At 46.3% G+C, this 139,494-nt stretch overlaps 6 protein-coding genes and 1 long non-coding RNA gene across 20 annotated transcripts; 4 read left to right on the top strand and 3 right to left on the bottom strand.

Annotated features, from left to right (window-relative positions):
- The first annotated feature begins 10,689 nt into the window (after positions 1 to 10,689).
- PPP1R26 (protein phosphatase 1 regulatory subunit 26) lies at positions 10,690 to 17,115 on the top strand. 4 transcript variants are annotated; one of them, XM_083722102.1, is made up of 2 exons: positions 10,690 to 10,972; positions 12,344 to 17,115. In XM_083722102.1, exon 2 carries the CDS (start codon positions 12,405 to 12,407, stop codon positions 15,807 to 15,809), a length of 3,405 nt encoding a protein of 1,134 aa, XP_083578228.1. In that variant the 5' UTR covers positions 10,690 to 10,972; positions 12,344 to 12,404; the 3' UTR covers positions 15,810 to 17,115. The 4 variants fall into 4 exon arrangements, with proteins under 4 accessions (XP_083578228.1, XP_083578230.1, XP_083578229.1 ...); XM_083722104.1 differs by having other exon boundaries at positions 10,690 to 10,944; XM_083722103.1 differs by having other exon boundaries at positions 10,788 to 11,065.
- Positions 17,116 to 17,927: 812 nt separating this feature from the next.
- PIERCE1 (piercer of microtubule wall 1) lies at positions 17,928 to 21,039 on the bottom strand. The gene is made up of 3 exons (XM_083722646.1): positions 20,749 to 21,039; positions 20,040 to 20,118; positions 17,928 to 18,454 (listed from the first exon to the last, which is right to left on the bottom strand). Exons 1-3 carry the CDS (start codon positions 20,892 to 20,894, stop codon positions 18,266 to 18,268), a joined length of 414 nt encoding a protein of 137 aa, XP_083578772.1. The 5' UTR covers positions 20,895 to 21,039; the 3' UTR covers positions 17,928 to 18,265.
- A 1,388-nt stretch (positions 21,040 to 22,427) lies between these two features.
- MRPS2 (mitochondrial ribosomal protein S2) lies at positions 22,428 to 27,096 on the top strand. Its single transcript, XM_083722538.1, has 4 exons — positions 22,428 to 22,529; positions 23,700 to 23,804; positions 24,384 to 24,513; positions 25,483 to 27,096. Exons 1-4 carry the CDS (start codon positions 22,490 to 22,492, stop codon positions 26,018 to 26,020), a joined length of 813 nt encoding a protein of 270 aa, XP_083578664.1. The 5' UTR covers positions 22,428 to 22,489; the 3' UTR covers positions 26,021 to 27,096.
- Positions 27,097 to 29,501: 2,405 nt separating this feature from the next.
- On the top strand, positions 29,502 to 35,981 carry LOC310836821. 2 transcript variants are annotated; one of them, XR_014560228.1, is made up of 3 exons: positions 29,502 to 30,658; positions 32,517 to 32,750; positions 34,142 to 35,981. It is a non-coding gene; the product is annotated as an uncharacterized lncRNA (long non-coding RNA). The 2 variants fall into 2 exon arrangements; XR_014560229.1 differs by lacking the exon at positions 29,502 to 30,658 and adding an exon at positions 31,146 to 31,903.
- A 915-nt stretch (positions 35,982 to 36,896) lies between these two features.
- DIPK1B (divergent protein kinase domain 1B) lies at positions 36,897 to 55,493 on the bottom strand. Of its 2 annotated transcripts, none has more exons than XM_083722393.1 (5): positions 55,355 to 55,493; positions 41,210 to 41,344; positions 40,157 to 40,264; positions 38,530 to 38,706; positions 36,897 to 37,956 (listed from the first exon to the last, which is right to left on the bottom strand). In XM_083722393.1, exons 2-5 carry the CDS (start codon positions 41,264 to 41,266, stop codon positions 37,144 to 37,146), a joined length of 1,155 nt encoding a protein of 384 aa, XP_083578519.1. In that variant the 5' UTR covers positions 41,267 to 41,344; positions 55,355 to 55,493; the 3' UTR covers positions 36,897 to 37,143. The 2 variants fall into 2 exon arrangements, with proteins under 2 accessions (XP_083578519.1, XP_083578518.1); XM_083722392.1 differs by lacking the exon at positions 55,355 to 55,493 and adding an exon at positions 47,242 to 47,893.
- A 1,369-nt stretch (positions 55,494 to 56,862) lies between these two features.
- AGPAT2 (1-acylglycerol-3-phosphate O-acyltransferase 2) lies at positions 56,863 to 87,879 on the top strand. Its single transcript, XM_083722517.1, has 7 exons — positions 56,863 to 57,154; positions 58,368 to 58,910; positions 76,937 to 77,070; positions 79,498 to 79,673; positions 80,723 to 80,818; positions 82,595 to 82,667; positions 83,299 to 87,879. The coding sequence occupies exons 2-7, from the start codon at positions 58,714 to 58,716 to the stop codon at positions 83,463 to 83,465; spliced, it is 843 nt and encodes a 280-aa protein (XP_083578643.1). The 5' UTR covers positions 56,863 to 57,154; positions 58,368 to 58,713; the 3' UTR covers positions 83,466 to 87,879.
- An 815-nt stretch (positions 87,880 to 88,694) lies between these two features.
- EGFL7 (EGF like domain multiple 7) lies at positions 88,695 to 107,911 on the bottom strand. 9 transcript variants are annotated; one of them, XM_083722521.1, is made up of 10 exons: positions 107,634 to 107,911; positions 104,894 to 104,965; positions 96,346 to 96,528; positions 95,580 to 95,702; positions 94,790 to 94,905; positions 93,662 to 93,757; positions 92,975 to 93,130; positions 91,159 to 91,229; positions 90,407 to 90,569; positions 88,695 to 89,725 (listed from the first exon to the last, which is right to left on the bottom strand). In XM_083722521.1, the coding sequence occupies exons 3-10, from the start codon at positions 96,423 to 96,425 to the stop codon at positions 89,703 to 89,705; spliced, it is 828 nt and encodes a 275-aa protein (XP_083578647.1). In that variant the 5' UTR covers positions 96,426 to 96,528; positions 104,894 to 104,965; positions 107,634 to 107,911; the 3' UTR covers positions 88,695 to 89,702. The 9 variants fall into 9 exon arrangements, with proteins under 9 accessions (XP_083578647.1, XP_083578649.1, XP_083578646.1 ...); XM_083722523.1 differs by having other exon boundaries at positions 107,638 to 107,873; XM_083722520.1 differs by having other exon boundaries at positions 104,894 to 104,968; positions 107,638 to 107,873.
- Between the last annotated feature and the right edge of the window lie 31,583 nt (positions 107,912 to 139,494).

The raw sequence follows: 139,494 nt of genomic DNA on the forward strand, positions 1-139,494 counted from the left end.
GAAAGGAAATGCAGAGTCCTCTCTCAAAGGTAGCTCTTAACCCTTGTCTCACAAAGAAAGAGGTGGACCCTCCCAGCGCTCACCTGAGACCTTCCCTTTCTTCTCCCAGTCTCTCACCTTAGAAGATCTTCCCTTCCCTGGCTCTCACACAGAGTTTTTCACCAACCAGCTATCACCTTCATGTGTGTGTAATCCTTGGATTCCAATAATGGCCCAGAGCAAAGGACACCCAGGAAAACATAAGAAAAGAGAGGAAAGGAAGAAGATAAAAAAGAGATAGAGTGACTGAGTGTGTGAGAGAGCAGGGAGAGAGAGAGAAGTCTTCCAATTTTCCATCTGCCAATTACATAAAAGAAATTATTTAAAACATTCACTCTAGGATGACATTCAGCTGTTCTACTTTTTGCTAAGCAATATTTCCCCAATCTTCAGACCCAAATGTCTCAGAAAAAGGTGGGATAAAAAAGAAATAAATAAATAAAATTATGAACTTATAAGCAGCATGTTATGCATTATCTCCACATTGCCAACCATTGACTAATGAATCTGTGCACACCCAAACCCTCACATTCCCACATTGCAATGGCCACCCCTCAACACAGCAGAGAAGGTGGCAGGGTGTAAGTCATCACGAGACAGAACTTGCAGGTGTCTTCTAACTTCCAGGTGTGTGTTTGGCATACAGAATCCATCAAATTAGTTCTGGCAGATGTTATTTTGAGATGCAGAGTGGGGCAGCCACCGCAGTGAGGAAGGAGAGAGGGGAAGGTGCAAGGAAGAAAATCACCTCTGCTGAGATTCCCGTCAAGACGCATTTGCATAATTAAAGCTTAAATTAGTCCCTCTCCTGTCATAACTATTGGAATGCTTTCAGAGCATGTAAGGTGGTGTTGACTGCAGAAATGTTCTGTCCCAGTAGAGGGTCAAGCGATGCAGGCAAGAATTCAGATGAAGTGTCACTGACAGCTGGGGGCAGGGCACTGTTTCTGTGGCTCTCAGTGGCCCAAAAAAAATCAGGAGGAAAATGCAGCTTCTAGGCAATAACTACTAGCCTTTGCCTTAATCAACACTAGGACTCGGTCCCTTTAGCTGTGATTCCTGTGTTGTAGAAAGTTCAGCTAGATAACCTTGGAGTGGCTTCTAACTCTACAATTCTATGATTCTCTAGCAATCTTCAGTCCATTGGCAAGTGATGGGCTTCCTCAAAGATCTATCCTGGGGAAACGTTACTGATTTGCCCCACTCCCCCACAACTAGGACTTCTGACTCTTCCATTGCTACTGCTACAGGAAAAAAGCACCAAATTAGTTCCTGGGTTTATCTTTATCCTCATCCCTCCCCATCCCTTTTCTGTGTGTAGTGTCTTTTAGTCTATGAGCCTGTGTGCAGGGATCCTTCTGCGGAACCAAGGCCCTGCCCCAAAATAGTTAAATTAAGATTCCAGCTGACAAAGACCTGGAGAAAGGGCTGGGTTAAATAGGAACCTATGAAACTGTCTTCTGCTAGCTCAGTATTGTTCTACACTGACTGGCAACAGCTCTCCAGGGTTTCATGCAGGAGCCTTTCCTAGCCCTACATGGAGATGCCATTGGGATTGAAGCTGGGACCTTATACATGCAAAGCGAGTAAGTGCTCCACCACTGAGATACAACCCCTTCCCAAAGTTAGCAAGGTCATTAACATTTCACTGGCTCAAAAACTGAGTGTTGCTAACATCAGACACACGCAACCCATTGTCTTTTAGTCTGAGAATTTGCTACTCTTTGGGAATAGCGGGGGTTGACTGGGGGGAGAGCATTCTGTTTGTGAAATGACAAGTGTCTTTCTCAGGAACATCCTGGCAGGACACTCTGTGCCGAGAACAGATTCTCCAGAAATAGCATGGGAGACAGATTTTTATCACGAGGTCCACAAAACATTAGGCCTGCTGTTTCTACCTCCGTTTCTGAGTGCAATGCTGCTGTCTATGGAATGGATATGGGAGAAAAACTTTGGAACTCTCTGTGTTTCCAAAGAGGGCTGTGCTGGAACATCTTGTCATCACCGCCACCTCCCTTCACAGCTAGGGAAGCGGAAATCAGTCAATTTCAGTTTCTCGTTTTTTCCTAATCTGAAGTTTGAGTCTCCACATTTCGACATCAGTTTGTGATTTATTTAAAGACCTTGTGGAAATTCACTAGCATTTTACCAAGAATTTCTCCAAATGCCTGTGTGCACAGACATCACTTTCCACTACCTCTCATTTTAATAGCATATGGACATCAGTAGAGGCTGCTGGATCAGGCCAAAGGCAGCCCATCCAGTCAAGCGTCCTGTTCTCACAGTGGCACCCCAGATACCCCAATGGTAAACCTACAAGCAGGAGCTGAGCAAAAGAAGAGATCCCTATTGCCAATCCTCTGTGTTCCAAATAAACAAGTTTTCCTATGATTCAGCAGATTAATGGAAAAGGGTGATCACCCTTAAAGTACAAAGACTTCCTCAGGCTACTGCAAATCTGAAACAACCAAGAAAAACAGGTTTGCAAAGTGCTATTGTGGGGCCACAAAGGGACGCGGGTGGCCCTGTGGGTTAAACCACAGAACCTAGGACTTGCCGATCAGAAGGTCGGCAGTTCGAATCCCCGCGATGGGGTGAGCTCCCATTGTTCGGTCCCTGCTCCTGCCAACCTAGCAGTTCGAAAGCACATCAAAGTGCAAGTAGATAAATAGGTACCACTCCAGCGGGAAGGTAAACGGCATTTCCGTGCGCTTCTCTGGTCTGCCAGAAGCAGCTTCGTCATGCTGGCCACATGACCTGGAAGCTGTACACTGGCTCCCTCGGCCAATAAAGCAAGATGAGCGCCACAACCCCAGAGTTGGTCACGACTGGACCTAATGGTCAGGGGTCCCTTTACCTTTTATTGTGGGGCCACAGCATGACAGCTAACATTTATGGATACTGTACCAGAGGCAGCAGCTGCAAACACTGAGCACATTCACCGCCCCTCCGTGAAGATTCCTGGGAACTGTAGTTTATCTCACACAGGGCTATAATTTCCAACACCCTAAACAAACTACAGTTCACAGGATTCAGGGGTGAAGGTGCTTTAAATGTGCATGGCTGACATCCATAATGTTTCTGTACGGAAAACAAAACATCCTTGTCCATGCAATCTGTCCCTCATCTTCTTGACAAGTCGTAACATTCTTGGCAGCCGCTCACAATGATCCTAATAGGACTGGATAATGAGCCACCGCCCCTTTTTTCCACACTGATAGGTAGCTCTAAGATTTTCATAAGCCATGTGGGTTTCTGATGTTAGAAGCCTGACATCATGTGGACATAAGTGATATTCCCACCAAAATATAAGAGCAGTCAAAGCTGTGGTGGATTGGGGCCTTCCCACTCTTGGGGTCCCTTCCAACTCTACAGTTCTACGATTCTGTGAAACGGCTCATTTGGATGCAATGTGCAATTTCTTTTTAACAAGGATTCCAGCTACAATGGAAGCTGGTTTTATTACCAGTCCACCATGGAGCTGTGCTGAGATTATCTGGGGGGTTGGGGAGGGGAATTACCTTAACGTGAAGTGTTGAGCTTTTATTTTTGCTCAGGCGCTGTGATGGATGAATATCCAAGCCATTACCATCTAAGAGACGCCACAGGTATTTATTCGGGACAGCGAGCCTGCCAAAAAAGCAAGCCTGGGATTTGGCAGCTAAGGCAGAATGCCTCACTCAGGGATGTTGTTTTCTTTGCTATTCCTTTAAAGCAAATTTCTACTATACTGGTTTGATGAATAGCTTACAAAGATTTGAGAAGTTATTTAAATGTGCACAATAAATTTTAATAGAGGCTGTTCTTGTCTGTGACCAGCAAAGCATTTCCAAAAAAATCTATAATTGAATTCGTAGAATGGCAGAATTGTAGAGTCAGAATGGGTCATCTAGCCCAACCCCTTGCAATGCAGCTTTGAAAAGGCTTTTTAAAAATTGTGAGTCATTCATCACCCTGCTCAATGATGTTTTTGTAAGATGGCCCCCAATTTAAAAAACTGAAACAGGATTCCTAACAGTCCCAACTGGCAGTCACTTAGTGCTCAGGCCTCCCCACAGCAGCTGGGATCATAGAGATGGGCTAGAGAGGTGCACACACAGTCAGCAATCTTCCAATGGCAACCAGCATCACATAGCACAAAGATAGATGAAAAAGTAGAGAGGTGCATCTTGTCTGTCTGTCTGAGTTTCTGGCTTTGCATTGGAAGCTTGGGGGTTTTCCCCATCAGAAGAGGGAGGGAAGGATGGCCGGATGGCGGCCAGTGTTGCTCGCAGCATCCCTGACCATCATTCAAGTCACCCCAGGGTGCCACAGCACACTGGTTGTAAAACTACTGCTTTAGATACTTGAAGATGCCTCTCATAAAAGACTTAAAGCTGTACTATGAATCAGCAGCTTTCTGCTGGTTGAAAGATTGGCTGCTTCTTGAAAACACTGACGTTTTAGATTTGGAAGGATTTAACAACGTTTTTGGATGGCATGCATATTTGTGGTATGACAAGGTTAAAATTCATAAGGCTTTCAAGAACCATATTGTCAGGAAAGCAGTGTTCAATGTCTGGATAAAATATAAAGACTTATTGGAAAATAAGACCCCAAGGTGGTTATCACCAATGGAAGCTAAGTCCCGGAAAAGACTCAATATGGAGGCCAAATGGCCGAAATATTGGGAAATAACAGAAAAAGATGGAGATAATTGGAGGTTGCAGAGTTTGGAGAAATTAAAAGATAAAGTGCAAGATTGGTTACATTATGCTCAGATCAAAGAAGTTTTTAAGTTGGATAAAAAGATAGGATTCCAGGTGGAAAAATCAAAGTTAGAAACAGAATTGTTAGAACCTAAGACTAAGGTACTTTCAAGAATGTATAATTTGCTGCTAAAATGGAACACACAAGATGAAACGGTCAAATCGGCTATGATAAAATGGGCACAGGACATAGGGTATAATATCATGTTTGCTGACTGGGAAAGGTTATGGACCACCGGTTTGAAATTCACGGCATGTAATGCCTTGAAAGAAAATATTATGAAAATGATATATAGGTGGTACATGACCCCAGTCAAGCTTGCAAAAATATACCATTTGTCTGATAATAAATGTTGGAAATGTAAAGAAACTGAAGGAACGTTCTTTCACCTCTGGTGGACCTGCCCTAGAGTTAAGGCTTTCTGGGAAATGATATATAACGAGTTGAAAAAGGTATTTAAGTATACCTTCCCTAAGAAACCAGAGGCCTTTCTTTTGGGCATCGTCGGCCAGAGGGTGTTAAAGAAGGACCGAACATTTTTTCTGTATGCAACAACAGCAGCAAGGACACTTGTCGCTAAGCACTGGAAAACCCAAGATTTGCCCACACTGGAAGAATGGCAGATGCAACTGATAGACTATATGGAGCTAGCAGAAATGACTGGCAGAATCCGAGACCTGGGAGAAGAGGCTGTGGAGGAGGACTGGAAGAAATTTAAGGACTATTTACAAAAATATTGTAAATTGTATGAATGTTAAGAAAGATGTAAGATTATCAACAATATGGCACCAATAAGTTAGTTAAAAGGAATATGAAGATAAATGAAAATATAAGAAAAGATAAATTTTGGATAAATATTATGTTAAAATTAAGCTTTTAAGGTCTGGGTTAAATTATCTAAAATTAGGCATACAATATTAGAAAATTATAATATAAGAATTGAAACAAGGTGATAAATTGCTGGGTAAAGCTCGAAAATTTGGAACGCAGGAGCGAGAGATGCAAGGAAGTCCAAAGAAGTGAAGAAAATGTGGATATTGGAAAAATTATATGTTATTTTGTTTGTTTTTTCTATTGTATTAAGAAAATCTTTAATAAATATTAAAAAAAGAAGAAGATGCCTCTCATATCTCCTCTCAATCTCCTCTTCTCCAGGCTAAACATCCTCAAATCCCTCAGCCATTTCTCATAAGGCTTGTTTGCCAGACCCTTCATCATATCAGACACCCTCCTGCTAATCAGTATCTTTCTTAAACTATTGTGCCCAGAACTGGACCCAGAACCCCAGGTGGAGTCTGGCTAGGGCAGAATAGACTGATAGCATGAGATTTGCAAAATTGGGAGAAGGGAGCTTCACAGAGCATTGCCCTTGAGGGGTGTAAGGTAAAGGTAAAGGGACCCCTGACCATTAGGTCCAGTCACGGATGACTCTGGCGTTGTGGTGCTCATCTTGCTTTATTGGCCGAGGGAACCGGCGTAGAGCTTCCGGGTCATGTGGCCAGCATGACTAAGCCGCTTCTGGCAGACCAGAGCAGCGCACCGAAACGGCGTTTACCTTCCCCCGGAGCAGTACCTATTTATCTACTTGCACTTTGACGTGCTTTCGAACTGCTAGGTTGACAGAAGCTGGGACCGAGCAACGGGAGCTCACCCAGTCGCGGGGATTTGAACCGCTGACCTTCTGATCAGCAAGCCCTAGGCTCTGTGGTTTAGACCACAGCACCACCAGCGTCCCCTTGAGAGGTGTAGAAAGGTACAAAGTGCCCTGGCAATTAAGCCTGTAGTTTTATTATTTATTAAATTTATATTCCACCTTATTTCCTCCAAGGAGCTCAAAGTGTTATACTGTACATGATTCTCCTCCACATTTAATCCCCACAACACCTTGTGAGGTAGATTAGTCTGAGAGGCAGTGACTGGTCCAAGGTCACCCTGTGGAATTCATGGCCAAGTAGGGATTTGATCCTTGTCCACCAAGATCCTAGCCTGACACCACTACACCACACTTGCTCTCACAAGGAGAAGCCAAGGTAGAGTCATAGGACCAGGTATCCTATTTCCCACAGTCGCCCATCAAAAAAAATGGTTCAGGAAGCCCACAATAATCTGGCTTCTTGCTTGTCCAGCAGAATTGGACAGGTATCGTTTTAGCTTGAAACTGATACCTGACATAATTTGCTCCCTGGACCATTATAATATCTTTTGCCTGGGGCAAGAATCAATTATCTAAAATGGGTTTGCTCTGGAGAAATGGTCAAGAATGGTAGTTTGTTAAAAAAAATAAAAATTGTGGCCTGGGGGTAGTAAAAAATCAGCTAGGCAACATTTTGGGCAGAAATCGCTACCTGTCATGATCTGCTGATTATACCACGCTTGTTTCCCAGCCTTAGGAGCAGATCAGGCTTGCTTAATCCAGACTGATCTTTTCTGGAACCAGCTCCCTGTCAAAACAGCTGACCATCTGCTTCCCAGTGCCAAAGGCAACAGAATATGATGGGCAGCATGTTGGAATGACTCCGTTGCCTGAATTGCTTCCTTTCAAATATCTGATGGGATATCATTAATGACAGCCAGGTCATTGAAACCTGCCTGTCGGAATCTCCTGCCTGCCCCAACTCTTAAACATTTGCTACAGGAAAAAATTAAACCCATTTCCCACAGCAAGCATATAAAGTATGGGTGTCACAGATGTGTGTACATGCATATTTGTTTATAAACTTCTACCTTCAACCAAATAAAAATTAATAATAATAATAAACCTCCATGTTGGCTCACAACCAAGGCAATAGAATAGAGTAAAACTGTTAAACCAGATCCATAAAACATCAGCAACTAAGATCAATAAACATTGGAAGCAAAATCTACTTAACAGCTTTTGAGTCCAGGCTCTAAAGTATGAAGCCCTGGTGAAATAAATGTTGTTGTTTTTCAGGATCCCCTAAATTATAGGGCTTAAAAGAGTCGAAATCCCTTAGGTACATATGAAGCTGTGTTCTACCAAATCAGACCACTGGTCTATCTAACTCAGATGTTCTAAACAGCGTTCAGATGTTTTACGATCAGGCATTGTATTAATTTTAAAATAAATAAATCTGTAATGTCTATACTGACTGGCAGCATATTTCCAAGATTTCTCCCAGTCCCACCTGGAAATGCTACTGGGGTTTGAACCAGGGACCTTCTGCATGCAAAGCATCTGCTCTGCCTCTGAGCTACAACCCCTTCCCCAGTTTCTGATATTTCTCTTCTGGATAAGGGACACCCCCCCACACACACACACACCCAAGGATGCCCAAGGAGGCATCACCTGAAGAAGTGATCTTCTGGTCTTAAACTATAGTGTGCATACGGATTCAATAACACTCCCTCTCAAATATCCCAAACTGTATATAGAAGGGGTAACCAGCATGTTGCTCCCCAGAGATACTGTGGACTTTAAATTCATCGCTTGCTGCCTGGGACTGATGGGAGCTGTGGTCCATGACATCCGGAGAGCAACACATTTGCACCTTTGTTGCAAGGGGTGCCGCTTCTTGAATTTAACCTGGAAAGTAAATTGTAACCAACAAAGCCATAGAGGATTGGACAAATTCGTGGAGGAAGCTATTATTGACTACTAGCTACAATGACTATGCTCTGCCTTCATGGTTGGAGGCAGTAATGCTTTTGAACACCAGTTGCTGGAAACTGGAGGAGGCAAAGGTTGCTGTTTTGCTCAGAACCTGCTTGAGGACTTCCTATAAGGAGAATCTGCTTAGCCACTGTGAGAACAGGATCCTGAACTAGATGGACCACTTTTGGTCTGATTCAACAAGCTCTTCTTATGTTCTTAGTGTCGGGGGGGGGGGGGGAGAGACGACAAAGTTGAAGCCAGCACCTTTAATTCTGAAGTTACGGTAATTTATATCACGAGATCTCTGCTCCTTTATGTATTTTGTGTGTGGAGAAGTGACCTCACATTAGGAGGGAAAAACAACTAGCGGCTTCTGAATAGACAGGAAACAATTCCTCCCACGAGCAATTATAACTCCAGGAAAGCAATTTGAGATGGAGGCACTGCTTCCTCATATTGTGTTTCAATTTGAGGGTCAACAATCCAGCTAGGTGATGCAGTTCTATAGCTGTAGCAACTGAGTTTTTCTGTGCATCGTGAAGTTGATGGGTACCAGAATCTGAGGCCGAGACAGCTAGCATATTGCTACAGGCCACCTCAATCTCTGCCAAGCAGTAGCAAAATTCTAGGGCTCCTGGCACTTAACCAGGGTTTGTGTTCCTTTGGACACTGTAGTGTTTTTAAGAAATCCTGTAGTATTTCTGTACTGTAGTGTTTTTAAGAAATATGGTTTGTCCACACATATTTACACCTGAGTTTAGGTGGAGGGGGTGCAAAAGATTACATCCCAGTAATGTCTCTTGTCGCTCTCCTCCTAAGTTCAGCAAGCTTGGGCCCAGAGCACAGCCAGCCATGTTCCCTGGTCTTTTGGTGCAGCATCTCACAGCCAGCGCACATGGAGTTCTGCCCCTCCCTTCTTCTTCCCAAAAACCATTATTCTAACAGTACTCAAGCCTCCTGTAAAAAGGGCATCTTTTTTCCTATGGCGACATCATGCCCCTGTAACCCTGGCAACGTCCTCTCCCAGCTTTGCTATTGTCTTTTGCTAACATATAGCTTGGGGATGAATTCCAACCCCCTTTCTTTCTGACACTTTTTGTCTCTCACCTATTGTCAGGGTAATGACCCTGCCATCACCTGTCTTTGTTCTTTGATGGCACCTCTGTCAGCCAATCTTCTGAACAGGAGAACTGACTCTGCCTATATTTTTACACTATCCCTGGCACCTTCCCGTAATACTCCAAATGCTAAATTCTACCATATACTAGCAATAGTGTTATTATTGTTATTATTATTATTATTATTATTATTATTATTATTATTATTAATGACAAACAGTGAATATATTCAACTGTTCTCAGATAGCCTATTCCAAAGTTAGCCCTCTGATGTGACTCACCTGGGGCTGGGGGCATGAATCAGAGAGTGGTCCAAGCTATCTTGCCCTTGGCACATTCTCTTTAGCACAATTTCCTTGGTGGTCTTTGAATGTCACTCAAAGAAAAAATATTGTTATGAAATTGTAGGGGAGGGCAGATCCCCATAAATTTTCAATTTAGTAAATCTGCACAAACAGAAAGAGTTCTTGAGAGAAAATGAGCTGAAATGAAATAAATAAATTAGTAAATAAATGCACGTTAGGGAAAGAAAAGGAAGAACAGGAAACTATGGTGGGAGGCAGGTATGAGGAAACAATAAATGAATAGATTTAGGGAGGAAGGAAATGTTAGAAAAGGAGAAGAAAGGAAGCAGCCTGAAAGAAACTACGGCAGTGCAGAAGAAATAAAGGAAGAAAGGAGGTGAATAAGTTTAGGAAGGAAAGAAAAGGAAAAGATTTGCAGTAAGGAAGGAAATAAATGTTAGGAAATAAAGAAAAGGAAGAAGATGCATTCTGAGGAGAAACTGAGGCAGAATGGAATACTAAAGCAAAGGTTTAGAAAAAAGGAAGGAAAGAAGGAAATTTAGGAAGGAAAGCAAAGGAAGAGGGAGCATTTTGTGGTTGACTAAGGCAGAGAGAAAGTCAGGAGTGGAAATACTGTAGTAAAAAAAGTGGAGAAAGAGAAAATAAACGTGAGGAAGAGGAGTTTGAGGTAAAACTGAAGCAGAGTGGAAAAAAGTGAAGAATGGTTTTGAAAAAGGAAGTAAAGGTTGAGAAGGCATCTGGGGGTAACTGAGGCACAGGGAGACAGAAAGCAGAGGGGGGGGGAGAGAGAAGGCCCCACCCCGAATATCTCCCTGTGGTGGGAGGGGGTTGCCTTCATTAACCCTTTATTCTACTTGCCAACCTCTCCCCGCCACAGGCACAGCCCGGGTCTCGCCGTCTTTGCCGCCGCCTCCCCGCTGCTTCTCTTCTCGCGGGCGGAGGGAGGAAGGCGGGCAGGCGGACGGGCGGAGGGAACAGCAGGGCCGGTTTGAACCGGCGAAGGCGGCGGCAGCAGCAGCAGAAGAAGAAGAAGAAGAAGGGGGAAAGGCGGCGGAAGGGACCCCGGGATAAGTCTGGGAGGCGGTCCCGACCGTCCCTCCCGGTGCCGACTGCGGAGAAGGTGGAGGAGCTGGGTTCCCTCCGAGCATGTGAGGCTGGGGAACGAGTACCGGAGGGCGGGAAATGGAGGCGGCTGGGCCCGGGTCCGGTTGGTACTGCGCAGGAGGCTGCTGGCGGTGGCGGTAGGCCCGGGAGTTTGCCTTGGCAACGAGGCCTTAGGGGGAGGAGGGCCTGGCAGGGGACGGGAGCGGGGCGAGCGAGACAGGCAATGGCTGTTGCGGTTTTAGAGTGCTGGTTTGGCGCGGGAAGGGAGCCCCAAGGCGGGCGGGGGAGAGGGACTGTTTCCCCCACTAATAATAATAATGTATTTAGTTTATTTGCCGCCTTTTTTTGCTATGTCAACTCGAAGCGACTTACAAAAAAAAGAAAACGAAATACACGTTGAAGCGAGGTGTGGCGAATACGTTCGTCAAAACACCTCATGCTCCGTACCCTTCAGGGCGAGGGTCCACCTGCAGAGGCTCGCTCTTTAAATCGGATATTTAGCGTGTATTTGAGGACACAAGATTTCATTGAAAACCGCCTTGTGCTGAGTTAGGCAACTGGGTTCCGTCCAGCTCAGTACTGCCTGCACTGACTGGCAGCAGCAGCGGATCTCCAGGGTTCGCCCCTGCCTGAGGATGCCAGGGGTTGGGACTCAGCATGGGACTCAGCATGCAAGGCAGGTGCACAGGAAGCTACCTTCTACAGATCCAGAGCAACTGGTCTGTCTAGCTCAGTATTGCCCACACTTATTGGCAGAATCTAGATGGACTTTCCCAGCCCTACCTGGAGATGCCATAGGGCAGGCATGTTTAAAGTCCGTTTTGGGGGCCTAATCCGGCCCCCCGGCGGTTGGTTTAATCTGGCCTCTGTGGCAGTTTATTTCCTGGGGTAAAATCCTAAAAAAAACCTCACCGGACTTCAATCCTAAAAAAAAGCTCAACAACTTTGAGGTAAAATAATTCTTAAAAGCCCAATAACTTCAGTCCTTTAAAAAGTCAACAACTTTGGTTGGCCCTCACAGCCCTTCGCTTCATCAAATCTGGCCCTCTTTGAAAAAAAGCTTGGACACCACTGCCATAGGGGATTGAACCTGGAGCTAAGCAAAGCATGTGCTCTACTTCTGAGCTGTGGCCCTTCCCTAAATTTGCATATCCTAATTTACATGTACAGGTACAAGTTTAGAAATTGTGATTGTGACTTTGTCAGTGGTGATGCATTTGCTTTGCTTGCAGGAGGTTCAATCCTCCATGGCATCTCCAGATAGGACTTACCAGCCCTTCATCTGCTATTGAAAGGGTATTAGTTAATATAGAACATGTCGTATGTAGAATTTGATTGGGAAACTTCAGTGCATTGGCTTTCTGCATAACTGTGGCATTGTGTTAATATGCATCTTTTCTTTCTTTTTGTGTTAGGATGGTGTAACAACTTGCCTGAGAACCAGTACCTGAGTGGGCCTCCTTGCTACCAATTAGGATGTTTCTCATGGACACCCCTCCTTTGGTGGCCCTCCAGAGGACATGGGAGCCCTTTGTCCCATCGAGGAACTGCAGGTACCCCATCTGCTTCTCAGAATCCGAAGATGATATTGCTAGGACAGCTGTCAGTGCCAAAGTCCAGATGATCATTAACAACCTCCAGAGCGAAGAGGCATCCTTGGATGCCAGCTGCAGTGAATATGGCTGCCTTATGCAGAAAAAGCAGAAGGGAACCAAGGTCAGGAGCCCCAAGCTAAGGGCCAGCGGCAGGACGCTGCAGAAACATATTGAATACACCCAGAGTCACTGTCCTGCCGACTCTGATGGCATGGAGGTGGAAGAGAGCTCAGAATTTGGCCCTCTCTCACTGAATTCTGACAGTGATGATTCCGTTGACCTAGAAATAGAAGAGGCCATCCAAGAGTATCTAAAAAACAAAGGCCAGTGCATTTCACCACTGCCAAACGTGGCCAAGAGTTTGCACAGTGTAGACAATGCAGATTGTAGTTTGTTCCCTACAGATGTGAAGTTGAATGAGGTTCAGTGCCCCTGTTCCCCCAATTACTATGAGGGAGATATCGCTCCCTCCCCGTGCAGTGTGAGCAGCAACGACTCTTTTGAACAGAGCATCAAAGCTGAGATAGAGCAATTCTTAAATGAGAAGAAACAGCAATCAAGGAAAAAGGATATAACACTGGGGAGTAGGAAACCTCACCAGAAAGAGACCCAAGAGAAGTTAGCAGTTAGGAACCGGAGAGAAAGTCGGCAAAGGTATCTGAAGCGAGAGCAGGGCAAGCCGCTCTTCTTAAGGCACCACCTGGAACTCGGAGGTGCCAATGCTCCTTCTAAACAGGAGTCAAAAACCAATGGAGAGGAGCTTGGTGACTTCAGTACAACAGGCCAAACAACCTTGAAAACACCTTTGGCTGGTCATTCCTGCATCCTGGAGCAAAGCAGAACAGGCAAGAAAAGGCAGGCACTTTGGAAAGCCAGGGAAGAGCAAACCTTTCAAAGCATAGACATCTCTGATTCAAGTAGTGACGATGGCATTGAAGAAGCTATCCAGCTGTACCAGCTGGAGAAAATCAGGAAGGCAGCAGACTCCAAAGCAGGCCATGCTCCTTTTCCAAAGGAAGAGTTTGGGGCCATCAGGATAAAAGATATATCCGCCAGGTTGATGATCCATTCAGTAAAAGGTGCATTGCCAGAGATCCCCAGGAAAGCTTTGAGCAGGAAGGGGAGGCAAAGCTGCTCTAAAGCAGCAGAATTAAATAAGTTGGATGCCATTTGCAGCAAGACAGCAGAGAAAGGCAATGTTGGCCCTACTCTGGAAGATGACTTTGGCAAGTGTGCACTCACCTTCCAGGCCTCTTGCAGGACAGACACTGCTGCTGAGCTGATGTGTGCAGAAGCCATCCTGGACATCTCCAAGACCATTTTACCTCTCCCTACAGGAAGCAGCAACAGCAGGTCATTCACCACAAGTGATCCTTCATTCTGCTCCCAGAGTGTACCACCTTTTCAAATTGAAAGTGACAGCCACAGCGTGAACAGTGATGACAGCATTGAGCAAGAAATAAGAACTTTTTTGGCGGTCAAAGCACAAGCAGGAGGCCTGGTAGCAAAAAATAAAGGGGTCTCACATATTGCTCAAATTCCTCCCTTCTCTGGGCAACCATTAAAACTGTCACCAAGTCAAAAAAGGAAACCCAAGGCAGGAAGCAAGCGAGACCAAAGCACACAACTGATGCTGTCAAATACACCCCAAGGGGAAGGTGGTCTGAGCATACTGAAAAACAGTAAGGTTGGAGGGGCAGTGGCTAGCTGCCAACAAGATGCTGTATCCATTGCCAGATTAATAGATTTTGGAAATTCACAAGGACAGCTTGGTGCTAGAGAACTTTTTAAAAGCATGGCATGGGGTCAGCAGAAGTACATCATAGAGGATAAGAGCAGTTCTTTGGACAGTGATGAAGACTTGGACACAGCTATCAAGGACCTTTTGAGGTCCAAGCGAAAGTTAAAGAAAAAACCCAAAGACCAAAGAATCCCATGCAAGAAGAGAGTCCGGTTTAGTGAGACAGAGATGCAGATTCTGGAGGATAAAGAAACAGACTGCAAACCCAAAGCTCCCACCTTGCTGAAGAGTTGCCTCATGAGCCCTGGAATAAACTTTGGGGAAGAGGTTGCAAAGAAAGGGCTCCGAAGCATCATGAAGTCCCAAAGTCCAAAAGCCACACAGTGTGTGTTGGAATTTAAAAAGGAATGCCACACTAAGTCATTGGCAGGGCCCAAAACTCGGGATGGAGCAAAAAGCAATCATTGTCTTTGGGCTGCCACATCCCTGACAGACAACAGCAGTTCCATGGATAGTGATGACAGCATCGAGCAAGAAATCCAGAGGTTCTTGGCAGAAAAGGCTAAAGATTCCACAGAAGTACCCAGAGCCGATGGGATTGTTGGGAACTTGCAAATTGATAAACCTCAAACAGCCATATCTAAAGCCAAGCACCAGCTGTTTAGAGACGGAGGCAATGCCTTGCTGGAATGGAGTAAAAAAGCGAAGAAGGCAGGTCCACTTATGGTTGTGTTGAGAAGTTCTCTGAAGGCTGAAGAAGAGACAATGCAAAATGCTTCTCTTTGTGACATGCAGGTGGTCTCATCTGAGTGGGATCTGTGCAGTCAAGGTACTGTGCAGACAAAACGATCCGGTTTACCTGCAAAACAGGCAGTGGTTCGAAGAAAGGTTGGCTATGATAGCAAGCTTGACCAAATAAACATTCCACCTGGGAAGGGCAAATCTGAGAACTTTAAATCACAAAATCACTTTAAGCCATTGTCTTCTTTCAAAAGGAAAAGCCCGTGTGAGTTCAAAGTTTCCAGCAAGTTTATAGCAGGCCTCAAAAGCACTCAGAATAAAAAAAAACCTGCGCTTGTGGGGAAAGGGCAGGGTGAAGATCTGTCATTCAAGAGGCAGGGAGGTGTCCCAGTATCAGATTTGCTTGGTAAGAGGCAGGTGGTGAGTCTGCAGAGAGAGGGGGTTCTAAGATCCAGGTGTCAGGCAAGATTTAAAGAGGCAGATGTATCTTCAGGAGGGCCTTGTCCCTTTTTGACTGAGAGGCAAGGGGAAACAGAGGAAGCTTATTTATGCAATGAAGCAGTCAACCTAGCAGATATTAAACCTTTGGAGCCTTGCTGCAGGAGGGACTCCGGCCATGGTTTTCCTTTGCACGTACCCAGCACAGCTAATGAGCAAGGGGTCAGAGTTAGCACAGTGTCTCTGCGTGCTGAGTTCCCTGATGGGGTAGAAGAAGGGAACACCCAGGAGCTTCACACTAGTTGGGAGGAGTGTAGTAAAGTTCCCAGCAGCTGTTATAGCTTGCGACAGATGGAGAATCCTTGATTGGGCAGGATAGGATAGCAGAGAAGCAAGCCCAGAAAGATTTAGAGGAAGGCTGTGCAGAATTTGTAAGTGTAACCCCAATGGAGTATGCACGCTGGTGAAAAGCAAGGACTTCAGTTTGTAAGGGCTTTATTTTTTACAGCATCCGTGTGTGGTTGTTTTTTTTAAGGTAAAAGCCTGCATTACAGTTAGGTTTTCTGACATCTTGATTAATCTCCATGCTGAAAGGGGTGAGGATTTTGTTGCAACATTATGAAGACTGGGGTGAATGTTCTTTTCCTCACCCTCCCCTGCATCATCCTTGAGTTACAAGGACAGAATCTTATAATTGTAGAGTTTGAAGGAATCCAAAGGGTCATCTAGCCCAACCCCCTTACCTACTCAGCACCTCAAGATTCATCCACAGTGGAAAACTTATGCCCCCACCCCAGACCAAGAGATTTATCCTTATCAGATAAAGAAAATGTAATCTTTATTAAGCAGCCCAGAGTGTCTTCAAAGTATTCAAAATGGAAAGAGAATTTGGGACAAATGCAGACAGTCTATCTTTCCATTGAAGGAATCTGTCACCTATTACATGGACTTGATTCCCCACCCCTCCCCCCTTTTTAAAGACTGTTCTAAGTTATTTAAAAAGTGCTTTAAGTAAGTCTTTTTGTAACAGTGTATAGAGCACCCCTAACTGCAGAGAACTGTAGTTCATGTTCATTGTACTACATCAGGATTGGAAAACTTGTGGGGTCTCCAGATGTTGCTGGAGTAAGACATTCCTGGAGCTGATGGGAGTTGTAGTCCAGAACTTCTGGAAGGCACCTGGTTGGCAAGGGCTGTCTTAGACGCTTCCACAGAGTCAAGTGTTTCTTTCCAAGAGCAGGTATATTGAAGTTACTTCTTGCCTTCCTTCATAGAAGGTAAACGTGATAGCAGAAAGTGGTTGCATCTCAGAATTTGCATTCGCCCCCCCAACTAGTCTGTATTTTTTAAAAAAAATATGCTGCTTTCACATCTCATTTTACATTGAAACCTCATGACAATCTGCCTCTTCTCACTATAAACCTTTACTATACATTCTTCTATTGCTCTTTAAACCCCCAGATCAGTTTATGGGGACCCTCGGGGTGGGGGGCAGGGAGAGAGGGTGCATCTGTATTCATCAGTCAAGTTGCAGTACTTTGTAGCTTGTGGTTTCGATTCTGTCTAACTGAAGAAGCACTTTTGAACTTGTTTTGTATATAAGAAATGGTGTACATTCATACATTTATAAGATTTAATAAACTGGTTCAGAGTTTGAACCATGAAACCAAAAGTTTTCTTTTTTAATGTCTCGGATGTTTCAGAGAGATTTAGGTCCACAGCCACCACTTGGTCCTCTGTCGTTTATCTTACTCAGGCTGTTTCTAAAGGGGCTTTGTCCACCCCCTTAAGGTGTGAGCGGAAAGGAACAGTTGTATTCTGTACCCCAGTCAATAATGGAGCCTACTAGATCAGGCCAGAGGGGTCCCATCTGGTCCAGCATCCTGTTCTTACAGTGGCCAACCAAAATCCCCAATGGGAAGAAGCCCACAAGCAAGACCAGAGCAAGAGAGCAACTCTCTCCGCTAATGATTCCCAGCAACTGGTATTCAGAGGCATTCTAGCTCCCAACAGCAGAGGAAGAACAAAAGAAAAGCCTGCTGGAAAGGCACCTGCCTGGTATCAATAGCCAAGGTGTTCCAGAGTGTAGGTGATGTCATACTAAAAGATGGATTTCTTACAAATGGGGAATGAGTATTATGTGGCACCTGTAACAGTGCCAGTTTCACAGGTTGATGCGGTCATGTGAGCATTTATGGAGTAAGGTAATCTCACAGGTAAACTTATTCCAAGTTTCTGGACTTCATTGTTCTGAATCAAATAGGAACGTAAGTGGCCATATTCCAGCTCTGACTGTTGGCCTACCTAGCTCAGTATTGTCTACAATGACTGGTCTTCCCACAGTTTCCAAAGCCTTTCCAGGGTTTCAGGCAGAGCATTCCCAGCCCTAGCTGGAGATGCCAGCAGGGATTGAACCCGGGACCTTCGACATGTTCCACCAATGAGCTACAGCCCTTCCCCAATTGTGAAGGCAGACAATACATGCAGATTGCTGCAGATTCCCAACATTTTAATGATGGACACAATACTATTGTTACATGGTAACCTTAATTAAACCTAACAATGATATTCTCTGCAAGCTCTTTGCGGTGGATGCAATCCAAAGCCATTTAACCCCACTTGTTGAAGCCTACAAGAGTTTTCTAGATAGAGAGGAACATGTAAGCAGAAATTGTTCACTGAAACGAGGGATGGGAGCCACAGGAAAAAAGTTTTTTCAGGAGCTTCAAAATAGTCAGTTTCCATAATCATTCCTTGGTGTCATTCCTTAGGATGAAGGAGTGAAAGCTTAAATGGGCAGCAACTTGGCTTCCAGGTGTCCCCTACTCGCAAAAGGATGGCCCCCCAGTCCTGTAACTGGGGTGGAAATTCAGTGTGTCAAAGCAGGTGATGAAGTTTTCTGCGCCAGTCACATAGCTCTTCTCTGTGTTGGTGTTGATCCCGGTATTCCGGTATGGGCCAAACTTCACAAGGTGGTTTGAGAAGGCATGTGGGGAAACATGGAAGCTGGTCTGTTGGGAAGAAAGTGGGATATGAATGATTATCTGGAACCCTGAGGCTAGTGAGCTAACTTGAGTAGCTCAGACCACAGGCAACCCCCTCTAGGCAAACAAAATGAAAGTTTTGTTTAGGCACCTGTGCACTAAGGACACTGACTCCTGCCTAGAAGGCAGGGAGGTCACCCTGCAGTCTATATAAGAACATAAGGAGACCCTGCTGGATCAGAACAAAGGGGGGCCACCCAGTCCAGTTTCCCATTCTCCCAGTGTCCTACCAGAGGCACACTATGGGAAACTCACAAGCAGAATTCCTAGTGGAAAAGTCTTCTGCCAGCTGGCAATTCCCAGCAATGTATTCAGAGGCATACTGACTCCAGCACTAGAATTAGCATGTAGGACCTAAGGATCTAAAAAAGAGCTCTGCTTGATTAGGCCAAAGGCATATCTAGTCCAGCATCCTGTCATCACAGTGGCCATGCAGATGCCCACTATCAGAAGTTCCCAAGCAGGACCAGAGCACATGAGCAGCACTCCCATCCTGCGGTTTCCAGCAACAGACATTCAGAAGCATTATTGCCTCTTAGCTTATGGAGGCAGAGCGTAGCCACCTTGGCTAGTAGCCATCAATAGCCCTCTTCATGCACACTCAGTTGTCCATGTCCCTAAATTTGCCCATGTCACCCAAAATTATGGCACCCTAGAGGACTATCATAATGAGGATAACTTCTCTCAAAGAACGGGTCCTTTTCTAAGGGGCAATTTCCCTCTTTCTTGGGGACAATTAGAAGTAAAGTTCCAGCTGCATTTTGAGTGCTCTTCTCATGGAGCAACTCATGATATTTTATTCATTATTATAATATCTGTAGGCCACATTTCCATTAAAAATGAAGCAATACAAAATTGCTGGTGTTTCTGCTTATCTTCTTGTAAAAACATCAATACATACTTATTGGGGGTTTTTAAAGCCATGCTCTAAAGGCCTGTCTGGATAATACCATTTTAAGGAGACATCTAAAAAAAGGAAAAAATGATTCCTACCAAACCTCTACTGGCAGGGAGTTACACAGGGCTGGTCCTCCCTAATAAAGGCTGAATGAACCAGTGTGGTGTAGTGGTTAGTGTGCTGGAGTAGGACCTGGGAGGCCTGGGTTCGAATCCCCACTCGTCATGAAAAGCACTGGGTGTGATCTTGAGCCAGCCTACCTCAAAGGGATGTTAGGAGGAGAAACCGGGGACATGTACGGTGCAGTGCAGTGCTGTGGTCAAAGTTGTCAGACTAGGACCAGGGTTCAGTTCCCTACTCACCATGAAGCACACTGGGATGACATTGGGCCAGGCCCTGCCTATCACCCAAACCTACATTGCAGGGTTGTGGAGAATGAGAAGAGGCAGAACCAAGTATGCCACCTTGAGCTCCTTGAAGAAAAAAAGCGGGATATAAATAAAATACATAACCTCAGTGATTGAGGTAGAGCATAAGAGATCAAGTGGTTCTTAAGGTGTACTTTGGTCTCATGATTTCTAGGGCTCTGGATTAACAGAAGGACCATGAACCTGTCTGGGGCACAACTTAACAAGTCAGCAAAACTGCTCATACCGGCATTTCATGCACCGTGGGGGGTTTCCCACCGTAGTCCATGTTGGTGGTCCTGAACAGTGGGTTGGGCTCTTTAAATCTGAAAGACAGGATTTCATTTGAATGTAGGTAATCACACATTTCCTAATACTATTAGGACAACCAATGTTGGCAGAAGAATTGGTCATATATATGATCTTGGCAGCTCGGACAGTAATTGCAATTCAGTGGGGGTGGGGAACCCCCAAAACTGGCATTGGACACTCTGTGCCACTCACTCTGGAACATAGCTAAAATGGAGAAAATTACATATGATTTGTGATTCCAACAGGGACTAGAACTTCCTGACACTTTTAGTATGATTTGGCATTCCTTTATGACATAAACAGCAGAACCATCATTTTCAGGACAAGCCTGGCAAATGTGGAAGCAGTCTTTACTAGCAGTTTCGTTATTTTAACCCCTGTACAACTGGATTTGTTATGTGCCTACTTTGTAGTTCCATTTTTCATGTTTTAATTTGCATCTGTTATAATGGTTCTCTTTGTTTTATATACATGATAAAATGATATTTAATCATATTTACCAAAATAAAAAAGCAGGCACTGACTGGCAGCTGCTCTCCAGAGTTTGAGGCAAGGTTCTTCTCCCCCCCCCCTCAACCTGGTAATTCCTTGAGGGGAGGGCACATCTGTTTGAAAAGTAGGTGCCCACCATCCATCCCTCTCACCTGTAGCCCCGGAACCATCCAGGGTTGTTGAATCTGCGAGGCAAGGTTGGCTCCACTCTGTAGTAATCAGAGGTCCTCTGGCCCACCTCTCCATCCTTTTTCTCAAGGGAGACTGTTGCGTCTGGGCAATGCTGTTCCTGGGACATTGCAGAGAGTAGGGGCGGGGGGGGGGGGGTTTGTAACTCTCTTTCTGAAAGCCAGCAGTGAGGGCGGGGGAGTGGCAGGAAAGAACCCAGACCTCAAAGATGGTGGTTGGTTCTTGTGTAGAAACAAAGCCACTGGGTTGCTAGGAGACCGTACCAAGCAGGGACAGCTCTTAAAGGGACCAGCGTCTGATTTGGACACCTTTCCAAGAATATCAGTATGGATTTGACACCCAGTAATACTAGGCAATGTTATGTGGTAGTTAGAGCAAGGCTCAAATCCCCACTCAGCCAGGAAGCTCATTCAGTGACCTTGGGCCTGTCACTGACTCTTAGCCCAATCTACCTCACAGGGCTGTTGTACACCACCTTGAGCTCCTTGGATGAAAGATGGGCTGTAAATCAAATACATAATACATAGGACAGGGCCACGAAGTCCCACCCACCTCCACCTCTGGATTGATAGTGGGTCAAACCACTGGTTCATCTAGTTCAATATTGCAGACACTGACTTGCAGCAGCTCTCCAAGGTTTCAGATGGGACGTTCTTAGCTCTATCTTGAGATGCCAGTGGGGATTGAAGCTGGGACCTTCTGAATGCAAAGCAGGTACTCAACCACTGAGCTATAGTCCTCCCCCTGAAAATAAAGTACAATTCTAGAGCTACTAGCCCTGAAAAAAAGCTTGCATTAGAACAGGAGCATGGGTCCATATAGCTGGGTGCTGTCTACACTGAGTGGCAGCAGTTTCTCAGGGCTTCAGACATAAGGCATCCCCCAACCCTACCTGGAAATGTTTCAGTGGGCATTGAACCTGAGACCTTCTGCATGCAAAGCAGATGCTCAACCACTGAAATATGGCTTTTCCCCTTGAAAATGAAGTAAGATTCTAGTCCTCATGGTTCTGAATAAAAGGCTGAATTAAATAAGAGCATGGGAAGCTGCATTAAACCAATCAGGACATTTGTCCATCTAGATTAGTATTGTCAGCACTGACTGACAGAGGCTTTCCTGGTGGTGGTGGTGGTTTGAATTTATATACCGCCATATACCCGGTTCCTGCTGATCTTTTTGTGGGGCAGGGTTGAATTGGATCTGCTTAATAATATATATATATTAAATTTGGGGAAGAGTCCTAGTTTGGTGGTAGATAATCTGCTTTGCGTACAAAAGGTCCCAGGTTCAGTCCCCAGTGGCATCTCCAGATAGCGCTGGAAGAACCTTTCTCGCTGAAACCCAGGGGAGCAGCTGTCAGTCAGTTGTCAACACAAAACAAGATGGAGCAAAGTCTTGACTGAGTATAAGGCAGCTTGCCCTGTTCCTATCAATAAGATGTATTATTTGATGATCCTTTCAGGTTGTTTTGAATGCTTGTTTTTGTAAGTTAGGTCTCTGAGCCAGGCGTGACCAAAAAAAAGGGCCTTGTTGATCCGCATTCACCGCGCACGATTCACTTCGTTCTGTAAAGCTGCATTGGCGGGGAGGGAATTGCGTTTGAGTCCGCTTTGCGCTTTTGCAACAGCAGGTGGAGCTGCTGCGCGCAGAGACAGTCGGCCTCTCTCTCCCTCCCTCCGACCTTCCTTCCTTCCTTCCTGCGGCATGATGGCGGCGCCCAGGCTCCTCCGAGGAGCAGCGGCAGGTAAGAAAAAGGAAGGGCGAACGCGGCGGGCAAAGGTTCCCCTCCCCCCCGCTGGGCGCCCCGCGCAAAGCAGTTTTTACGCCTGCAACGCAGGAGGAGGAGGAGGTGCAAAATAGCCTGCCTCCAAGCGCGATTCAGAACCCAAGCCCCGAGTGCACGCGTGTACGGGAAGGGAAAAAGCACATTGTACATGCTCCAGAACTGCAGAATCGGGATTAGGGGGTTCTCATATTCTTCTGTAGGGAAGGAAATTCGAGACGGGGGCTACAAACCATAATGCAAGCTTGAGGACTTAAGAAGTGCCTGGCTGCTGGATCAGGCCAAGGGGGCCCCATCTAGTGCAGCATCCTGTTCTGGCAGTGGCCAAACTTCCCTAAAAACCTAGGGATCTAGATAGAGGACACCTGCCTTGCCAGTAGTATGTGTGAAAAGGATCTTGGAGACTTATAAGACTACAAGCTGAACATGAGTCAACAGTGTGATGCAGCAGCAAAAAGCGCTAATGCTATTCTAGGCTGCATCAACAAAAGTATAGTGTGCCGACTGTAGAAAGTAATAGTCCTGCATTATTCTGCCTTGGTCAGACCGCACTTGGGGTACTGTGTCCAGTTCTGGGCAATACCATTTAAGAAGACTATTGACAGAGGAGGGTGACCAAGATGATGGTCTGGAAACCAAGCCTTATGGTGAACAGTTGAGGGAAATGGGTATATTTAGCCTGGAAAAGAGGAGACTGAGAGGACATATGATAGCCATCTTCAGTTATCTAAAGGGCTGTCACATGGAAGGTGGAACAAGCTTGTTTTCTCTTGCTACAGAGGCTGGGAATCAATGGATACAAGTTTAGAAGAAAGGCTAAGCGTCAGGAAGAGCATTATGACTGTAAGAACTGTTCAACAGTGGAACAGGCTCCCTCAAGAGGTGGTGGGTTCTCCTTAGAGGTTTTTAAGCAGAGGTTGGATGGCCATCTGTCATGTATATTTTAGTTGAGATTCCAGCATAAAATCTGTGCTGCACCAAGTACTTTTATCTGTCCTGAATCTTCCAAAAGACTTAGTTACCATGCCCGTCTATTTCAGAAGTTTGTTGTGACTTACCTTCTACAAAATTGTGGTGTCCCCCCCACCCTCACCCCCACCCCGGTTTCTCTCTACTCTCTGTCTGGATCAGTCCTCCCCAGATTTTGCAGCTTGGGCGCTTGGACCAAGACTCCTCCCACCCTTCAGAGGCTTTATACGACTCTTCCAGCAACAAGTCCAGAAGAAGCTCCCACTGGTGAGCATCGCTGGGGAAAGAGGAGGGTGGGATTGCTGCTGATGGGAGTGCTGGATTTGGCCCTGAGATTCTAAGCCACTCCAGTCACAAGTTGGGGCTGGATTGGGGCGGGAGAGGGATCCTAGGCCATTTCAATCCTCTCTTCCATTCAGAAAAGGGCGGGGAGGGGGAGGTGTTGACGAAAGGAAAATGGGGTGAGTGACCCTATGAGAACTGGTCCTGCTGAATCAGGCCCAAGGGGGCCCGTCTTGCCCAGCATCTCTGTGGCCAACCAGATGCCCCAACAGGAAGCCCATGGGCAGGACCCAAGCACAAGAGCCCTCTCCCCTGCTGTGGTTTCCAGCAACTGGGATACAGAAGCAGCATAGCCATAATGGTTAGTAGCCATTTCTATGAATTTCAAAGCCACTGAAAGCGTAGCCTTAAAGGGTTGTGGGGTGAATAGCTGGCAAATCAAGAGGAGCTGTGATGTTTTTGTGCAAGGTTTTGATGCAGTTCCCAGTGATTTCCTCTGCTCCTGTGCTATGTCATTTGGCAACTGAGTTTGAGCCAATTAGCCACTTTCCCCCCCTCTTTCAGTCAATTATGACAGGCTCCTAGGGGAGCCCCTGAAAAACCCTGATTTCTTCAACGTGCAAGAGCTCTTCTCCCTAAGGGACCTCTTTGATGCCAGAGTCCACCTGGGCCACAAGAAGGGTTGCCGTCACAGGTCAGTGATTCTACCAGTTTTCTTGTAAACAGTGGTTTAATAGCATGTCAGACCCAGACTCATGATCCATAGCTATGGCTTGTCTCCTAAAAATAAAATAAGATTCTAGTCCTCATGGTTCTGAAGAAAGGGCTGAATCAAACAGAAGCAAAGGTCCATCTGGCTTAGTACTATCAACACTGTACACTGCCTACACTGACTGGCAGCAGCTCTCCAGGGTTTCAGACAGGGGATATTCTTGGCTGAAAAGTGGCCCTTCCCCTAATAAGAAAATAAAACTCCAGTCCCCATCATTCTGGAGAAAAGGTTGGATGAAATAGGGATATAAGAACTGCCTTGTACTGAGGCAAGCCAGTTGCCCATCTAGCTCAATATTGTTTACACTATCTGGCAGTTCTGACTTGCCAGGTTTTCAGACGGAACATTCCCTTCCCTACCCGAAGATGCCATTGGAGACTGAACCTGGGCCTCCTGCATGCAAAGCAGATGCCATGGCATTGAGCCATGGTCTTTTTTTTAGGCACTAAATAAGATTCTTATCATTCTCAATAAAAGACTGAGTTAATGGATTGCAGCCTGTGGCAGTTTTTCTCATCCTAGAACCACCGAAATGAATGGGCTCAAGCAGCTCCTCCGCATTTCATTCTCATGAGAACCCTGTGAGGTAGGTTAGGCTGAGAGCGAGTGACTGGCCCAAGATCACCTGATGGCCGGGGGGGGCGGTCCTTGTCCTACACTCTAACCACTACACCACACTGGTTCTCATGCATTAAGACACCCTGCAGGTTGACTGGTCCCAAGTTGTGAAGGGCTTTATGTTCTAGTAGGTAGGTAGGTAGGTAGGTAGGTAGGTAGGTACACATACACGAGAGAGAGATAGATTTTGAGATATGTCAGGTCTCCCATGGCTTTACGAAGACCAAAAACCAATCTCCACCACTGCTCATGTTTGGCCTCTGTCTCCTGCAGATTCATGGAGCCATACATTTTTGGGTGCCGCCTCGATCAGGACATCATCAACCTGGAGCAGACGATGGTACACCTCCAGCAGGCTCTCAACTTCATGGCTCACGTCGCCTACCGCAAAGGCATAATCCTCTTCATCAGCCGGAACCGTCAGTTTTCCCACCGGATAGAGGCCACCGCCAAGGAATGCGGCGAATATGCTCACACTCGCTACTGGCAGGGCGGCCTGATGACCAATGCTGATGTCCAGTATGGGCTGGGTGTCCGCCTGCCTGACCTCATCATCCTCACCAACACCCTCACCAACGTCTTCGAGCCCCACATGGCCATCCGGGATGCAGCTAAGATGAACATCCCCACGGTGGGTGTGGTAGACACGAACTGCAACCCAACCCTCATCACCTACCCGATTCCGGGTAATGATGACACCCCCTCGGCTGTCGAGCTCTACCTCCGGCTCTTCAAGATGACCATCATGAGAGCAAAGGACAAGCGGAGGCAGATGGAAGTCTTGTGCAGAGGGCAGGACAAGCCTTGCTAAGGAGGCTGGAGCGGCTTGGTGGGAAACCATCCCCCCCTACTCCTGAAAAATTCACTAGCTGGTCCCAGGTGCAAAATCTGTCAGACTGTCTTGACTAAGGCAACTGAGTCGCATTCACAGCATGTGTTTAAAACACCATGGTGCCATTTTAAAGCCATGGTTTCTCAAAAGAATCCTAGGAACTGTGGTTTGTTAAGACTGCTGAGAGTTGCTAGGAGGCCCCCTATTCCCCTCCCAGAGCTACAATTTGCAGAGTGGTTTAACAGTCAATCCCTCTTCCCAGGGAGGTCTGGAAATTATAGCTCTGTGGGAGGGAAGAGGGGTCTCCTATCTCTCAGCACCCTGAACAAGCTAAAGTTCCCAGGATGCTCTGAGTAAATCCATGACTGTTTGAAGTGGTATCACAACACTTCAAACATCTGGTGTGAATGTGGCTTGTGTTAGGTCCTGTCCTTACATTTCAAAGCATTCTTCACAAAAACTTTGCTTCAACCCCACAAGATGTGCCATTCCGCCTCACCTTTGCTGTACGTCTTGACCAGGCTTCCTCAACCTCTGCCCTCCAGATGTTTTGAGACTACAATTGCCATCATCCCTGACCACTGGTCCTGCTAGCTAGGGATCATGGGAGTTGTAGGCCAAAAAGCATCCGGAAGGCCAAAGTTGAGGAAGCCTGGTCTTGACTGTCCCATCATCAGTTTTAAAGCAACAGCAGCTCTGAAGCAGGATGTGTATCTGAAAGTTAATTGTGAGAAGAGGATAGCTTACAGCATTTCCTAGGACAGCAGGAGTGGGAAACATCTGGGGCCGTGCAGGTGCTTCTGAACTACAACTCCCATCATCTCTGACCGCTGGCCACTCTGGCTGGGGCTGCTGCAAGCTAGAGTCCAGCAACATGTGGAGGGCCACAGATCCCCCAGACATCCCAGACTGTCCCAAAGTATGGGTAGAGAGCAGTGGTAGTCTGGGCCAAATGCCTTTGCTTCTGCATTGGAAGTTGTTTCTCTCTTGCACCCTTTTTTCAAACTCATGTATGTTTTCCCTTATAAAAAATAAAGATATGTTTGCAAACAGAAGCATTTATGTATTTAATTAACAACATAAAAAGAGCCCTGCTGCTGAATCCAGCCAAAGGGGCCCATCTACTCCAGCATCCTGTTCTCCAGCTGCCACTTAGATGCATATTATGGGGAGCCCCCAAGCAGGATCCAAGCCTAAGAGCAGCCTCTCCTTTCCTGCAGTTTCCAGTGACTGGTATTCAGAAGCATCACTGCCTCCAACTATGGAGGCCAAAGGATGGCTACCATGGCTAGTAGCCACTGACAGCCATCTCCTCCCTGAATTTGCCCAGTCCTGTTTTAAAGCTATCCAAGTTGGTTATCAATGCCTCCTGCGAGAGCAAGTTCCACAGTTTCAACTGGAATAATTAATCTAATTAGTGTGTGGGTTTTTTAAATACCCTGTCCTTTCTCAAGGCAGCGTTGAACTTAGCAAGCAGGGGAGATGTGCCAGTCTTGTTTCCAACATTGTGTATTACCTGGAGTTCCTTCTCTCATTTTATACCTGCTGACCAGAAGCCTGTGCTCCTCTTTCTGTTTTCTGACTCTGCCTTCTGTTTATCTACTCCAGCGTCAAATGGCTCTTAGCACCAGAAAGTTACTCCTAAGGTTTAGTTGGTTGGAATCTCCATTCTTGCAATTTGGATCAGTTTGTTCAGGCCCTTCCCTCTGGAGCAGAAGAAAATAGGCTTGCTTTGTCTTCCAGGTGGGAGTCATTTAGGTATTGTTAGAGTATTCCATGCGCTCTGGTTTCCGTCACAGTGTTCTGTTGTGCCAGAAGCGGTTTAGTCATGCTGGCCACATGACCCAGAAAGCTGTCTGTGGACAGCTTGGCCTGAAAGCGAGATGAGCGCCACAACCCCATAATCGCCTTTGACTGGACTTAACCGTCCAGGGGTCCTTTGCCTTTTTACCTGTTACAGTAGGTGTCTGAACCCACCTGCATGTCCAAGCACTCATGTGTGTTCATACACACACCGACAAGAGGTTTAGGATCCTGTCAGTTAGGACATGCACTTGCTATGAATATGTGTTTACCTTTAACCTTATGCCAGAAATTAAGCTTTCACACTAAAGGAATAAAAAGCTTGGTTTGTTATATGAAATAGAAGTGACAGAATGTATATAAATGCTGCTTTAGACGGCTAAATATACAATTTGTGAGGCAACATCTCACAATAAATACATACACACCTTGATCTAAAGAGTAACAGAAATACCTATTTTCAAAAAACCTGTAGAAAAGTGAGCTTGGCAATTTTGCCACTGAAACCCACACTAAATAGCAAAGCAGAAATGGAAAGCGAACACTGTACCTGTTCTTAAACACGTGTATGCTGATCTTGAGAGCCTTGCATAAGTTCTGTTGAAGCTAGCAAACTGACTACTTGGGAATTGGGGGTTTAAAATACAATGGTACCTCGGGTTAAGTACTTAATTCGTTGTGGAGGTCCGTTCTTAATCTGAAACTTCTTAACTTGAAGCACCACTTTAGCTAATGGGGCCTGCTGCTGCTGCCGCACCGCCGGAGCACGATTTCTGTTCTCACCCTGAAGCAAAGTTCTTAACCCGAGGTACTATTACTGGGTTAGCGGAGTCTATAACCTGAAGCGTATGTAATCCGAGGTACCACTGTAATATTGAACTAATGCCTCCTAGTAGGGAAGTGAGGGGCTTTGAAATGAACAGTTCCTGCCCATTTCTCACCTTTGTCCATCCTAGTGAAAAAATGGCTAAAACTGGTCATCCAGTTTGCTCCCCACTCTGATGTTTTGCTTAACAAAAGGATGAAAGCCTGTGATAGTGAGCCATTAACTGTACTTGGACATCTCTTCATCTGCTCTCTGCCTTATCTCTTTCCTGCTGGTGAAAGTACTTATAAGGGATGTAAAAGGTAAAGGTAAAGGTACCCCTGCCCGTACGGGCCAGTCTTGACAGACTCTGGGGTTGTGCGCCCATCTCACTTAAGAGGCCAGGGGCCAGCGCTGTCCGGAGACACTTCCGGGTCACGTGGCCAGTGTGACATCGCTGCTCTGGCGAGCCAGAGCCGCACACGGAAACGCCGTTTAACTTCCCGCTGGAGTGGTACCTATTTATCTACTTGCACCCGGAGGTGCTTTCGAACCGCTAGGTTGGCAGGCGCTGGGACCGAGCAGCGGGAGCGCACCCCGCCGCAGGGATTCGAACCGCCGACCTTTCGATCGGCAAGTCCTAGGCGCTGAGGCTTTAACCCACAGCGCCACCTAACCCCACCCCCATAAGGGATGTACACATATGTAAAAATAATAGTGCAACACCTTTGAGTTCAGTGGGGCTTACCCTCAGGTAACTGTCCATGCAGGTTAGCAAGAAATGGCCAAACTTACTGGAAGAATAAGAAATCAAGATAACAAACTTTTTATAAAAGAATGGAAATTGAATATTTACAGATAAATTACAAATAAGATCATTGGCAGGATAAGATAACAGACTGGATCATTGGCAGGATTATTGTAATAACCTGCAGTTTTATAAGAGTACATATTTAAAGCAGATGAATAAATGAGCAAATTAAGTTAATTTGGATATGCAGAGGATGTTAAAAATAAATTTAAGGAACCGCAGAAAGAGGGGGAAGGAAGCCAAGCTTTTAAATGTTAAAATGATTGTAAAATGTATAAAACTAGTGAAATGTATAAACTTGAAAAGTATAAATAAAATTTGTAAAATTCGGGGGGTGGGGAGAACAGGCTTCCATGCTCGGCCAGATTTTTCCCAGCTGGTAACTTGGAGGCTGAAAAGATCTGGTTCATCCTCCTAGGCTTTTCAGGACTGGCCCTTGATGCCTTGCTGGATTCTAGAATGGCATCCACCAATCGTATTTGCAGCATGTCCTGGAAGCCTTACCTGTCTCCTTGTTCACAGTTTGGAGTGTAGCCTCTCCCTCGCAACATTCATGGTTTTCCTCAGTTTCTTCAGGAAGGGAGAAATTAGGAGCTTAATGTCAGCACCCTCAAAAAAACAAGCGGCCTCTCTGAGCAGTATTTTTTATCATCTGGCTAGGGATCCATTGAATTCCTATCCTACGTATAAACTTTTGTTTGAGGGAGTTGTGTTGTCCTGCTCCCCTGTCATACATAGATTCACTCCTTGGAATTAAAATTGGGCTCTCGCAGCTCTCAGGGGTCCCCATTTTGATCCACAACTCAGCGCTCTTCATCAGGATAAAGCTGTGCTATCCCCACATCTTTTCTCATGCCTAAAGTTCATTCAGATGTAAGATGCATAACTGGTAAGCTGAGCAGAGCTGATTGTGCATCAAAAACCAGCCACACAAATACAATCACAAATAACACGCCTTAAGTTAATTATATGTTCCAAAGTTACTCTCACTGCTTTCTCAAAGGTGATCCTTCCTTGCCAGAGGTGACCTGATTAAAACGCCTTTCCTGGTTTCTCTTTGCAGGATGGGAAATGCATAGGTCAGCATTCCAGGCTAATAAACTCACGCTCCCTGAACTGTGGTGAGAGAATCTCCTGAGACACCCATGCCCCAACAGGTGTTGCAGCTCTGGCTGATGTGCCACAGTTGTGTCAGTAGGTGGCAGAAAGGAACAGACTATGTCTATGCTCAGTGTTCTGCAACCATGAGCATTCAGAATGATTAGTAGCCTGACAGGTGTCCCAAACTTCCTCAAATGTGATGCTAAGGTTCCTGCAAAAATCATGTTCTATCTGTCCAAAATTGAGGGGTCTTAGCAAGTTTCTAGTCTTCATGGTTCTGAATAAAGGGCTGAATTATAAGGGACGCAGGTGGTGCTATGGGTTAAACCACAGAATCCCCGTGACGGAGTGGGCTCCCGTTGCTCGGTCCCTGCTCCTGCCAACCTAGCAGTTTGAAAGCACGTCAAAGTGCAAGTAGATAAATAGGTACCGCTCCAACGGGAAGGTAAACGGTGTTTCTATGCGCTGCTCTGGTTTGCCAGAAGCGGCTTAGTCATGCAGGCCACATGACCCAGAAGCTATATGCTGGCTCCCTTGGCCAATAAAGCGAGATGAGCAACCTCGCCGCAACCTCAGAGTCGTCCGAGACTGGACCTAATGGTCAGGGGTCCCTTTACCTTTAAATAGGAACACAATAAACTGCATTCTACTGAGTCAGCCCTTTGCAGTCCACCTAGCTTAGCACTGTCTGCTGTGATTGGCAGGGGCTGTCCAGAGTTTCAGGCAGGGAGTCTTTCCCAGCCTTTCCTGGAGTGGTCAGGGATTGAACCTGAGACAGACATCTGCACACAAATGAGATGGTCCACCACTGAGCTCCAGGCAGTGCCTCCCGCAATTTCCCCACCCAGTAGAGCAACTTTCAAAGCCTGACAAAGTTGCAAGTTCACCTCTCTTCACGCTTGTAAAATGCATGTTGCTGGGTTTAACCTGGGAAGTTTCTGGGTTAGTGAGGAGAAAATAGTGTTTTTATAAACTGTGTTCCAGTAGATAAGATGAGCAGACAACAAGGACCTTTTATAATGTAAGGCTGCAGATCTAGCTTGCTTTCACCCAGGCACCAAAGTTGTTAAAAGTCCATCCTCCAGGGATATTTGAGCTTCATTCTGTATAACTACAAACTAAAGCAGGAATATCTGGCTTGCTCCAGGTCAAATAAATGACCACATATGATTTGGAATGAGGATGCAGATTTCTTGTGCTTAATGCAGCACAAGCCTTCAGCGGCCTTCAATTTCAGCATATAATTTCAGGGTCTGTGGATTAGTTTTTTTAATACCCTATTTTCTTCCATTCAAAGGAGAATTGGTGCTGGATTTCTGCAGCAGATATTTTAATGCACAAGGTAAGCCTGGCAACAGGTTCTCCAGACACAGATTGAAGAACTTTGCTGCCAAGCAGCAGCTTTGTAGAGTTTGCACTTGTAACATTAAAAAAATACCAGGGTTTGCTTTAGGGTTTTAGGGTGTCTGTGTTTTTTATAGTGACCCAGATACATGCAGAGTGGAAGCAGTCAGGTACACCTGCCCCAGGCCTTGGAGGGCTACGTTGGCCGGGGACATCACTAGGTGCCTGCCAGACTTATGATGTCATGCCAAGAATGCCCTATGCCTCCCAGGCAACCGAGGACTTACTGGGCAAAACAGCCATGGGCAAAACACCACGCCTGCCTGCCTATATACACTGCAAGGCTTCGACAGTAAAATCTGGACCTGCATTACTGTATACAGTACTAATGTGTAGCATCAGATCAGATTAGCCAAAGTGCTGCAATATCACATCTCATGTTTGTTGGAGCCATGTGTCTATTTCATCTTGTGCCAGCAGGGCTTGGGTGAGAATGAGGCGTGTAGAGTTAGTTTTGCAAGCCTGGTTGAGAAGTGCACAATACTTGTTAAATCAGTGTAGAATGTACTAGGTTTCTGAACATCCATTTTTTTTCTCTGTTTAAATTTTAGCTCAGCTGGAACAATAAAACAGGTACATCCATCAGGGGTGAAAAGGAGAGAAAAGAAGCAGAAAGCAGATGCTCAAAGAGCAAGTCAGTTGCTCTCACAGAGGATTCTTGCTCATGGGCAAGACCAGTATGACCAGGACAACTTCAACAACTGCACCCAACAACAATCCACAACAAGGGACTAATCATGAAGAGTCTACTGAACAACCGGAGCCGTTTGAGAGACCTGATTCTGGTAATTATGGGTGCGTCAATGAAAGCGATTTGGGGAGATTCTCACCTATATTCTTCAAGATATGCATCTTCTTGCAGACCACAGTCAGACAGGAACGAAGAATACAATTATTGTTATCAGCTATATGTCAAATAGAATTCAAAATGACTTGATTGCAGCATATGTGGAAAAGGTGGTGAGCATATTGCAAAAGGATTTCTACTACTACTATAGCATCATAGTTGATGGTGTACCTGATTGTTGTCACAAGGAGAAGCATGTGTTTTGGCTTCATTTTGTGGTGAAGATCAAGGAGCAGTGAGGAATTGTCAAGTGTTTTCTGTGCATGGAAGACTGTAGCAATAAGACTGCTGAAGCTATTGCTAGTCCAGGGCATGGACTTTTCCACATGCCCTGGCCAGATATTGTTGCAACCATATTATGAAGCTCATAAAGGTGATCAAGATAGAAGTACTGTTTTGGGGGGACAGGGAGCGGGCTGGTGTGGAGGACTCCCTGGTCCTGAATAGGGTAACTGTGCCCCTGAAGGACCAGGTGCGCAGCCTGGGAGTCATTTTGGACTCACAGCTGTCCATGGAGGCGCAGGTCAATTCTGTATCCAGGGCAGCTGTCTACCAACTCCACCTGGTACACGGACTGTCTCGCCAGAGTGGTGCATGCTCTAGTTATCTCCCGCTTGAACTACTGCAATGCGCTCTACGTGGGGCTACCTTTGAAGGTGACTCGGAAACTACAACTAATCCAGAATGCGGCTGCTAGACTGGTGACTGGGGGCGGCTGCCGAGACCACATAACACCGGTCTTGAAAGACCTACATTGGCTCCCAGTACGTTTCCAAGCACAATTCAAAGTGCTGGTGTTGACCTTTAAAGCCCTAAATGGCCTCAGCCCAGTATACCTGAAGGAGTGTCTCCACCCCCATCGTTCTGAGATCCAGCGCCGAGGGCCTTCTGGCAGTTCCCTCATTGCGAGAAGCAATGCTACAGGGAACCAGGCAGAGGGCCTTCTTGGTAGTGGCACCTGCCCTGTGGAACGCCCTCCCATCAGATGTCAAAGTGATAAACAACTACCTGACATTCAGAAGACATCTTAAGGCAGCCCTGTTCAGGGAAGTTTTTAATGTGTGATATTTTAGTGTATTTTTGGTTTCTATGGAAGCTGCCCAGAGTGGCTGGGGAAACCCAGCCAGATGGGCGGGGTACAAATAAATTATTATTATTATTATTATTATTATTATTATTATTACAAATTGTTCAGAAAGTGCCCAAAGATTTCTTTTCAAATTGTGTAATGGGCTTAATTTTTCAGTATGCCATGATGCACAGACCAGTATCCAAACAAAGTTTTTTCAACTATGTGCAAAATACATACATTTTTTTTTCCACTTGCAGTCCACCACTCTGAAAAATACTGAAGCGAGTCCTCAGCACATCACTGCATTCAGCAAGCGCAACTCATTGGAGTGCATACATCAATGCTATGTGACCAGTGTATGAAAAGCCAGCAAATATAACTTGAAAAGATAACTTCATTCACCAAACTCTCAACTGGAGAGCCTGTTACTTCCCTGAGTGACAATGTCTTGAAAAGATCTATCTATTGATGTGTATCAGATGACATATAAGGACAGGAAAACTTCCCACAGAATTGGTCCTTCTTGAACTTGCTCCAGTGAGTCATTCAAAGTGGTTAGGAACAGCAAGCAGGCTTGGTCGCATATGGGTTTCATAGCATAACCTTAAAGGCAAAACCCTCCACAACTTAAGACTGATAGAGGAATACATCTTTTGTGTATACTACCAATGCTGGTTCAACATCAAAATAACATACTCTTGGGATAGAATGCCCACATCTTGTTTCAGGTGCAGTGAGTTAGGCTGCAAAAAAAGGTTATAGTGGGTGCTGTTTTGCCACCCATCCAATGCTCAGCATCGTATGCATTCAGGAAGATGATAATTCAGACATTCTTGTGCTCAGATGGCAGTGAGGAGAGCTGGTGTCCAAAAGATGATTGACTTGAGGGGTGGATATGATGACACTCTGGGAGATTTTTCTGTAAATCTCAGGAATATATCTTTCACAAATCCCAAGTGTTTTGTCCCTGTTGGAACTGATAGATGAACCAATGCAAGACTTGATTAAACTTGTTTAAGTTTCTTATTAGCTGATGTCATTACCTTGTAATTAGAAAACATTAGAAAGTAATGTTGTATGTTTAGTAGGATATGTTTTATGTAGAGAAACTAAAAATTTTATAGGATTACCATGCACTTTCAGAAGTTAAACTTAAAATTGTTTGGTTTTCTGAGAGCAGTTTATGTGCTTTTTAATGAAATGTGGATTGATCAAGCTAAATGTTGCCCAATCACAAAAATAATAACAGATTTTAATTCCCCAGACTCAAAAACATATTTTTAAGACCCCTCACTGAAGAAATTTGGAAAAATTAACTTTCAGTCCTTAAAATGACATGCCCTAAATTGTGGTGGGCCTCTTGCGGCGTCTTGAATTGTGATGCTTATGTAAACTGATAAAAACACACAATAAAATTACTAAAAGGGGGTAGGGTGGGGTTGCATAAGCAATCATTTTATCCCAGAAAGCTGCTGTTGCTCTGGGGGAGACCAGAGGCCACCTTCACACCATACTTTAGTATGCTATGATACCACTTTAAACAGTCATAGCTTCACCAAAGAATCCTGAGAGCTATAGTTAAGGGTGCTGAGAGTTGTTAGAAGACCACCTGTCTCCCTCACAGACCTGCATTTCCCAGAGTGTGTGGAATAGGGGCCTCCTAATAACTCTCATACTATAGTTTAAGTATGATTCTTTGGTGAAAGCCAAGACTGTTAAAAGTGGTATCCAGTGCAGTCATAAAATTCCAGGAGCCCTCAAAGAGTCCTGGGAGCTGGAGTTGTTAAGAGGACCCCTATTCCCTTCCCTCCCCAAGCTACAATTCCCAGTGTGGTATAGCAATCCCACAGTACTTTGGGAAATGTAGCTTTGGGAGGGGAATAGCAGACTCTCTTAACTCCCATCACGCTGAACAAACTACAGCTTCTAATTGATCAGTGATGTGGTAATGTTATATTGTATTATTTATGCAAATTGATTTTCTCTAGAGTTAAAGATCTGGCTGGGACAAGTGTTGTTATGCTGAACTTGTATTTTGCACAATTTGTATACAGTGTTTGTTTGATAATGTGTAGTTTGCTATGCCTAATAAAGGATTGACTTAAAAAAATAATCCAGAATTCATTAATGGAAGCTGTAACTATTTAAAGTAGTATCATTGCATTTTAAATGTCTGGTATGAATAGGGTCATATGCACAAGCAGACAAGAAGATCTCAGATAGCCCAGGATCTGGCTTCTCGCTGTTTTTTGTACTGGGACTCTAGCAAAAGAATTCCCACCCACCCACCCCCAGTGTTGTTTTGCTTGCATCAGTTGCCAGCCATCCCTTTTTGGGGTTCTCTTGCAGGATGAGGTGTTGTCACCACCCAAAGATTTGAGAGTACAGTGGTGGTGTTTATGTGTCATGTGCGGCATGTATCTGATTGTCAAAGCTCCCCAACCCCCAGGTAAAATTAAAAAAAGAAAAAAATATATGTTGATGTTGTAAGATGTGACAAGACTGGTAAGATTGGGGAATTGCCCAAACTAGCAAATTCTAGTTTCTAGGAGTGAAGCATGCTAAGGCAGCATTTTGCAAAAGATCTCTGCACCCTGTCCAGAGGCCATGAGGTTTGTGGCTCTCTTGGAGCTTGTGAAGACCCAGATTCAAACCCTGGCATTGCCAGCAAGCTGCTCGGAAGCTGGGGATGGGTGGTAGAACAGTGGCCCCAAGGTCAATCCCTTGGAGCATCTCCAGGTGAGACTGGGAATGTCCCCTGTCTGAATTGCTAGGGAGCTGCTTCCAGCCCTTCTGGACAACACTAAGCTAGATGAACCCAAGGGTGTGACTCTGCATAAGGAGACCAGGATTCAAATCCCCTACTCAGCCATGAAGCTCGCTGGCTGACCTTGGGGCATTCGCTTGCTTCTTAGCCTATCCTACCTGGTTGTTGGGATAAAATACATTCACTACCTTGAGTTTCTTGAAGGAGAGGTGGGGCATATAAACCTAAGGACAAGGCCAAAGAGATAGAGAGAGCACTATTTATTTACATCAGAAGCTGTTCATCCAAAACAATTTCCCTTGTTTCACTGACAGTCTGTCCATCCAAAAGGGAGGAGGACCCACTGGTTATTCCACTTGTCCTTTCCCCCCTGTTGCTAAATCTTCCTGCTTATATGCTTTTGGGGGTGGGGGGGTAGAGAGCAGAGTGCTCCCTGGCCCTCTTCCTATTCTGCGATCCTCTGCAGCATCAGTGGTTTTCGGCATCCCACACCTATGAATATTTGGTATTTGAGATTTTCTTCCACAAGAGTGTCTTGAGGCTGCTGAGCACCAGTGAGTGGTGGACCTCCATCTGGCTGGCCAAGCCGCTGAGGGTTGTGCAGGTCTTGAGCTGCTTCTGAAGCTCATCTTTCAGATCGGAGGGCGCCCCGTGGAGCAAGTACTCCTGCAGAAGCCCACATACCTTGGCCAGGTTGGGCTGGACCACGTCACTCTTGCACTGCTTCATGAGCTTGTCGCAGGGGGCCACGCAGTCCCTCCCATAGGTGCAGTCCACGTTCTGCTCGCAGTGGCGCCCTTTGAGGAAGCCCCGAATGGTCATCTCTGTCGCCACCTTCCGGAGGTCCACCATCTTGAAGTCATGCCTGTCGTTGTAGCCCATGTTCTTGAAGCCCGCCTCGCAGATGTAGAAGTTGCCGTACATCCCGTGGAAGATCTCCTCCACAAACTCCAAGAGGCCAATGGCGATCTTCGCTCTCTGCGGCCAGGCTGGGGAGAACCACCGGTGGAGGACCCTGTGGATGGCCGCGGGCAGCAGTGGCTGCAGGAAGCGAGGGACCTCCACAGTATAGAGGGAGGTGTGGCGGATCTTCTCGGTGATGTACAGGTCCCCGCAGTGCCCCAGCAGTTGGGAGGTGTGCTCCTTCTCATGCAGGGAGAGCGTCAGCAAGAAGTCGTTCAGCTGCAGCAGTGCCCAGATGGATTTCGCCTCCGCCAGCGACAGTTTCCCATCTCGACTGACATCCGCCATGGCCATTATCTTGTTCACTAAGTTGGTGAAGGAGACCTGGTCACCCAGATTGGACTGCAAAAGACAGATAGTTTTTCATTTCATTTTACAGTCATACCTTGTGTTGCGTTTGCTTCAGGTCGAGTGTTTTCAGGTTGCGTCCCGTGGCAACCTGGAAGTACCGAAAAGGGTTACTTCTGGGTTTCGCTGCTCGTGCATGAGCAAACTAACGTCGTGCGCATGCACAGAAGTGGTGAATCGCAATCCGCGCATGCGCAGATGCGGGTTACATTCTGCTCATGTTGCGAACGGGCCTCCGGAACGGATCCCATTTGCAACCAGAGGTACCACTGTACTTCATTCCTTTTTTCTATCCTTTTTTCCCCTTTTGCTTCTAGCCTTTATTTACCATTATTAACAAGCCTAAAATTGCAGTAGCAGGGTATTACAATCATCCCATATCCAAAGCAGATAAACAGTAAATAATATTGTTAGGAGCCCGCTGGCTTCCCGCCGCTACCCCCACCCCTGCTGGCAACAGCCCCACCCATTTGCCCTCCAACTGCTAGTTCTGTTGTTTTGGATCCTCAGCCCCCTGAAAACAAGAAACCCTTCCCCCATTCCCTGCTGGTGTAGTGACAAACTCACTTTTAAGAAATTCAGGAGCATCTCCTTGAACTCATCCATCGATGTCCCCCGTGTCGGCTTGCTGAAAAGGACCACATCTCTCCTGGGGGCTGAGTCAGGGTTGCCATCGGCCTTGAGGGCCTCTTCAATGCCACATTTGATGATCACCTCCTTCTCTTTCCAGAGGCCACTGTATACCTGCACCGAAGGAGAGGAATGTAACTTAGAGAGACAAACTGGATCTGCAGGACACAGATTTATTTGACAGGTGCCCAAAGTTCACAGAACGTAGCATTGGAAGGGAAGACACCCCCCACACACACACAAAGGGACACTTAGTCCAACTTCCTGCATTGCAGGATTCACAGCTATGTTGACCAGTTGAAGTATGTGCCTGTCAGTATCAGAAGAAAGATTCCAAAAAGGGCGGCCTGAATGATCAGGTGGATGCAACTCAATGTGTAAAGTGATGCATGCTGGGGCAAAATAAATCTTAATTCAACACATGCACTCCTGAGGTCTAAATTGGAAGTGGTGGACCATGAGCAAGAACTTGGTGCCATAGCAGAGAGCTTGATGAAGGTGTTGGGCCAGTTTGGTGGTCATGAAAAACACAAACCAGGCCTAGGGATCATCATGGAAGGAACTGGAAATAAACTGCCAGTGTCATTGTGCTGTTAAACAGATCTAAGTTGCAACTGCATTTGGAATATTGTGTGCCATTTTGGTTGCCTCGCCTAAAAAGGAATATTGTATATTATCATTTTTTAAGAAATCATTTTTATTGGCTTTACAAATACAAAATACAAATAAACAGAGAATAAAAAAGTATATTTATATAAAGAGATTCTCTGATTCTCAAGACTTCCCCCTGTCCCCTCCATGGGGTCTCATTTTAAATATCGACTACTGCATATTCATCAATACTCCATTTTTTATATCAAATCATATTATACATCATAATTTTTACACTACAAGTAAAATCAAAATCCTGCCTTTGTTTCCATCTGCTTACAGTAGTCTCCTAAATAACTTATACATTTTTCCCATTCTTTTATAAAGTTTTTGTCCTTTCGGTTTCTGAGTTTTCCAATCAGTTTTGCCATCTCAGAATAGTCCATCAGCTTGGTTTGCCATTCTTCTCTGGTAGGGACTTTGCAAAAAAGGATATTGTAGAGTTGGAAAAGATTTAGAAACTGGCAAACAAATTGATTGAGTTGATGATGGAGCAACTCCCCTCTGAGGAAAGGACTTTTCAATTTTGAGAAAAAGATAGGCAATAAGATAAAAAAAATACAAAATTATACATAGCATGGAAAGAGGAATGGGTTTTCTCCTTCCCTCATGGACTCATGGACATTCAGTGACACTGAATGTTAGGAAGATCCAGGACAGACAAAAAGTCCTTCATGCAGCACACAATTAAGCTTTGGAACTTGTTCCCACAGGAGGCAGTTGCAGCCAGCAACATGCATGGTTTTAAAAAGAGGATTGGACAAATTCACCAATTTAAATGACCACCTTCTCACCAGCATACAGCAAGACTTAAGCAGCCTGCCCAGCACTGTGATGTCTATACCTCATCCCTGCTCCCTGCCAGCTTCAAAGTCTTTCCATAGCTCCAGCCAACGATGGAAAGTCAACCTACCTGCTGGGTGGGAGAGGACGAGAGGCAGTGCTGGAACACCAGTGTATGATCCTTGCAAAGGTCTTTACACGTCGACCCGGAAATTATTCCTTTATTATATTGGTCACACTGGAAAGGAGGAGGAGAAAACAAAGGAATCAATAACTGTTAGCTATCATATCCCACCTTTCCTCAAAGGAGTGTGAGGTGGTGTATGTGGTTCTGCTTCCCCTGTTTACCCTCCCAACAACCCTAGGGTAGGGCTGAGAGACAGTGACTGATCCAAGGTCAACCAGTCCAAGGTCAACCAGTAAGCTTCATGCCCTGGGGTTGGTGTCCCCTCAAACACTACAGTTCTATGTTTATACAGCTCAGTTTCTTCAGCAAAGCAATGCGTTCCCATGTTACTTCCTTCCCTCCTGAACCAGGCAGGAAAGAGGATGTCATATTTGTCAGGGGAAGGAGAATCTCACATTTCTTCACTCCGGCCAAAAGCCCCTCCTGCTCCTTCCCCAGCAGTCGGGGACCATTTCTCATTGAACCATCATTAAATCAGAGCTCAAAGAACTCTTCATTAGAAGGCACCATTCTGGGCAAGTAGCAGATGGCAAACAACAGCCATCTGCCCATTGAAGCCTCTGGAGGCTCCTTATCCAGCAGCCAAAAGTTCCAGGCTTCTCTTCTGCTCACTTGGCTTCAGATCCATTATAGGTCCAAGTCCATGCAGCACCCCAGCAGACAGGGAACTTTTTCCAATGGAAATGCTATCACAATAGACCTTAAGAGAAGCCTGGCTGCAGCTCCATCAGGCCAATGGCACATCTAGCCCACCATCCTGCTCTCACAGGGGCTGACCAGTTGTCCCGAAAGGAAGCCCAAAAGTAGGACCCGAATGCCTAGGACCTGCAATTCCTAGTAACTGATATTCATGCAGTCCTAGAATTGTAGCGTTGGAAGGAACCCCAAGGGTCATCTGGCCTCCAGCAAATGAGACCCCACTGCCTTCTGATGCAATATTAATCATAGTAATCATAATAATAAATAATTTTGCAAATGTGGATGGGGGACACTCACGATGATCATCTGGCAGACGTGTCCTCTGCAGAGTTCTGAATAGGACGAGTAATGCATGTAGACCACCCAGCTGCCCACAAAAATGCCCAGCCAGGCAAAAAATAGGTACTTGACCTTGATGCCAGGAAGACGGCTCTGTGAGGTTGGGAAGAGAGAGCAAAATAAATTTAAGGAGAGCCAAAACAGGTATGGAAGGATATATCTATATATACACAAAAACCATATCTGTCAACGGGTTACAGGCAAGGTGATGGTCCCAGGCCAAGTACAGTGTCCCAGGCCCAGAAAAAATCCTGCTGGCACCACAACAGCTCAGGAGTAAACCCAGAGTTTCATTTTTGCTTTTCCTCTTTCAAAGTCTGCCTGGATCGGCACCTGTGCATGCCAGTAGGCCAGTCAGCATGGCATATTGGTTAGAGTGTCAGACTGCTAGTACTTGGGAGAGACCAGGGTTCAAATGAGAAAGAGGTTCCCTGTCTGAAACATTGGAGAGCTTCTGCCAGTCAGTGTAGACAGTACTGAGTTAGATAGAACAATGAGCCCAGCTTGATAAGAGGGCAGCATCTTATTTAAATTGGCTTATTATTTAGAACATGAGGACTAGAGCCTTATTTTTTTGATAAAAGCCTCAGTGGTAGAGCACCGGCTTTGCCTGCAGAAGGTCCCATGTTCAATTTCCAATGGCATCTCTAGGCCACGCTTGGGAAGACTCCTTGAAACCCTGGCGATACACGAGACTTCCGGGTTGGCGCCATCGCCGGATGGCGGACTCCCTCAGAGTTCCGGAGGGAGCCTGCTCGGCAGGGGCTGGGTCCCGCCGCGCCGGCGACGCGGGGACCCTCAAAAACCATGGGCGCAGATGCCCATGGACCTGGTGACTCGGCGGGCACCATTTGCGCCCCCCCGACCCGCGAAGGAGCCTTTTTAAAGGCTGCGGAGCGGGGGATGGGGGTGGTGTGGTGCTATGAGTCCTCCGCTTCCCCTGCCGAGCGAAGCCGCATGCCATTTGGCGGAGAGCGCTGACTTCTTCCATTGAAATTTGGACTAAAACCAACAACCCGTGAGTAATTGGGAATCCGGACTTAAAAGGAAATTTTTTTAAAAAAATTGGAACGAGCGGGGGAGGTACAAAAAGGAAGTCCATCTCCCCCCTGTTGTAGAGGATTTAAAGCAAGGATCTGACAACTAAGATCGAGAGAAGGGACTGTTTTTTATTGATAAAAGTGATTAATTTCACGTTGAAAAATTACAAGATAGTGCTGGAGGAGAAAAGTGGATTGTGTGAGCTAAAGTGCAACCCCCCCCCCCGGGAACCGGGAGTGATCCGTGAGAGAGCCTGGTGAGGAGATATAAAGATTTTGACAGCTGTCAAAGTAGCTGTCAAAGTTGGAGAATAAAAAGGGAACTTTGTTACGATGACTTTGCCGCTTAGATTCGTTACAATTTGGATATAAATTGTTGAAAACAAGGGATAACAACTTAGTTTGACTTTTGGGTGTGATCTGGAAGGAAACAAAGTTACCATAATCCCTCTAGAGGGGGCTTTGGGACACTACAAGAATCGCTGCAAGTGGAAAAATACTCATGGATTTGATCAGGACTTTTTATCTCCTGGGAAAGCTGCAAAAATGAAACACTATTTTGTCTACAGAGGTCTCTACACTAAAGGAGACAATAGATATATCTATTGAAGAACGGAAGGGACTTGACGCAAGTTTTTGTTCCTGAACAAATAAAGCCTCTGTAGTGGAACTAGAAGTTTTTGAAATTAGAACGTTTTTGCAGCGGAATAGGAAAAGAAACCTGAGGAAAGTGAGGAAAGAGAACAACAAGAATTGGATAAAGCTGGAAGTGGGAGCATTTGGGACATTCAGCTTTAAAATTTGAGTTTTACTCTTAAATATAGAGATCTGGATGAAAGGAAAAATGGACCTTCTTGAGATAGAGCTTTTCCAAGACTGGGTGTTCGAAACTAAAGACTACTAAAAAGACGGCAAAGACTACTAAAAAGACGGCAAAGTGAAGCTGAGCGAGATTCGGACATGGAAGTGGGGTCTCCAGGCTGACAACAGATAGATTGATGCACATTGGGGATCGAAACCGGGAAAGGGGGGGAGGGAAATTCGGAATCCAAAGGGTGTAAAATTATATTTTGTTCTTTATTTTGTTATTTCATTCTGTTTTGTGTATTAAAGAGGGGAATTCGTGGAAGGGAACAGGGGTCGATCTTAGGGGGGGAAATATTTTTAAGTGAAAGGACGGTGGAATACAAAGGGAAAGTGGTCATATAAGATGAATTAAATTGGACATTGGGTCAATGATAATAATGATAATAAGCTTAAAATTTGGGGCAAGAACTTGTGGAACTAATTTAATGGAAATGGAATACAAAAGGGGGTGGGGTGGGGAAGTCCTGGAAAGATGTTAATGAAAGTAAGGCCTAAATGTAAAAGTTCTTTTTTTCTTTTTTCTTTTATATTTTGGATTCTTCTGGAAATTTCAATAAATATTATTTTTTTAAAAAAACGAAACCCTGGCGATCCACTGCTGCCAGTCAGTGTAGTCGATACTGGATAGACCAATGGTCTGTGTTGGTTTAAGGCAGCAGCCTTATTCAATTCACCTTCCTTCAGAACTTTCAGGACTAGAATTTTGCCATGATTGAGGGAGGGAGGGCCATAGCTTCCTATGTTCTTGTGTTAGAGGACTGAAGCACAGTTAGTCCTTGTAGTTCTAAACAAAGTGTTGAATTAAACAAAGGTCTGAGAGACTAGAGGTTTGAGTTTCCAGACAGATTTGGGACGCAATGGCTGTTTTTCTTATAAACTCTCCAACTTCAGTAATAATAACAACTCTTAACATCTCCACCCCTAGGAAAGGTAACCATATTTACGTTTTGAAATCAGGAATGCTTGCACACTATGTTGCGAAGTTTCTGGTTAGCCTAATACAGATTTTGGATTTATTTTTACAGATTACCTTTATTTTACTTTGTGACTCTTAGGTAGGAACTTGACTGTGCTGATTTCTTCATGTCAGTTTTGGGACTGGCGGTGGCGAGGGAGGTTGTCAAGCTATCTCGACCTTCACCAACCTGGAGCCATCCTGATGTTTTGGACTACAACCCCCATCAGCACCAGCCAGAAACACAAACATCTGGCAGGCAAAGGTTGAGCTTAGATGTATAAGTTCTGATGGAAGAACTGGCTGGTTCCTCCCCGAGTGGAGAGTCAGCACTCTGGATTGTGGACTTTGCAGTTATGTAATGCACATTTTGCCTCTTTTGGGGCTTACTGGATGGAAATTCATGCCACTCTCACTCATAAAGGCCATCTCAGTCTTGCAAAGCAAAGGTGAATTATAATCTTTTCAGCAGCAGGTTGGGAGTCCTCTATTCTCAGACATTTGGTGGGATAGTTTTTTAAATTTTGGCATTGTGTTGACAATTATTCCTGATGTGTTTAGCGAATAGGAGGGCTGCTTTGATTTTAACGCGATACAGATATTTCTGTCTGTATCCTTTTAAATTTTTTGTGTATTTCAATGACAGAGATTCTTTGATTCCTTTCCTGGAAAAGGCATCAAAGAAATTAAACTGAAAAAATATTCTACTGAGATGTTCCCAATGCAAACTAATAAGTCTGATTTGGCTCTGGGGCTGCGAACATTTCTTTCCTTACTTGATAAGTAGCTCTCTCCTTTCGACCTGAGAGTTAAAGGGCACCCTTGCCTAACCTTTTCAGGTGGGCAAGAAAGTATGTTGCCATTTGGTTAATTGAAGAATGGAAAGGAATCCCACCAAGTTTACTGGGTGTTACTCCCAGGTAGAAGACAGGAGTGCCTGGCGTGCTCTGATCCAGGGGGTCACAAAGAGTCGGACACGACTAAACAACTAAACAACAACAACAACACTCCCAGGTAAGTATAATATAAGATTTTGGCCTTTCTCTTCAACAATGACCTGTACCTCTTAAGATGCAATTCCTGAAGCATCTCAAGAAGGCAGCCACTATTGAGGTTTTCACAATAGGCGAAATATATTGAAGCTTAATTCATCTGCCTTGTCACTGTTTCATCAGCTTAAAAAAAAATCCAACACGCTTGATTGACATGGCCCAAATTAACTCGATTTAGTGAGGGGGATATGGGGAGAAGTTGCAAAACAGTTTTTTAAAAAAATGTCCGTTACAATACAATCCTATATTTGTTTAGTCAAATGTAAATCCCCTTGAATTCAATGGAGCTAATCATCCAATGTGCATCTGGTCCAGCCTCCTGATCTCACAATGGGCAACCAGATGCCTCTTCCGGGAAACCTGCAAGCAGGATTTGACCATAAGAGCACCTCTTCCCCTCCTGTGGATTCCAGCTACCGATATTCAGAAGAATCATTACTGCCCCTAATAATAATAATTGATAGCCCTTTCCTCCATTAATTTGTCTAATTCTCTTTTAAAGCAATTTAAGTTGGTCACCTTCCTTTCTGTGGGAGTGAGTTCCGCAGCCTAAATGCACTGGGTGAAGAAGGATTTTCCTTTTCCTACCCTGAACCTTCCAACATCCAGCTTTGTTGGATGCCCACAAGTTTTATTGTTATGAGAGAGGGAGGAATTATGCTATGCATAATTTTATAAACTTCTATCATGTTGTATCTTAAACTAAAAAGCCCCAACCTTTCATCTAGGAGAGTTGCTCCATGTCCACTTTCAGTTGCCCTTTTCTGAACCTTTTCCAGCTCCCAGGCCAGAACTGTACACATTATTCCAAAACTGGTCCCGTCCCCATAGGTCCATTGGTCTTTGAACTTGGGAAAGAGATGCCCCCTATTCTAACACATGCACAGACCCACTGGGAGCAGAGCAGAGCAGCCTAACCACAGCCATGCACTTTTTCTTACCATCGTCTGCAATGGATGTTGGGAACACTGGAAGCTGCCTTCTGCAGGGCCAGACCCTTGGTCCACACTGACTGGCATTCACACTTCCCCACAATTCAGGCAAGGCATCTTTCCCCAGCCCAACCTGGAGATGCCATTAGGGATTGAACCTGGGACCTTCTGCATGCCCAGCAGCTGTTCTGCAACTGAGTACAAATCCTCTGGAAATATTTTCAGCACTGACTGGCAGCACCTCTCCACCCATTCTGGCAGGAAGTCTCTTTCCTTTGCCCTACTTTGGATATCTGGACACTACTGCCCCTCTCCTGAGAATGGCAGGATTCAAGAGAGGTCTCACTGCCATTTCCAAGCCAGTTTTCATTCTACACACACACACACACCCTTGCTTGATTTGAAGGGCACTTTGTGTTTCCCTGCTGCAGCATTTGCCTGGCATTTGGCCCTCAAACTCTTGGCCTTTTGCAATTGCCAGCTGGCCTGGCTGATTTGCATGGCTGCCTCCAAATGGGCCAGATATTATTCTCCAGCACTCAGAGGCATCCCACACTGCCTCTGGCCTTTCCTCAATATTTCCCCTCCCCCCCCCCAAACCAGTCCCCCAGGTTCATTAAAAATAATAAATACACGTGCTTCCACAGTGAACACACTTCTTGCAGGGGCTTCTGCTTGTAGAAGCTAAAACCCAAAAACCAGAAAATGAGGGGCGGGTGTACTAGAAAAGCAGATGAACTGGTGCAGGTGTTCTCCAACTGCTTGTGGAGCCAACCAGGGGGGCCTCCTTCGCCCCCAGGAGGTTCCTCCTGCTTTTTTTAACCTGCTGCACCAGGTAACGCCCAAGTACCCCTTTGGCGCTTAAGCGGTAAATGGTCCAGTGGTGGGGAAGAAGCTGCCTTTGACATTGACAAGCTTGTCAACTGCAAGAGGCAAAGGCGCGCGGCGCCCCAGTATACAATCTCCAGCAAGAAGGGCGGCCTTTTTATTTTTTTGCTCCGAAGCCTCAACCCATCTTGAGAGATCAATTCTCCGCTCCCACGCAGTACCTGCAAACGGCACTGAGCTTCAGCTCGGAGGCCAGAGAGACACCCCCTCCCCTTCCATCGTTTCTCTCTCCATCCGCGCCCGCCTTCGCTCTCACCTGCAGCCCCATGGAGAGGGGACAAAAAAGTACCAGCTGCACAACCCTTCTCATGCTGGGCTCTGGCAGTGCAGGGGGGTGTCTCTTTTGTTCCAAGCCCCCCTGGAAAGAAGGGGGGAGGCGCTGCGCTCACGCCAGACTGGAGAGGGCAGGGACTGGGGGGCTCGGTGGGTCCAAGGCAGTGGGTCTTCCAGGCTGGCCGAGGTGGGGGCCCCTGCTGCCTCCCCGTTTCTGCCGCATCTTCCTCCTTCTTCCTCCTCCTCCTCTGGATGATGCTGCGGAGACGCTCCTTAAAGGGGACGCCTGTCCAGGCACATTTCTGCCCGCCGATGGAAAAAGAGACCCGAGGGGGAGCTTCCCCCCTCCCCTTCTCCTTCCGTCCACAATCGGGTCTCCAGCTTCCGCTTATAAGTCTTTGTGGCATCTTCAGGCAGAAGGCAGGAGGTTTTTTGGGTAAGAAGGGGAGCCCAGCCCCCCCCAAAAAAACATCCCTGGAGGAGAGAAGGGGGTCTCCCAACCCCAGGAACGGCAGCTGGCCTGCCACATTTGGAAATGGATGAAGTGGCGTTGTACCTTCTGCATAACATACTTGGCATCCTTCAACCTTAAAACTCGCTCCTGCAAGAGGCTAGGAGGACCAACCACCTGGGCAGCGATGATCTTATTACTCGCCCTTCATCCTAAGGTCCGAGGACACGTTACAACCATTTAAAATATAATTTTTAAAAAAGGAAAAAATAAGAGCGTTTCTGTATCAGGCCAGTGGCCCACCTAGAGCAGCATACTCTTCTCAGTGACCAACCCAATGAGAAACCTGCAGGCAGGACCCAAGCACAAGAGCAACATTCTCCCCTAATGTGGTTTCCAGAAGCATTGCTGCCTGCAGCTGGGGAGGTAGGTCAGAGCCATTGTGGTTAGTGGCTATGGACAGCGCTCCCCACCTCCATGAAACTGTCTAATCCTCTTTTTATGTCATCTTGCTTGGTGACTGTCACTGCCTCCTGTGCGAGTGAGTTCCACAGTTTAACTACTTAAAAATTAAAACAACAGGTTTCCAAAACTTATAGTTACAGGAGGTACTATAGCAAAAAAAAGCATTAAATTAAAAATAGCATCTAATAAAAATTAACAGAAGTCCTTACAATGGCTTATATTTTAGATTTCCAATCTTTCTGCATCAGAAATCTTCAACCTCAAAAGAGGGTGAGACCAACTGGTGGAGGAGGCTACTGATAGCTACTAGCCCTGATGGTTAGGTTTTGTGTTTGTGCAACAGGACCTCCACTGCTGGATGCTCTTAAGACAGGATGCTCAGTCTAACCCACTTGTGTAGAAGCAGAGGAAGCTGGCTTAAACTAAGTCAGGCCACTAGGTCCATCTAGCTCAAGACTGTATACACTGATCAGCAGTGGCTCTCCAAAGTTTCTGGCAGGGTTTCTTTCCCAGCCTTGCCTGGAGATGCCAGCAGGGATTGAAGCTTGGACCTTCTGTATGCAGGACAGGTGCTCTGTATCTGTATCTACAGCCCTTCCCCTAAAAATAAACTTAAGGTTCCAGACCTCATGAAGGGCTGATTTTTCCAGAGCTTTTTGGCAGAGGGTCTTTCGCCAGTACTGTGTGCAGATGTCTCTGGGGACTGAACCTTCCATGTGCAAAGGAGATACCATATTCTACCCCTTCAACATAAAATACGATTCTAGTCCTTGTAGTTCAATTGAACAAGAATGTGGGGATCTGCCTTCTATCGAGTCAGACCGTTGGTCCATCCAGCTCAGTACTGTATACACTGGCTTGCAGCAGTGGCTCTCTCCAGGGTTTCAGGCAGCGGTCTTTCTCCCCCAGCCTGTGGAATAAGATGGATCCAGAGCAGAATGGATTCTGAGTAGACTCAGTTGCCTCTGGAATAAGACCTCAGCTAATCCTCAGTCTGATGTTTTCTTTTCCTTTGCAATATATTTGCCCTCTTAAGCGTCTCATCTCTGCACACCACAAACTGAAGGAGCTCCCAGGAAATGGTGCACAGGTCAAAAACACCACCCACCCTTCAAGAGAACAGCTGTGTTGGAGCGCATCTCCCACAGAGGGGTTGGTGCACCTGACATAGCCAGTAGGTGGCATGTTGAACTCAAGAAAAATAAAGTCTCCACCTGCAGATAGTTTGGAGTTAAAAGGAAATAACGTATTTACTCAAGTCTAATGTGCCATCGAATCTAAAGTGCACCTTAATTTCCACAACGTAATTTGGCCAAAAAAGGTGACCATTAGATGTGAGTAAAAATGGTAGTTGTTATGTTTTTCTGTTTCTTCTTCTGATGGTTATGCCTTAGAAGTATAAAATCTCTAATAAAAGCAAAGTTAATAGGAAAGAAGGAGAACATTGCTGGAACTCCAGACACACTCCGGCTCCCAGCAACCACTGCAGATCGTCTGCTTTGGTTGCAGTCAGCCCCAAGTTTCATCAATGGCATCTCCAGGTGGGGTAGGGAATATTCCCTGCCCAAAACCCTAGAGAGGCACTGCCATCAGTGTGTGCAGTGCTGAGCTAGGTGGACCAAGGGTCTGACATGATCTAAGACAGCCTCTCTTAGCCCCTGAAATTACTTCTGTTTATTAAAAGTCACCTTATTGTGATCTATCAGTGTAACATTCAGAACAGCCTAAGGTCACCAACAGTTCTGTGCCCCAAAGATCATACAGCAGGCATAGGCAAACTCGGCCCTCCAGATGTTTTGGGACTACAACTCCCATCATCCCTAGCTAACAGGACAAGTGGTCAGGGATGGTGGGAATTGTAGTCCCAAAACATCTGAAGGGCCGAGTTTGCCTATGCCTGTCATACAGTCTACATGAGGAAGAACTTTCTGATGGCAAGAGCAGTTCAACAGTGCTGTCTAACAGACTCCCTCAGAAGGTGGTAGACTCTCACTTCCTTTGAGGTTTTTAAGCAGAGGTTAGAATCCCCACGACGGGGTGAGCTCCCATCGGCTCTCTTGGCTAATAAAGCGAGATGAGTGCCGCAACCCCAGAGTCGGTCACGACTGGACCTAATGGCCAGGGGTCCCTTTACCTTTACCTTAGATGGCCATATGTCATGGATGCTTTAGTTAAGATTCCTGAATTGCAGGGGGTTGGAACAAAATGACCCCACTGCCAAAGTCCTGGCTCCACAATCCATTGGAGGAAAAGCCTCTGGGCTCTCAGGAACTAGCCTGACCCCATGGACGCAGGTTTTGGACCACTTCCAACATCCCCTCTCACTTCCAAAGGAGGCATCCTTGATATGTGCATAGCCAGTCTATGAGGAAAGTGGTTTCTTGGAGGGTTTCAGGCAGGGGACATTCCTATTCTTACTTGGAGATGTGAGGGGTTGAGCCTGAGACCTTCTGCATGCAAAGTGAGTGTTCTGCCACTGACCTTCCAAAGGGAATGACCCAAGCACAAGAGCATTCTGCCCTTCTTTGGCTCCCAGGAACCAGGATTCAGAAGCATTACTGCCTCTGATTGTGGAGGCAGAGCATAGCCTTATCCTCCATGAATAGCCTCATCCTCTACAACAGGGACATCCAATTTCTAAGAGACTGCTATCTACTCCCACAATAAAAACAATGACAGTGATCTACCCATTCAATTGACCAAAGTGGTTGAGCTTTTCAGGGGAGGCTTCAGCAAAGTTGTTGAGCTCTTTTTTGGTTTTGTTTTGCTTTTTGGTCGATCAATCAGGATCAAGCAATTGACCAGGAATGCCCCATGATCGACTGGTACATCACGATTGAACAGTTGGACACCCCTGCTCTATGACAGAAGAAGAGCCTGCTGGATCAGGGCAGCGGGGGCCCACCTAGTCCAGCCTGCTCTCACAATAGCTAATCAGGTGCTCCCATGGGAAGCCCGCAAGCAACAGCAACTCTCCCATTGTTATTCTCCATTATCTGGGTATTCAAATGTAGACTGCCCCTGGGCATGCAGGTTCTACAAACACAATAGACCTCCTTAAGAAGAGCCTGATTGCTGGATCAGGCCAGTGGCCCATCTAGTCCAGCACCCTGTTCTCACAGCTAACAGGATCCCTATTATGAAAAACCCACAATCAACACCTGAGCACAAGAGCCCTCTCCCTTTGTGCAGTTTCCAGAAACTGGTATTCAGAAGTGCTACTGCTTCCTTCGGCGGAGGCAGACATAACCACCATGTAGTAGCCACTGATAGCCCTCTCCTCCTCCATGAATTTGTCTAAGGCTCTTTAAAAGCCATCTGCGTTAGTTGCCATCACTTCCTCCTGTGGGAGTGAGTTCCATAGTTAAACTACATGCTGCGTGAAGAAGGACTTCTTTTTATCTGTCCTGAATCTTTCAACATTCAGCTCCACTGGATGCCCATGAAAGAGGAAGAAGGACTTCTTTCTCTTCACTCTCTGTGACCTGCATAATTTTACGAACTCTCTTTTACTTGCCTTTACTCTAAACCAGTGGTTCCCAACCTTTTTTGGGCCACACCCCACCTAAGCATCTCTAAAATCCTGAACCACCACCCCAATTACATATAATTGTTATTATTCAAAAAGTGAACTCCTATTCACGTGGAGGAAGCCTAAAAGGCCATTAACTTGGCCTAAACGTTCTCGAATTGCCCCCCTTTAAAAATCAAATTGCCCCCCTGTGGGGCGTGTGCACCACATTAGGAACCACAGCTCTAAACCAAAAGGTCCCAAACTCTCATGAGTCACTCGAGATAAATCAGGGTGCCCCAGTTCTAGAGCCCCCAGCAACTCAGTTCTAGGTAACACCTGTCTTGACATTCTTCCCTTCCTCAGCCTGCTGCAGTTGCCAGGGCCTTGAGTTCAGTTCTCCAGGGAACTGGGTGCCTGATGGTAGCTGAGTCAGGCTCCTTTTTTCTCCTTAAGGCACGGGTTTCCACATTTTGCTGAGGCAAGACCTTTAAACCTTGTGATAGATTGGGAAGAGGCAGCTGATCCAGATTTCTGTATTTTTGTTTCTGAGCTGGCTGGCCTCGGCAACATTAAGTGGAAGAATTTCTGCCCAAGATAGAGGGGAGGGCTTGTTCCAATTGCTTGGGGGGTGGAGGATTTTTCTATTCCAGCTAAACTTTGTGTGATGCCTTTGCAGAGGTCTCTGGTGGTTTGCTCAGTCTGGTGCTGACCACAAGCACTTCCTGGCTAAACCTGCAAAAATGTGCAATCCTACTTTCACTCTTGTTATAGATGGGGGGGGGGGGCGGTAGTGACTAAACCCAATAAACCAACAATTTTTCTCTTCAGTGGCTGGCCTAGTGAAGAGCAAATCTGTTAACATGACAAATGAGCCATCTGAGAGGAATCCTTTGGTCTGGGGAGACAGATGTTGCCAAGGTGATGGGGTGTGTGTGTTTGAAGTGACAGGAAAAGTGAGCTTTTAGCAAGGTGTTCTGCGAAAGAGGAGGAGGCAGGAAAGACTGGGATCCATGTTGGGCAGGCTGGCTGAGGGCTGGCTGGGAGAGATGCCTTGGATTCCAGGGCTGCTCTGCTGAGGTGGACAAGCCCCTCTTGAAATGACCATGCTGTAAGATCTGGACTCCCTCCCTGCAGAGTGAAGGTGTAAATAGGTGAATAAACTATATTTCTTAAAACTATGACAGTCTCCATTGTGTCTCAATTCTTCAAAGGAACACAAACCCTGGTTGAGTGCTGGGAACTCCCTGGCCTCTTGCTACTGCTTAGCAGAGAGACGGAGAGGCATTCGGTTTTTCTAACAACTCTGAATGAGAGCTGAGTTGGGAAAGGGCTGTAGCTGAATGACAGAGCACCTGCTTGGCATGCGGAGGATCCCAGTTTCAACTTCTAGTTTCTCCAGGTAGAGGTCCTCCATCTGAAACCCTAGAAAGTCACAACCAGTCAGGTGTGAACATTACTGGGTAGATGGACCAAGGGTCTCAGTAGAAGGCAGCTTCCTATGTTCCTATTTAACTCAGAACTATGAAGACTAGAATCTTACTTAATTTTTAGGGGGAGGGCCATAGCTCTGTGGTAGACCACCTGGTTTCTGCCTGTGACTCTGGGGCATCACTGCCAGTCAGAATAGACTATGCTGGGCTAGGTGGACTGATGCTCTATAACTCTGTGCCATGCAACTTCTTATGTCTGATCCTTCAGTGACTTTGCAAAGGTTTTTGGCCCTGAAAAGCAGCTATAACTGGAATGAATGAATGAATGACTAAATAAATGCATGGACTAGGTGTTTGGAGAGCAGTGGCGTGGGGGGAAATCCACTGACCAGCCTTGCAAGCTCAGCAACTGGTTGGCCTCCCCACTCCCTGGGGTTGTCCCTACTATCAGCACAGCATCTTGCTGGTAGGCACAATGGCTGTACTCTTGCTCTGCAGATGGAAGCAGCAGGAGAGGAGAGGGCTCCTGTGCTCAGGGTCAGCTTGGAGGTTTCTGTTTGGAGCATCTCGCTGGCTACTGGTAATAATAGGATGCTGAACTAGGTGGGCCATTGGCCTGATCCATGAGGGCTCTCCTTATCTTTTTATTTAAGAGGCGCCCTGCTAGATCAGGTCAAGATGGCCAACCCCACCAAACCCAGAATCCTCTTCTCTACAGGAACCCAGGAAGCCCACAAGCCAGGTATCTCTTTGCCTCTTTGCAGGGGGACATCCCTAGGTGCCTGGAGTCAATAAAACATAGTTTTGTGGTTGCTTTTATGTGATTGTTCTCATTTTAATAACAAGTTTGTCCTGTAGATGATGATAATTGCATAAGAACCAGCCCCTGACTTTATCAGACGACAAAGAACTTGGCTGGCTGCCTTTCCCAACACACCCTGCTCGTGTTGTTTAATTTTGTCAACCCTTCCCCCAGCTGGGGAAATTTTGTGTTGAAACCAGAAAGTGTTTCTGCTGGTGGTTTAAGTACAGGGAAGCAGAAGGCACCCTGTGGTGGGCAGAGCCTCTTTAAGATCAGCTTATTACCGGGTGAAATCTGGGCTCTGGAATGTGAAGGAAGAAGAGACAAGAGTGCTCCTGAGCCAGGTGCAGACTGCATTTCCCTCCCTGCCAAGAAGCCACTGAGAGTCTCATTTCCATCGAGGATCAGGGAGAAGGATCACAGTTGTGTGTGTTTTCTGGAAACGTTCTGGGTCATGCCATTTCTGCTGGCCACACCCATAGCCCTACATCAGGTCAGATCCCTAGTCCATCTTGATTCATATTGTCTGCACTGACTGGCAGCAGCTGTTCTCGCTTTTAAGCAGGGGGCTCTTTACCAACCCTATGTGGAGATGCCAGCAGGGATTGAACCTGCGACCTTCTGCATGAAAAGCAGGTGCTATACCTGTTGTGTATTGAGTCAAAGGATTTTATATCTGTATTATTATTGTCTGTATTGCATTAGGGTAAAGTAACTGCCTTTTGGTTCCAGAGGGTACAGCTACTATTGGTTCATTTAAGCTGCTGTATTTGGATCCTCTGTCTTATTGGTTGTCTCCAAAAGGCAGGACTGTGATTGCCTGATATTGTTCCCTCCAAAATGTATCCTTTCTAGCTTGTTCCCTGTCCCTATAAATGTAGCTCTCCCATCCTCAAGTCTCAGTCTTGTTTGCTTTAATAAAGAAGTGTTACTAGAGAACTGTCTCCAGCATATTATGTCAAGAGAGCTGAAATCACAAACCCCACGTCACAACAATACCACTGATCTATCTGCTAAAAATTAATAGATTCCAGTCTTCAAGGTTCTGAATAAAGGGACTGAACCTGAGGCCTTCTGCATTTAAAGCAGCTGCTCCGGTACAACAGAGGTACTGCATTTTCCGAACTGGTGTTTATACTGGCAGGCTATGAACAAAGGATAATTTTGAAAAGCAACATAGACTCAGTGCAGAACATGGAGAATTCCCACACAGACCTACCCTTTTTTTCCTTTGCAGATTGCATTCTACAGAAAGGAAGAAAACAAAAACTTGATGCTCCCCCCTCCCCCCGCTTTCTCTTTATAAGCTGCCTTAGACAATACTGTATTTCCACCAGGGGCAATAAAGCAAAGCAAACACCACCAGGTTCTGTCAGTGGGGGCCAAATCTCAGCTAAAATGCAACCCAACGAGCTTCCCACCCAAAACTCTCACCTTCCCAATCTGCGTTTATGTAATCCTGGCTTTCAACAAAAGCATCCAAAGTCCATCACCACGGAGAGGCCCTTAGGACATATCCTGCCACTGCCTTTTGCCAGAGTCACGATGGAGCAGTCTAACCTGGGAATAGCAGTGCACTTTGGAACGCAGCAACACACCCATCAGTACACAAGCAGAGCTGTCACATATAATAAATGATATGTACAGATGCAAATTTAGGCCAATACTTAGGAACCCTTGGATGCCAGATCTTACTCTGAGGAAAGGGCTGCCAGCATGATATTATGGGCCCAGCAGGGGGAGGGCGCTTTTTCAGCCTGAGGGCCACATTCTCTTCTGGGCAACTTTCCAGGGGCCGTGTGTCAGTGGTAGTTGAAGCCAGAGGCAAAAATGGCTAGAGCAATTCATGCAATTTTACCTTTTGACAGTAAGCTAGATTCTACACTTGTATGAAGTGCCTGCAGGATCAGACCAGTGACCCATCTAGTCCAACATCCTCTTCTCACACTGGCCAGCCAGGAGCCTCTTCTGGGTGGCCCACGAGCAGGACCTGAGCACAAGAGGCTTCTCCCCTCCTGCACCTGGTGTTACAGAAGCATTGCTTTCTCCAGCTGGGGAGGCAGAGCATAGCCACTGTGGCTTTTGGCCATCATCAACTACCTCCTCCATGAATTTGTCTAATCCTTTTTTTAAAGCCACCTAGGCGATCTTTTCCCAGCCACCTAGCTTTTCCCAGTAGTGATGTATGATGTATTTTCCCAGTAGTGATGTATGGAAATGAAAGCTGGACCATACAGAAGGCTGATGGCCAAAGAATTGATGCTTTTGAATGATGGTGCTGGAGGAGACTCTTGAGAGTCCCATAGACTGCAAGAAGAAGATCAAACCTATCCATTCTTAAGGAAATCAGCCCTGAGTGCTCACTGGAAGGACAGATCCTGAAGCTGAGGCTCCAATACTTTGGCCACCTCATGAGAAGAGAAGACTCCTTGGAAAAGACCCTGATGTTGGGAAAGATGGAGGGCACAAGGAGAAGGGGACGACAGAGGACGAGATGGTTGGACAGTGTTCTTGAAGCTACCAGCATGAGTTTGACCAAACTGCGGGAGGCAGTGGAAGACAGAAGTGCCTGATGTGCTCTGGTCCATGGGGGTCACGAAGATTCGGACACGACTAAATGACTAAACAACAACAACAGGCCATCACTGCTTCCTGGGGATGAGAGTTCCAAAGTCTAACTCTGCACTGTGTGTAGAAGCCCTTTCTTTTAACTGACCTGAATCTTCCAACATGAGAGAGAAACTTTTCTCTCCCCGCTTTCTCCACACCATTTTGGACACTATTATCATGTTGCCCCATGCGCGCACACACCCCACAGACCTCAATAGGTCAATGTTTCCTTATGATTTTTAGTAGGACCAAAGAAAGCACTTGTGCAATGGGAGGAGTCAAGCCGCAGATTTAGAAGCCGCCCCAATTTGCTCTCCAGAACCAATGGCTATACTTGCATCTCTTCTAAAGCATTAAAGCAGCTTAGCAATCAGATCCTCTTTAAGAGAGACAGTAAAAATACAAGCTCAGAGAGATGCAGGGTTTCCCCTTCCTGGTCTTGGTGCCGGCAAAGGAGAGGTCTCTTATCTGGTGCAAAGAGCCGGAGAGGATTCTGCACAAAAGGTGAAGAGCAAGAGAGGATTTAACTAAAATAACCACACCCTGCTGGTTATCTGGGGCATGGCCTCTCAGGAATATCCCCATTGAATCAAGAAGGGGCTGGTGAGCTCCTTTCCATGTGGGGTGAGTGTCTCATAGAACAATGCTGAATAGTGGAAGATTCAGGACAGATAAAAGAAAGGATTTATTCATGTAGCACATTGTTAAACTATGGAACTCAGTGCCACAGGAGGCAGGGACAGTTTAGGTAATTTTAAAAGAGGATTAGAAAAATTCATGGAGGGCTGTTGATGGCTATTAGCTATGATCGCAATGCTGTCTATACCTTTGAAGGCAGTAATGCTTCTGAATTCTAGTTTCTGAAAGCCACAGAAGGCGAGAGGGCACTTGTTCCTGAGTCCTGCTTGCAGCAGGTTTCCCACTGGGGCATCTGGCTGGCCAGTGGGAGAACAGGATGCTGGACTGGGCCCCCTTTGGCTTGATCCAGCAGGCTCTTCTTATGTTCTTATGAGATCCTGAAAGATGGGAGCGGCAGGATGGGAGAAGAAAGTGGGGGGAGGGTGGACAAAGAAAGGAAAGAGGAGGCACCTCCCATCTCTGAACCTTTGGAGAACCACTGCTGCCAGTCAGTGCAGGCAATACTGGGCTGCTGGGCTGACTCATTTTAATACACTTTCCCATGTAGCTCAGTGTTGGAGCATCTGCTTTGTTTGCAGAGACTACCCTCTTCAATCCCTGGAACTTCCAGGTACAGCTGGGATTATCTCTTAAATCTGAAGCACTGGGAAACCACTGCTGCTAGTCAGTGTAGTCACTAGTGAACTAAATGGACTGCATTTAGTCCATGACTCAGAAGCATCCAGCTTCCTGTATTCCTGTTTGATTCAAACTTCTTCAGAACTATGAGGACTGGAAACTTATGGAGAAGAGCTATAGCTCTGCTGAGAATGTCCCCGTCTGAAGCTTCTGCTGTCAGTTAGTGCAGCCAGTCCTGAGCTTCAGTTAATTCAGAACTATGAGGACTAGTATCCTAACAAAGGCTCCTCCAGAAGCCCCGGAAAAACACTGCTGCCAGTCTGTGTAGACAATACTGAGCTAGATGGCTCAATGGTTGGACTCAGCGCAAGGCACTTCCTACCTCCCTATTTCATCCAGGCTTTTCTCTAAAACTATGAGGACTAGCATCTTACTCGGCGGGGAATGCCTCCTGCCTGAAATTCCTGGAGAGCTGCGGCCAGTCCATGTTAGACAGTGCTGAGCTAGATCGACATGTGCTTCTGTTTAATTCAGCTCTTTCTCCAGAATCGTGAGGACTAGAATCTTTCTTTCTTTTCAGAGGGACGACCTGATCAAAGCTCTGACTCAGCCCTAAAGCAGCTCCCTCTCTTGGAAAGCCAAGCCCGGGCGCCGAAAAGCAACCGTGAGTTACGAGGGCGTGTCCGCCGGGTGTGTCCGCCCATTAAGGGACGGGACGGGCCCGGCTGAGCCGCCTGGAGTTGCGTGCCGTCACTGCTGCTGCCACTGTCACCTTTCCTTCCGCGCCTACAACGTTTCGCGCTCCACTACGCGGCTCTCCCGGGCTGTGCGCTGCGTGGAATCCCGGCAGCCCCTCTCCACAGGACCCACAAAAGGGGAGAGCGAGACTTTTTATTGCTGTCCCCCGGCGCCCTTTTGCGCGCAGGATGGAGAACCAAGGCGGGTGGCTCTTCTTCTGGGTGCCCCTCATGCTGGTTCTGGTGGCACTGGCGCTGGAGCTCAGCCCACGGGCCAAGTTCAAGGCGAAGATTGGCTTCTACTGCGTCCTCTGCGTGGTTGCCTCCACCTTCACCGCCCCCGTCTGCCTCCTATGGAACCGAGGAAGGACTGTCCACAACATGACGTGAGCTTGGAAGCTTCTCCGCTTCCCCGATCTCCTTTATTTATTTGGGGTGTTCTTTGCAATAATAACTGAGAGTTTGGGCTATACACACACACACACACACACGCATGCATCATAGCGGGTTGGACTAGATGATCCTTTGCGTCCTTTCCCATTCTACGATTCTGTGACATCCCTCCCACCGTTTCCTTTCCCGGGTCGGGATTCCTTTCCCACTCAGGGCGTGGAGCTCTGCGCGCGCTCGCAAGCTCTCCTCGTGCTTTTCTTTCACGGATGTTTAGCAGGCAGTTTGCAAAGTGTGGCAACGTTTGGAGGCTCACCTCTGCCAAGGACAGGCTCCTTGTTTTTCCCACACACGTGTCTTAATACAAGTGACTGCTTTTTTAAAATTTATGTTTTGCCGCCCTTAAAATATTTGCAAAAATCCACAGAACGCGGCTCATGCAATGTCTTCGGAAGCCGTTTTCTCTGCTGCCTTCTAGCAAAACTCTTAATGCAAGCTTTCCGTTTTGGTGACTTGTGGAGCGAGCCTTTTCTGGAGGGAGAGTTTTCCTCCTCCGCTCTTCCGGGTTTGCAAGTCCTGCCTCTTCCTGGAGAGTAGAGAGCAAGCTAGGATAGAGAAATCTCGCTTTAAACCAGCGGTTCTCAACAGGTTGAGAAAGGCTGCTTTTGCTTTCCATTCTCTTAAGAAACCTTGATCCTTCACTTCCTCAAATCTCACGCGCACACACTTTACAAGAGCCCCAAATCTCACACCAGGGTGTGGGGGGGCGGACTCTCTGTGCATAGTCTAGAGCAGCGCTTTTCAAATTTTTTCGGCCACCGCCCCCTTGCCTCCATAAATTCAACCCCAGCGCCTGCTACCCTACCCTATAAAAAGACATTGTTCAGAATTTTTTTGTTGGCATCCATCTGTCTCGAGAGACAGTGGAATGCGCCTCCGGGGGTGAAGTCAAACTGCTGTAGAATCACGGTCCCAATAACAGACAATAACAGTAAAATTCAAAACAGCAACAATTAATTGCACATTTACTCAAAATCCAATTAAAACTCTTTGGCTTAATTGGAGGAACTTGATCCAGTGATAGCAACTTTTCAAAGTGTAATAGTCATTTACACCTTCAGCGCCATTCTGCCCCACTCTTGTCTCTTAGTGCCCCCCAGGGAATCAGCCTCCTCCCGCCACCCCCCCCCCCGCCATGTTACTGCACACTTTGGGAACCACTTGGTCAGGGTGTCTTCATACCTCTACCTCCCCTTGCTATTGCAAAAAACAACAACCCCAAGAACAAAATACGCAGCTGGCTGCTCAGAAGACTGCCCCTCTCTAGACTTGGGAAAATTGTGCACACCCACCCAGCTATGACAGTTGTCTCCAGCATTCCTTCCTGACTCCAGTCTAAATTAAACCTGCCCAAAGCATTGATGCGTCATCTGTGTATGTTTAAAAAGTTCAGACCCTCCAAGTGCCCCTATTTTCCAGTGACGTTCCTGGTTTAGAGAAGCCGTCCTGATTTCTGATTTGATCCCGGATTGTCCCACTTTTCCTTAGGATGTCCCTAATTTCATTGGAGAAATGTTGGAGGGTATGGAGGTATCTGACCCCCCCCCCAGCCATCTGAAGGCAATCCTGTATAGAGAAGGTGTTTTTTTTAAAAAAATGTTTAATCTTTTATTACGTTTCAAATATGTTGTTTTTTCCCCAAATAATTTTTATTCACTTTTCCATCCATAACAAAACAAAATAAAGCAATAAAAGAACATACAACACGTATAATTTCAGACTCTTAGTTTCATGTTCCTTACTCTCCCGACTTCCTCATACCTCCCCTTTCTGCATTCTCATGTCAAATTAATTAATTAACAAATCCCTCCCTTATTTTCAAATTAATTGTAAAAACATTCAATTTCTTTCACTTAACCATTATCGCTATTAACCCCTATCTTTTCTCATTCCGCATCAATCTAACATTCACTAATTTTTGAATACTTCTTTAAATAGTCTTTAAATTTTTTCCAATCTTCTTCCGCCGTTGCTCTTCCCTGGTCTCAAATATGTTGGAAGCTGCCCAGAGTGGCTGGGGCAACCCAGTAAGATGTATGGGGTATATATAGTAAAATTATCATTCTGGAATGGGACGTCCCTATTTTCATCGGATAAATGTTGGAGGGCATGAAAGTTGCTTTCTGGCTTGCATATGCACCACATATTTAGAGCATATTTCCACCCACCCACCCCTGAAGAATCCTGGGAACTGTAGTTTAAGGGTGTTGGAAATTGAAGTCTTGGGAAATATAGTTCCCACAATTCTTTTGGGGAGGGGTGTTTTTAAATGTACAGTATAGCACGAATTTAGCCCTTTTATAATAATAATATTTTATTATTTATACCCCACCCATCTGGCTGGGTTTCCCCAGCCACTCTGGGGAATTTAATTTTTTTTTAAAGTGGAGATGTGAGTTTGGATTCGCTTCTGACTATTACTCTCTCTCTCTCTCTCTCTCTCTCTCTCTCTCTCTCTCTCTCCTCTTAAAAAAAAGTAGACTGAGATCTCATTTCTCTTCCCTTATTAGCATAATCCAATGAAACATTAATGAAACATTATTAGCATAATCCAATGAAACATTAATGAAATCGCCAGCATCTACTTTGCAGGCAGTTTCTTTAAAAAAATAATAATCAGCATGTCACCCAACATCTTCAGAGGTGTTTTATCCAACAATATATCCTTAGAGTAGACACATTGAAATTAAAGGGCTTGACTGATTTGGGTCCATTGGTGTCAATGGACCTATTATTTAACGTGTTTATATTTATACCTGCTTCCTCCCAAGGTGGTATGCAAGGCAGCTCATAGCATTCAAAAGCAACATTCTAAAATACAATAATTATAATACATCAAAGTTGGACCACAACTCCATTGCTTTTCTATCCCCTCCACCCACTTTAGTTTTGGAAGCCAGCTTGTGCTACACAGAACGGGGGTCACAGTTCCCCCTTCCATGAACTTGATTTCTTTCTCTGCAAGAGATCCATGATATATTTCCCCCTAATTAAATGATGTTGCGTAGTGGCTGGTCTAAGGGAGCTGCAGCAAAGATAATGAGCTGCTATTTTGAATCAACTCTAATTACAGCACTCTTGCTATGTGTGGTTTCTAGAATCAGGCCCTGCCTGGCAGGTGGCAGGTCAGTCTGGATTTCCACAGGATATTTTTTTTTAAACACATGCTAGTATCCATACTGCTGAATAAACAACCACAAAAATATTATGGCAATTTAAATGTTGCCATTATTTTGCATGAAATAACTAGGCCTGCATTTCCATTTCAGAGAGAGTGAGAGTGTTGGGTGGATGTTTTAGTGCAATAGTGTGAGTTGAGGTGTCTTCGTCTGGCTGCACATATTGACTTCTGAGCAAGCAGAGATCAGCATTCCAGACCCACCCAAATTATACTTCTTTATAATGCTTCAGGGCATCTAGGTCTGTTGAAAGGAGTGAGGAGAAGATAACCTCTCTTTGTGGACCTTAACTTCCTTGAGTGATCAAGGGACACAACTTGAATTATTTCAAGCATCTAGCCCTCATGGTTACTGAGAGAATCTTGAAATTCATGCAACAGCCTTTTAATTATTATTATTTTAAAGCCCCAATTAACTTGCATTTCAACTGGTTTTGATGTTGGCTTTATTGGGACATTTCAGAATTTAATGTGCAGAAGTTCGGAGGTTGGGCATTGGAACAAAGCCACTCCTGTCAATCATGTGTCATGAAGTGATTGCTAATTGTTCTTCTGGTGTGTTTGCAGAAAATATGTGTGTGCATTCCCTTTACTGCAACTGGAAATATATTGCACCAACATGGCTGTTCTCCAAACATGTGTACCAAAGTGTTTTTATGCAATAGACACACATATTCCTCTTGTAAACAGTGTAGGAGAAATATAGTACAGTGGTACCTTGGTACTCAAACTTAATCTGTTCCGGAAGTCCGTTCCAAAACCAAGGCGCACTTTCCCATAGAAGGTAATGCAAAACTGATTAATCCATTCCAGACTTTTAAAAACAACCCCTAAAACAGCAATTTAACATGAATCTTACTACTGAGACCATTGATCCATAAAATGAAAGCAATAATCAATGTACTGTACTGTAAAATAAATAAGATAGTATTGTAGATGATAAATTAAAATATTAAAAAATTCTAACCTGTACTGATGATAGTCATTGTTTGGATGGGGGCTTTTATCCATTTCCACAGTCACACAGTCAATCAAACCATCAGTAGCTGAACTGGGTTGCACACAGTCACAAAAACAAATTAACCCAAAAAGCCTCAAAAACAAAACACAAAATAAATAGCAAAAACAAAAGCGCCAAACTTAATCTGTTCCGGAAGTCCGTTTGGCTTCCGAAATGTTCAAAAACCAAGGTGCAGCTTATGATTGATGCAGGCGCCCCCGAAACAATAGTCAACAGCCACATTGGACGTTCGGCTTCCGAAAAACGATTGAAAACACTTACTTCCGGGTTTTCGGCATTTGGGAACCAAGGCGTTTGAGAACCAAGGTACCACTGTATTAAATAAAAGACCTCTTTATTTAAAGTTTCTTTAAACACTTTTCCTGAAATGCCCTACAGGGGAACATGGGTGTAGTCTGGATTTTTGTTGAAAGGACAGGCCTTTTGTTTTCTGGGGGGCAGAACCTCAGTTAGCTATGTATTTTTATTGATTTTGGAGGGACAGCTGCCCCTCCCTGTCCCCCGTCCCCCCCAAGCTGCACTCATGGGTGGGAAAACTGAGCTGGTGTGAAAGGGAACCTCAGTTCCACTCCACCCCCACAATCCGCCATGCCAACTGTTTTCTCTCATCCAAAATTGTGTGTCCCTTTCCCTGGTGGATACAATACACAGAAATTACTGCCTTAATAGTATTAAGTTCAGGGTCTAAATTAACTTGAGCTGCACCACCAGCAGTTTCATGGTGTAGGCCTCCCCAGTGTGCTCTGCCTAGCCACCCCCACCCCCACCCCCAAACCTGTGGTCACTTTTGTCAGCTGCCAAGATGAAATCTGGTTACTGAATGCAGCCCTTTCTTCAGTACTATGAGGACTAGAACATCGATACAGAGAGAGAGAGAGAGAGAGAGAGAGAGAGAGAGAGAGAGAGAGAGAGTGAAGAGGTGTAGAAAGCTTGTTGGAACCTCTATATATAGCTGGGAAAACATCCCCTGCCTCAAACCCTGGAGTACAACTGCTGCCAGTCAGTGTAGACAATATGGAGCTAGAATGGACCTGTGTTCTGACTCCATAAAAGGCTGTGCTCCTATTTAATTCAGCCTTTTCTTCAAGTCCATGAGGACTAGAATGTAAGCAAATGTGAGATTTCTCTCCCCCTCAAGCAAAAATAAATGTGCCGGGTTGTGAGTGGGGCATGGGATGTGGGTGTCAGAATTCCCCTTTCACACCCCTTTCCTCCTTTCCAGACTGGAATTGTTTGGGTCCCATGAGGTATTCAGAGGTGTGTGAGCTCCAAACACACCTGTGTATGTGTGTGTGTTTGTGTTTGGGTTGCTGTAATGATGCTTTCATGTCAAAAGCTTTACTTAAAGGAGGCAAGTTGAGGCAAGAATTTTGTTTAGCAGGAATGCCTGTGGAGAGGCCTGACACTTTGCCACACAGTCACTTATTTGCATGCTTTTTACAAGGACAACACCCACCACACAAAGGGCAAGAGGTGAGGAGCCTTCCTTTTGCGAACCCCCCAGGTGCGCATTCCCTTACAGGTAACATTCCAGGGGTTACAGGCCACTTGTAGGTATAGCTGCACACAAGTTGGAGGGTTAGATATGGAGTTAGTCATGTGCAGAGTAAAGTAAAGGTAAAGGGACCCCTGACCGTTAGGTCCAGTCGCGGACGACTCTGGGGTTGCGGTGCTCATCTCGCTTTACTGGCCGAGGGAGCCGGCGTACAGCTTCCGGGTCATGTGGCCAACATGACTAAGCCGCTTCTGGCAAACCAGAGCAGCGCACGGAAACCTTCCCGCCGGAGCGGTACCTATTTATCTACTTGCAGTTTGACGTGCTTTTGAACTGCTAGGTTGGCAGGACATGTGCAGAGTAGACCTGTTTAAATTTTAAAAATGTGGCCTGCAGACACCCCATGCCTTTGGAGTACATGGTTTCTTCCCCCAAAGAATCTTGGGAAGTGTAGTTTTGCTCCCCAGGGAGCTACAGTTCCCAGTGCCTTTAACAAACTGTGGTGCCTATAACTCTTTGGGGAAAGCTAAGTGCTTTTAACTTTTTTTATTTCATAAAATCTATACAGCGCTTCATGATTTAAGAAAAAAACTTTAACACAGTTAACAACAGAGACAAAAACAACAAAATTATCAACAGGAAGAATTAACAATTTTAGACATTCGAACAGTTAAAATAGCAATAGACTCACATCTGCTTTCTAAATAGCTGCATAGGCTTGTCTACATAAAATTGTTTTTTGCAGGTTCCGAAAAGAGTATAGCAAAGGTGCCTGACCAATATCCACAGGCAGGGAGTCCTGGGGGTTAGAAAAAATTGAGTTCTGAGAGATGTGGGACGGGGATTATGTGTGATGTGTACACAGCCTAACACTGGCATGTTAAATATAGGATAGATCTGCACCCTATATTTATATATTTGGACTTCCCTCAATGAATCCTGGGAACTGCAGTTCACCCTTCACGGAACTGCAGCAGGGGCTGTACCTTGGAGCAGCAAACCTTCCCCTAAAAATGAATATTATTGTCATGGTTCTGAGTAAAGGGCTAAATTTAATAGGAGGTTGCTACTTATATTTAACTTAGGAAGATGCCTTCTACTAAGTCAGACTCTTGGTTTACTGTCTACACTGGCTGACATCTGCTTCACGAGGGGCCTTCTGGAAGGGAGTCTTTTCCCAAGACCTACCTGGAGGAGATCTGCTGGGTGTTGAACCCAGGACCTTCTGCAAGCAAAGCAAGTGATCTGCCACTGAGCTGCAGCCCTTCCTCATACATTTGGTGCCCTCCAGGTGTTTTGCACTAAAGCTCCCATCAGTCCCAGCCAGCAAGTCAAAGCCTTGAACAATTCAGCTAAATGCTTGTTTGCAGAGCCTGCATTAACAGCCTGTCCTAGAAATATTGGCTGGCTCTCCAAGTTTGGGATCCTTCTGACACACAGGAACTCTCTGAGATTGTCCTGCAGACCGGATAGCAAACAACTGGTTGCTCAACCAATCTGTTCCCCACCACCACCCCTTACTGCCAGTCCTCACATTCCCCTCCTAGCAGCTCTTCCCACAGGCCCAGCCAGATGAAGCCTGCAAAAGAAGGAGCAAAAGAAAAATCCTAATGTGTGAGCATTAGCCCCAGAAGCCACTTAAAAAGGGATCAAGGATGCAGCGTGGCCCACATGCAAAGGGGCGGTGATCACACTTACTCATCCTCTTAGAGCCTATAAATAGAAATCCTAGAAGCACATTCACCAGGGGTGGCAGAGTTTATTTATTTGCAGGGCATAGTAAGTTCTGGCATCAAGCAAACACAAAGGCCATTAAACAACAAGAGATTTTAAAGTCCTAAAGCAGCAGCTGGAAACTTCTCAGGCCACATGTGGCCCTTTGGCCCTCTCTGTCCAGCCTCCAGTGCTCTTTCCTTGACCACCCCTCTGCCCCCAATCCTCTCCCCATGGGCCCCGCTGCTCCTGGAGTACATGAGTGTGCTTGGAATGTGTCCTTGAGCTGTGACAACACTGCTGGCCTGCTTGAATTGAGACATGTCTATATCTGTATATCTATGTATAGAGCAACCTCTGGGGCTGCAGTTGATGAAACTCTACTCAGAGTAGACCAATGAAATTAGGGAAGGGCCGTGGCTCTGTGGAAGAGCCCCTGATCTGCATGCAGAAGGTCTTGGGTTCAATCCCCAGTGTCATCTTCAGGTAGGGCTGGAGAGTTACTGCCAGTCAGTGTAGACAATATGGAACTGAATGGACCAATGGTCCAATGACTCAATAGAAAGCAGCTTTTTATATGCCAGGTTTGCACCAGAGCAAAAGACTCCTGTTCATTATCAACCAGGGTTCCAGAACAGCCTCAGAACTTAACAGTGTGGTTCTGGTTTTGCAGTTCTGGGGTTGCACACTTTTTGCAGCAGCCGGATGCCAGGCCAAATAGCGAGAGGCCAGTGGGCCAGTTTTGGGGATACAGTTTGACATTTAAAAAAAAAATAGTAGTAGTAATGTTATTTGTTATACAACCTTAGTGTACCAAGGGGTTGACCTGACCCAGAAAGGTCACCCTGGCCAGTAGGTCACCTCCAGAAGGGATTGATCTACTCCTGTGCCACAATTTAGTGGCTAGTGTGGTTCTTTGGAGCAGGTTCTCTGGCCTCCTTGGTCATCAAATATCCCTGCCCTGAGATTTATATGCAAAGGGGGTTAATCTGGCCTTGCCCACAAAGGCTGTGATCTAGCTAACTTTGGATTCCAAGAGCGAGGACTGGGTTTGTGTATAAGGCTATGTACACACTGCAAATTTAAAGCAACCCACCCAACCCCCTTAAAAAGAAAAAAAGAATCCTGGGAACTGGAACTTTGTGAAAGGTAAAACAAAGACCCCAGGGCTCTTTGAGGGAAAGCCATGTGCTTCAGATGTTTGGTATGTACACTCAACCAATGGAAGGGAGCCTGTTTTGTTGGCTGGTTCTTGTTTTACAATAATCTTGTTAAGTTTATATTGCTCCTTATTCCTTCCTAGAATGGAGCAGCTCCCCTTTGAAGAAAGTTTGCAGCAATGGGGACTTTTTAATTTAAAGAAAGCCTTTCTTTGCACAGCACATAGTTAAACTATACTTCCACAGGAGGCAGTAACAGCCACCAACCTAGACGGCTTTAAAAAAGGATTATACAAATACATAAAGGAGGAGAGGGCTAATGAGGGCTACTGGCCATAATGGCTGTGCTCTGCCTCCATAAGTAGAGGAAGCAATGCCTCTGAATAGGAGTTCCTGGAAACCACAGGAGGGGAGAGAAATCTTGTGCTTGAATCCTGTTTGCTGGTTTCCCCTTTGGGGTATCAGGTTGGTCACTGTAGGAACAGGGCACTGATCCAGCTGGTGGTTTGTAAGAAACAACAACAACAACAACAACAACAACAACAACAACAACAACAACAACAATTCTTTATACCCTGCCCTCCCCGGCCAGAGCCAGGCTCAGGGTGGCTAACACCATTAAAATTTCAGTGAAAACATAATGGTGGGGGGGGGCAATTTAAAATACAGGTTAAAATGCATTTTAAAATGCAGCCTTATTTTAAAAGTAGCCCATAGATCAAAACCATAAGAGGAGGGAAACATAAAGGTCAGACTGAGTCCAAACCAAAGGCCAGGCGGAACAGCTCTGTCTTGCAGGCCCTGCGGAAAGATGTCAAGTCCCGCAGGGCCCTAGTCTCTTGTGACAGAGCATTCCACCAAGTTGGGGCTAGTACTGAAAAGGCCCTGGGCCTAGTTGAGACCACTCTAACCACCTTGTGACCTGGGACCTCCAAAATGTTGTCATTTGTGGACCTTAAGGTCCTCTGCGGGGCATACCAGGAGAGGCAGTCCCGTATAAACTGATTCAAGGCTGCATATATGGGTCTTCTGCGTCAGCCCTTCCAATTTTATTCTCACAACAACCCTATGCGGTAGGTTGAGTTGAGAGTGAGGGGGTTGCCTAAGACTTCACGGCACCTGGGCCTCCCTTTGTGCTGATGCTATGAATAAAGTGTGGCATTTTCATTTGAGCCTTTTCTGAGGAATCTTCAAAGTCCTTAGAGGTGCATGACCAAGTTGTGTGGCAGTGCTGGCTACTCCTGTTTTTCAGATAATTTGGTGCCTTGAATCAGGCTTACTGTATGAATTTATGGTTGAGGCCTTGTCAGAATGAAGCCACCCACACAGGCAAGAATAAGGAAACAAAACAAAAAAAAAAGGCATTCTACATACCTAGGGATGCTTTTGCCTTTTATTTTTTAAACTGTTTTCTTGGGAGGGGGGTGGATTTCCTGGTGCAGCCGACATCTGTGTCATGAGGGAAATGTTGCAATGCTTTCTGATAGGGCTGTGGTGGTGGTGGAGCTGAGTGTAACATCATGACCCTTTCGTCATTTCAGTCCTGGGTGAGGGTTCGAGATGCTGTAATCAGAGAGTGACTAAAAATCATGACATAAGGAAGTCAGAGGAAGCTGACTGTTGCAAAAACGCTGTGTTCCTTTTCGACAAACACTGTTTCCTGTGTGCAAAGTCTGTCTCTGTGTGTGTAAGGTTGTGTGAGTGGAGGAGGAGGAGGGGGAAGGCAGCAAGTCTGCTCTGGACTCGCCCCAGCACAAAGAGAGGCTGCCTTAGACTGAGTCAGTCCATTTAATTCAGTGTCACCAACATTGACTGACAGCAGCACTGGCTTTCCAGGGTTTTAGATAGGAGATATTCCCAGCCCTACCTTGATATTCCCAGAGGGATTGAACCTGGGCCTTTTGCATGCAGAGCAGGTGCTCCATCTCTGAACCCTGGTCCTTCCTCCTGGACAGAAGCAGGGGTCAGTAAACTTTTTCAGCAGGGGACCGGTCCACTGTCCCTCAGACCTTGTGGGGGGCTGGACTATATTTTGAAGAAGAAAAAATGATTTAATTCCTATGCCCCACAAAAAACCCAGAGATGCACTTTAAATAAAAGGACACATTCTACTCATGTAGAATGCGGGCCAGATTTAGAAGACGATTGGGTCGGATCCGGCACCTGGGCCTTAGTTTGCCTACCCATGCCATAGAGGATGTTCCTCCCCCCTGTCTGCAAAAAACAGCTACTAAAAAACTAAAAGCTAGGATGCTCTGTTGATTTTGCAAAGAGGGAGATGGAAGTGCCATGGCTTGCAAAACTGCAGTGCATTGGCTCTTACTTCAGAACCATGGAGTGGAGTCTTTCTCCATAGGAGTGGACCATTGCCAGAGGCAGGGCATCTCCAGCTAGGGCTGAGAGTGAACCCCCACCCCCCACCCCAGTTTGCTCTGATTCAGTGAAAGGCAGCTTCTTAAAAAGAAGAATACCACCTCCAGTGTTTCTAATGCTCTTGGGGTGGCTAACAACTGTGAAGCGAGGGCAGAAATTTTAGCAGTGCTTTACAGTGGTATCTCGGGTTACATACGCTTCAGATCACTAACCCAGAAATAGTACCTCGGGTTAAGAACTTTGCTTCAGGATGAGAACAGAAATTGTGTTCCGGCGGCGCGGCGGCATCAGCAAGCCCCATTAGCTAAAGTGGTGCTTCAGGTTAAGAACAGTTTCAGGTTAAGAACGGACCTCCGGAACGAATTAAGTACTTAACCCGAGGTATCACTGTATTTATTTATTTTCCTCTGGCAACAGAAGAAAAGTTTGTTTCATAAGGTTGTTATTAGAACTGGATGTCCTCCCATTAGATGAGGCTAGGTACAAACGCAAGCATATCTGTAACGGATCCTGGAAGTCCGGTTTTTCCTTGGCTGTGCTTTTAGAGTACTAGGCTATGTGTGGACATAACATGAGCCTTGGTGGATCAGGCCTAAGGGGATCTTAGAGTAGTCCAGGACCCTGGACCCAATAAATTCCCTATGCAAATTACTCTAATTTGCACATGAAGATTTCCCAGGAAATTCACATCACCAGATTAAGAACATAAGGAGAGCCGGTTGGATCAGGCCAATGGCCCATCAGGCCCAGCATCCTGTCCTCACAGTGGCCAGCAAGATGCCCCCAATAGGAAACCTGCAAGCAGTTGGCACAAGGGCCCTCTCCCCTCCTGTGGTCTCCAGAAACGCATTTGTAAGCATTACTGCCTCCAACTGTGTATGCAGAGCATTGACATCAGGGTTAGTAGGCACTGAACACCTCATCTCCTCCATGAATTCATCCAATTCTCTTTTTAAGCCACAAAGGTTTAGCGGCCATCAGGGCCTCTTGGTCCTGACCCACTGATGAGGCTGTGGGAGACACCCACCATGAATGACAGACACCCAGGAAGGTGGCACCCACCTTGCGTCTGTCTCAGTGGAGAAACGTCACCCTCAAGTGGCACAAAATTCTGGAGAGGTCTCTTTTATATATTGCGAGATCTCATGGAGCACGTGAGACTTCACAAAACTTTGGCGGTATCTTGCAAGATGATATCTTGCAAGACAGATGTCAGATGTCAGAATCTGGATTCAAGAAATTGGATACATGGGTCCAAACTGACAAGAGCTCCACCTGCTCAACTGCTTAGAAGCGTGAGGGAAAAGCAGCCAGGCCAGTTTCTGGGGACGCGGCCTTCTTGCTGATGAGTTAATTTGCTGCAGAGCATCTAAGGGAGGAAAGGCGGTTCCAAACCCCAAAGCACCATGTATATTTCATGTCTAAAAAAATTCCTCCCAGTAGCACCTTAGAGACCAACTAAGTTTGTTATTGGTGTGAGCTTTCGTGTGCATGCACACTTCTTCAGATACAGGTTTACTACACCTATCAGCTAATCACCCATTCCCACCACCCTTCTAAGTAATACCCCACCCCACCCTCTCACTATATATAAAGTTCTGGTGACTTCTGTTTCAGTGTATCTGAAGAAGTGTGCATGCACACGAAAGCTCATACCAATAACAAACTTAGTTGGTCTCTAAGGTGGTGCTGGAAGGATTTTTTTAATTTTGTTTTGACTATGGCAGACCGACATGGCTACCTACCTGTAACTATTTCATGACTGTTTATTAAGTTTCTGTCCTAGGATACAAGAAAGGTAGTCTCTCTAGCATAAGATCACCCCCAGTGAGCTTCAGGACTGAGTTGGGAGGGATTTGAACCCTGGTCTCCATCAGGGCCTAGTCCTCATTTAATCCCCACAACAACCCTGTGAGGTAGGTTATGCCGAGAGAGGTAGTTACTGGCCCCCAAGGTCACACCCATGACCTTTGTGACCAAATGGATGGATTTAAACCCTAGTTTCTCCCAGGGCATAGGGATGTGGGTGGCCTCTTGGGCTTGCCAATCAGAAGATCGGTGGTTTGAATCCCCGCGACAGGGTGAGATCCCGTTGTTCGGTCCCAGCTCCTGTCAACCCAACAGTTCAAAAGCATGCCAGAAAGTTCGAGTAGATAGGTACCGCTCCGGCAGGAAGGTAAACAGTGTTTCCTTGCTCTGCTCTGATTTCGGTGTTCCATTGCACCAGAAACGGCTTAGTCATGCTGGCCACATGACCTGGAAAAACCTGTCTGCGGACAAACGCCCGCTCCCTCAGCCTGTAAAGCGAGATGAGTGCCACAACCGCAGGGTTGTCTGTGACTGGACTGAACTGTCAGGGGTCCTTTACCTTTACCTTTTGTATCCCAGGGCACCCTAGCAACTATACTCCAACACACCACAGAGGCAACAAGCCATTCTCGGTTTTTGAAGCTGGAAGGTGGGGCAAGTTACACATTATCCCAAGAGTGCACACACTAGCTGGAACACTCATCCACCACTCGTCTGCTCTCACCTGAGAGAGGGCAGGGTCCACTCCACTGCTCTCATGTGCCCAGGGAGGAGTTCTCTGGCAAGAAGCCAGCTACAGAAAGGAAGAGGCTTGGTGCCTCGTGAACCAAACAACTGAGGACCTCCCTGTACTCCAGCCAGGGTGGCAAAGCACTTCATGCTGGTCAGTGTAGACAACAATACCGCGCTAGATGGACCAAGGGTTTGACTCAGGCAGCTTCCTAGGGACGCGGGTGGCACTGTAGTCTAAACCACTGAGCCTCTTAGGCTTGCTGACAGAGCTCCCATTCCTCGGTCCCAGCTCCTGCCAACCTATTGGTTCGAAAGCACGCTAGTGCAAGTAGGTAAATAGGTACCGCTGTGGCACTCTGGCACTCGTCATGGTGTTCCGTTGCACCAGAAGCAGTTTAGTCATGCTGGCCACATAACCCGGAAAAAACTGTCTGCGGACAAATGCCAGCTCCCTTGGCCTGAAAGCGGGATGAGCACCACAACCCCATAGTTGCCTTTGACTGGACTTAACCATCCAAGGGTCTTTTACCTTTACCAATGCAGCTTACTATGTCCATCATCATCACCATTATCAATATGTTCCTGTATAATTCAGCTCCTTATTGAGAACCATGACGACATACTTGTTCTTCTTAGGGGAAGGTCTACAGCTTGATGGAAGCACATCTGCTTTGCATCTCCTAGGTTCAATCCCAAAGACAATTACAATGCAGCAATAATTTGTCATGATTCAACACAAATCCAGCTGTTAAGGGGTGTCTGGGGTGTTGGTGAGGCATAGTACCACTGGTGGGGGACATGCCGTGCTTCTTCGGGGGATAGTCTGTCCACCGTGGGTCCCCACCCTGCACCCAGCTCACACCTGTGGCCCCTAGAAGCTGTCAGCATGCAACAGCAGCTTCAACTGGCCAGCTAAACCAGGCGAGGAACTTCCCCTGCATGTGAAGACAGGCTGTGGTGGACAAGACCAATAGTGGGTCCAATGGTCAAGAAGGTTTGAAGGGAGACCATCTAGGAGAAGGAAAACTCTGATCTTATACCTTTGCTGCCTTGCGGGACATCTTCTGGAAAAGAGAAGACTAAGCAGTAAACCCTACACAATTCCAGAGTGAAGTCTGTGGGATGGTTGGGTGGCACCTTGTATGCCTCCTTTGGGCAACTCCTTCAGCCAGACTAGTGCCAAACATATAGCTCTGGCAACTACCAGGTGGCTTTAAGAGAGGATTGTGGAGGGAGACAAGACTATCAATGGCTACTTGACATGATGGCTATGCTCTACTGGAGGCAAGATGCCTCTGGACACCAGTTGTTGGTAATCACAAGTGGAGAGTTTCTGCTGTCACGTTCCTGCTTGTGATCTTCCCATTGGAGGCATTTTGCTGACAACTGTGAAAAGACAACGTTGGATGAGATGGGCCTTTGGTTCAATCAGCAGGACTCTGTCCATGGAGGACTACTGTGTTTGTAGGCCTTCCATCCCCAGGGGCAGCCTAGCTCAGAAGGGCAGTTGCCGAGAGGTACAGGTGGGGAGAGTTGCTGTTGCATTTGTGTCCTGCTTGGCGACTTTCCTTTGCAGTACCTGGTTGGCCACTTTGAGGACAGAAAGGTGGACTAGATGGGCCATTGGGCAGATCCAGCAGGCTCTTCTTACCTTCTTAAGGTGGGTGGTGTAGATTTCCTGGGAAATTTTCATGTGCAAATTAGAGTGATTTGCATAGTGAATTTATTGGGGTCACTAAACTTTAAGCTTACTGAGATCATCTGGTTGACTGTTGCTAGTTCTCCTGTATGTTGCAGAGGCCAAGCTGGCCTCCATTAACATCGCAGAATTGAAGAGTTGGAGGGAAACAGAGGGTCATCTAGTCCAAACTCCTGCAGTGTTAGGAGTTGGCCATTTATTTTCTCCGCTCCCGTGTTGTGCAGAACAGTCTTCCAGCAGAGATTCATCAGGCACCCTCACTTTTGACTTTCAGGCATCTTGGTTTTGTTTTGTTTTTATGCTGTCCTTTTATATTTTTTTGTTGGGGAGGTCAGTCTGGATGATGCCCCAAGCCTTTTCTGATTCTGGTGTCCCGTGCCCAGTGAGGGTTAGCATCTAATGGAGGAGGTTGCTGAACAGGTCAGACAAGTTTCTTCATAAGAACTTAGCTCAGAGGTTTTCAACCTTTTTGTGTCCATGGCTCCCTTGACCAACTACATTCTTTCTGCGGCTCCCCTGTGGGGAAACATGCTCTGAGCCTCAGAAGCTGTTATGCCACCCCTTGCCGGCAGCCCCTCACTCCCTTTTGAACACCCTCCCTTGTGTTCACTTGGCTTCCTCTCCTTTCCCCCCTTCTTGGGAGTCTTCTGGGCAGCAGCTGCAGCCGCCCCAGTCTCAGAACCGCCAAAGAAGACTTGGCAACTGTGAATGTGAGGCTTGCACCTTACTCACCTTGGGTGGCAGCAGTGGGCACCACTGGGCCTGCCTGCCAAGCCTCCCACTTGTCTGCCCATTCCCAACAGCCAGGGCTGACAGGCTGGCTGGCTGGGCTCCCTCACCCACTTGCTTGCTTACTCCAAGGCAGCCTCAGCTCCTGGCCAGCCCCAGAGGCCCCATTCACCTATGGAGCTTTTAGCCAGTGCTGCTGCAGCAAACAGCCACACAAGTCTTTGGGAGGCAGAGGTGCAAGAGGGCATCAGAGGAGGAAGGGGAGGAAAGAGGGACAGAGGCCAGTGTTGCCCACGGCACCCCTGACCATCATTCAAGGCACCCCAGGGTACCACGGCACACTGGTTGAAAATCCTTGCCTTTGCTGGCCACATACACATTCTCATCAGCATCCCCAAAGAATGAGCCAGGTTGCAAGAACTACAACTAAGCGATGGGGCCCTCCAGACTAATGGGGGGGGGGAGTGAGCTTTCCTCCACCCCTTTCACCTACTTGCAAGGGGGAAACAAGAGCCAGAGAGGTGTGTTATGAGCTGAGCTGGAAGCAGCCTGGAAGCTGGAGACACAGAGACCTGCTTGCTCTGCGCTGGATCCAAAGCTATGACTAATGGAAAAGCAAGATTTGTTGATGCAATTATTATTATTATTACAGATAGGTAGCCGTGTTGGTCTGCCATAGTCAAAACAAAAAAAATTCCTTCCAGTAGCACCTTAAAGACCAACTAAGTCAGTTCTTGGTATGAACTTTCGTGTGCATGCACACTTCTTCAGATACACAGATACATATACAGATACAAGTGTGCATGCACACGAAAGCTCATACCAAGAACTGACTTAGTTGGTCTTTAAGGTGCTACTGGAAGGAATTTTTTTTGTTTTGATTATTATTATTATTATTATTATTATTATTATTATTATTATTTGTACCCCACCCACTCTGGGTGGCTTCCAACAAAGATTAAAAACACATTAAAATGACACACATTAAAAACTTTCCTAAACAGGGCTGCCTTCAGATGTCTTCTAAATGTCAGGTAGTTGCTTATCTCTTTGACATCTGATGGGAGGGCGTTCCACAGGGCAGTGCCATTACCGAGAAGGCCCTCTGCCTGGTTCCCTGTAGCTTTGCTTCTCGCAGTGAGGGAACCGCCAGAAGGCCTTCGGCACTGGACCTCAGCGTCCGGGCAGAACGATGGAGGTGGAGATGCTCCTTCAGGTATACTGGTGCCAAGGCCGTTTAAGGCTTTAAAGCTCAACACCAACACTTTGAATTGTGCTCGGAAACGTACTGGGAGCCAATGTAGGTCTTTCAAGACCGGTGTTATATGGTCTCGGCGGCCGCTCCCAGTCACCAGTCTAGCTGCCGCATTCTGGATTAGTTGTAGTTTCCGGGTCACCTTCAAAGGTAGCCCCACATAGAGCACATTGCAGTAGTCCAAGCGGGAGATAACCAGAGCGTGCACCACTCTGGCGAGACAGTCCACAGGCAGGTAGGGTCTCAGCCTGTGTACCAGATGGAGCTGGTAGACATCTGCCCTGGATACAGAATTGACCTGTGCCTCCATAGACAGCTGTGAGTCCAAAATGACTCCCAGGCTGCACACCTGGTCCTTCAGGGGCACAGTTACCCCATTCAGGACCAGGGAGTCCTCCACACCAGCCTGCCCCCTGTACCCCAAGAACAGTACTTCTGTCTTGTCAGGATTCAACCTCAATCCATTAGCCGCCATCCATCCTCCATCCGCCTCCAGGCACTTGCCCAGGACCTTCACCGCCTTCACTGGTTCTGGTAATGCTATGAGCCCCTCTATCCTATGCTCACGTTGTGTATATGTGTAAAAAGAACCACATATCCTGAAGACACCACAGCGTCCACTGACCTTCATTCCAAGGAAACCAAACCCAGGGTCAAGCACCTGGAATCCCTGGAATCTCTCACTATTGGGGTGGTGTGTAACAATTTTTTCCTCAAGTAGCCAGTCACTTTGCATGTGATTTTATTTGTTTAAAATGCTCCGGTTACCTGACCTCTCATTTCCTCTCCTGCCTACAGGATCATCAAAAATGTTGTCCGGAGCTTCAAGTACTTATATGGGCTGAGGTTTGACAAGAAGGGCCTAGAGCACTTTGAGGTCGAGGGGCCCTGTGTCATCGTCTCGAACCATCAAAGCATCTTGGACATGATGGGTGAGAATAGCCAGAAGAAGCTTCCCCTTGACCCAGCACTCAAAACTGGTTCACGTGATGATGACATTTTCCCAGAGTAGAACAGAAATACAGAATATAAAATGCAACATAATTTGTATAAACATGAACAGCTAAGTGAGGCAGCAGTAACTAAACAACAACAACAACCAGTGCTCACCTAGTCCAGAATATAAAATACAGTTCATTGCACAGGCTGCCTGAAACATGGTATTCAGAGGCTTTTTTAAAGAGTTGTTTGTGGTGATGTTCAAGAGGTTAACAGGCAACGAATAGCAATGAACTACAAAGCTGTGGAACCACCACTAAAAAGGCACTCTCTCTCTAGAATCCCCACCAATTTCACTACCCAAAGGCAGAGGGCAAATGACTAGGGCCAACATTTCCAATCTTTAATGTGCAGGCAGGTTGAAATGGGTACAAATGGCCTTCCAAATAATTGTTTTCCCAAAGCATTTTGGGCTTTAAAGAATTACACACACAAAAAAACACCACAGTGCTTTGAATTGGGCACCTAAGCACACCAACCAGCAATACAATGGAGATGATAAAGGCATTTTGAAGTCTGGTGGCTGCCTTTAAAACCATCTGAAGTCTCTGAGCCATCTATAAGGGCAGCCCCATACAGTGCTCATTACAGAAGTTAAGCTTAGATCTAATTAGAACACAGATGGCTGCAGCTAGGTCCACTGTAAGACATTTTTAAATATATATATTAGTTGACTGAATATCTGTTGGCTGCTCAAGCACAGATGTCTAAAGATTAAATCAGGGCAGGGAACCCTTTTTAACTTGAGGGCTGCATTCTATTAGAAACCCATAAAGGGGTCGCATGCTGGTGGGGGGTGGAACCATAGACTAGGACCCGAGTGTTACAGCAGATGTGACTCTTAACCTTTTGTCCAGTGAATCCTGAGAAAGTTGGAAGTTTCGACAAAAGGACACCCTGCACATCTCTCCATCTTCTAAATTTAGATCAGGGGTTGGCAACCTGAGGCCCATGGGCTGGTAGCGGCCCACAGGGCTTGTCTAACCGACCCATGGCAACCCCTGCCACCCCCCAGCCCACTCTTACTGGCACAGCACAGGGACTGACTTCTGGGTTGATGGAGCCTGTGTGCATGTGCACAGGTGCTCCTCTGACCTGGATGTGCACCAGAAATAGTTTGTGTGCACGGGCACTCCCCTGACCCAGAAGAGCGCATGTGCACACACGCTCCAGCCCATCCTCCGACGTGCGGAACATGGACCGGCCCATCATCTGGTAACCTTGCCAACCCCTGGTTTAGATCCTATCAAAGCATCAACATAGTTTTGAAAGAGGTGCAAGGTTTATCCTGTTTGTTTGTTTGTTTGTTTGTTTGCTTGCTTGCTTGCTTGCTTGCTTGCTTGCTTGCTTGCTTGCTTGCTGTTACCTGCCCTTCACCCCAAGGCCCCAGGGCGAGTTACAAAATTAAAACAGTTTAAAAGAACATACAACTATAAAAATGAAGTGGGTCCTTATGCAGGAAGAGGGCCCTCTGTGTTAACCTCAGCACCCAAGAGGGTCTGTAGGGAAGGAGGGGGTCTTTCAGGTATTTGGATCCTGAGTTGTTTTAGGGCTTTGAACACTAAAGTGAGCACCTTGAATTGGGCCCAGAAATGAACTGGTGATTGGTAACTCTATCACCAGCCCTGTAAGGTAGGTCAGGCACCAGTGGGGTCTTCTCTGTCCAAATCTAACACTCCTGCCCTGTGTTGCCGCAATGGGGACTCCCTGATAAGGGAAAGGGAGAGGATCCGTACTGGACCACAGAGCAGAACTCAGCATCCCGCCTGCTCTCCTGGAATCATAGAATCATAGAGTTGGAAGAGACCACAAGGGCCATCGAGTCCAACACCCTGCCAAGCAGGAAACACCATCAGAGCACTCCTAACATATGGTTGTCAAGCCTCTGCTTAAAGACCTCCAAAGAAGGAGACTCCACCACACTCTTTGGCAGCAAATTCCACTGTCGAACAGCTCTTACTGTCAGGAAGTTCTTCCTAATGTTTAGGTGGAATCTTCTTTCTTGTAGTTTGGATCCATTGCTCCGTGTCCACTTCTCTGGAGCAGCAGAAAACAACCTTTCTCCCTCCTCTATGTGACATCCTTTTATATATTTGAACATGGCTATCATATCACCCCTTAACCTCCTCTTCTCCAGGCTAAACATGCCCAGCTCCCTTAGCCGTTCCTCATAAGGCATCGTTTCCAGGCCTTTGACCATTTTGGTTGCTCTCCTCTGGACATGTTCCAGTTTGTCAGTGTCCTTCTTGAACTGTGGTGCCCAGAACTGGACACAGTACTCCAGGTGAGGTCTGACCAGAGCAGAATACAGTGGCACTATTACTTCCCTTGATCTAGACGCTATACTCCTATCCCTTTAGGCTTGATGGAGATCCTCCCAGAACGCTGCGTCCAGATTGCGAAGCGGGAGCTCCTCTACTTTGGCACAGTAGGCCTCATCATGTACCTAGGTGGTGTCATCTTCATCAACCGGAAGAGAACCAGCAACGCCAAGTCCGTGATGGCCGGAGTGGGCCAAGCCATGATGAAAGACAATGTGAGTTGCAGGCAGGAGGCGGGTTGCAAATATGTTTGCATGTGCACGCACTTGAGAATTGCACTGTGGCATTTCATCTCCAGTAGTTTTATCCAGTGGTTTTATCCTAAAATGCCACTGATCAACTCAATGAAACCTGCAAAGTATTACCTGTGTATATCAGTCACTCGTGAGAAGGACAGTTATCCTTTATTTCATTGTATTTAAACTGTGGCATCTTAAACTCAAGCGTTGGGTCCCAGGTGGCGTCCTGCAATGAGCACATGCAATGACACACAGGGTGGTCCTTCTGACTAGGTAAAGGTAAAGGTACCCCTGCCCGTACGGGCGAGTCGTGTCCGACTCTGGGGTTGCGCGCCCATCTCGCTTAAGAGGCCGGGGGCCAGCACTGTCCTTCTGACTATTCTTCATTTATTCTTCCGTGGATATCCCTCTCCCCCCCCCCCAAAGAGCTAAAGTTCATGGTTCCCCCTTCTGCTCATTTAATCTCCACAACGACCCTGTGAGGGAAGCTTGGCTGAGAGGCAGTGACTGGCAGCCAAAGTACCTCCAGTGAGCTTCACTGCCAAGTGAGGAGTTGAACCCTGGTGTCTCCCAGGTCCTAGCCCACATTTAATTCCCGCAACAGCCCTGTGAGGTAGATTAGACCGAGAGACAATAACTGGCCCAACGTCACACCCAGTGAGCTTCATGGCTGAGTGAGGATTTGAACCATGGTCTCCCAGGTGCTAGTCTGACACTCTAACCACACTCGCTTTATAGGACATCATCTCAGTAATCCTAACAACAATCCTGCAGGGTGGGCCAGAATTATTTCTTGCCTCCCACCTTGTAGCAGATGGTAGACAGAGGATCTTACTCTCTTAAGACAAAGTGAAGTGAATTCATAGGAGACACAAGGTTTGAACCAAAGCTCTGAGAAGCTGAAGTCCTTCTAAGCATCATGGCAGAGTGGGGGGTTTGAACCCTGGCCTCTCAGGTCATGATCTAGCACTCTAACCACTAGGACACACTGTCAGACTTTGAGAATTGTATGTGTCTTTCTACAGGTCAAGGTGTGGATCTACCCAGAGGGTACCAGGAACGGGAACGGGGAGTTGCTGCCGTTCAAGAAGGGAGCTTTTCATCTTGCCATTCAGACACAGGTAACCAACGGATTTGTTCATGCAAAGCATGCACAGTGGTTAGAGACTCCACCCCATCTTTATTCAGCATTTTGTACTTGTTTAAAGGGTGGTTACAAGCAAACGGAGACTCATCCTGATTTGCTTGTGTTTAGTATTTACATACCTTCCCATTAGTTTACCACACTTTAAAGGTAAAGGGACCCCTGACCGTTAGGTCCAGTCACAGACAACTCTGGGGTTGCGGCGCTCATCTCACTTTACTGGCTAAGGGAGCTGACATTTGTCCGCAATCAGTTTTTCTGGGTCATGTGGCATCATGACTAAGCCACTTCTGGCGCAACGGAACACTGAAACCAGAGCAGCGCATGGAAATGCCATTTACCTTTCCGCCAGAGCAGTACCTGTTTATCTACTTTCACTTTTTGGTGTGCTTTTGAACTGCTAGGTTGGCAGGAGTTGGGACAGAGCAATGAGAGCTCATCCCGTCTTCGGGATTCAAACCACCAACCTTCCAATCAGCAAGCCCTGGGCTCAGTGGTTTAGACCACAGTGACACCCTTAAACCCCCTTTAAACCATTAAACCCCCTTTCATTGCATGAAATTTGGAAGGCAATGGAAGAGTGCGCCTTTGTGGGTGAAGTCAAACTTTTGGAGGGTTACAGTGCTGGCTGTGGCTGTAGAGACCGATGCAGGAGAGACATGTTTCATTGCAGCATGTTGTTGCAACAACATGGTTGTTATGCTGCAGGTGCAGCGTGGCATTTCTTCTCTGTGGTCACTGATATGGATGCACAACTTGTCTGTCTCTAGGCACTGCTGTCATCTGCATGGGATTCCCACACGGTGGGATTGATGTTGCCAGCCTTCATGCCATGTTTGTAGACATCTTTGTAATGTGGAGTTGGTCTGCCTGCAGGCCTGGTGCCTGAAGCCAGCTCCCCAAGAGAGAATGCCTTTGGGGATCCCCAAGGACGTGCATGAACCAAATGTTCCAGTACATGCAGTGGAATCACCCCCATGAAATAGTGACAGACAGAGGCCAGCCCATTATATGAAGCCCAAAAGAAGGTCCTGAGTGCAGCAGTCCTCCTCTGCCGTTATTCCTCAGCAACAGAGGTAGACTGCCTCTGAGCATGGAGGCTCCATTTTCAGATATCATGCTTCCTGCAGTTTGATCAGGCCAATAGCTCATTTAATCCAGCATCCTATTCTCAGAGTGGCCAACCAGATGGCTATATGGGAAACACACAAGCAGGGCAAGCAACAACAACTCACACCTCCGTTTCCAGCAACTGTTATTCAGAAGCATTGCTGCCCCCAACTGTGGAAATGAAGCATAGCCTTTATGGCTGCTAGTGCCCTTCCATAGCCCTCTCCTCCAGTCATTTGTCTAATCCTCTCTTAAAGGCATCTGTGCTGATGACATTGCTGCCACTTCCATAGTGTAACTCTTTGTGCACTTTGTGAAGAAGGACTTTCTTTTCTCATTCAGTTTTATTGGATGTTCTCTCATTCAGAGGGAGTGAGGAATAGCTTTTCTTTATTCACTTTCTCCACGCCAGGCATCATTTTGTAAACTTCTATCATGTCGCCTCTTACTTGCTTTTAACTGCACTGCTGTTGCATCAGTGTCACCTTGCAGAAGATACCCATTCCAAAATCTGTGAACCCAGAGGGATCCTAGGGCCAAGAGTGGGGTATAAATCCTTTTTTAATATGCATGCAGTAGCAACAACAGCAGATTTCTTTGAGATCAGTTGCTAACCATCCTCCATGCCTTCTCTTGTCTCCAGGTCCCAGTAATTCCTGTGGTGTATTCCTCCTTCTTATCATTTTACAATTCGGAGAAGAATCTCTTTACATCAGGTATGGTAGTGGCTGGTCTGCAAACTGTCCTCTTCCCAGACCCTGTGCATTATTTTTAAAAGGAGAGGTCTGCCTGGTGGTCTGGACCCTTGCACAAAATAGCCAATATTCCAAAGCCCTTTCAGGGTTAATTCAGGGAGGTTGCTGTCACTGGAGGCTGTCCCATTGACAGGGACTTCTTGGTGTTGGCTCCCCATTTTGTGTAATGCCCTCCCTGGCAAGGTGCATCTGTATCTCTCACTACTGATTTCCAGGAAGAATGTTTAAACATTCCCAGTTATCCAGGCACTTGGTGGCCTTTTTTAGTGTGGCAGCACCTGCGCGTTGGAACTCCCTGCCTGTTGACATCAGACAGACACCTTTGCAGTACTCTTTTCGGCACCTGCTAAAAACATTTTGATTAGACAAGCTTGCCCGGATGTTTTGAAAGTTGATGCCACTTTTAAGCTGGATTTAGTGTATTGTTATCTTAACCTTTCAGAAATCTTAGATTATTGTGTTTTTTTCTTATTGATAATTTAGTTATTTTATCTTTTTTACAACCTCTTTGCTTTTTGTTTGTTTGTTTACAGTCAAGCGATGTATAAATTTGACAAAATAAATACATAAATAATTTGTTTACCCTCACCAGGCAAAATCCAGGTTGAAGTCTTGCCCCCCATACCAACCGAGGGTCTGACTACCATGGACGTTGACGACCTCACCAACAGATGTTACAGCAGCATGAGGGCGACCTTCCTCAGGCTGTCGGGGAGGCCCAGTGAAGTCAACGGAGAGGCATCCAGCCTTGCACAGTGACAACTTTTTGAAGACCCCCGTGCAAAAGATGCACACCTTTCGAAACGACCTGTTGCCAAAAACGAAACTTTGTGGTGATTCTTCTTTGCTTAGGATGGAGGAGGAAAGTTTGCAAACTCTTCCTCAAAGTCCTAGGGAAAGGGAGATGGGGAAGGGAACGCCTCTGCATATATCTATCATTATCATTCCTGTTCTCGTCTTCGGCTTCCCTTCCCCAGACCAGCCACCACCAACGCACAGATTAAACTCTCCAACTTGTTGCTGTGACCCTTCGGAGTTTTGGGGGAAAGCCCCTTTGACTGTCCAAAATCCAGGCAGAAATGTGTTCATTTTTTTTCTCTCTCTCTCCTCTGCTTACTTGAAAGGGCTTGGATCTCACCTGTTCAGCCATTCCCTATGTTCTAGGGTTATTGTTCCTTCAGCCACACCTCATCTCTATGGGGCTCTAGGTCCCGTCCCCCCTTCCCTTTGGAAGTTGAGAACAGTGTTAACAACTTTGCCTCAAGTTTGTATAACTGGACAGAGAATTATGAAATGATGTCTCTCAGCACTGTGGAGGTCTTTCACTGCTTGGGGTATGTGTTTCCAACACACACATTCCTTAGACACACAATGTCTCCCTTCCTAAATATCAGTGCAATTCCAACAGTCTGGGGCCCACTTCTCATTGGGTGGGAACAATGTCCCAAAATGGGTTTCTGTACAGAAACAAGTAGTAATAATGGGAGGTGCTGGCTTTTTATCATTTTAATCATATGTACTTTAGAGGATTTGGGTGCAGAGTTCCAGGATGGGTTGGAGGGGGAAGCCCACCAAGGGCGGTCTCTGTGAAACTCCAAAGATGGAGGGTCTCCATTGGAATTGCAAAGACGGGCGACCTTAGCTTGTCCTTTTGTGTTGGTTCTCTGTTTTATGTTGTGGGTGGAGGGGAATGTCTCTGGGAAAGGGGTATTGGAGGTAGGAGAGCTTTGGGCTTCAAATACCAGAGTTTCTGTTAACTTGGAAAGTCGTCCTTGCTTTTTAACAGGGTTGGGGGGAATCTGGATGTTGTCGGATTTCCATCTGCTCTAACCACAGTGATGGATGCTGGGAATTGTAGTCTCGTCAACATCTGGACAGCTACAGATGTTAGCCTTCCATGAGGTCAGGCCAAAGGCCCATCATTACGATGGGAAGCAAGTGACATCTCCCCATCTGTTGGGAGCTGCAGATGTCAAATGGATGTACGTGTCAGGGGAGTTTGGTAGCCAGAATGAAGCTCAAACTCACTCAAGAGCAGGGTAGCATTTTCTTAAACATTTGGCTAAGTTCCCTGCACTGCCTGCCTCCTTTTGTTTAAAGGAAGGGAAACACTCCCAGTAAATTGCAATTGCAGGTGGATCCTGCAAAAATCTCGCAGTTGCATTTTGCTTCAGGGGTGTGATCCCACAGCCAGCTTCTGCTGGCCAGGATCTTGTGATCTTGTGTAGGGCAATGTTTCCAAAGGATTTGTTCCATTCTGTTTTTAGGGCACAATCTGGAAAAGCTCCACTATGCGGGTGGCTAACCCTGCTTGCCCACCAGAGGTTCTTGGGGCTTCCCATCAGCCAGCATGACCAGTGGTCAAAGACAACAATGATGGGAGTTCCACTCCAGCAAAATCTGGAGGGCCACAGGTGTTATTCGGCACTTATTTCATACATAAGAAATGCCCATGAACTAGACTTGTTGGTGTTCTTTGGGGCCGGGGCCTTGTCATGCAAGTGTGTCCCTCTGGCCTGAGTTCGTGGCCTGCTTAGTTCACCATCTCTGGGCACAAATCATCAGTTTGGGTGTCGTCATAGGGGACAGGTGTGTGGTGAACTAGACTGGCTCGTCAGATGGGCAGGGATTGCTCAAGGTCATGCTATGTTTTAATGTTCTTAGACGGCAAGTTGGGGAATTTTTGGCCACTGTTTTTGTTGAAAGGGCTGTGTGCGCGCAGATCCGCTCTGATTCCTAAAAGACCAGCTGCTCTTCAAGAGTGCCTGTAATAGGTGTGATTTCTTGGAGCAGATGTATTTTCTCCAAATGAAAAAATAAAATAAAATCATAGGAATTGAGAAACTGCAAAATCTCCCCAAGCACTTGGGTGCTTCTCTTTCAGCTGGGGATAAACCCAAAGCATTAAGTGTGGGGCACAAGATCTGTAGACAGGTAGGCAGTGGCTACCTTGACTGAGAGCTGATGGGGGATGGCATCCCAACACCATCCTAAGGGTACCCACCCCCATCCAGGCTGAGGGGGGTACCCTTCTCTATTTGGGTGTCATCAACCAGGACACAGTGACACCCTCCCACCCAAATACAACCCTGGGAATAATAATGGATTTTTGCTTAAAAGAAGGCACACACTTTCCGAAGTTCTTTGTGTAAAGAGTGTCCTCAGCATGGACTTGAAGGGCCATCAGCAGGTCCTGATCCATGCTCAACCCTCTCTTCAGAGCAGGTGGGGCTTATCTCAGTTGCCCTCTTGTTCCACATGTAAGGCAGGAATGCACTCAGGGAAAAGAAGTCCATAGGCCCTTGAGCAGAGCTGCCCCCTCACTCCAAGAACGGAAGGAGGCTTGAAAGCCAAATTGCTTCTGGGGTGTGTTTGTTTTACAAGACTTGTTCTAGTTCTACAAACATGTTTGCACAAAGGCAAGTTAGGCAAAAGCGACCAGCACCAGGCAAAGTTTCTGTCTGGCCTGCTTTTTTGGCTCTCGGTTCCAAGTGATAATTTTGTTTCCAAGCCACAAATAGGATGGGGCCATGGTCTCTCTCTTGCTTAGCGGCAGGTGAGCGCTGGAGTCTTCATCTCCGTGGCTGGGCGTGGGCAGGGCAGTGTGGCACAGGGCACCCAATTGCTGAAACTGCAAAACCCAGCAGATTCTCTGCAGCCTGCCTGCCTTTCAAAACAGCTGTGCCAGTGTCCACCAAGTTTGATTAATAACCCCACTCTGGAGGAATAGGGAAAACAGGGATCAGAGAAAGGCAGCCTGCTTCCACCTGCCTGCACCTTCCAGGTGTTGCTGGACTCTCAGCCCCCATCACCCTCTCTGGCTATGCCCATGGGACCAACGGCACTTGGGAGTTCAACTCTGATATTCCAGAGGCTGCCAAGTTGGGGAAGGCTGCAAGTAAGTCACACCCCTTGAAAGCATTTTTGGGTGGGAGGAAATAAAGGGCTGTATCCAGCATTAGTCCTATGCAGAGTAGACCAACTGAACAAACTCGATTTTCCATGGCTGTAGTTGGATAAAGCCTAGAGGCTTTCTCTGTTTCAAGTTAGGAGTGTGAGGTAAGATTAAAGACACAGGACCCCCCCCCCCCCAACTTGAGCAGCTGAGATGCTTTGGCACAGATGATGCCGTCCACAAACTGGTACCCTTCAGATGCTGTTTGTTTCCCCAACTCCCATGAGCCCTTCCCAGATTCCATGGCAAATGTTCTGCAGTGGTGATTGGAGTTGCTGTTGAACACCTGGAGGGTACCATGTTGATGAGCAGCTGATGTGGCCAAACCTTCATAGTCCATTCTGAGGGCTTCCTAGCCATGGGTCAGAGTGGTTTTCTATCTTCCCCACTGCTTTTCCAAGGAAAACCCACTCTATACTAGCTTCTATAGGAAATAACCATTAAGGTGTTGTCATTTCCAGTAGCTCTTGATAACTTGTCCACACTCTATATTAACTACATATACAGTCGTGCCTTGGTTGTCGGAACGCCTTATGGCTCAAACGTTTTGGCTCCCGAACACTGCAAACCCAGAAGTGAGTGTTCCGGTTTGCGAACGTTCTTTGGAACCTGAACTTCCGACGGGGCTTCCACGGCTTCCAATTGAGCGCAGGAAGCTCCTGCAGCCAATCGTAAGCCTCATATTGGGTTTTGAACATTTTTGGAAGTCGAACAGACTTCCCGAACAGATTCCGTTCATCAGCCAAGGTACAACTGTACCATGATTCAAACAGTCAAAGAAAACCAAATTGCTGTTTGCTGGATAAGGAGTGGGTTTTCCAGGGAGAAAGTGGCAACACAAATGAAAGTGTGGGTCAGACCCATGTGTTTATGTACAGGGATGGGGGGCTGCCACCCTCTTGACACTTGTGTTAGGAAGACAGGATTAGGGACTAGCTGCTTGTTCGAGGCCAAACTGTTCTACTTCTAGGCTAAAGATATTTTTTCCAGTGATCATTTTGGGGGGTGTTAATGGGGACCTCCTTGGACTGTGCAATCTGGGACACTGTTTGACCCTGGCTGCAGGAGTGGGCCTGCCTTCATGCACAGATCCTCTACATGGGGGACAGAGAAAGAAATGCCTCTAGCAATCAGTGGCTGCATGCTGTTGATGTTTGCTGTTTTGAGGGGGGAAATGTGTGGTCTGATTTTTATAAAGCACAATTTATTTAAAGAGAAGTGTCTCTGATGTGGTGTGATTCATTTTGCAGAAAGAGCTTTGCTGTTTGGGGCAGCGGGAAGAGGTCTCAAATGCTCCCTTGGTGTTTGCACAATTAGGCTGGTTGTCACCCACCCTGCAATGTATTTAATGGTTCGAGATGAAATGATTGGCCTTAAAACGGTATGACTTTGAAATTTCATACCAGGATTATCACAACAACTATCCAACAGAGCCTTATTCCACCTTCCCCCACCCCCAAAATTTGCAGATATATTGCCACTGAATGGGGAGGCTCTGTGAAGTTCTAAAGTCCTCTACTCTTGAGGCCTGTGTTTATTTATTTCATACAATTTATATACCACTTGATTGTGTAAGAAAATAAAAACAATCCTCAAACCGGTTCACTAAAATAATAAAATTATCAAGATGAAAAATTAGCAACAATAATTTAAGTCTTTTGAAAAGTTGAAATAACAATAGATTAAAAAGAGACTAAGACTGGCACCTGTATAGCCTGTATAGAGGGCACCCATGGGGTGTCAATAGACAGGGAGTTCCCAATATAGGCACTCTATCAAATATGAGTGGGTGTGTATACAGCCACTAAATTCAATGGGAGGCTCTATGGGTTTCTTAAAATCATCTACTTGGAGCCCAGAATGTTGGCAACAGCCACCACCATTTCTGGCAGTAAATTCCCCCAATACGATTACTTGTCATCTGAAGAGAGGTCACACCCAGTGACCCTATTTCTGCCCATGGGTGCTATGCCACCCTCCTCTCCTGAAGCCCATTATTGCAACCTCTTCCCAAAGAATAGCATTTAACTCTCTTTGTGTGTGTGTGTCTTTTATTGGAGAAAAAACAACAACTTATTTCCAAAAGGAAAAAAAAATATAATATTGCATCAGGTCATTACTGGTGTCGAGCCTTTGCACTTTTGCAGAAGAGTGAGTAAATTGTACCATTAAGTTCTCTCGAGACAATTATTTTCAAAATAGGAAGGTTTTGTACATGCTTATGGTGGCAGAAGAAAACAGGAGGCATGGCTCAGAGTTGGGTGGAACCTGCAGCTCTCCAGAACATAAGTATCATAGAGTAGAAAAGTTGGAAGGGCTCCCAAGGATCATCTAATCCAATGCAGGAATCATAGCCAGGAAGCCACTGGACTCTTGTGAGGATGCTGAACTAGATTGGCCACTGGCCTGATTATGTTGCCGGATGCTTAACTCCCATCAGTCACCCACCCACCCCAGCTGGCATGGCTCAAGGGCTAGGAATGATGGGAGTTGTAGTCCCAAAGGTATCAGGTTTGGGCAAAGCTTCTTTAAGATAACACAGCCTTCATCCTCTCTTCTCCTTCCACCAACCAAAAAACAAACAAACCGGGTAGTTTACTGAGCTAAAAAGGCCAATGGTCTAACTTGGTATAAAGCAGCTTCTTTTGTTGCTACTTGAGTCCTTTATACAAAACAATGAGGTCTAGAATCTTGCTTAATTTTCAAGGGAAGAACTGAAACCCTGGATAGCCGCTGCTGCCAGTATAGACAATACTGAGCCAGATGGACCAAGGGTCTGACTCAGTATAAGGCAGCTTCCTATGTACCACATTTGGGGATGAGGGTTGCAAGCTTCTCTATTACCAGAAGCTGCAGCTTGCTTAATTTTCAGGACGCCAATAAGAGTTCCTTTCTAGCTGACATCCTGTGTTTCTTTATCGCCTGATGGCTTCACTTTGCTTCTTTAGTCCACAAAGCTACTCGCTGCTGTACAGATGCATATTTTGGTGACACAGAAGAGGTTAGGAGTCCTGCTCCATTTGAATCTTCTGTTGTCTTCCTTAACGTTCATTTTTGCAAGAACCTGCAAGGCAGAAAGAGAGAGAGAAGTGATCAAAGCCATCAAAATGATATTCCCATCTGTTTGAAATCCAACAAGATGTTGTCCCCCGTCCCTGCCAGCTTTTATTGTATCATTATCATTATTATTATTATTAATAATAATAATACCCAGCCTACTTCCAGGATTCAAAGCAGCTAAATCACCACACAATTAAGTCAATACACATAAAAATACAAAAAAGTACAAACGTATAGAAGATTATTGTTAAATAGGAATTAAACTCTTAATAGAAGTAAAACAATATAAAAGCAGATATATTAAAAGACAAAATAATAAAAACATGAGTGGGGATTTGAACCCTAGTCTACCAGCTCCACAACAACCCTGTGAGATAGGTTTGTTTCAGAGGCAGTGAATGGCTCCCAAGGTCACACCCAGTGAGCTTCAGCACCAAGTGGGGGCGGGATTCAAACCATGGTTTCTCCTTGATCCCTAATCCGACACTCTTAACCACTAGCTCTCCCAGGTTGTATCACTTTAGAAGGGGTGTAATCATCAAGAAAAGACGTTGCCCTTCTGAATTTGCCACTATGCTCCTGTGTGTTTCCCATTTCCCAGCATTTGTTGAAAGGGGAATAAGCAGGGTTAATGAAAGGGAGGCATGTGCAGTCCCCTCCCCCCTCACACTTTATTGCCACTTACAAATCTCCAGCCGCTCCTCCAGGAAAGAGATCTGCTCACTGAGAGAGTCGATTCTGTCCAGCTTCTGCAGAGAGTGCACCAGGAGGGTGATGGGGTCAGCAGGGATCCCCTCCAACCCTGGTACCTCCACTTTGAGGAATGGCGCTAGCGTGAGCTGAAATTTCTACCCAAAGAAGTTTGGCAGGCCGGGGGGGGAGGGGGGGGAGAGAGTGTTGGTGGTGGAAGAGAAACAGGTAAACCTTTAGTGAGTAGGTGAGCAACAGGTATCTACCCACAAAGACCAGGTGTGACCCCAGCTGCCGCTTTTGATTAAAAAAAAGAACTATTGCTGCCATGGTTAACTAAGGCAAAACTACAGCAGGAAAGCCACTCATGGAGAGGTTCATAACCAAGACCAGCCAACAAGCCACTCAAAACTCCCACACCAGGAACCCTTCTCTCACCCACCTCAGCATCTGTTAAATGTAAGAACATGAGACGAGCCAGATCAGGCCCAAGGGGGTCCATCTAGTCCAGCATTCTGTCCTCACAGTGGCCTCACCAGCAGCCCTGATGGGAAAAAGTCCCCAAATGCAATAGCAATTCTCCCCGCCTGTGGTTTCCAGCAACTGGTACTTGTAGGTAGACTGCCCCTGGGCATGGATGTTCTACCATGACAATAGTAAATTACTTGCTAAGGGCCAGGAGCCTGTTCCCCACCCTTGCAGAGGGACTCTCTTCCCACCCACCAAGAACTAGCAGAGAAGACTCACTTCCTCCAGAGCGGCCATCCTGGTCTTCAGCTGCCGAACTTCATCTTCCACAATCAAGTTGGTGGTCCTAGCTGCACAGGTTTCACAGCAAAGAGGGAGAAAAAAATACACGTAAGACCGTGGTTCCTTGAACTAAAGAAACTGAAGATTCAATCAGTCTGGTATTCATAGCTGGAATGCACCTGGGAATGGAAGTTCTGCAGTAACAGTAGATCTATGCAGAGTCCTCGTGGATCTGGCCAAAGGGGGCTCATCTAGCCTAGCCACCTGTTCTCACAGTGGCCAGCCAGGTGCCCAAAGCAGGACCTGAGCATGAGTGTGCTGCCCACCTGTAATTCCATCATCTGCACAGGAAGGGTTTCCATTGACCAGTCCCGCCCAGGCGGAAGGACACCTCTGTAGGCCACGGGTGGCAGCATGGGGTCATTCCCACGGCACTGGGGGATGTTCTCTGCAGCACACCTGAGAATCTGAAGACGATGCGTGGGTCCTCTCACATCATTCTGGCGCAGGTGCCGGGCTTCCGCGCATTATTACTCACGGTACGAGTTTGAAGTGGCACAGCGCGTACCAAAAGTAATAATGGGCGGCAGTCAGCCTTGGCTCGGGGTGCTTCTCTTCTTCCAGGAGGCTAGAGGGCAATGGAGGCAAACAAGCCATGGGGGAAGCAGCTCCTACAGCCCACTGGAGCTCAGACTGGGCACTTAAGAGGAGTCACGGCATGCTCACACTCGGAGTCAACCGCTCCTGGCAAGGCCAAGGCCATGCACGGATATCATGCAGAACAGGTAGGCAAAGGTGACAAAGAGCACGTGGGCTGCCCCAAAGCACAACTTATGGATGATAGGAGAAAGCTGGTTTTCTGCTAGTTAACAGTGTGGTGCAGCAGCAGCAGCAGCAGCAGCAAAAAAAAAAAGGTAGTGCAATTTGAATGCCTCTGATAACAAAGGGCAGAACATGAGATGAGCCTGCTGGATCAGGCCAATGGCCCATCTAGTCCAGCATCCTGCTCTCACAGGGGCCAACCAGACGCCCCAATGGGAAGCCCACAAGCAGGATCAGAGCACAAACACTGGTGTGAATGGATCAATGTCCTCCAAAGGCCTGGGTGATATCCAGTGAAGCTTGAATGCTGGAAGATTCAAAAGAAGGACTTCATCATGCAGCACAGAGTTAAGCTAGGGAATTCACTGCCACAAGAGGAAGCAGAGGGAGAGGAAGATTCCAGTCCAGAATCTTGCTCTCCTGGGGCTTTTCTACACTTCCCCTCGTCCCACCGCTTTCCCCTGGGGAAATTTACTGTTTACTGCTGAATCGGAACCAATGGCAATCAGTTTTTTCTGCAGTTTGACTTTGTTCCGATTCAGTGGTAAACAGAAGTTTTCCCTGGGGGGAAAGCAGCAGGGCAAACAAAAAACCCCCACTCAGACTCATGCTTTCTAGGCACAGGTCAAGTGGAAGTGTGGACAAACCCACAATGGTCACCCAGAGGTCCCCATGGGAAGAAGACCCCAAACAGGACCTGAGCACAATAGCAACTTTCCCCTCCTGTGACTTCCAGCAACTGGGATTCAAAAGCACTACTGCCTCTGACCTTGGGGACAGAGATTAGCCAACCTGGCTAGTAGCGACTGACAGTCCTCTCATCCGTGAAATTAGTTTAATCCTCATTTAAAGCCATCCAAGTTGGTGGCCGTCTCCTGCAGAAGTGAGTTCCACAGTTTAACATATGCACCATTTAGAATAATGATGGCTGAAATGCAAGGCAAATCTATAAGGCCACCCGAAGAGTTTGCCTGGTCTACGTTGGCCTTACCTGGGCTCACAGCATCAGTAGGCACCCCCAGAGCCTCACAGGTCCTTCCATCCACACCAAGTTCGTAACCTTGCTGGCAGGTGCAGCGGTAACTCCCAACCACGTTGTGACAGGTGTGGCTGCACCTGTGTCTCCCTCCAGCACATTCATCCACATCTGAAACCACGAAAGGAATTGTGTCCTAAAGGATGGGTCTTAGTCCAGCCACAAGAGCAAAGTCACAAAGCCTCAAACTATATAGCGTTTGATTGTGGGGGTTGTACTAAATGACCCTAGGGGTCCCTTCCAACCCTACAATTATCCGGTACTACGATCTCAGCCAGCTTCCCTTTGCACATAGCTGTTTTCACCACCATCAGATCAAATACAAGTATGTTTCTTATTGCAATCATAGAATGGTTTTAGTTGTAAACTGTTTTTATATGCTTCTAACTGGGGATGAAGGGCCAGCCTTATTCAATAAATAAACGAATTCAATGGTGTGTTTTTTTTAAAAAAAACTGCTTCTGTTTTCTTTTTTTGCAAGGGACGTTGAGATTGTGACCACCAGAGACCTGCACGCGCAAATTCATTCTGAGAGCCCATGGAAGGCAGCCCTTATGTATTTGGATAGACAGATAGAAAGGGACAAGAAATGGTTAGAAAGGTCCTCAAGGACCAATGGGGGGGGCAGGAAGTGGCCTTTACCTTTCTGGCAACTCTTTCCGCTCCATCCTGAAGGGCAAGAACACTTGTTAGGGGACAGACACTTCCCACCATTCTGGCAAGGGGGGCGGCAGATTGCTGGAAGAGAAGGCCACGGTTAAAACAGGGGTGTGTGGGTAGGAAGATCCTTAAACTTGGTCCAGGGAAATGTTTCTGCTTTCAAACTGTGTGTGTTGCTTCTCAGAAATCAATTAGTAATAGGTAAAAGGCCACAGTGGTCTGTGGAACAGACTCCCTTGGGAGGTTGTGGACTCTCCTTCACTGGAGGTTTTTAATCAGAGGCTGGGTGCCTGTCTGTCAGGGAAGCTGTAGATGTGATTCCTGCCTTGCAGGGGGTTGGACTAGATGACCCTTGGGGTCCCTTTGAACCCTACAATTCTATGATTCTATGAACACTGGACCCGAGACAGACCAGGGTTCAACACCCACCACCACCACCACAACTTCGCCCTGAAGCTCAGTGGGTGTAACACAAGGAGGCAGTCACTGCCTCTCAGCCTGACCTACCTCACAGGGTTGTTGTGGGGATTAAACAAGGAGGGAGAGAACCATGCAGGCCACTTTGAGCTCCTTGGGAGTAAAAAGGTGGGGTTTGAGTGCAACAAATAAACAGACACTGGCAAATAGTGGTGTCCCCACTGCTCGCTTGCAGCCCGAGCAAATGGGCATGCATTCTTTATATACAAAGCAGCATACATAGTTGAGGGAGATGGGTATGTTTAGTCTGGGTAAGAGACGAAGAGGCGATATGATAGCCATCTTCAAATAACTAAAAGGGTGTCCCATGGAAGATGGAGCAGGCTTGTTTCCTCCTGCTCTGGAGGGTAGGACCCGAACTAATGGCTTCAAGTTACAAGCAAGGAAATTCCAACCAAACATTTGGAAGATCTTTCAGTAGGAACTGTTTCACAGTGAAACAGACTCTCTCAGAAGGCAGTGGACTCTTCTTTGTTGGATGTTTTCAAGCATACGCCTGTCACATTTGACCTCGTTGAGATTCCTGCATTGCAGGGGACTGAACTTTGGGTGCCCTTCCAACTCTACAATTTTATGAGTATATGGTTCTACGACTGGGAAACCAAGTGAAGAATGCATGAATGAGAGGCTTACCTATACTGCATCCATGCCCAGGGGCACCATTTGCCCGTCTCCACCCAGGACAGCAGGCATATGTTGGATAGGACTGCTTCCGATAGGCTAGGCGCTGGGCAGTTTTGTAGATGGTTCTGCAAATAACGCCAAAACACTAAGATTTAGTATTCAGAGTTGCAAGGCTTTTAAAAAGAGAAATGGTTATTTTTACCATTTCCATGAGAAAAAGGAAACAAAAGCGTTCAAAAGAAAGTAAGACGAACATCTGGATGGCCAGAAGAGGCCCATCCAGCCCAGCATCTTGTCCTCACAGTGGCCAACCAGATGCCTCATTGAGAAGCCCCCAAGCATGATTTGAGCAGTTGCACGCAAATGGTATTCAAAAGCACTGCAGCCGCCAACTGCAGAGGCAGGGAGAGAGTCCCACAGTTTAGCTATGTGCCAACTGAATTAAGTCCTTCCTTTAATCTGCTCTGAATCTTCCAGCATTCAACTTCATTGGATCTCTGCCATTTCCAGTGTTACTTAGAAAGGCAGTAAAACATTTTTCTTCTTCTATCCAATTTTTTCCATGCTGTGCTTAATTTGATAAAACTTCCAGCTCTTATTTGCCTTTTGTTTTTAAAAAAAAAAAAAGGGTTTCCCAAACTTGGGTCTCCTGTTGATTGTGGACTACAGTTCCCATCATTCTTGACCACTGCTCTTGCTAGCTAGGGATGATGGGAGTTGTAGTCAAAAAAACAACACCTGGAGACCCAAGTTTGGGAAACCCTGCTCTACATTAAAAAGGCCGAGTATGATTCCATACCTGTACATACTGCAGAGCCTGTATCCCTGGCACAAGGTGAGGTAAGGCTGGTACATAGGTTGGGCATGGGACACGAGGTAGGACACCACCTGGCTCTTCAGCTCCATGGAGCACACTCTGGGCCTGCAATGGAGAAACCAAATACAGACCCCCACATCAGGTTTACAGCAGCACAATACGAGCCCTGCAACACGTGCCACATCCTGTCCGTTTTGCACTTGCAAGGATCCATCCTCCAGAAAGGAAGACATTTGATTTAAGGCAGGGGCCTGTTTTTGGCCTAGCTGTGAAAAATTTCCTCCCTTAAGCAAACCTCCCCAGACATGCAAAAGCTGACATGTATTTTAATATGCAAACTTGTTTTCAACGTCTGATTTCGCTGGTAGTCTTAGTGTGGGGTTTTTTTGTATTTTACATAACCCACTTAAATGTTTTGATGATTATGCAGTATATAAATCCAGTTAAATAGTTGCATATGTCAGAATCTGATATCTGGCCTCCTACGCACGCATTTACACACACATGTACATATTTTTAAATTACTTGTGGAGCCTTCCTTAGAAAGGAAAGGAAAAAGGAGGGCCAGTGAAATCAAGTAGAAAACAACACAATATCCCAGCCTTCTTGCAACCTACTAGGCAGTGTGGTGCAGTGGTTAGAGTGTCAGATTAGGATCTGGGAGATCAGAGTTCAAATCCCCACTTGGCCATGATGCTCCAAGCAAAGCAGCCTTGGAAATGGTGCTCCGAAGAGAAAGGGCACTTACCCTGGTCTAGAGGAACACTCAGCATTGATCACAGCAAGGATGAAAAGGACCAATGCCAGAAGGCAGCTGATCCTCCTCATTTCCTATCCTCTGCTGGGCCTTTTCTCCCCCACCCCTCCAGTGTAGCAAATACAGGTGTGGGTGGAGGGTGTTTCACAGCAAGGGGCTTTTCAGTGCGCACACCTGGAAACAAAAAGAGAGAGCGAGATGAAGGAATTTGACAGCACTTTGCACGCATGCAGGAGACTACAGCTGAAATGAACAGGGGTTGTGTGTGTGTGTGTATGTGTGTGTGTGTGAGAGAGAGAGAGAGAGAGAGAGAGAAAGAATATGTCACACTTGCAATCCCAGCCTCTGAAAGGGGAAAAAGTACAACTCATGCAACACGTTGGCGATTAATATACACAGAGCAATAATTATATATACTTTATCAATCTTCTGAGAAAAATACAAAACATTAAACAAAGCCACAGAGACTTGCGAACTACCCAGCCTAAAATGAACTTATAATGTCTGATTTCAATAGATTTTTCAAATGCTTAACTCAGTCTTTTAGATAAGTTCATGAAGAACAAAAGGTAAGTTCAGTGTTATTCACAATACCGAGAGATGCTAGTGGAGTTGTAGATAGATGTTAATAAAGTTGTAGACAATGAAGTTGTAGATGAAAGGGAAAGGGTGGGTAAGAGGTAAAAAAAGATGCACCTGTCTGTGGGTTTTCAGGGGCTCCGTCAAAAACAATGAAAAGTCAAATAATTGAGCACCTATTTAAATCACCAGAGCCAGCATGAGGTGACATAGAATCACAGAACTGTAAAGTTGGAAGGGACCCCACAAGCCATCTAGTACAACCGCCTGCCATGCAGGAATCCCAGCATTTATAATAAATATGACATAATAATAAAGAAAAATAAAATGAATAACAAACTCCATGGCAAGTAAAAGGTGGATGGGGACGACGACCCTTTTTCTCCCTTTCCCATAACACTAGAACTTGTGGACATCCAGTGAAGTTGAATGTTGGAAGGTTCAGGACAGATAGTTAAACTATGGAACTCCCGCCCACAGGAGACAACGATAGCCACTGACGTGGATGGCTTTTAAAAAGGGATTTGACAAATTGATAGAGGACAAATTCATATTGAAGGCTATTACCACAATGGCCAGGCTCTGCCTTAACAGAGGCAGCAATGCTTCTGAATCCTAGTTGCTGGAAGAGAGGGGAGGGGGCTCTTGTGTTCAAACCCCGCTTGCTGGTTTCCCTTTTGAACACCTCGGGAGCCACTGTGTAGAACAGAGTACAGTGGTACCTCAGTACCTCGGTTTAAGAACTTAATTCGTTCCCGAGGTCCATTCTTAACCTGAAACTGTTCTTAACCTGAGGTACCACTTTAGCTTATGGGGCCTCCCGCTGCTGCCGCGCCACTGTTGCGCGATTTCTGTTCTCATCCTGAAGCGAAGTTCTTAACCCGAGGTACTATTTCTGGGTTAGCGCAGTCTGTAACCTCAAGCCTCTGTAACCCGAGGTACCACTGTACTAGATTGGAACCAGCAGGCTCTGCTTATGTTCTTAATTATCTGACAAGGCAGCTTCTTCTTATATCCCAAGAGGAACTGTCCCATCAGGGCCAGACCTCAACACTTTTAGGGAAAAGTCTAGCAACCCAGGAACAGAGCTGATGGTTCAATCATGAGCACTGTCATGCTTGCATCCTGCTCACTGTGGGTTTTCCAAGGGGCATCTGCCCGACAACCAGATGCAGGATGAGGCAGGCTCTGGGTCCAATCCAGCAGCCAGACTCCTCTTAATGTAGAGAACGGGGGATTTTTGATCAGCACCTGAGAAAATCTGCAGGAAACTGTTCTGGAGAGTAATTTACACTCCTACATATAAACCATTATTGTTAACTTGGGGAGAAACATGGGAGACAAAATATTCCTTAATGGAGTGGTGATAGATAGATAGATGATAGATGAATTGTATGAAATGCGGGAATGTTTCACCCCCAGCCGTCAGAATTCTCCAGCTTTGTAAAGGAAGAAGCACTAACCCACCCCAAACCAGGCAGATGAAGAGATTTGATCATGGAAATAAACTTTAACCAAAAGATAGATATGCTGGATGCTTTTTAGAAACCAGATGGCTGAAAACACTTTTTGGCATCTCACATTTGCTACTGTCATTGATCTCCTGGCTTTGCCCTAACCGCTGCTGCTGCTGTAGTCGTGCCTCTGGTCCAGAAGTTCAAACCCTGATTTCTGGACATCTGGCTAACTGGACATCTGGTTAGCAAAGCTGGACCCGGGAACAGCTGCCAGACCGGTTGCCATCACCATAGAAAGCAGGGGGAAACTCGAGGTTCTTCAAATAACGGGGTGTCCCTATAGCACCCTGCTCCACCCAATGCATTTGGTGAGAATTTCTGATCAAAATATGCCCATGAGGAATTACTTAAAGGCCACACTTGATTAAAACATGTAAAATGCATTTAACACACATTTAAAACATACCCATGAATCCTGGAAACTGTGGTTTGTTAAGAGTGCTGGGAATTGCAGCACTGTGAGGTGAAAACTCACAGAGTGCCCAGGGTTTTTGGGGGGAAGCCATGTGCTTTAAATGAATGGTGTAAATGTGATCCTGCACCAGAGAGGGAAAACCCGAAGCAACTGATTCAAACTACAAGAAAGGAGATTCTGACTAAACATACTAAACATTCCAGCTAAAACTTTCTAAAAGTAAGAGCTGTTCAACAGTGGAAGAGTCTCCCTTGGAAGGTGGTGGACTCTCCTTCCTTGAAGGTTTTAAAGCAGAGGTTGGACAGCCATCTGTCACAGATGCTTTAGCTGAGATTATTGCATTTGGAGGAGGTTGGACTAGATGACCCTCAGGGTCCCTTCCATCTCTACAATTCTATGACTAAGTAGCACACAGCATGTTGGAAAACATCAAATATCCGAGCCAGCCCCCCTTGGGACCTGGACATTACTAAACATTCAAAATGCATAGTTGGCAGTTAAGAGCCAGGAATTAGCAGAGGCTCATTTGAGATGTAAAAATCTCTTCCAATTCATGCCGAAACTGTGTTAACTCTCATACAACTCCCTTATGTGCATTCCAGGTCCCGTTCCTCCACTCCAAAACAATAAATAAATCCCAGAACACCATCAACTGTGCAGTCATGAAATTATGCTTGCAGGAAGATAAATTCCAGCAGTCAGACCGACTCAAATCTAGATGCATTCCCACAACATTCCTCTCCATCTGCGCCACTAACTAAATGAGAATGATGCCAGATAATGGGAAACATTCACAAATATCTCCACGTTATGAAGGGACAGTGCTGGTTTCTGAAAATTTGTAAGCAATGTCAATGCAGCACAGCAGCTGTGGTTCTTGAACTACAAGGGGTTCAACTAGATGGCCCTTGGGGGTTCCTTACAACTCTAGAGTTCTATGACTCTATAGTAAATAGGGCACACTGTGGCTTAACTGCAATCCTAGGTTTCACTTAAAACCAACCTGTTCCTCATATAGGTTGCAATCAACAGGGAGACGCTTGAGAGCTCCACTGCAGAGCTTATGCCCTGTGTTCCAGTCCTACCTCATCTCCAGGTAAGGCTTCCAGCAGCCAGCATAACCCATAGTGAGGAAGGACATTTGAACCACCAGCTCTGCTCCTGTGCTGCTAAACTTTTTCCTAAAAGTGTTGAAGTCTGTCGCTGATAGGACAGTTCCCCTTGGGACCTGCTGTTTCAAATGGGTTTTCCATTATTTTACTGCCCATTGAGTAAACACTGTTTTTGACCAAGTTCCGGAAAACCCACAGACAGGTGCATCTTTTTACCTGTGATCTGCCTTTCTCCTTCAAAGGCTGAGATTGAAAGTGCGATTCTCAAACATACACACACACACACACACACACACGTTCTTTCCAGCTGCTCAACTTTGTGCTGGAGAATTATCTTCGGTCTCCTACATGCATGCAAAGTGCTTCCAAATTCGTTCAGCTCATTTGAATAGGACGGACACCTAGGAGCAGCGGGAATCTCTCAGTTAAATTAGTGAAGCTGATCATTAGACAATTTCATGGAGCAGTAAGAGGCTATCAACAGCTACAAACCACAATTACTATGGTCTGCCTCCACAGTCAGAGCCAGCAAAGTGAAATCACAAAAGTGAAATCACAAATATCAACGGCTACAAACCACAATTACTATGGTCTGCCTCCACAGTCAGAGCCAGCAAAGTGAAATCACAAAAGCATAGAATTGCAGAGTTGGAAGGGACCCCAAGGGTCATATAGTACAACACCCTGCAATACAGGAATCTTAACTAAGTCATCCATGACAGATGGCCATCCAACCTCTGCGTAAAGGTAAAGGGACCCCTGACCATTAGGTCCAGTCGTGACCGTCTCTGGGGTTGCAGCGCTCATCTCGCTTTACTGGTTGAGGGAGCAGGCGTTTGTCCACAGACAGCTTCTGGGTCATGACTAAGCCGCTTCTGGCAAACCAGAGCAGCACACGGAAACGCCGTTTACCTTCCCGCTGGAGCAGTACCTATTTATCTACTTGCACTTTGACGTGCTTTCAAACTGCTACGTTGGCAGGAGCAGGGACTGAGCAACAGGAGCTCACCCGGCACGGGGATTTGAACCGCCAACCTTCTGATCGGCAAGTCCTATGCTCTGTGGTTTAACCCACAGCGCCACCCACATCCCTAACCTCTGCTTAAAAACCTCTGCTTAAAAACCTCCAATGAAGTCCACAACCTCTGAAAGGAGACCATTCCACTGTGGAACATCTCTTAGAACAGCTCTTGCCTTTAGAAAGTTCTTCCTCGTTTCTTGTAACTTGAAACTGTTGGTTCAAGTCCTACCCTTCAGAGCCAGGGAAAACAAGCTCACTCCATCTTCCATGTGACAGCCCTTTAGAGATTTGAAGATGGCTATCATATCTCCACTCAGTATCCTCTTTTCCAGACTAAGCATGCCCAACTCCCTCAACAGTTCAAGGGATCACATCCCTCCTCCTCCACAACCAATTTGATCTTACTAGCTCTCAACATCAGGCCTCCCTCGCAGGACAGTTGTGAGGTCAAAGCAGCATTTTTAAAAAGCATGTTTGGTTTAAAGTTTTAAATAGCTTTTAAAAACTTTTAAAAAACTGATAATCTCGTTGTTTAATCTTTTCATAAACCACTTTGAGGTTGCTGTTCCTTTGCAATACATATACATATACGTATAATTAAATAAGGAATAGATAAAGTTTGGGTTTGAAAAACATTATTGGTCAAAACAGGTTGCATCAGCTATCTAAAATATCCTGTGCATTATTTTTTAAAAAAACACGCGTAAATACTTTTCTTTATGCATTTGTTAAAAAATAAAGTTTTTCTGTGTTAACAGCAAGTTAAGCTTTTTTTACCACCACTAGGTGGGGAGGTCCTCTCATTATCATACATATACAATATATAAATTTAAAGAGCTTTACACTTTGTGTAAAAGGAGTCTTCTGTGCAACGGGGTGGGTAGAGAAATAACTATTGTTCAAGCGACAGAAGCGAAGGAGATTCTCTCCGGGGGCGGGATTGGAGCCCATTCACAACCCGCCCCCCTCAGTTCAGTCCTATTGTTTAAGCAACAACTCCTGCAACAAATCTGTGCAGAAGATTCTCCTAAATTCTGCTGCCTTATCTGCCCTCTTCTCCACCTCTGCAAATTCTACTTCCCGCGCCACCGAGAGGGACCCTTCGCCGCCCGCTGCAAAATGTTTTGCAAAAGTTGCACGAGCGAACGAGGCTCAGACAAACAACAGGCACCCACCGCCCCAAACTCCCTCCCTCTTTACTAAAAAATCTTGCATTAGCAAAAAGGAAAAAAGAAACCGGATTTTGGAATCTCCCTCTCACACACACAAAACTCCACACAGGTCCCTCTTTCTCTTCCCAAATCCAGCAGCTGATTTGAGTCTCGATTTGCCTCAACCAAAGCGTGCAAACAAGAGAGAAAAACGGGGCGGGGGAGCAACATTAAAAGCCCCCAGCAACGGTCCTTGCAGGCGCTTTTCCGCTTTCCAAAAAATAAATAAATGCTACTCACTTTTCCTGCAGAGGCGCTTTTGCAAACCGGCCGCTTCCTTCCCACCCCCTGAAGAAACCAAATCTCCCTGCCACCCCGCTTCCTTCTCCTCCTTTTCTTCCCGTTTTTTTTAAAAGTAATATCCAGAATTGCCTTTTAACACACACACACACCATGTCTACCTCGCCTTCTTTGCTCGCTTCTGTCTCTCAGCCAGTCCACTGATCTCAAGGAAAGGATTATCAAGAAAAGATTTGAGCTCTGCACCATCCTTGCACGGGGCGTAGGGGGGAACCGTCTACTTTTTTTGCAAAGAGGTTGCAGATTGCAAGAAGAAAGGAAGGAATTCTTTCTGCGCTGTTCTCTCCCCCCATTAAAGATAAGAAACTTGCCTTCAGAAAACTGTCCCAAGAGGACAGTGCCTCCTCCTTCTCCATAAACCGCCTGAACACGTGTTTGTGTTTTTGAATAAAAAAAATGAACAGGGAGGTTACTTCTTCAGGAATCAAGAGAACCAGAAACTTAAGTCTGGGTAACAGCAGGTGAGAAAGCTAGTGAAACTGGTCCCGAGTTGCTATCTACAGCCAAATCCTGTCCCCTCCCCCCCCATAAGCTCTTCCTTGTTACAATGGGACTTACTCCCCAAGGGAAAGCTAGCAAATTAGGGCTGAGAGCCTACAACGTGTGGACAAGGTACAGTGGTACCTTGGGTAAAGAACTTAATTAACAAAAATCCATTTTGCATTACTTTGGTTTTGGAATGCTTTGGTTTTGGAACAGATGTCCAGAACGGATTAAGTTTGAGAACCAAGGTACCACTGTAAACAAAACAAAAATTTAAAATGTATCCATTACAGTGGTACCTCGGGCTAAGTACTTAATACGTTCCAGAGGTCCATTCTTAACCTGAAACCGTTCTTAACCTGGAGACCACTTTAGCTTATGGGGCCTCCCGCTGCTGCCGCGCCACTGTTGCGCAATTACTGTTCTCATCCTGAAGCAATGTTCTTAACCCGAGGTACTATTTCTGGGTTAGCAGAGTCTGTAACCTCAAGCGTATGTAACCCGAGGTACCACTGTATCAGTTTTGGGCCTTCAGTTGGACATCTGGGAATGGGGTGCAATTTTGCAGTACATCTTATTTCCCCTTGTTTACAAACAAAGCCCTACTCAAACTTGACCCCATGAAATAAATGGGCCTGTTAGCAATGCCCATTCATTTCAGTGGGTCTACTCTAGATACAACCAGGAGCTTGCATCCCACCCTTTCACATTTTTAAACATTTGGCAAGCAATACAATTAAATAATAATTTTGTTATTAAATCAGGGCATCATCACGACAATATATACCGGTAGCTATTTTTGAAAGCACTTGTCCATGGATCCTTGTGGCGATCACAATGAAAAGCATCTACACACCAAAAATTACTATTACTATTACTACTACTAATAGTAATAATAAACCACCCTTCACCTTAAGGCCCCAGAGCCAGTTGCAACAATTAAAATAGTTTTAAACAATTGTCACCGAAATAAGTTAGGTCCTAAGCACATTCTTTCCTCTTTCTGAAAAGAATCCTGAAAACTAGTTTGTTGAGGGTGCTAGGAACTGTAGCTGTATGAAAAGTAAAATGTGCTTTAAATATCAAGTGTGTGTATTCAGCACAGAAAATTCAGTATCTGTCAACAGATATGCAGTTTGTGGCAGATCATGAGAGACCCTAGTCGTCATGAAACCTTGGAGAGCAGCTGTTGGTCACAGAAAATGTTATCGGGCTAGACAGACAGTTAGCTTATGCCTCACAAATTAGAGTCTACATACGGCAGCCTCGCTTGGAACAGAAGAAGAGGCCAATGGCACATTTAGTCAATCATCCTGTTCTCACATTAGTCTAAAGGTTGACTGTAGGAAACAAGCAAGCAGAATTCTAAGACAAGAGCCCTTTCCCCTCCTGTGGTTTCCAGCAACTGGTATTCAGAAGCATTGCTGCCTCCCAGTTGTGGAGGCAGAACATAGTCTTTATGGCTAATGGCCATCAATAGCCCTCTCCTCCTCCATGAATTTGCCCAATCCTCTTTTAAAGCCATCCAAGCTGATGGGCATACCTGCCTCCTAAGGGAGTGAGCTCCACAATTTTGCTCTGCGCTGTGTGAAGAAATTATCCCTTTTTATCTGTCCTGAATCTTCCAACCTTCAGCTTCATTTGATGTCCCTGGGTGTCACCCTCCATGCTTTCTCCATGCCATGCATCATTTTATAAAGTGCCATGCCTCTTCCTTGCATTTTCCATAAACCCCAAAGTCTCAAAGAAGCAGCCTTTCCTCTAAGGGCAGTCATTATATCCCCTTGATATTTCGGTTGCCCTTTTCTGAGCCTTTTCCAGCTCCACAATATCATTTTAGCCTTGTTTTATTTACTTGGCAAAAGGTTAGGGACTGTATTGCAGCATTTAAAATGACTCACCTGAAGCATCTTGATCCGTCATCTGTCATTAAACCGAAGTGGATTCTCTCCAAAGGGCACTTTGACTTCTTACTGCTGGAGCAAGAGGAAAAAGCACAGTTGTGCATAGTCTTAAGAGGTGGTTTTGTGGGATGCCTTAATCAGGCATCCATTAATGAGGCGGCTAATGCATGCAATTTGCTCAGATTGCCAACTTTCTGACTGACTCCTGCTCCTGTGTTTGGTTTGGGTTTTTTTACAGCAGCTGAACCACCACCCCACTGCAGACATTAATAGGTGGCAGGGCTTCATTCCAGCTGTGAAAAGAATCCCTTGCTGGTTTCTGCAGAGCACATTAAAGGCATTAAAGGTTGGGGACCCTGGACTCGAACTCACATCTCCCATGAGGGTTGGCCATGCTGTCTCCTGGGCCTGATGGGAGCTGGAGTCCAATAATATATAGGGGTGCAGAAGACCCCTTCCCTGATATGCAGGAAAGTATTTCAGCTACCGATACATCCTTTTTGTACCACGGATGTCAAATATTAAAAAATTTAGGAATATGTCAGGATTTCAAAATCTGCCGTAGCATTTTAGAAAGTCAGCCAAGAACATTGGCAGAGCCTTTTCATCTTGCTTACAGGGAAGGCAGATTTGCTCTGCCACTTCCCTCACTCAGGTCCAAAAGAGAGTGGCAGAAGGAACAGTTGTGAGGGGCTTGGCATGGGTAGTCTGAGGTTGTCACACCCATTCCCACCCACCATCCTACTCTCTGCTGGTTTGACCAGATGCAAATGAGACGGCCAGCCCCACTGCCCGCTCCCCTACAGTATCTCATAGTAACATCAAATTTTAGAGCTGAAAAATCATCTAGTCTAACCCCCTGCAGTGTAGGAATCACAGCTAATCTTCACGCTCTGAAAACAGCAAAAAGATGACTGGAAAGAGTCATGCAAGAGTTTCTGCTTGCCATGCAGAAGAACCCCGGTTCCATGCCTGGCATGTCCAGATGAAGCTGGACTCCTGTCCAAAATCCTGGAGAGCCACGGCCAGTCTGTGCAGACAGCACTAAGCTAAAGGAACCCATGGTCTGACTCTTTCTAAAGTAGCTTCCTGATTTCCAGTTTGTTCAGAACTATGAGGACTAGAATCTTGCTTTACGCCTAGGCCATAGCTCTGTGGTAGACAGCACTGTAATATATCACCTGCACTAGCTTAGTACTGTCTACACTGACTGGCAGAAGCTCTCCAGGATTTTAGGCTGGAGTCTTTTCCCCAGTCATTATGTGAAGAAGCTCAGGATTGACCCCAAGACCTCTATACTACAGTCCTCTTTTTTTTTAAGAAAAAAAAGTTATTTTTCCTTTTTTACGCAAAATTTTTATTAAACTTTGAAATATTTCCATACCAATTCCAGCTTGTTATACATTTCCTCTTTAAACTTTTACTTCCCACCTTTCCTTACATGCTGTTCTTCATCCCATCCCATCCACATAATGCATTCTAATAAACATTTAACCTAAGACACATTCTTCCATTTCAAATATTATCATTTTTCTTTTTTTTTTTTTTAATAAAATTTTTATTAGGGGTTTTTACAGAATAAAGTACAAAGACAATAAACAACCTTACTTTTATCTCAACAGAGTTTCATAACTTCTTTGGACTTCCTCACATATTATCATTTTTCTTCCACTGCTCTCAAAGTTATTTTCCTATCAAGTCAGATCATTGGCATCTCTAGCTCAGCATTGGCAGTATAAGGTTTCCAGGCAAGGTACTTTATTTATTCCCAGCCCTACCTGGAGCACCACTGCGGATTGAAGTTGGCACCTTTGGTATGGAAAACAGGTACTCAGCTGCTGAGTTATGGGTCTTCCTATAAACATAAAGTAAGCGTCTAGTCTTCATGGTAATGGCCAAATGGCTGAATTAAACAGGAACATGGGAAGCCACTTTACATTCAGTCCATCTGGTTCATTATTTCCCGCATTGACTGGAAAGATTTTGGAGAAGAGGTCTCTCCTAGCCAGTCCTGGAAATGCCATCAGAAATTGAACCCAGGACCCTCTGCGTGACAAGCAGATGCTCTGCCACAGTACTACAGACCTTCTCCCCGAAACCAAATAAGGTTCCAGTCCTCATTGTTCTGTGTAATAAAGGGCAGAATTAAACAGCAGCATAGGAAGTGCCTTCAAACACTATGTTCTGCTCAGTTCTATCTACACTGAGCAGCAGCAGGAGCTCTCTAGGATTACCGGTAGGGAATGACTCCCAGTCCTAACTGGAGTTGCTGCCAGTGGAGATGGGAGCCCCTCAAACCTGGGACCTTCTGCTCTTCCACAGAGCTATGACCCTCTTCCAAAAAATAAAGCAAGATTCTAGTCCTCATGGCACTGAAGAAAGGACTGCATTATATAAAGCCACAGGAAGCTACCTTATAACAGAGCCAGACCACTGGCCCATGTAGCTCAGGACTGCCAGCACTGACTGGCAGCAGTGACTCTCAAGGGATTCAGGCAGCGCATGTTCCCAGCCCTACCTGACGGTGTCATTGGGTATTGAACCTGGGTCCTTCTGTGTGAGAGGCAAATGCTCTGCCACTGAGCAACAACCCCTCTCCTAAAAATAAAAGACCACAGTCCTCATAATTCTGAATAAATGGATTGAACCTCGCACCTGCCACTGAACGACAGCCATCCTCTGTGGCCTGGCTCCCCAAACAACCCCAAGCCTTAGAACCTCAACAGTCATACGATACCTGCCATGTGTCCTTGTCAGCTGTCTGTGCCCCTCTGCGGCGGCCAGGCAAGGTGGGCCACTCTCTGTCTCCCTAAGCAACTCCCATTGAACGCAGTTGCCACCATGGCCAGAACCACCTCTGCCGGCCTTTGCAGCTCCATGGCCCTCCCCAGCCAGGGCTGCTTCTATGCTTGCTCCCTCTTTCTCTCCCTCCGTGGTCCCACTGTGATGCTGTCTGGAGACAAGAGGTCCCTCTGGATGGGGAAGGGCAGCCTTTTTATTCCCGCCTTCCTGTGCAAATCAGGGCTGGGATGGAGAACCTGGGCAGGAAATCCCTGCGGGTGTCACTGGCTGATAAGGAGCTTTGCAAGCAGAAAAAACACACAAGCCAACTCAGGAGGGACCTGGAGAGAGAGAGAATTTAATACCTTCTCAGTCTGTAAAGGGATAGGACAGTTGAAAAGACTCCCTTGGTAGATGTTGGGCTCTCCTTCCTTAGAGGTTTGTAATCAGAAGTTGGCTGGCCATCTGTCATGGATGCTTTAGTTGACATTCCTGCACTGCAGCGGACTAGATGAACCTTGGAGATCTCACCCAACTACACAATTCTATCATTCCATGAGGAGGCAGATGGGACTTGTGAACAGGGGGCCCTTGGTCCATCCTTCTCAGTATTGTCCACACTGACTGGCAGCTTCTCTTCAGAGATCAAGACAGGGGGTGTTCCTATCCCTTCCTGGAGATGCAGGGATCAAACGAGGGACCTTTGGCGTGTAAACCAGATGCTCTGCCACTGAGCTACAGCCCTTCTCACCAAATATAGTGAGATAGCATAGTTGGTTAGAGCATAGTGCTGATAATGCCAGAGTCATAGGTTCAGTCCCCGTATGGGATGGCTGCATATTCCTGCACTGCAGAGGGCTGAACTAGATGATACTCAGGGTCCCTTCCTACACTACAGTTCTATGATTCTATTATTCCAGTTCTCACAGTTATGAACAAAGAGCCTTTTCCAAAGGCTTGTTGGTATCTCTCCGTGGCTGCTTTGATTTCAACAAGCATTGGCTATGAAATCTCAAATGCTATCTATCAGGATCACAGTTATACTGCATGTTAAAAACTGAACACTATCCAGGGCCAAATTTTGAAATCAAACACCAAATACTCAAAGTAAATACAATCACATGTCAAATATCTAACAGGCTGCTACATCTGACAAAAGCATCATTTCCTGTGGTGAGTCTGTGCTCGTCTCTTTTATCCTGATATTGTCTCTCCTCAAACAGGTTCTGCAGGTTTTGGTAGTGCTTGAAAAACTTGCAGAACTGTTTTAGCGAGAGCAAATTCTAGGTGCGCCTATCGCAGGGGAAATGTTTGGGGAATATGAAAATATTCAGAAATGAGCCGAGGCTTGGATAGCTCAGTTGGCAGAGTATGATATTCTTAATCTCAGGGTCGAGGGTTCGAGCCCCACATGGAGCAAAAGATTCCTGCATTGCAGGGGACTAAACTAGATGATCCAGATGGCCCCTTCCAACTCTGTAATTCTATCACCCTGTGAACATTGATTAGAGACCAAAATTAGAGACCTTTTTGAAGAACAAATTCAGCACAATTCTGACATGGTATAAGATTATGCATGGCCTGGAGAAAGCAGACAGAGAAAACTCCCCCCCCCCCCTCCTAACTGGTGGATATCCTATGAAGCTGGATGTTGAAAGGTTCAAGGAAGGAATGCAGAATGGAAGTCAATATAGCATATACATTTAATAAATAACCACCCCAGAAAACAAGGCACAATCCACACTGTACATTTAAAGCAAGTTCCTCCTCAAAAGAACCATGGGAGCTGTTGTTTGGTGCTGGGAATTGTAGTTCTGCCAGGCATAAACTACAGTTTCCAGCATTCTTATTGGGAAGCCGTGTGCTTTAAATGTATGGTGTTCAGTCAGCTTGAGTCAAAACTAATTCCACGTCAAAGCAGTCTTAAATTAAGGGTTGTAGCCACATTCAGTGGGAGTGTTCAGTAATATTAATGGGCCCTAAGAACCAAGCCCATTCATTTAAATGTGTCTACTTTGTGTAAAAAGTACTGGGATACAACTCATTATCTGTTAAGAATTAATGGAACAAAGATTAATGCAGCAGGCCATCTGAAAAAGCCCCCACCCACTGCCCAGTGTTTGGCCATTTCTGCTTCTTAAGAGTTCCACAAGTTAATTATACATTAAAGGGGCACCACTTTGGGTGGCTTCTGAGTTTGTATGAAGGAAGGAGAAAGGGATTCCGCTAACCTAAGCGGTTCTTTATTTCTGGTGGCTGTGGGATTGTGTAATAACAGAGGAAGTGCTTTGCCCAAATGCAAGTAGAAGGCACCTACCCTTTTCCTCTGTGGGTGGTGGTGGTGCTGGTGTCTGTGACAGTTGTCAACACACTCATGGATAAAATTGCATAGTCAGTCAGTGGCGGTGCTTTCTAAGAGCGTAAGAAGAGGCTTCTGGATCAGGCCAATGGCCCATCCAGCCCAGCATCCTGTTCTCACAGTGACTAAACAGGTGCCTTTTTTCTGGGAAATCTGCAAGAAGGTTTCAAGCATGAGCAAGGAACTTCCCTCCTGCGGTTTCCAGCAACTGGTATTCAGAAGCATGGAGGCAGAGCACAGCCATCAGGGCTTGTAGCCAAAAACACCCTCTATCACAATACCCTGCATTTAGACCCTGCTAAGCCTCATTTGAAAGATGAACAGCACCAGAACAACTCACCCAGAAGCCCACCTGTATACAACACGCCTACACCTTCTCACTTTTACGACTCCATCAAGTGTTCTTACAAAGAATAATCTCCAATTTCCTGACTTCCCATGCTAAAGGCTGCACTCAACCTTAAAATATAGTTAAGAAAGAATAGTGAGGGTGTGTTGTTGTTGTTGCTGCTGCTGCTGCCATGTGCATTGATTCTCCCTCAACCTCTTGGGTTTCAAGGGTATCAAATGCACACTCACATTGTTTTAGCCACTTATCTCTCTTCATCAGGGGCGAGGGAAAGTGGGGAGGAGAAAATGCTATTATTCTGGTGAATGCACAGTTAGTATTTTTAAAAAACAATGATTATTTTGGGGAGCGAAAACTTCCTGGTTCAGCAGGACTCTTCTGGCAGGGTTGCTTTGCAGAGTCAGGAGTTCAAACCCTGATAAGGCTTATTTTATTTCTGCATGTGTGCATTTTAGTAAAGATTCCTTTAAAAAAATCATTTTATAATGTATATAAAACAGAGAGAACTGTTATAAGAACAGATGACAATTAAAAGATGGAAAAACAAAATTAGAAAATAGGCGTGTAGAATTCGCCTGGTTGCACATGGAATGAAATGGCAAAAGTCCAAGTAAGGACTATCAGTGTTATCAGATTATTATGTCCAGTTCCAGATTTGCCAGATTTGGGTCAAGGGTTGTCATGAAAGTGTATATGTCATAAAAGAATGCCAGGTCTTATATAGAAATGCCTGGAGGTTCTATTCCTCAGCTCTGTGATTCTGTGATATCTGAAAATATGCATAATTTTCTCCATTCTGGCTCTATTCCAGAGTGAGTGGCACTAAGCACCCAGTGTAAGATTTTGGGCTGATTTCTGCTGAATTGCAATTACTATTTGAGCTGCCGAAATCATACATCGGATGATCAAAATCTTTTTGACAACTTAGCTACAACATGTCTACTTTGGCATCATCAGAAATATTCAGTGATATTAATTACGGACAACAAACAATAGCTTCTTTAATAAGAGTACCCTTAAGAGTAAATACTTTATTATTAAGAGCATAATAATAATATGCAGGATTTAGGTACCAGTTTGGGGAATCCATGGCTCTCCAGATGCTGTTGGACTAAATCTCCCATCGAAGGAGGCTGCCTTATATATTGGTCACAGCATCATTGAATACTAGAGGTGAAAGTGACTCTGAAGGTCATCTGTTCCAACCCGCTGCAATGCAGGTCCACTGAGCACCTCAATGCTGTCTACACTGATTTGCCCCTGGAGGTGCTGTTGAGGATTGAATCTGGGACCTTCTGCATGCAAAGCAGGTGCTCTGACCCTGTGCTATGACTCTCCCGCTCCCACAAGTATAATAAGGTTCTAGTCCTCATAGTTTTGAATAAAGGGATGAATTGAAGAGGAGCACAATCAGCTGGTTTATACAGAGTCAGACCCTTGGCCTACCTAGCTGAGTATTGTCTACGTTGTCCGGTAGTGGTAATGTTAATTTTGGACAACAAACAATGGTGTCTTTAATTTATCATACCTTTCCAAATTAAATCTCAAAAATCTTGCTAAGGCTTATTTTTATTATGCTGGAAGCCACAAGGATTTTGTTGCTTTAGAGTTATTCAAGGCCTTTCCCCCTTCAAAAAAAATATATGCAAAGGGATGAAGATTTGCAATGAGGGATTTCAGCTCATTCCGTTCCTGCCCCTTACTAGTTTGCACCCTCGACTACAGCTCGAATAACAGTTCACGTACCCCTAGAAATATCTGTTTCTGCCCTCTGTCAGGAAACAGGAAGTGGATGTGAGAAAGAGATTTGGAAGTCTGCTTGGGAGAACAATTAGAATCTCAACAGAGAGGAAATGGGAACTGCGTCAGGAGTAAAAAATCACTTTGTTGGTCAGGGAAGAGAGAATGACCTTTGCAGTCCAGAGCCCGTGAGGCCGATGGAGCCTCTGCACAAATATATAGCCTTAAAAGGCCTTTTTCCTGGAGTGGGGGGTGGGGGCTGAGCAACAGGACCCACCACTCTGGGAGAGCCACAGACCTCACTACCTGAAATTCATCAACGACAAAACATTGTTCCATCTTATCTTTAAAATTAGACTTCTAGAAAGCTGTCAAGGCAATAAACGACCATTTGCTACAAAAATGTCACCTCTAAAACAACAACTGGGTGGTGGTAGCTCAGAGGCAGAGCATCTGCTCTGAGTGCAGAAGGTCCCAGGTTGAATCCCCAGCAGCATCCCCAGGCAGGGCTGAGAGAGATTAATGTGCAAAACCCTGGAAAGCCACTGCTGCCAGTCAGTGTAGACAATGCTGAGCTAAATGGACCAAGCACCTGTCTCTGAATGAGGCAGCTTCCTATGTCCCCCCTTTAACCCAGGCTTTTCTTCAGAGCCACAAGGACTGGAACCTCACTTTGATTTTAGGGGAGGGCTTACAGTTCAGTGGCAGAGCACCTGTTTTGCATGCAGAAGGTCCCAGCTTCATTAGCTGGCATCTCCAAGTGGGGCTGGGAAAACCCCTGGAATCTGAAGCCCTGGAGAGCAACTGCTAGGCAGCATAAACAATACTGAGCTGGACCAGCTGTGTATAAGGTATACTTGGTATAAGGCTGCTTGCTCTGTTCTTATGAGTGAAGGTCAGAGCTTTGCATGCAGAAGGTCCCATGTTCACTCCCTAACAGCATCTTCAGGTAGGGCTGAGAATGACCTGAAATCTTGGAGAACCACTGCTGCCAGTCAGTGTAGGCAATACAGACCTAGATGGGCCACAATGGTCTGGCTCAGAATATGAACCCTTCCTCCACTCCAGTGTTCAATATGTAGCACAGAAATGAGTCTGAAGGGAGAGGCAATGCCCCCTCAAAGATCTCCAACTCCTCCATTCTTTACCATTCATTTCATAGAAACATAGAAGGGGTACCAGGGGTCATCAACCCCCCTGCAATGCAGGAATCACAGCTAAATTCACAACAAGTACAATTGACAGGGGAGCAAGGATTTGATCTCTGTGATTTAGGACCTTAATAGCCTTTGTCATCCCTTTACTTCTATATATATATATATATCTGGAGTCATAGAATCCTAGAGTTGGAAGGGACCCTGAGGGTCATGTGGTCCAACCCCCTGCAATTCAAGAATATCATTGATTTTGTGTTTTTAATGCATTACCGGTATATATTTGATGTTAGCTGCCCTGAGCCCGGTCTTGGCCGGGGAGGGTGGGGTATTATTATTATTATTATTATTATTATTATTATTATTATTATGCACCTGCCCCATACAGGGATCGAACCTGCCACCTTGGCATTATCAGCACCACATTCTAACCAACTGAGCTATCCAGGCTTCTTATCTGACAGTATGTATATGACATTAGAGAACTGTTCCAGCTGGAGAAGATTCTGAGTTGTACCTTTTGACCAGCTTTTTAGCTCATTAATCCAGTGGGTTTGCAGCAAGCAAAACTTGGGATACACATGCTCACATACAACAAATCATATTTCCCTGACAATGAAGCTTATCGCACATAGAAACAAAAACCTTATCTGTCTCCCTATTTATAACTTTCAAGAGTCAGAAAGTCTTAGTTCGAGGACGGGTTCTCCACAGAGCCAGAAGTTAAGCAGGCACCACCCAATTCTCTCTTTTTTATAATGGTCTTTAAAGTTGATGATAAACTTCCTCTGAGTTCAGTGAAACAAAACAGGAACCTTGGACCTTTTGTCAACAGGAATGAATGGCTGGATGAAGCCAGCCAGCTTTTGCTAGAGCCACGTCTCAGGGGTTGGGAGAAGTGTGAGGAATCTCACTCACTACCAGATGTGTAGGCTGACAAAGAAATGCATTTCTGTATATTGTATTCACCAATATATGATTTTCAAATGGACATTTTCTCCCCCTTAATGCATACATTTTTATGTATATATATTCTCTGATTGGAGAATTGCATTGCAAAATTCAGAGAAGTGTGATGTGGTTTCCAGAAGCCAGTTGTGAGAAACGTTTGTGCCTTTGACCATGAAGGCAGAGCATAGCAAACATGGCTAGTAGCCACTGATAGCCTCCTCCTCATTCATAAATTTGTCTAATCCTTTTTTCAAAGCCATTCAAGGTGGCCATCCCCCGCTTCCTGTGGGTGTGAGTTCCATACAGTAGTTTAACTGTGTGCTGCATGAAGAAGTCCTTCCTTTTATCTGTCCTGAATCTTCCAACATTCAACGTCAGTGGTTGTCCACCAGTTATGAAAGAGGGAGGAACACTGTTCTCCATCTGCTTTCTCCATCCCATGAATTCAAAGCACAATTATGCTACTCTAACAAAGCGCGGGTGGCGCTGTGGGTTAAACCACAGAGCCTAGGACTTGCCAATCAGAAGGTTGGCAGTTTGAATCCCCGTGACAGGGTGAGCTCCCGTTGCTCGGTCCCTGCTCCTGCCAACCTAGCAGTTCGGAAGCACGTCAAAGTGAAAGTAGTTAAATAGGTACCACTGTGGTGGGAAGGTAAACGGCGTTTCCGTGCGCTGCTCTGGTTCACCAGAAGCGGCTTAGTCACGCTGGCCACATGACCTGGAAGCTGTACGCCAGCTCCCTCGGCCAATAAAGCGAGATGATGAGCGCCGCAACCCCAGAGTCCTAATGACTGGACCTAATGGTCAGGGGCCCCTGGCCCCAAAGCACAATTATGCTACATTATCTTATTCCAGAACCATTTACATCGTGTTATGAGTTGGCTGGGGGGCCCTGCCAGGGACTAGCTGCTTTTTTTTATAACTTTATTCAGAGAAGACTCTTGCCCCAAGCCTTACCCAAACTCTGCATGGGCAGTTAAATTGGATGACAGACTCCTAACCTGTGGACCCAGCTTCCCATGTTCAGGAGATTACCTGGGAAATGTGCCATTAAGAGAAGAAAGCAAAGGTAATGAGCCGTTAAGAAAGCCAAGGAGAGGGAGCTTTATGTCAAGAAGGCAAATTGGTGGGGCTCCACTTTGATCTCTGAGATACTTAGAAGAACAAAAGCCAGAGTTGAGTTGGCAGTTGGCTGCGTTGTGACTGAGAGGAAGAAAGGTTGCAGGCTGGTAAAAACTTCTGCTTCATTGACTATGCAAAAGCTTTTGACTGTGTCGACCACAGCAAACTATGGCAAGTTCTTAAGGAAATGGGAGTGCCTGATCACCTCATCTGTCTCCTGAGAAATCTCTTTGTGGGACAAGAAGCTACAGTTAGAACTGGATATGGAACAACTGATTGGTTCAAAATTGGGAAAGGAGTACGACAAGGCTGTATATTGTCTCCCTGCTTATTTAATTTATATGCAGAATTCATCATGCGAAAGGCTGGGCTGGATAAATCCCTAGCCGGAATTAAGATTGCCAGAAGAAATATCAACAACCTCAGATATGCAGGTGACACAACGTAGATGGCAGAAAGTGAGGAGGAATTAAAGAACCTTTTAATGAGGGGTGAAAGAGGAGAGCGCAAAATATGGTTTGAAGCTCAACATAAAAAAAAACGAAGATCATGGCCACTGGTCCCATCACCTCCTGACAAATAGAAGGAGAAGAAATGGAGGCAGTGAAAGATTTTACTTTCTTGGGCTCCATGATCACCGCAGATGGTGACAGCAGCCACGAAATTAAAAGACGCCTGCTTCTTGGGAGCAAAGCAATGACAAACCTAGACAGCATCTTAAAAAGCAGAGACATCACCTTGCCAACAAAGGTCCGTATAGTTAAAGCTATGGTTTTCCCAGAAGTGAGAGCTGGACCATAAAGAAGGCTGATGGCCGAAGAATTGATGCTTTTGAATTATGGTGCTGGAGGAGACTCTTGAGAGTCCCATGGACTGCAAGAAGAGCAAACCTATCCATTCTTAAGGAAATCAGCCCTGAGTGCTCACTGGAAGGACAGATCGTGAAGCTGAGGCTCCAATACTTTGGCCACCTCATGAGATGAGAAGATTCCCTGGAAAAGACCCTGATGTTGGGAAAGATGGAGGGCACAAGGAGAAGGGGACGACAGAGGATGAGATGGTTGGACAGTGTCCTCGAAGCTACCAGCATGAGTTTGACCAAGCTGCGGCAGGCAGTGGAAGACAGAAGTGCCTGGCGTGCTCTGGTCCATGGGGGTCACGAAGAGTTGGACACGACTAAATGACTAAACAACAACAACAAAAACAGAAAGCTGAAAAGCGAGAAAGGAGAGCACAGTGTTTGATGAATCCAAGGCTGTGGCTATAGGAGAAACAAGACCTTTTTGGGGTGTTGATGCTGTAAACCCCTCTATCATAGGCTTAAGTTGTATATATGTGTAAATAAACCATATGTCACAAAGACACAACGGTCTCTGCTGTGCCTCATTCCCAAAAGAAAACACGAACCCTAGCTAAGAACCTGGAAGCACTCAAGAGATTGAGGTTGTGTGCAACAATAAACACTTTATTTCCTGAGCAATTTTCCTTCCAGGGAAAATATTTGTTCAGATCTCAAAACTATTCCTGGATAAGATCAGCAGTAAAGTGGATGTTAGAAAATGATAGTTAATTATGAACTAGGTTTCCCCCATTGCAATCTGAAGTTAAAGACCCCCCTAAGTGGGTGGGTGCAGCTGGCCCAAATTAGACACTATTTTGGCTAAAATGCATTGAATGCTAAAGACTTCCATTCCAGAGAAGCTGATTGCTGCAGTTGGCTGGAAGACTTGAGAGCTAATTTGGGGCCTGTTTCTTGCACCAGAACGGAACAATTAAAATTTCACAGAGCCTTGGAAGCTGTTCGGGAAGAAACTAGCTGCACTAGATATTTAAAACGGTTCTAACAGCCATTCCGAAGAATTGATGCTTTTGAATTATGGTGCTGGAGGAGACTCTTGAGAGTCCCATGGACTGCAAGAAGATCAAACCTATCCATTCTTAAGGAAATCAGCCCTAAGTGCTCAAGGACAGATCCTGAAGCTGAGGCTCCAATACTTTGGCCACCTCATGAGAAGAGAAGACTCCCTGGAAAAGACCCTGATGCTGGGAAAGATGGAGGGCACAAGGAGAAGGGGACGACAGAGGACGGGATGCTTGGACAGTGTTCTTGAAGCTACCAGCATGAGTTTGACCAAACTGCAGGAGGCAGTGGAAGACAGGAGTGCCTGGCGTGCTCTGGTCCAGGGGGTCACAAAGAATCGGACACGACTAAACGACTAAACAACAACAACAACAGCCATTCCTTCTTTCTAGAGCAGGGGTGGGGAATCTCAAGTCAAGGAGGGGCAGATAAAGCTCCCTGGGCTTCTCTGCCTGGACTTCCCTGGGGCCACGCTCCCTCTCCCCGGACCATGCCCCTCGCAAGTCCCACCCATGGCTGCCTCCTTGAGGGCTTTTGGCTTGTTGGACCAGAATACATTCAAAGCATATCTCACTCCCCACCCCACTAAGAATCCTGGGAACTATAGTTGGTTAACGGTGCTGGGAATAGTAGTTCTGTGAAGGGGTTAACTGTCACTTTTATTTATTTTATAAAAATTTATATACCACCTGATTATAAAAACGAAAAAGAAAAACCCCACAAAGCGGTTTACAGTTCTATTGGGGAAGCCACTTGCTTTAAAGGTGTTGTGTGGAGGCAGGGATAAAGAGATGGGGTAACAGAAAACATTTGCCGCTTGGCCCACTCTCATCTCTGGCTGCTCCCACCACTGCCCTGCAGCCCCCCAAAACCATTGCCTGCGAGGGGGCTTGGCCTAAGGCTGGAAAATCCATAGGGAATTCCGGGAGTTGCTATTCTGTTGTTGATGACTGGGCATAAGACTAACAAAAAGCTGTCAGAGGAATGAATATGTGTTTGTGTGAATGACTAAAATGGCAGAGTTTTGAAGCTTTAATCCTGGCAGCTTTAGGAAGGGTTGGCTGAACACAAGCAAAGCCTTCGCTTGTGACATGATTAGAGGACTTGCAAGCCGGACAGCGAAACAGGATCTCTCCTCCACCACCACCCCCAACCCTGGCTTTGCTTCTCCTTCCCAGCCTTAATTAGCTCAGGGCTTTGTGTTCAGGGCCCAAGCGGGAACTGTGAGCTCAGCATTTCCAGACAGAGCCCCCCCCTTTTGTGTTTTTGCAGAAGGCCCCCTGCAACACAGGAAGCTGTTACTTTATCGTCCAACTGTTGGTGTATCTCACTCAAGGATGTGGGCACTGACTGGCAGCAGCTATGGCTTTCCAGGGTTTCAAGCAGGGAATATTTCCCAGTTCTACCTGGGCATTGTCAGGAATTGAACCTGGCATCTCCCTGCATGCAAAGCGTGGGCTCTGCACTAATCTATGGCCCATCCCCTGAAAATAATGGTTCCAGGCCTCATGATTCTGAATAAAGGACTGAATTACATAGGAATGAAAGAAGGCATTGCATTGCAGAGGGGTTAGACAAGATGACCCCTGGGGTCCCTTCCAACTCTACCATTCTATGATTCTAAGACACCTTATAGAGAGTCAGACCATTGGTCCATCTAGCTCAGTATTGTATACACTGACTGGAAGCAACCCTCCAGAGTTTCAAATATGGGATATTCCCATCCAGCAGGGATTGAACCTGGGACCTTCTGCACACAAAGCACATGCTCTACCCCTGAGCTCTGGCTCTTCCCAAAAAACTAAAGTAAGATTCTAGTCCTTATGGTTTTGAAGAAAGGAACACAGGAAGCTGCCTTGCACCAAGAGAGAACCCTTGGACCATCTAGTTCAGCATTGTCTACACTGACCGCTAGCGGCTCTCCACAGTTTCAGGAGGATCCTTTGTTAAGACACTAGTCCTCATTGTTCTGAATAAAGAGATGAATTAAATAGGAACAATGGAAGCTGCCTTATACTTAGTCAGACCATTGCCCCGTCTAGCTCAGGACTGTGCACAGTGATAGGTAGTGGCTCTCTGGGCTTTCAGACAGGGAGTCTTTCCACAAGGCCACCTGGATATGCTGCAGGGGGATTAAACCAGGGACCTTTTCCTCACAAACCAACCAGTCTTAGACTGAGCCAAGAACCTTCCTATGTGCATCCTAAGAAAAGCAAATGCCACTTTATTCAGAGCCAGTGTGGTGTAGTGGTTAAGAGCGGTAGCCTCGCAATCTGGGGAACCGGGTTCGCGTCTCCGCTCCTCCACGTGCAGCTGCTGGGTGACCTTGGGCCAGTCACACTTCTCTGAAGTCTCTCAGCCCCACTCTGCTAACAGAGTGTTTGTTGTGGGGGAGGAAGGGAAAGGAGAATGTTAGCCGCTTTGAGACTCCTTAAAGGGAGTGAAAGGCGGGATATCAAATCCAAACTCTTCTTCTTCTTCTTCACTAAAGAGACTGAGCTGGGGAGCAGGGAGGTTGCCCTCTTTGTTTTGGTAAGTGGTTTTGTTTAGTTCTGGTAGTGGTGATGGTGTTTGTCCTGCTGCCTTTGAGAAAATCCTGGTTCAAATGACAGGCTATATAAACAACATGAGACCCTCCAGACAAATGGTGAAGGTTTTTAACACAAAGTCAGGACACAGCATTCACTGGCCACTACTAGCAAAACATGGCAGGGCTGGCAGGGTGGGGGAAGAACCCAAAACAAATTAAACCTTTTCAGAAACATAAACTGGTTGGTTTTAAAAGAGGATCAGACAAATCCATGGAGGAGGGCAGTGGGGTCTTTAACATAAGTGCCACCGGGGTGCAATGATCCGTTCAGCTTGTGAACGACAACCTGACATGGCGCATCTTTGGTAAATGAGTGCACAAAGTTGAAAGTCCTTTAGTGAAACAGTAGGTATACATTTCGGTAATACCTAGGTATATATATATATTGTTTTTCTAGCTTGATCAAAATTATTTATTAGTTCATAACAGGTAGATAGTTAAGAGCTTAGGTGGCTTCAGCGGCTGGCACCTGGCACCACCAGAATTTGGCACCCGGGTGCCCCGTACCCCTTGCACCCCCGGGTAAAGACGGCCCTGGAGGAGGGCCATCAGTAGCTACAAGCCATAATGGGTATGTTTTCTCTTGCCTGTCGGAGGCCGCGTGCTTCTGAAGACCCGTTTCTCGAAGTCATGAGTGCGCAGAGTGTGGCCATTGTGCTCAGGTCCTGCCAATTGGAATCTAGTTGGCCACTGAGAGGACAGAAGGCTGGACTCTGGCCTTATCCGGCAGCAGGTACAGTGGTACCTCGCAAGACGAATGCCTCGTAAGATGAAAAACTCGCAAGACGAAAGAGTTTTTCGTTTTTTGAGTTGCTTCGCAAGACAAATTTCCCTATGGGCTTGTTTTGCAAGACGTCTTGCAAGTTTGTTTCCTTTTTCTTAAAACCCTTAATACCCAGGGTGCATTGCTTGAAGAGGTGCAGTTGCGACTTGACTTCGAGGAGCAACTCCTGGCACACAGTGTGGTAGCCTTTTTTGAGGTTTTTGGAGACTTTGGTGATCCGTGCTTCGCAAGACGAAAAATTCGCAAGACGAAAAAACTCACAGAACAAAAAACTCGCAGAACGAATTAATTTTGTCTTGCGAGGTACCACTGTATCTCAATACAGAAGTCTACTGTGACAGCAGAACTCCCATGCCCGGAGCAGTCTACTCCTGAATACCATAGGGTGGGGAACTAGATAAGGTCGGTGGCCCATCAAGTCCATCATCCTGTTCTTACAGGAGCCATCCCATTGCCCCCAAATAGGAAACCCACAAGCAGGACCCCAGCACAGAAGCATCTCTACCGTCCTGTGGTTTCCAGCAACTGGTATTCAGAAGCATGGCTGCCCCTGACTGTAGAGGCAGGGCAGAGCCATCATGGCTAGTAGCTATCAAAAGCCCTCTCCTCCGTGAACTTGTCCAGTCCTCTTTTAAAGCTGTCCAGATTGGTGGACATCACAGCCTCCTGGGGGAGCGAGTTCCACAGTTTATAGTGAATGAAGGAGTTATTCTCTTCCATCTGTCTTGAATCTTCCAGTGTTCAGTTTCATGGGGTGTTCAGATAGTTGCAGTGGTAAACGCCTCTCTCTCTCTCTCTCTCTCTCTCTCTCTCTCTCTCTCTCTCTCTCTGTGTGTGTGTGTGTGTGTGTTGATTCAACTTTTGTTGCTGGAGAAATCTAACTAATTTGGGGGGGGGGGTCCAGTTCTCAAACTGCAAACCTCACTGCAAACGTTAAAACGCCATGGCAGGAAGCAAACTGTAGGAGGAGGGGAGGAGGGTTTCCTGCCTCTCTGGAGCGAAACAGTCAAAAGATCCCATCTGTCAACAGTCTTTGCGAGTGCAGCCCCAAGATAACTCCCCAGCAATCCTCCATCGCTTCCGCCTTTTGTCCCCTGAATTTTTTCAGGCTTTCCTGCCCAGGAGCGTCCAGCATGGAAAGAATTTTATTTCCTCATGCGCTGGCCTGCTATGCCTTTTGATTCTTTCCCCCCACTTGTCAATAGCAATTATTACCACTACCACCACCACCACCAAGTCATTGTGCACAGACCCCTAAGTGCATAGAGCCCTGACAGCCACCCATAAAAACACCCAGTTTATTTTAAGGGACAGGGAAGAGGAGTGAGCAAGGGTCCTTAATGTTAGGCCAGGTGGGTGGCTGAAAGCAGCACAGATCAGTGTGCCAGGTGAGCCCAGTTCAGGCCACAGGTGACAGCTCTGAGGTTTTGGGGAAGTTATGACTCAGTGGCTTCCATAAACACAAGACAAGCTTGCTGGATCAGGCCAATGGCCCATCAAGTCCAGCATCCTCTTCTCACAGAGGCCAGTCAGATGCTGGCAGGAAACCCACAAGCAGGATTTGAGCATTCCTGGTGCTTTCGAGCAACTGATATTCAGAAGCTTTGCTGCCTCCAACTGTGGAAGCAGAGCATAGCCATTGTGGCTAGTAGCCATCATGGTTAGTGGCCATCAATAGCCTCCTCCTCCTCCCTGAATTTGCCCAATGCTCTTTTAAAGTCACCCAAAGTGGTGGCCATCACTGCCTCCTGTGGGGGGGGGGAGTTTCATAGTTTATCTAGGGATTGTGTGAAAGATTTTTATTTTCTCTGTCCTGAATCTTCCAACATTCAATCGCACTGGATGTCCGCAAGTTCTAATGTTATGAGAGAGAACAGAAAACTTTTCTCTAACTACTTTCTCAGTTTCATTTGTCTCTGATCTCATTGCTGACAGTTCCACTTTCACCTCTCTCTATACCTGCTTTGTCCAACCTGGTACACTCTGGATTTTGGACTATGTAGGAAGTTGTCTTATCCCAAGCCAGACCATTGGTCCATCCCACCCAGTGTTGTCTACACTGGCTGGCAGCATCTCTCCAGGTTTCCAGGCAGCATTATTTCCCAGCCCTACCCATTTCAGCCCTTTCTACAGAAATCCAGCCCTTTGTACAGAATCTTACTTTATTTTTCAGTGGAGCATGAAGAAGGTTGCAGGTCAATCCCAGGCGGCATCTCCAGGTCGGGCTGGAAATGTCCCTGTCTGGAATCCTGGAGGGCTGCTGCTGCCAGCCAGTGTATGCAACACTGAGTAGGATGAACCAATGGCCTGGCTCAGTATAAAGCAGTTTCTGATGTTCCTACATACATGACAATGTGGAAACCAATGGTGGTTGAGACAGTACAGAAATGTTATGAAGAACTGCTGATATCATAATGCTGTTATACAACTCTATGGTGCAGCCATATTTGGAATAAAACCATATACAGTTCTGGTTGCCTCACCTCAAAAAAGGATATTGTGGAGTTGGGAAAAGGTTCAGAAAAGGGCAACCAAAATGATCAAGGGGATGAAGCGATTCCCCTATGAGAAAAGGTTGCAGAGTTTGGAGGTGGGATAGGGTTTGCTTAGAGAAATGCATGCAGGGTATGAAGAAAGTGGAGAGAGAAAAAACTTTTTCCCCTCTCATGACAACACTAGGGACATTGCACAAAGCTGAATGTTGGGAGATTCAGGATAGACAAAAGGAAAGACTTTTTCACACAGTGCATTGTTAAACTATGGAACTCCCTTGCACAGGAGGAAGCGATGGCTACCAACGTGGATGGCTTTGAGAGATAATTTGAGAAATTCATGGAGGAGGGGAAATTGATAGCTACTAGCCAGGATGTCCCTGCTATGCTTCCACAGTTGGAGGCAAGAGTACTTCTGAGTACCTGTTGCTGAAAGCTACAGGAGGGAAGAGGGCTCTTGTGCTCAGTTTCCAGCTTCCCAGAGAGGCATTCGGTTGTCCCCTGTGAGAACAGGATGCTAGACTATATGGAGGGGGCCCCAGCACAGTTCTCCTTATGTTCTTATCTCTGAGAGTACAAGAGGGTGAAGAAAGAATCTTAAAGCTTGTCAACCGGGAGTGAGGGATCTCTTTCAGTCCTGGGATCTCAGTCCCTTGTAGGAAAGCTTCCAGGGATCAGAAATGAAAGGGGCTGAGGCAGCTCATGTAGCTCTTTACCTCTGTACAGTGGGACACATTCCAGCTGCGAAAATGTCCCTCCACTTGGAGGTGGGGGGAATGAGTACTTGGAATCTAGTGAGGGCATTTTCACCAGTGAAGCACACTGAGCAGTCAAAATTAATTCTGCACCTCCAACATTCCCATAAAAACAACAGCACAAAGTGCCTCCCTGCACGCACACATCCAACTTATTAGGGACAGGGTGCCAGCACCCCCACCCCACCCCATTTGAAAGCTACACACACAGAGAGAGAAGATGGTCAGAGAGAGCTGTCCAATCTTTAGGAGCAGACGTTTCCTCTGGGCTGTGCTTCACTCATCCCCTTTAATAAATCACTGATACCTCGTGGCCTGTGACTCGCCCCAGAGAGGAAATAGGAGCCAGGCAGTAAAAAGGAGGGAGGCTGCTCAGTTCAGGGGCATGGGAACAACACCAACAGCCCAGCAAGTATCAAGCACCCTTCCCAGAAAGAGGCACACAGATATTTGGAATGAGCAATGGTCCTGCCAAGCTGAGAACCTGTGCCAAATAAGACCCCCCCCTCCAACCCATCAACACACACTTTCCTGTGACTCATTATGGCCCAGCTGTTAATTTATATGTCTGAACATAACACAACTAGCATCTCATCTCCCGAGAGTCTGCCATCAGCAAAAGGCTCTTCAAAATTAAACATCCTGCCCACCTGGGGAGGGGAGGGGTGCAATAGCCAGCCCAAGAGCTGTGAGATGTGGTCAACCTCTTTGCAAAAGTTGCCCAAGCAACAGGGATCCAAATACTTCACACCATCCATCAGGGTAAATAAGTGGTTTTCAATCTTTTTGAGTCCACGGCTCCCTTGACCAACCACGTTCTTTCTGAGGCTTCCCTGCGGGATACAAGGGAATCCTCACTTATGCAGGGGTCCCGTTCTGGGCCACCACATGTGTCACTGGGATGCATGTAAGTAGGACTTCCCCCATTCTTCCCCCCCATACCGCCCCTGTCCCTTTTTAGCAACATTTTCTGCATACATATAAGTGGGAGCATGCAAATGGGAATTTCACTTTTTGTTAGTGCTTGCCAAACTAAAGAATCCATATTGCTGTGTTTTTAAGCGTGGGACCTAGGTGCAAGAAATTCTGGAAGCAGAAAGAATAAAATAGCTGGCAATATTAGGCCAAAACACACATCAGTTGGCATTGATTACTGGCAGTCATAAGAGAATGCCATCAGTGTTGACACCTGCCTTGATTTTACAGTTTTACATTTTATTTTTTCATCCAAATGGTTATATTTATTGCAAAATATTTTGTTGGGCAGCATGCAAATAATGGCAGTAAATAAATGCTTTATTATTTAGAACAGGGGTGGGATACTTTTTATTTATGGCATTGAACCAAAGGTGAACTGTTCCAGAAGCTTCAAGATAACCCCACAATTAATTGGTAGTATTGCAGCAATGAACTCATATATATTTCTATTCACTTGCTTTGATATAAGCAAATTAGCTTGCTTTGATGTTACCCTTAACTGTGGGGTTTGGGGTGCTGGGATCTGAGCCCAGAAAGGGGAGCCATCTGTAAGACTTGAGTTTTTGCCACCTATGTCCTCATCTGGTTAGATGAAGGGATGGGCAGTCTTGTGATATATGCTGCTTTGTGTATAAAGAATGTATGGACGTTTGCTTGGGTGTAGACAAGCCATCTCCTTGCTGCAGTGTCTGTCCCACATCTACAAAGGCTAGGAGAACTGGCAGGCTGCTTTGCGGTAAGCCTACACCTTCTCTAGAAGTGGCCATTGTGAAGTTTTTGACATTACTCTTTGGTATCCTTGCACCCATCCTACCACCCATCCTTTGGGCCAGTGGTTCTGGACACCTGAGGCGATCCTGGAGAGGACCAACCATTGTGGCTTTTGGGTTACTGCTAATATTACCCAAGTATGAGCTTTGGCATAAATTATCTGTCTTACAGATGCTTTCACCTCTGCGGCTTTGCAATCAAGCAAAGAGCTCCAGTTGCCCCATTTTGAAGACTTAGAAAAACTGAAGAAAAAGAATAATGGTCAAACCAACTAGGGGGCTGGGGCAACTTCAAGGCTTCAAATCCTCCACTCAGCTATGAAGTTCACTGGGTGGCGACTAGTCACTCCCTCTCAGCCTGACCTACCTTACAGGGTAGCTATGTGGAGAGAATGGGGGAGTGAGAGGCAAAAGATAGCACTGTGATAATATACACACAATAGCCCTAAATACACAAGACACAACCAAGCAGTAAGTTCTCCTGCACAAGGCCCCTTTCAAACCGGCGGGAACCCAAGCAGCGCCACAGCTCTGCAGGGCCAAGCTAATTCCCTTGTGCTTACCATTTATAGGTTTCCCCTTTGGGGCATCTGGCTGGCCACTGTGCGGACAGGCTGCTGGACTAGGTGAGCTATTGGTCTGGTCCAGCAGGTTTTTCTTATGCTCTTTTATTACTGTTGTGACGTGGGGTTTGTGATTTCAGCTCTCTTGACATAATATGCTGGAGACAGTTCTCTAGTAACACTTCTTTATTAAAGCAAACAAGACTGAGACTTGAGGAGGGGAGAGCTACATTTATAGGGACAGGGAACAAGCTAGAAAGGATACATTTTGGAGGGAACAATATCAGGCAATCACAGTCCTGCCTTTTGGAGGAAACCAATAAGACAGAGGATCCAAATACAGCAGCTTAAATGAACCAATAGTAGCTGTACCCTCTGGAACCAAAAGGCAGTTACTTTACCCTAATGCAATACAGACAATAATAATACAGATATAAAATCCTTTGACTCAATACACAACACCCCTCCCCCCCTAGTGAGCACAGCAGACGTAATCTCTCAGGTACTGTGGGGTCCTACAACTTCTACTTGATCTCCTGACAACAGGTGTTGCCGGTTCTGGATTGGGTGTCACCTGTGGTAGGGGGGCTGCTATAGGGGTTTCGTCAGGAACAGATGGAGTCCCAGACATCTCAGGGTCCCCTACCTGTACCTCGTCATCCTGAGGACCAGCAGATCCTGGTTCATTTGCTGAGGCCCCTGGTGACTGCACCTCTGGGCCATTTTCACCCTGGCCTTGTAGCTCTGCGTCGTTAGCCAGAGATGAATTATCAGACTCCTCTCTGCTGAGCACCTGGCGCCTCAGCTGATCTATATGTCTCTTCCAAACTTGCCCATTTTCCAAGGTCACATAATAGGACACAGGTCCACTAGCCCGGGTGACCACACCAGCCACCCACCGCGAACCTCGTGAATAGTTTCTCACCCAGACCAGATCTTCAGGGGCGAGATACCTTGTTGTGTCAGTCTCAGCCTGGGGGGTTGCTCTTGCATTACGGTTTGGCATTTTATCCGGGTGGACATAATCCAGCACCGTTACTAGTCTTCTACCCAAGAGCAGCTCAGCTGGCGACTTGCCCGTTGCAGTACATGGCGTCGCATGCTGCAAAAATAACATTCGCGCGATGCGAGCTGACCAGTTACCCTCCATTAAGCGCGCAATGGATTCTTTGGCTGTTCTTACCATGCGCTCCGCCTGCCCATTGGAGGATGGGTGAAAGGGCGCGGATGTGACCCCTCTTATGAAGTTATCAGCTAAGAATGCCCTGAATTCTTGGGATACAAAAGCTGCCCCAGTATCTGATACAATGGTCTCAGGTAACCCGTGGGTTGCAAACAGCTGCCTCAACACCTTGATTACGGCAGCTGATGCCATGCTAGGGACCATCGCCACTTCTAACCATTTGGAATATGCATCGACGATAACCAAAAAGACCTTCCCCTGGAATGGCCCAGCAAAATCTAAGTGCAGCCGGCTCCAGGGAGATCTGGACTGCTCCCACCAGTGAACTGGTGCTCTGGCCACTTCTGGCCGCACCTCTTGGCATGCCTTGCATGTTCGTACCCATTGTTCTATGTTCTGGTCCATTCCAGGCCACCACACATAACATCGGGCTAGCGACTTCATCCTGACCATTCCCGGGTGTCCCATGTGAAGCGTCTCAAGAACCCTGTTTCTCAGTGGTGCTGGGATGATCACCCTATCTCCCCACAGGAGACAACCCTTATGCATGGACAACTCGTGCTGCCTTGTTGCATAAGGCCTGAATTTCTCTTCATGCGGACCACCTGGTCACCCCCTCCCCACCCAAGTGAGCACACGGGAGAGAACAGCATCTTTCCTCGTTTTCTCAGCTATATCAGTAGCCGTTACAGGAGCCCCCGGAAGTGTTTCCAGCATCATTATGTGCTCCGCTGGAGCAGGATCCTCATTGCTCCCGCCAGGAAGGGGCAATCGACTCAGCGCATCAGCGTGGCACAACCGCTTCCCCGGCACATGGGTCAAGGTGTACTGGAACCCGTTCAGGAATATAGACCAACGCAACATTCTGGGGGAGAAATTTGTGGCATTTGTTTATTCGGGTTGAACAACTCTAACAGTGGTTTGTGGTCCGTTTCAATGGAGAAATGGCGACCGTACACATAATAATGGAACTTTTTGATTCCTGCCACAATTGCAAGTGCCTCTTTGTCAATTTGAGCATAGTTGCGCTCCATGGCCGACAACGTACGGGAATAGAAAGAGATGGGCTTTTCCGACCCATCCGGTTCCCTATAACTCAGCACCGCCCCCAGACCGTATTGAGAGGCATCACATGCCAGGACCAGCGGCTTCGACTCATCATAATGAGCAAGGACGCTCCTGCTTCTCAGCATTCCTCGCAAGGAGTCAAAAGCCTTCTGCTGCTCCTGCCCCCATCGCCACACATTCTTTTTCTGCAACAGTCTATGTAATGGTTCAGCTACCGAAGCTTTCTGGGGTAAGAACGAATGATAAAAGTTAATAAGTCCCAGGAATGACTGCAACTCCGTCTTGTTCTGTGGTCGTGGTGCCTCGATGATGGCCTTAACCTTAGCATCTGTGGGGTGGATGCCTGATGCATCAATTTTAAACCCCAAGAAATCAACAGTTGGCACCCCAAAACTGCATTTTTCCTTTTTTAGTTGCAATCCCACCTCCTTGAACTTGAGCAACACTGCACGGACACGCGCAACCAGTTCCTGTGGGTCTTTTCCAGCAATCAAAACGTCATCAAAAAATGGCAAGACCCCCGGCAGACCTCTTAACAGGCGTTCCATGAGCCCTTGAAAAATCCCTGGAGCCACACAAACTCCAAATTGTAATCTGTTAACTCTGAACGCCCCTTTATGTGTGACAATAGTCTGTGCTTCCCCTGATTGTGGGGTTACTGGCAGCTGTTGGTAAGCTTGTGCCAGGTCAATTTTGGCGAACACCTTGCCCCCAGCCAGTTTAGCCAACAAATGTGATACGACTGGAATGGGGTATAAGTTTCCCCTGAGTGCCTTATTGATAGTACATTTGTAATCAGCACAGATCCTGACTTCCCCATTTGCTTTAAGGGGCGTGACGATTGGAGTCTCCCACTTAGCGGAGTCCACGGGTGAGAGAACTCCCTGCTTGACCAATTTATCCAGCTCTGCTTCGATCTTGGGTTGCAGTGCAAATGGCACTCGCCTTGGTTTGAGTCGGACTGGGGCCACCCCAGGGTCCAATTCGAAGTCAACTGGGGGCCCTTTATAACAACCCAGTTTTCCATTAAAGAGACCAGCAAATTCTTTGCATAATGCCTCACTCATCTCAGGGCAGGTTTGGATTGAATTAAGCCCTGATATACTCAGTCCCAGGGCGGGGAACCAGTCAGTGCCCAGGAGACTGGGGCGACTGCCCTTCGCAATCACCAGTTTGAGTACCGCCTGTTTGTCCCGGAACTGTACTCTCACGGCACACATTCCCATGACATGGATGCGGCCTGCTGAGTATGACTGCAAAGTTGCCAGGAAGGGCTCCAGAGGGGGCAACTTACCCCTGGGGAAGAATGTCCTCGCGGTCTGGTCCGACACGATAGTGAATCCAGATCCGGAGTCCACCTCCATGTCGCACAGCTGACCCTCAATCTTCACCTTGACGTGTGCCTTGCCTTGCGCTGGAAACTGCACGACCCTCCCGTTGATCTCCGTTACGTAGTGGCAGTCCTGTAGAACGTGGGCTGCTGTGGTCGGTCTGCGATGCTCCAGTCTAGGTGCTCCTGTCGCTCCCAACGCCGCCGATCTACAGACCCTGGCGATGTGACCTGTCTTCCCGCACGTCCGGCACATAGCATCCCGGAAACGGCAACTCTTCCGCTCATGGTTTCCGCCACAACCAGGGCACCTGCCTCGGTGATCTTTGTGCACTGTGCAGGCCTGACGCACTGACTCGACCCCACGGACTGGGCTCTGGCTCGAAGTAGCCTCTAGCTCGTCCATGGCATGTGCAACTTCTATCTGTGGCTTAGGGTCCCTGCGACTGGCATCAAGCTCCTCTCTTTCATAATTCTCCGTGGCGGTGGCCTCCTTCAAGGCTGAAGCAAGGGTAACCTCTTCTTTAGCCACGATGCGTCTTCTGGCTTTCTTGCTGCTCAGACCACCGATAAAACGATCCAGGAGAGTCTCTTCCAGATCTTGGAAGTCGCAGTGCTGAGCGAGCTTCCGCAGTTCAGCTAGAAATGCAGATACAGACTCCCCAGCACGCTGCTGCCTCTTATGAAACTCCATCCGCCGGGCCATCTTGGTCTCAGTAGGGGCCAAATGGCTTGTTAGGCAGGCAAGAATATCTTTGAGAGATGTCTTACTTAGCTTCGCTGGAGCAAGCAATGCCTTGGCCAGCGTGAAGATCTCAGGCCCACAGTAGCTCAGGAATGTGGCCCTTCTTTTGCTGGCATCGGTGATCCCTTGAGCCACCGCGAAGAACTCGAAGCGTTCGACGTAGTCTTCCCACGTGTGGGGCTCTGATGGCTGGAAGGGCTCCAATACCCTTGGACTCTTCATTGTCCTGTGGGCAGGGTCATCTTCTCAGCTGGCCAGTGAGTCTTGTTTTAGCTACAATCCGGACTCTGAGGCAGGGCTGCGTTAACCGCTCCTCAGCATTCCGGATCCCATCCTCGTCGCCAGTTGTTGTGACGTGGGGTTTGTGATTTCAGCTCTCTTGACATAATATGCTGGAGACAGTTCTCTAGTAACACTTCTTTATTAAAGCAAACAAGACTGAGACTTGAGGAGGGGAGAGCTACATTTATAGGGACAGGGAACAAGCTAGAAAGGATACATTTTGGAGGGAACAATATCAGGCAATCACAGTCCTGCCTTTTGGAGGAAACCAATAAGACAGAGGATCCAAATACAGCAGCTTAAATGAACCAATAGTAGCTGTACCCTCTGGAACCAAAAGGCAGTTACTTTACCCTAATGCAATACAGACAATAATAATACAGATATAAAATCCTTTGACCTAATACACAACAATTACATTCTTAAAATGTTTCCCACATATACTGTCATGAATTCAGCGCCATTGCTCCTCACTTTAAGAGCAGATTCCAGTTTGGGAATTTGAGGCCATTTCCAACAAACGCAGAAAGAAATTCATTTTCCTGCAGCAATTAATTGACTGGCCATGGAGGCAGACAACAGCCATTGTGTCTAGCAGCCATTGGCAACTTGATCCTCCACAAATACCCTAATCCTTCCTGACTTAAGGAAAGCCTGCTGGATCAGGCTGATGTCCCAAGTAGTCCAGCATCCTCTTCTTACAAAATCTTCCAACATTCAGCTTCATTTGATGTTCATTAGATGTCACCCGTTTCCTTGTAGGTCACTGATCAATTCAAACCAGAAGTACTGTTCTTCATCTACCACATATGTTGCATTGCAATTTAATTCTGGTTTAGTTTTTATTTAATAGTAATAATAATAATAATAATAATAATAATAATAATAATAATAAATTTTATTTATACCCCGCCCTCCCCAGCCAAGGCCGGGCTCAGAGCGGCTAACAAGCAATAATAAAAACAAGTTGAATGAATACAACTTTAAAACAAAATTAAAATACAACATAAAAATATTAAAATGTAGCCTCATCGCAGGAGGAGAAGGAAAAGAAAAAAGAAAGAGGGGGAAGGAGGGAATCAAAATGGCTCCAAGCAAAAGCCAGGCAGAACAAATCTGTCTTACAGGCCCTGCGGAAAGAAATCAGATCCCGCAGGGCCCTGGTGTCATGAGACAGAGTTCCACCAGGCCGGAGCCAGAATTGAAAAGGCCCTGGCTCTGGTTGAAGCTAATCTAACTTCCTTAGGGCCCGGGACCATTAGGGTGTTGCTATTTATGGACCTTGAGGCTCTCCGTGGGGCATACCGGGAGAGGCGGTCCCGTAGGTATGAGGGTCCTAGGCCGTGAAGGGCTTTAATGGTCAAAAATGAATGAATTTTTGGTTACGCATGAATCCTTTAAAAAAAAAAAAGGTTATAGCTATAACAGTAGTTTTTTTTTATCCAGGAGCATTGTTTTATTTTTCTCTTATTCATTGTTGAGCTTCAGAACTCCAACCTCCAACCCCACACCCAACAAGCCCTTCCTCCCTCTCTGCTGTTGTATTCCTCCAAAAAGCACAATCCACAGGAAGAGATCTCGCTGCCCCTTGGCTGAATAGGGAAGAGAAATCCATTCAGCATTCCCTGGGATGCAAACCAGCCTGACACTTCCTGAAACATGAGGCAGCCTTTGTGAAATTTGTACTTCTTTGAATTTGGCAGGACAATTGTTATTATTTCTCTCTCTCTCTCTCTCTCCCTCTGTGTGTGTGTGCGTGCATGCGCACGTGCTCAAGGCAGTTTACTCAACTTAAATAAAGATAAAACACAAAAAGATAAAAGCATAAAAAAGATTTCAAAGTAATTGAACTCAAATAGAATTAAAACATAAAAAAAACTATTAACATACAGATAATAAAAACTTTTTTTGTTGGAATGCGTCTTTCTCTGGAGACAATGGAGTGAGCGTCTGGGGGTGAAGTGAAACCTCTGTGTTAGCAGCACTGAAGTGTCCTCCCAGGGCACAAACCCCGGCAATATCAAGGTTTTGGGCTGCCTAGACAACAAGACCCCCTTCTAGGCCTTACTAATGTGGTCCAAAGGAAAGCTGAGCTATACGTTTGCCAGAGTTGCCAGAAGGAGGCCTACAGGGCACAATACAAACACCTTAGGACTCCACTCTGGACTTGTGTAGGGTTTCTCCTTAGCCTTTTCTTCTCCCAAAGATATCCCACAAGGCAGTGGAGGTTTAGGATCAGAGTTTGCCTTCTCGTAGATGAACTACCTTCCCAGGTTGAGAAGCCCCATCTGCCCCTCACTTCCTTCTACAAACACATGCAGAAACAAAAAAATTCCTTCCAGTAGCACCTTAAAGACCAACTAAGTTAGTTCTTGGTATGAGCTTTCATGTGCATGCACACTTCTTCAGATATCTGTTTTGACTATTGTTTTGACTATGGCAGACCAACACGGCTACCTATCTGTAACATGCAGAAACCACCTTCTTGACCATTAGACCCATTATTAATCTCGCCTGTTCAATCTGCTGGAGCCTATCTTTGCATGCAGGGGAATTTCCTACTCATCAAGGGTTTGAGTCCCATCGGCTCCCCTCACCTGGTTTAGCCACCCAGTCGAAGCCATTTTCCAGGGTGTCTCCACTGTCTCATGCTGACAGCTTCTAGGAGCCACAGTTGAGAGCTGATTGCAGGGTGGGGGCCAAAGGTGGACAAACTGATGTGTTCCCCCATTAGAGGAACTGCCCCTTCCTTAACACCCCATACAACAACCCAGCAGTGTTAAAGCCCTTTCCTTTAAAAAGGCAGTTCCTTGACCAACAACAAAAAATGAAAATGTGCATGGTACCATTCGGTACCACTGGGAGAAACTCCCTGCCTGAAACCCTGGTGAAGCTGCTACTGGTCAGCGTGGACAATAATGAGGTAGATGGACCAAGAGTCTGATTCAGTAGAAGGCAACTTCCTTCACTGTGATTTTGTCCAGCCCATTCTTCAGAACTCCTGAGAAATTATTTAGAATGTATAAAAATATTCCAAATACATGTTGGAAATGTAAAGAACATGAGGGGGCATATTATCATGCTTGGTAGACATGTAAAAAAGCAACAACAAAAAAGCATACAAATACATACTTTGATACGGTGAACACTGAAGATTTTCCTGCTGGTACTCATGGATATACAGTTAGAAAAGGACTATGGAACTTAGTTACAATTTATGATTATGGCTGCAAGACTTCTATATGCATAAAGATGGAAGAACCCATTATTACCAACAATGGAAGAATGGCTATTAAAACTAAGACTTAGCTGAGATGACAAAACTGACACATTTAATCAGAGAAAAGTCATTGTTAACATTTGTTAAAGTTTGGAAACCTCTCACAGCTTTTTTGGGTGAAAAAGAAATAATGATATCTAGATTTGAGGATTGAAGATAATGTTTGTTTATAGAAAGTAGCTTCATTGGGTGTTACATTGGACGAAGTATTGTTTTTATATGGTGGGAAGGAAGAATCAGAAGTTCTTTATTTTCTGAATCTTATTTTTCTATCTTTCTCTTTAAACCTCTTTCCTCTTCTTTCTTATTTCTATCTCTATTTCTTTCTCTCCCCACCCCCTTTTCTGTTTTTATTGTATCTAGATAAAAGTCTTTGGTTAAAAAAAAGAGGGCGATACTATGTTTTGTATTTTTTTCTCTATAAACCTTAATAAAATTAATTTTTTAAAAAAACAGCTATGAGGACTGGAATCTTTAAGGGGGAGGGCTGGACATGCCCCCTGCCTGAAAGCCCTGAAGAGGTGTCCCCCCCCCTCCCTTGAATCCTTCCCTTTATCTATCCTGAATCTTCCAATGTTCAGTCTCATTTTATGTCCACCACGGGCTCCAGTGCTATGAGAGAGGGAGAGAAACTTTCCTCCACCACGTTCTCCATGCCTGCACTGCTACCTTTCCAGTTGGGGAATCGCTTTGGCCTCTTGATCATTTTTATGGCCCTTTTAAAAAAAAAATTTTCCAACGGTTTAGGGCGCTGGGGTGTTGTTGTGTGCATGGTGCATTCCAAGGGGTATGTGGCAACATCATAACCAGGCTAGCTGTTTCTGGTATGCTTGCAAAGCCTTCTTGGCTTGGGTGGTGGAAGCTGCACTCCAAAGCAGCCAGAGGGGGGTGCCAGGTGGCCTGTGACATAAGTAGAGAGCTTTCTACACTGTGGTTTGGCCACTGGATGGCAGGCTTGCCCTAAAATCCATCCTTCACCGTCATCTGAAGGCAGCATAGAAACACTGACCATAAGCACATAGGCAGGTGCTTTTCACTGGGCCCACCAAGCTCAGTATTGTCTACACCGACTGGCAGCAGCAGCACTCCAGAGTTCCAGGCCACTGGTGTCTACAGTGAGAGGCTGTAGCTCAGTGGCTGAGCAACTGCTTGGTGTGCCAATGGTCCGGGTTCAATCCCAAAAGGACTGGGAATGTCCCTTGCCTGAAACCATGGAGAACCACTGCCAATCAGTGTAGACAGTATTGAACTAGGTAGAGCAAGGGTCTGACTTGGTGTAAGACAGCTTCCTATGTTCCTCTATAATTCATCCCTTTATTCACAACAATGAGGACCAGAATCTTAGTTTATGTTTAGGGGGAAGAGCTGTAGCTCAGTGATGGAGTTTCTGCTTCTCATGCAGAAGGTTCAGTCCCCAGGAGCATCTGCAGCATCTGGCTTAAAGAGAGCTCTGCCTGGTGAGCTGCTGCCTGTCAGTGTAGGCAATGCTGAGATGGGCCAAGGGTCTGATTTGGCACAAGGCATGATCCATGACTCCATGCAATTTTTTGCTAAGGGCTGTGTTATGTACTAAGCTTGGATCCTAGAACAATAGGCAAGTATTGTAACGCACAGGGGCGTGTTCCGTGTCAAGTGGCTGCAATTTGGCGTCAGCATGGCACCAGGCATATTCCAAAATCTAATGGACTCTCTCCTCAAAGGAATTCCCGGCGTCACCCCCTTCTTCGATGATGCGTTGATCGCCAGGGCCATGCTGGGGGAGTTCGGGGACCGACTCCGCACCATCCTGCACCGTTTCCAGACAGCTGGCCTCAAGGTGAAGCGGGAAAAGTGTCTGCTAGGAGTGCAACAGGTGGATTTTCTAGGATTTACGGTGGACGCAGACAGAGTCCACCCGACTGGGGACAAGGTGCGGGCTATTTGCGACGCCCCGGCACCTAAGGGTAAGGCAGAACTCCAGGCCTTCTTGGGACTATTGAACTTTTACCATGCCTTCTTACCGCACAAGGCAGCAGTAACAGAGCCCCTACGCAGACTGTTAGACAAGTGGGCCCCATGGGTGTGGGGGCAGTTCCAGGAGGCCGCGTTCCAAGCAGTCAAAGATCTGCTCGTCTCGAACTCAGTCCTGGTGCACTTTGATGAGAGGTTGCCGGTAGTGCTAGCATGCTACGCCTTGCCCTATGGTGTTGGCGCCATACTAGGCCACCAACTTCCGGATGGAAGAGAGGTGCCGGTGGCTTGCTTTTCCCAAACCCTCTCCACAACTGAGAGGAACTATTAGCAAATAGAGGGCCTGGCAATCGTGAAGGGAGTAAAGAAATTTCACAATTTCTTGTATGGGCGCCCCTTTACCATCATGACCGACCACAAGCCACTGCTTGGCCTATTCGCCCCCAAGAAGCAGTACTGTCACCCCGCGTCCTCAGGTGGTCGATTTTCCTCACCAGCTACCAGTATACACTGATCCACCGGCCCAGGAAGGCGATGGGCCAAGTGGACGCCCTCAGCAGACTGCCACTACCTGAGACCAGCCCCGACCCAGCACCGGCACATGAGCCTGGAACAGCTTCCTGACCGCCCCATTCAGGTGCCGGAAGTAGCATGCTACTCCATGAAGGACAGGGTCATTTCCGGGTCCTGGACTGGGTGTGGCGGGAATGGCCCAGTAGCAATCCTGGGCCGCAAACACAAACTGTCAGCCCACAAGGGGTGCCTGTTATGGGGAAGCAGGGTGGTCGTTCCCCAGCCTTGTGCCAAAAGGTCCTCACAGCCCTACACGAAACACACCCTTGCAAGGAGCCATGTGTGGTGGCCAGGAATCGACAGGGAGATAGAGGCCTGGGTTAAATACTGCCAGACCTGTCAGGAGTCCCGCCCAAATCCCCCAAGGGCCCCCATCCAGCTCTGGGAGTCTGCCCAAGCGCTGTGCTCCCGCCTGCATGTGGACTTCGCTGGCTCCTTCGAGGGAAGGACATTCTTCGTAGTGGTGGACTCATACTCCAAATGGCTGGAGGTAACCCAGGCACCATCCACTTCCACGGCTGTGGCCCCGAGTACTACATAGGCTGTTTGCGATCCATGGGCTCCTTGACACCCTCGTCTCGGACAACAGGACAGCATTCATGTCAGAGGAGTTCCAGATCTTCGCAACGCAAAATGCCATCCACCACGCACAATCAGCACCGTTCCACCCCACCAACAACAACCAAGCAGGTTGCAGACCACCAAGGACGCCCTCCACCACACAAATGCAAAGGGACTGGGAGTACCACCTCGCTGCATTTCTCCTAGCCCAGCATAGCACCCCAGCACAACGACCAGCCGGAGCCCAGTGGAAATACTCATGGGCCGGCATCTCACAACAAGACTGGACCGCCTTCACCCCGACTGGGCCCATGACGAGGCAGCAGTGGCGGAAAGTAGGAACCCCTGGACCTTCCAGCCCTGCGACCCAGGGTACGCAAAGAACTTCAGGGCGGGCCCAGCATGGGTACCCACCAAAGTCAGCAAGGCAACTGGCTCCGTGTCGTACGAGGTGCTAACGGAGGGGACAAGCCTGGCGCCGCCACTGCGATCAACTACGGCGACAATTCCCAGGGGAAAACTGCGAGGAGGGCTGGACAGAGGAATCCCAAAGGGATAGCAGAAGGATGAGGCCCATAGAGCAGGAGGAGCAGGTAAGGGAGGCAGAACTAGGAATTTCAGAAGTGACCCCCCGAGGCCGAGCGGCCACAGGAACCAGAACCATGACCGAGTGGACCAGCGGCGCCCAACCCAACGGACCAGTCACAGCCGGCAGCCCCGGAACAAGAACCAGAACCAGGAACCCCTACTGAAAAACAACCGAAACCACAATCCATACGTAGGTGACCAGCATACCTCAATGACTATGACTGCTAACCTTCTGGGCACAACAGGAACTTGGAGGGTAGGAGTGTTATGTACCAAGCTTGGATCCTAGAACAATAGGCAAGTAGGATCCTAGAATGCAACAACTGATTGGATTGCAGGAAAAGACCAATCAGACTCCAGGAGGAAGTTAATCAGTCTATTAGGCTGGTAGGATCGTAGAATGCAACAACTGATTGGCCTGCAGGAAAAGACCAATCAGGCTCCAGTAGCAAAGCAGAATCAGCCATTCAGATGGGACTTATTGTGTAAATAATGTATATAAAAGCCTGAGGTTTGGGGGGAATTCAATCACTGTTTTGCAAGCTGCAATAAAGAGCATGAAATCATAGGTTGAAATCATAAATGAAATCATAAATGATATCAAATCATAAATGATATCAAATCATAAATGATATCAAATCATATATGATATCAAATCATAAATATATATGATATGAAATATATGATATGAAATCATAAATGATATCAAATCATAAATGATAGGTTGCACTAGCACCAAATTAATGAAACGTTTAAAGAGGATTTAAAGAAAAAGGGATTTGGTTATACCAAATCGAAATTTGAAATGGAAATTTTAAATAATAATTTTAAAACATTGTCTAAAATGTATAAATTGCTGTTGGAATGGCATTTGAAAGATGAAGAGGTTAAGTTGGTTATGATACATTGGGCCAAAGACTTTGGTTATGATATACAGTTAAAAGATTGGGAGAAATTGTGGAAAGAAGGAATAAAATTTACTGCATGCAATGCCTTGAAAGAAAATGTGATGAAAATGATGTACAGATGGTATATTACACCAGTGAAATTAGCTAAAATGTATAAAATAAGTAACAAATGTTGGAAGTGTAAGGAAAAAGAAGGTACTTTTTATCATCTGTGGTGGGAATGTAAAAAGGTGAAAGGTTTCTGGGAAATGATTTATAATGAAATTAAAAAGATGTTGAAATATACATTTATAAAAAAGCCAGAAGCATTTTCACTTGGGATTGTAGGCATGTATAATGGGAAAAGGGGGCTGCTCGTGCGTAAGCGTTTAAGTCCTCCAAGCTTCACATCAGTTCCTAAACTTTCCCAGTTCGAGGAGCCATGGGTGCGTGGCTACCTCAATCGCTGGCAGAATCCGTCAGTGGGCGTTTCCGGAATTTACTCCAACATAAGAGTTCCTTGACGGAAACTCTTCTTCTGGATTTTCTGCGTGACAGTTTCCTCCACGGAGTGGGCGTCCCCAGCGGAGGTCCTGAGCCGCTATTCTCACTGGAAACATCTTGGAGCCCTTCCTCCGATTGAGTTTCTGCAGGAACTCTCGCTCTCCCCCTACTGGTTCCTTCCTCCGCATCTGAGGCTCTCCTAGCCTCCTTGAGCCCTTCCACCACCTGACTCTCCGATGGCAGTTCCCTGACATCCACCTCCCCTCCAGGACCCCCCTCACCCCCCCCGTTTCCCCCTCTTCTCTGGGTGGTGAGGCTGGGAACCCCCGGAAGCAATCCTCCTCATCTTCGGTGGACTCGAAAACAGCTCTCCACCTACTACTGTCCCTTCTTCCCCC

The sequence above is a fragment of the Podarcis gaigeae genome, assembly GCF_964106915.1.
Source record: "Podarcis gaigeae genome assembly, chromosome: Z".
NCBI lineage: Eukaryota > Metazoa > Chordata > Lepidosauria > Squamata > Lacertidae > Podarcis > Podarcis gaigeae.

Coding starts and splice junctions, on each gene's coding strand:
- PPP1R26 (XM_083722102.1), top strand. CDS start 12,405: ATGTTTCTCATGGACACCCCTCCTTTGGTGGCCCTCCAGAGGACATGG.
- PIERCE1 (XM_083722646.1), bottom strand. CDS start 20,894: ATGTCCCAGGAACAGCATTGCCCAGACGCAACAGTCTCCCTTGAGAAA. Junction 20,119..20,748: donor GGATGGTTCCGGGGCTACAG/GTGAGAGGGATG, acceptor CCTGTCTTTCAG/ATTTAAAGAGCCCAACCCAC. Junction 18,455..20,039: donor CCACGGTGCATGAAATGCCG/GTATGAGCAGTT, acceptor TCTTCCCAACAG/ACCAGCTTCCATGTTTCCCC.
- MRPS2 (XM_083722538.1), top strand. CDS start 22,490: ATGATGGCGGCGCCCAGGCTCCTCCGAGGAGCAGCGGCAG. Junction 22,530..23,699: donor CCTCCGAGGAGCAGCGGCAG/GTAAGAAAAAGG, acceptor TGTCTGGATCAG/TCCTCCCCAGATTTTGCAGC. Junction 24,514..25,482: donor AAGAAGGGTTGCCGTCACAG/GTCAGTGATTCT, acceptor TGTCTCCTGCAG/ATTCATGGAGCCATACATTT.
- DIPK1B (XM_083722392.1), bottom strand. CDS start 47,295: ATGAGAAGGGTTGTGCAGCTGGTACTTTTTTGTCCCCTCTCCATGGGG. Junction 41,345..47,241: donor CCCTCTCCATGGGGCTGCAG/GTGAGAGCGAAG, acceptor CCAACCTCACAG/AGCCGTCTTCCTGGCATCAA. Junction 38,707..40,156: donor CGTCCTCTCCCACCCAGCAG/GTAGGTTGACTT, acceptor CCTTCGGTGCAG/GTATACAGTGGCCTCTGGAA.
- AGPAT2 (XM_083722517.1), top strand. CDS start 58,714: ATGGAGAACCAAGGCGGGTGGCTCTTCTTCTGGGTGCCCCTCATGCTG. Junction 58,911..76,936: donor AGGACTGTCCACAACATGAC/GTGAGCTTGGAA, acceptor TCCTGCCTACAG/GATCATCAAAAATGTTGTCC. Junction 79,674..80,722: donor AAGCCATGATGAAAGACAAT/GTGAGTTGCAGG, acceptor GTCTTTCTACAG/GTCAAGGTGTGGATCTACCC.
- EGFL7 (XM_083722521.1), bottom strand. CDS start 96,425: ATGAGGAGGATCAGCTGCCTTCTGGCATTGGTCCTTTTCATCCTTGCT. Junction 93,131..93,661: donor CGGAAAGAGTTGCCAGAAAG/GTAAAGGCCACT, acceptor TCGTGGTTTCAG/ATGTGGATGAATGTGCTGGA. Junction 89,726..90,406: donor GGAGGAGCGGCTGGAGATTT/GTAAGTGGCAAT, acceptor TCTGCCTTGCAG/GTTCTTGCAAAAATGAACGT.